Genomic DNA, 144179 nt, shown 5'->3' with positions numbered 1-144179 from the left:
GAATATGGCTAAGATGAATAATTGGATTTCAGATAATATGTTTGAATATTTTTTACCTAAGGAGCCTGTTATCCCAGTGATATATACCTTACCTAAGGTTCACAAAAATCCACAAAGGCCCCCAGGTCGGCCTATAATATCCTCCAATGGCTCGCTCAATGAAGGCATCGCGGAGTATATAGATACCTTGCTGCAGCCATGCATAAAACAGATGAGCAGCTATGTAAAGGATACCAATGATTTTTTAAAGATAATTCATAGCATTGATTTGCCATTGGATAACATGCTCCTTGTTTCCATGGATGTGCAGAGCCTCTATACCTGCATCCCACATGATGCAGGTATAGAGGCCGTGAGGAAACTTGTGTCAGGAAATGAAAACTATAATGGACCCCCCATTGAATTCTTGCTGTCCCTGTTAAGACTTATTTTATACAGGAATTATTTCAGGTTTGAAAATGATTACTATATACAGCGTACAGGGACAGCCATGGGCTCACGGGTCGCGCCATTGTACGCAAATGCATATATGTATGATTATGAGACACAATACATCCTAGGTCATTCTCTATTTCGTCAGTATGGAGCATTTTACAGACGCTTTGTTCTTTATCGACGATAAATCGACGATTTGTTCTTTATATGGACTGGCACCATTGACCAATTGCAAACATTTTGCAATGAACTGAACTCCATGGAGAGTCCGGTGAAACTCACCATGAAATTTGGCGCATCAGAAATTGAATTTCTGGATGTATTGGTCTCAAAGGGGAAGGGAAAATTGGATACCTCCCTTTATGTTAAAAGTACTGACAGGAACACCATATTACACTATCACAGCCACCATCCTCGACATCTTTTAAACTCTATGCCGAAATCCCAAATGTTGAGAGTGGTCAGAATAGACAGTGACCCACATAGAAGGGAAAAAGATATTGTTGAAAAGAATATTGGGAAAGAAATTTCTAAAGAGGGGATATCCCAATAAACTGGTGGATGAGGCAGTTAAATGGGCCACCTCATTAAAACGGGAGGACGCCCTATTGGATGAACAAAGGCCAAGGAAAAGTCCATCGGAGAAAAACAATATCTATTATATGAGCAGGTATAGTCCCCATAGTGGAGAAGTTAAACGTGAGGTGTTAAAACATTGGCCCATTATCACTGCAGATGAAGACTCATCCCTTAATACACTGACAAGGCCACGATTTGGTTATACTAGGGGCAGAAATCTAAAGGAATTGATAGGCCCGACAGATCCAGAGGATAAATACAGAAAAGCAACAGCAATGCATTTCTTATCATTAAAACCGGGAGTGTTTAAATGCACTGGCTGTGTAATGTGTAATAGTTTGATACTGGGAACTGAGTTTGTTCATCCATATACGGACAAAAAATACTCCATCAAGCAGAGAATGACATGTACAACGACCATGGTAATTTACATCATCAAGTGCCCTTGCGGCCTATTATATTGTGGCAAGACCATTAGGCAGCTTAAAGAACGCATTAGCATGCACAGGTCAAGCATAAGGGCAGCATTGGATCCTGAGAGGGCCTCAAAAAAGTATGATAAAAAACAAGATATCACCCAACAGGCTGTAGCCAAACATTGGGCAGCGTTTCGATGCATGCAAATAGAGCAGTTATCTAAACCATTGCGAGGTGGGGTTCAAAATAAAAAGTTATTGCAAAGAGAGGCATACTGGATCCATGAGCTCAATTGTGTAACTCCACGGGGCCTTAATGAGCAGTTGGTTCTGAATTGCTTCCTGGGTTAGGAAACTATGTAGCTGAACAGTATTAAGGCAACTTTTTTTCTACAAGGTAACAAAATATGTATGTAGAAACAGAATGGGTAACTATGTATCTTTATTGTTTTGTACACGCAGCATTAATGGAAACATGCTGAATTGTTTTATTTTTTTATTTTTACTTTGTAGATATCCTGCACATTTATCACAAAATGGGCTTTCACACCGTCGATTTTATTCTTTAACACCGGATGTTCAGACACTTTGATTGTAAAGTAGTAAGTTCACTATAAGCATTTGAAATGCACTTTGAGTAATACAATATGGAAGGTGTTAATTGAAACCGGAATGTCATTGGCTTGTTTATGTATGCAAATTTTGATGTCACTAATTGCACCTAAGCTTTTTTTGTATGTTTGGGTATTTAAGCCCACACCAAACACTTGCACAAAATCCTTGATAAAGGTCCAAACTTGGACCGAAACGTTGGTATGCACAGTGGAATAAAAGGTTATTAACCAGAAATATTGGAGTGCTTATCTTCCTTATTGCTATGTATCATGTTTTGATATAGCACCCAGAGTGCGGATACACACCTGGACTATATATATATATATATATCTATATATATATATATATATATATATATATATACTGTATGTATATATATATATATATATATATATATATATATATATATATATATATATATATATATATATATATATATATATATATATACACACACACACACACATACATACAAGAGATCCTCTGCACTCAACCCATTATCAATATATTAAGGACATTAAGACTTTTTATGCATACAACCATGCCTTACCCTTTAAACAAAACAGGGATTGTTTATCCATATACTGCAATATATTTAAACTGGCCAGCTATGTCAAAGTCATCATTATACATTTTACACAGGGACTAAGTTTTACCTGCAACTTACTTGCTGATTTTAAGATTAAAACTCCCAAACATAGTAGCCCTTTTATTGGCCACCACTGGGATCACCTGACTATAGCAAGAAAAGGGTGTGAGCTACAACATAAAGATTGCCACTGCTCCTGTATAAACTATAGCAAACAAGGGAATGTTGTGCTCACCACCAGTGGTTCTGTATTATGTGTATTAGTGCCTTGAGGGCTGCCCTTGAGAGCATAGATTTGGGCATTATGTTTTCATCTAAAAACACAGAACAGAAATGGGTTTCATTTAAAATGATATTAAATTGTTACTGTTCTCAATTAATTCCCTTGAGTAAATGTAGAATCAACCTATGTGGCTTAATATAAAAGTAAAATAGTTCATAGGAAAGAAGAACAAGGCTTTTAAAAACTGTTGGGACAGAAGCTGCATTTAATGAATATAAACACTATAATAAATGTTGTAAAACAGCAATTCGGAAGGCAAAGAAAGGTAATGAGGAGAGCATAGCGGCTGAGGCTAAGACTTACTCTAAAAAGTGTTTTAAGTATATTAATAGTAAAAAGATGTGGGTAAAGAGTGTTGCTCCTCTAAACAGTGGTACCAGTATGGTTGTAACAGATACAGAAAAGGCAAATGCGCTAAATCAGTTATTTTCTTCAGTGTATACAGTAGAGGAGTCCGAGTTCCTAAGCTCACTGCACTGTTGGCTCAGCTCAGTCTAGTCACTGGCTGACTCAGAATATGATTCATAATTCATAATGTAAACAAAGTGCCAGGGCCAGATGGCATACACCACTGGGTTCTAAGAGAGCTTAGTTCAGTTTTTGACCGGCCCTTATTTCTGATTTTCTCAGATTTGCTTTTGTCTGGTATGGTACCTATGGATTGGAGAAAAGATGATGTCATTCCAATATTTAAAAAGGGATTACGATCGTAGCCTGGCAATTATAGGCAAGTAAGTTTGACATCTGTGATGGGCAAATTATTTGAAGACTTGTTAAGAGATCACATTGAAAATTTTATCCTAGTGAATGACATTATGAGTGGCAATCAGCATGGCTTTATGAAGGATAGGTCATGTCAGACAAATCTGATTGCTTTATATGAAGAGGTAAGTAAGATGCTGTACAGTGGGGGAACAGTAGTGCCCCACAAACTAAGGTCTGTTGGGCTTAATGAAGTCGTTTGCACATGGATAGGAAACTGGCTACAGGATCAGGTACGGAGGGTGGTTGTTAATGATACATTCTCTTCTTGGAGTAAGGTTCTTAGTTGGGTCCCTCAGGGCTCGGTATTGGGTCCACTTTTATTTAACATTTTCATTAATGGCTCAGGGGAGGGTATTGTAAATAATGTATCAGTGTTTGCAGATGACATAAAACTATCCAGCCCAATTAATTCCATCCAGGATGCAGCATCCTTGCAACAGGATCTTGAAAAACTGGCAATATGGGCAGCTAAGTGGCAAATGAGATTAAATGTTGATAAATGTATACACCTGGGATGTAAAAATAGCTAATCCACGTATACCCTTAATGGGTCTGCATTAGGCAAATCCATAATGGAACGTGGTTGCAGCAAGCAGTGCCAGTCAGCAGCATCAAGGGCAGATAAGGTCTTGAGTTGTATTAAAAGGGGAACTTATTCATGGGAGGAGGGGGTCATTCTTCCACTGTATAGAGCACTGGTAAGGCCCCATCTAGAATATGCTGTACAGTTTTGGTCTCCAATGCTCAAAAAGTACATTATTGAATTAGAAAGGGAACAGAGAAGGGCAACTAAGATGGTACAAGGTATGGAAAATCTTAGCTATGTGGAAAGACTGGCCAAATTGGGGTTGTTAACGTTGGAGAAGAGGCGCTTAAGGGGTGATATGATAACTATGTATAAATATATAAGGGGATCATACAATCATCTCTCTAATGCTTTACTTACCAGTAGGTCTTTCTAGCTGACGTGAGGTCACCCATTTTGATTAGAAGAAAGGAGGTTCTGCCTTAATATTCGGAAGGGGTTTATTTACAGTGACAGCTGTGAAGATGTGGATTTCTCTCCTGAATCAGTTGTACAGGCTGACACAATAGATATCTTTAAGAAGGGGTTGGGTGGCTTTTTAGCAAGTGAGGGAATACTGGGGTATGGAAGATAGTTCACAGTACAATTTGTTCCCCCTCTAAAGTAAATTGGAGAGGCTTCAGATGAGGTTTTTTGCCTTCCTCTGGATCAACTAGCAATTAGGCAGGTTAAAATAGAGTTAAAAGTTTGATGGATGTTTGTCTTTTTTCAACCTAACTTACTATGTTACAATAAAAATACATCACATTCTAAAGTTCCTCAGTTCCTTTCTGCACAGAGGAGAAAAAAGCACAGCAGAGAAAGCAAAGCGGAGCAGACAGTAATCTTCTCAACATTTTCTGCTTGTCTCTCTTCTTCTGACCCTGCCCGTGTATGGTCACCTTAAGGTGAAAGAAATATTGCCCTCAGCACCATTTACATTCATTGTGTTGTTTTAGTTGCCTCATTACCATAATATAGCTGTTATTCATATAAAATAATTGTATACAATATATATATATATATATGCATATATATATATATATGTGTATATATATATATATATATATATATATATATATATATATGTATATGTATATATATATATATATATATATATATACACACACACACACACATATATACACATATATATACACACACACACATATATATATATATATATATATATAAATATGTAAACATAGGCAATACCTGGGTGCTCAGCAATGAGAGTAAGTATAGCTTTGCAAAATAGCGGCACTCACAGGGTCTTTTTGATGAAAACAAAAGTATTTTATTGAACTCGACGTTTCGAACCCACACAGGGCTCTTCATCAGGAGAAAACAAATGAACAGACAGAGTTCCCACAATCCCATCGAATTTAAACCCTATTTGGCGCCAAACGTAGTTGCTAGGCAACCAAAGCGTTCTCCAGTGCTCAATGCGCGTTGTGCAAAAATACATGTGGGGAGATAAAACAAGACCCATTAGCATATAGAGGCTAAGGTAGTACATAAAATTTAGCATTTGTAGCCATATTAATTTTTAGGGTTTGTTTCTCATTAAAGGGCTCTGTATGACTTTAAATAACTGCTTTAGCAATATTATTTAGCTAAGGTACTGTTACCAGAGGAAGGATTGGTTAGTTCCTCCAAACAATTTACAAGGCAAACTAATTGAAATGCATAAAAACCCATTCCATATCCGTCCATTGCCTCTAGATAGCTGAAACTGAGGGCCAAGTACAAAGAGTCATTGTTATAGAACCGCTCAATATTACTTTGTCCATATTCTTCCATTGCCCGTAGTAGACTTGGGAATGGTCTAACCCCATAATAAAAAAAATACCAACAATGACAGAAGCAACATGAGATTTAGGGTGCATCATGATTTACTATTCTGGTATTGTTCTCAAACTATTCAAGGTTGAATAGCACAATGGTTTTAGATCTATAAGCTTGTTATCAGCTGACATGAGGCTAGTTGAACCTCAAAGGGGACTTGATCAAAAAGTCTTACTGTATATCCTAAACCCAATAAATTGGAAAACCCAAAAAGAAAGTGGTGATGTTTCCTATATACAACATTGCTAGTTTGCCGACTGTTCCAGTAGTTTTCTGAAAGGCATATATCACACAAACTGTAAAAACAGTTGAAACATTAAATGTAGCCTTTGTATGTAGAACAGCACCAGACTGTGAAACTTTAGTGTTTAAAAAGCCTTTATTTCAGCTTTGGGCATCACCGCAACGTTTCAGGCTATGCGGCCTTTTGTCAAGCTTGACAAAAGGCCGCATGGCCTGAAACGTTGCGGTGATGCCCAAAGCTGAAATAAAGGTTTTTAAACACTAAAGTTTCACAGTCTAGTGCTGTTCTACATACAAAGGCTGTCGTGATATCAGTGAAAAGTGGCCATTGAGGAACGTGCACCAAGTCTCTGCAGGAGAGATAATTGTTGTGCTGACTACTTTTCCAAGATTAAACATTAAATGTATGCATGTGTAGTGTGTGTTAGCATTTCCATTTTTAAGTTCCACTTAATTCATCTTGGCCTTTGTAGTTTTTCAAGAGCAATTTACACAGTTCGGCTTTTCATATACCAGATTACAAAATAAAATGACAACCATCTTTAGTTTTTCTTCAAAGAAGATTTATTTAAGATATCTGCATATATATGTAGGTCACATGAAAGATGGCATTCCTTTAAACAAACAAAGGAAAACTATTTAAGAACATAATCTGTTAAACCTCAATGCTTTTTTCCAATTATCAATATGTAGGTATGATTGCTATTATCATAGTAAAGTCCTGTTCACAAAGGATTTGCACCATTCATTTTGGGCAGGGTTCTCCATCTAAAGAGAATACATTAATGGTTTTCACAACCCCAAATAACCTTGGAAGTATATAAAGATTGATATACAACTGTAGGCAAAAATAAAATGTTATTCCCCTTATAAGAAAACCAACATACACACAGCACTATGTTTATATGCAAGCGCAACTTTTTGCTATTGCTAACACCTTCAGCACACAGGCAGCAGTATAGACCAAGTGGCAGATCATTTCACTAATGTGCCCAAATATTCTTGCTACGGCTACGCCAGGGCCGGAACTAGGGGTAGGCACAATGAAAGGGGGGCGATGGGCAGGTGCCTGTCTTCTACATACCCCTAGTCCATGTTTGCTGCTCTCCCTCCCTGCTCTTTCTCCTCCCCTTTGGTGCTTTCCCCTCCCTCTCCAATCCCCTCTTGCACTCAACCCTCTCCACCACATTCCCTTCCATCTCACCTCCGGCTCTCTCCCCTGCCTTCCCCTCCGGTGCTTTGCGCATGTGTGGAGGGGAGCGCGGTGGCCGGCCAGGACGTCTAGGTCGGATTGGCCCGGCACTAGGCTACGCGATTCCTTGTTTAAATGAGCTAAATGATGTTAAGGAGTCAAAGAATGTCAGGCTGAATGGTCGGCCCCTACACATTTTTATCTCACCAAATCTTGTTAAAAGTTTGGACACCCCTGAGTTAGCAGCAAATGTACATTTCAGAGATGCATGAATAAATGATGAGGGTGGAACAAGTTGCGGCTGCAACTAAATAACAAAAGAAAAATGGTAAGATAGAGGTAGGCTGACTGTGAAGTAATCCCTTGAGCCCAAAACTTTGCATAGGTTGCTAAATACACATGCAGGGTTTATGAACATACAGAATCAGATACGTTAATGTGGCAGAGAGAGAGATCTAAAAGCAGTGGAGATGGAGAAAGTGATAGGATCACTACAGTCTGATGCAATAAATTACAATGAAAAGTACCTGCTTTACCCCTTTAGAATATAAGCTTCTGAGCAAGAGGCAGACAAGGTGTTCCCCAAAGCATGATGCTCTCAGCCAGCGCAGCACATATCCACAAAGCTTGCTGTCTTCTCTGCATGCAGGGAGCGGAAAGTCTAAACCAAGTCTGTTCCCTTCTTCTATAGAAATCCTTATGGTGGTAAGCTGATCATATGTGATTCACTTTATGATGAAGGCAGATGAGCATCAGGACAACAGAGAGCTCCTGTTTAATGGTATCTTAATATCACCTCCTAATCTCACTGAGAAGTCCAGTTACTTCAAAGCCTAGGCAACCAAAAGATCTTGCTGTGCTGGGAGCAATGCTATTTACATGATAAAGGGATGACTTGCAGAGGATACCATGGCATTGTGTAAAAGCCTTCAGTTTAACAGTTTAATTATTAATGAATCACACTTTTGATATACGGCTGAGAAGTGAGGTTGCGAATGTCTCATCACCAGCTCTTTTCTTTCAACGTGATGGCACAACAGACAATGCACAATGCAGAACCAATCGCTCATCTCGCTTTCTTTGTCATTTTTTTTAACCCTTTCTTGATCAAATTTGCAGGCTGTATTTCATAGAAAGGTTTTCAATTCGCGTGCACTCACCCTCTTGTGTCCACGGGTACTATTTCACCAGTGCTACAGCATATTAGGCGTCCCCGGATACAGACGTATTATACATGAATTCAGCAAATAGGATATGGAGCACACGGTGGTTTCGGAAAAATCAAGCCTTCTTTATTGAAAAAATTGTTATAAAATCATCAGCACAGTACATATGTGGACATGACCTCCCCCACACTTGACGCGTTTCGTGGCATCTCGCCACTTCCTCAGAAGCATAGGGAAACCCTCCCCCAACACCATTAATAAAACCACTAAGCCCAACCCATAAAACCATTTAACCCAATCAGGTCATTTGATATATAACAAACATCAAAAGATCAAAAAGATATATAAGTCTGCAACAGCAGGTAACTCTGTTGTTCCACCTACTGGGCAGGTCAGGCTAATCTGAGAAAAGAAATTTGTCACAGTTTACAAAAACAATGTTGCAACAAGCTTGTAGAAAGCTTGTAAAAATGTATACGCTTGAATTGCAACATTTTATGAATGGCCAATTCACAGAACATACAATGGCCAAGAGGCCTCCGCATAAGAAAGTTTCCAGCATTTGAAATAATTCCACCTGATTTTGAACAAGCCTGGAATGGGGTTTTGACTGATTGCTCCATGAGTCTGATGCGTCTGATCCTGGAGCGAGACAGAAGGGAACTTAACGATGTACAAGACGAGATTGCACAGCTTAACAAAGATCTAGCAGACTCACCTCATCCTCGTGCTTTGGAGTCTCAGGATTGGAAATGTATCCAAGAGCAACTGACACGATACGAGTCCAATGTTAAAAATCTTAAACGCGAGAAATTCCAGCGCGATAAAAAAGATTATGAGAACCGCATGGTTTATATGTGGAAGACGGAGAAGCGCAGTGCACGCCGGAAGAGTTACTCCGGTCGGGAGTTTTACTCAGCAAGTGATCTGGGTGCAGGCACGCCACGCTCAATACTGAAACCGGAGAGATCAGTTCAGTTTACAGGGAATGAGGAGGGTAGGAAACAACAGAGACCCCTTTCTCCGGTCTCGTCTTCTTTAGCATCGGAACCGGATCAGTCAGAGAGCGAACCGGAGGATCGCAGATATCAGGGCAATTTCAGCGACAAACACAAAGACAAAGCCAAAGGCAAGAGTTACACCCAGAGGGACCCGGTCTACACCCGCAGCTCCGGCAACAAACCAGAAGAGGTGGACGGCGGAAAAACACCAGGATATCAAGGGCCAAGAGATGGGAATCGCAACAGGAAGCCTCGGTGGTGATCGGTGCGGTGAGCTCTAGTTTATCGATAGTTCTTGGCAACCATGTTCAACCTCCATCGCATTTGGATGTGGGTAACTATATCTAACCAACTTACTGATAATGTGATTAATTTGTCCTCATATGTACTATCGCCTGACGAGCGACTGTTGCTCTCTAGGGGTTTAAATTTTGTCCCAGATGTATCTGCAGACTCCTTCACTGCAATTTTGGACTTGAATAGGTTTGTCAGGATTTTGACATTAAAAAGACATTTTGCCAATACTAATGCAGATGGAGTGCAATCGATTTCTGCAAATCATATTAATGAGGATACAGGATCTGCAGGATGTCAAAATTCAAGTAATATGGGGGATGAGGGTATTATTATTATTAACATGTATTTATGTAGCGCCAACATATTGCGTAGCACTGTAAAGTAACTGTGATTATACAACTACATCACATGAATTACATACATAGAATATATGGAGTAACAAACATCACAATCAATACAGGTACAAAGAGGTGAGGAAGGCCCTATGCATAGGCATACAGTCTAAAGGGAAGGGAGTAATACACAAGGTGTGGTAGTGGGCAAGATCGAAGTAAGTGGGTGAGAAATGTGGTGTTGTATGTGGTGTTGCGTTTGGTAGTTAAGCAGAGTGAGGGTAGGCTTCTCGAAAGAAGTGCGTTTTCAGAGATTTTTTGAAAGCAGAAAGGTTGGGAGAAAGTCGGACAGATCGTGGGAGAGCGTTCCAGAGGAGGGTTGCAGCCCTTCCAAAGTCTTGAATGCGAGCATGTGAGGAGGTAATGAGAGAAGAGTTGAGTAGAAGGTCAGTAGAGGAGCGTAGTAAGCGAGTGGGTGAGTATATAGAGATGAGTTCAGAGATGTAGGGTGGAGCAGAGTTGTGAAGTGCTTTGAAAGTCAGTGTCATTAATTTGAATTTGATTCTGAAAGGTAACGGAAGCCAGTGCAGGGATTGACAAAATGGCGAGGCAGAGGAGGAGCGGTTGCTGAGGTGTATGAGCCTCGCAGCAGTGTTCATTATGGACTGGAGAGGTGACAGTCTCTGGAGGGGGAGGCCAATTAAAAGAGAGTTACAGTAGTCTAGACGCGATATGATGAGAGAGTGAATAAGAATTTTGGCAGCATCTTGGGTGATAAATGATCGTATTTTGGATATGTTCCTTAGGTGGAAGTGACATGATTTAATAAGTGACTGGATATGAGGAGTGAATGACAGGGCAGAATCTAGGATAACCCCAAGGCACCGGGCCTGGGGAGAGGGGGTGATAGTGGAATTGTTAACTATGATGGATACTTCGGGGATGCTACTGGTGTTGCTTGGAGGAAAGAGAACCATTTCAGTTTTAGAGAGGTTTAATTTAAGGTAGCGTTGCGACATCCAGGTAGAGATAGCGGACAGGCAGGAGGAGACGCGAGTTAGGAGTTCTGGGTTGAGATCAGGAGATGAGACATAGATCTGAGTATCGTCAGCATAGAGGTGGTAGTGGAAACCATACGAATTTATTAATTTGCCAAGGGAGGAAGTATAGAGGGAGAATAGTAATGGTCCCAGGACAGAGCCTTGAGGAACTCCAACAGAAAGAGGTAGGGGAGAAGATGATACTCCATTGTAGGAGACACTGAAGGAACGATTGGTGATGTAAGAAGAGAACCAGGACAGGGCTGTGTCACGAAGGCCAAGCGACTGGAGGGACTGGAGGAGGAGAGGGTGATCTACAGTGTCAAATGCGGCTGAGAGGTCAAGCAGTATTAGTAGTGATAAATGATTGTTGGCTTTAGCGGTTAAAAGGTCATTAGTTAGTCGAGTCAGAGCAGTTTCCGTGGAGTGTTGTGGCTTAAAACCAGATTGTAGGGGGTCCAGCAGGTTATTGTCAGAGAGGAATGAGGTAAGTCGGTTGTAGACTAGGCGCTCAAGTAGTTTAGAGATGAAAGGTAGCAGAGAGATAGGTCGGAGGTTGTCAAGATTGGAGGGATCAAGAGAGGGTTTTTTCAGAATGGGGGTGACAAGAGCATGTTTTAGTTGAGAAGGAAACAGTCCAGTTGAGAGCGAAAGATTAAATAGGTGAGTTAAGGCTTTGATTAGACAAGGATTGGTATTGCGGAGAAGTTTTGAGGGAATTGGATCAAGCGGGAAGATGGTAAGGTGAGAAGAGGCCAGAAGCTTTGAGACTTCCTCATCAGTGACAGGGGTGAAGGAGCACAGGAGAGACTGGGGAGTGTGGAGGGAGGGTGGTGGAAGTCTAGGGGGGTTGAGTAGTGTAATGTCCCTTCTGATAGTGTCAATTTTGTTTTTGAAGTGCTCAGCAATATCTTGAGCAGAGACAGATGTGCATGGAGGGGGTGGAGAAGGGGAAAGGAGAGTGTTAAAGGTGGAGAAAAGTTGTGCTGGTTTTTTAGAAAGGATGTTAATGAGTGAAGTAAAGTATGTTTGTTTGGCTTGGAAGAGGCTGGTGTTAAAGGAGCGCAGGGCGGATTTGTAGCTCCAAAAGTCTGATTCTGAACGGGATTTGCGCCAGCGACGCTCAAGTGCACGTGAGTGTCTTTGGAGCACTTTTGTATGAGCAGTATGCCAAGGTTGAAGTGGTTTGGGTCTAGCACGTTTAGTTTTTATAGGAGCAAGCTCATTTAGGGCAGTAGTGAGAGTACTATAGTAGACAGAGGTAGCCATATTAGGACATGAGATGGCTGAGATATTAGAGTGAAGAGAGTCAAAGGAAGAAGAGAGATGTGACACGTCTACAGCTTGCAAGTCACGGTAAGTACGTGTTTGGGGAATAGCAGGGGGTGAGGAGGGAGTTAGTGACAGTTAAAATGTGAGCATATTGTGATCAGAGAGGGGAAATGGTGAGTTAGTAAAATTGGTGGTGGAACAGAGTCTGGTAAATATGAGATCCAGAGCATTACCATTGGAGTGAGAGGAGGAGTCTGAGCACAAAGATAAGCCTAGGGAGGAGGTTAGTGAAAGAAGTTTAGAGACAGAAGAGTTGTTGATGTTGTTAACGGGTATATTAAAGTCACCTAATATGATGGATGGGATGTTAGATGAAAGAAAGTAAGGAAGCCAGGCAGCAAAGTTGTCCAGAAATTGTGCAGTTGGTCCTGGTGGTCGATATATAACAGCAATGCAGAGTGAAATAGGAGAAAAGAGCCTAATGCAGTGAGCCTCAAATGAGGAGAATGATAGAGAGGGAACAGGTGGAAGAACTTTAAAAGTACAGCGGGGAGAGAGAAGCAAACCCACCCCACCTCCAGGTCTGTTACCAGGTCTAGGAGTATGAGTAAGGTGTAGGCCCCCATAGGACAGGGCAGCAGGTGAGGCAGTGTCAGTAGGAGAGAGCCAGGTTTCAGTAAGCGCAAGTAGGTTAAAGGAATTTGCAATGAAATGGTCGTGTATAGCGGTGAGTTTGTTGCAAACAGATCTGGCATTCCAGAGAGCACATGAAAGATTAACTGGGTTTTTGGGTATAGGAGTAAGTGTTCTGTACTGATTGAATTTGCTCCGGAGAGAAGGAGCTCGTGGTCGTGATATAACTGGTAAGGGCCAGGGTTTGGGGAAATGTCCCCAGCTGCAGCAGTAGAAAGGAAAGATAGACTAAGTGAGAGTGGGATTTATAAGTCCTTGGTTTGTATGAAAAGGAGGAGTTTTGTGGAATAGCTAAACAGAGTACTTTATAAACTTCATGTGTGGAGAGGGAAGGAGAGGAGAGTAGAGAGGCTGAGATTTGTATAGAACAGTAATGATGTTTGGGTAGATCCCACTGTTACATTTGAATTTAGGGATGAATGTGCCCTGATTACTCTAGATGACTTGACCCATGAGAATGTTTCTTCACAGGTTGACGATCCCCCAGTGGTGTACTCTAATTTGAAAAGGCCATCTAGCTTTTATCCCATGCAATCTAAAAGTAATTATATAGATACGTTTCATAAACTAGTACAACGAGATATTGAGAGGATTGGGATGAAAGTGGGTGTGAATTCCCCGTCTAAACCAAGGAACTTAAGTAGAGGTGAATACAAAGCCCTGAAAAGCCTGAGTAGGAATACTAATATAGTGGTGAAAAGCGCTGATAAAGGTGGGTCAGTGGTTGTGTTGGATTCTACCACTTATGAATTAGAAATCATGAGACAATTAAATGATACGGAGACGTATAGGCGTTTAGAATCAGATCCAACAAATATGTTCCAACACAAATTACTAACACTTTTGTCATTTGCGCGGAGTATGGGAGTGATTGGACAGACTGAGTTTGATTTCATCTATTGTAAGGATCCGGTCATTCCAATATTCCATGTTTTGCCTAAAGTGCATAAATCGTTGGAGGAGGTGAAGGGGCATCCTATAGTGGCCAGCATAGGATCCCTGACAGAGAATCTGTCGAAATATGTGGATAGACTACTATTACCTTTAGTGTTTAAGTTACCAACATATTTGAGAGATACAACTATGTGCCTGAATAAGATGGCTAGTGTGATATGGAAACCGGGTTTTAGATGGTTCTCTATGGATGTGGTTTCCCTTTACTCGTCTATAGATCATGAAATTGGTTTGCAAGCTATAGGTTTTTGGCTGACACTGACACAAATTTTTCCACCGGTTCAAAATGAAGTTATAATGGAGGCGATTGAGTTTCTACTACATTCAAATTACTTTCTCTTTAATGGGCAATTTTATTTGCAATTATTTGGGGCCACAATGGGGGCGTCGTTCTCACCCACCTATGCGAATTTGGTAATGGGTTGGTGGGAAAGGATCTTCATTTTTGGAGACCAGAATCCCTATAGACATCAGATTATACGCCTTTACAGGTATATCGATGACTGTATTGGTATTTGGGAAGGGGATGATGTCTCCTTCGTGGCCTTCATCACATACTGTAATCATACGGTTAGGGGGATACAGTTCACCTATGAAACCAATGAGACAGAGATACCTTTTTTGGATGTAGTTTTTAATAGCCACGAAGGTAAGATCTCTACAGACCTTTTCCGCAAGACTATTACACGCAACACCCTTCTCCATGCAGAGAGTAGCCATCCAGAGGCATGCTTGAGGGGCATCCCAGTGGGGCAGTTTTTGCGGTTGCGTCGAGTCTGCTCTTCCTGGGACAGTTTCCATGAACAAGCTATGCTGTTGTGGGATCGCTTTGCGGAAAGGGGTTACAGTGAAGATGTTATCAAAGCAGCGTATGATAAGGCTGTATTAGCAGACAGAGAGCAATTATTGCGTCCCAAACCCAAGCCTGAGGGTAGATTCAGAGGGCATTATGCACAGAGAGGGCAACCTGCTGTTCGATTTTGTACCACCTATAGTCGAGATACCTATTCGATTAGGAGGAGTGTCAATAAATACTGGGGGATACTTTTACAAGACCCCGTACTTGCTAAGTTTTTAGATAAAACACCCTCCTTTGTGTTTAAAAGAGGGAAGAATCTGGCGTCCCACATTTCTAGAAGTCTATTCACGTCTAAAGGTGGCCATACACGGGCAGATAAAACTGCCGATATCGGTCGTTTGGACCGATTTGACAGCTTATCTGCCCATGTATGGGGGCTTCCGACGGGTCTTCCCGATCGATATCTGGCCACGATATCGATCGGGAAGGTTGGATTTTTACCCGACCGACCCGTCGGAGCCGCTTGGCGCATCGTAATTCGATTCGATAGGTATCTCGACTATAGGTGGTACAAAATCGAACAGCAGGTTGCCCTCTCTGTGCATAATGCCCTCTGAATCTACCCTCAGGCTTGGGTTTGGGACGCAATGATTGCTCTCTGTCTGCTAATACAGCCTTATCATACGCTGCTTTGATAACATCTTCACTGTAACCCCTTTCCGCAAAGCGATCCCACAACAGCATAGCTTGTTCATGGAAACTGTCCCAGGAAGAGCAGACTCGACGCAACCGCAAAAACTGCCCCACTGGGATGCCCCTCAAGCATGCCTCTGGATGGCTACCTGTTATTCAGCAAGCTCCAAATTATGGAATGTTATCCCCCATAGACTCCATTATCATCAGATAATTCAGATTTTTAAAATTGATCTCCTTTTTCTCTGTAATAATAAAACAGCACCTTGTACTTGATCCAAACTAAGATATAATTAATCCTTTTCAGGAACAAAACAAGCCTATTTGGGTTTATTTAATATTTACATGATTTTCTAGTAGACTTACTGTAAGTATGAAGATCCAAATTACAGTAGGATCGGTTATCCGGAAAACCCTGGGTCCTGAGCATTATGTATAAGAGGTTCCCTTTATATTAAAGTTGCAGAGGGTCGTATAATACAGCAGATATCACTAAAAACTTGTGATTGATGATATCAAGGAAATCCTGTTTAAACACTGGTCCCAGGAGCCTGGCTGTAGGTGTGTTAAGGACCAAACGAATTGAGAAAGCTCATTGAGTAGAAAATAGCAATGTTCAGGCTATCATTACTGGAGTCTCTAGAACTTCCTACCTGGTGCTGAAGGCAGTCAGTGTTTGGAAATAAATGTAGGGGTGTCAGGAGCTTTGAGGTAAAAGTAGGAAGAACATATTTCATTCCATCACAGCAAATTTGATTCTGTCACAGTTTTATATAGAAATATTTTTACATCTGGAGGGTACTGTACTTTCAATGACCGATAGTTTGTAGAGAGAAGCAATGGCAATGGAGAAGGGAAAAAAGTGACAAATACTAATGTGCAACATAAAAGAAGCAGCATGCAGCTTGAATTTATGTCTTCAACTAGGCGGGTCGCTAAGGGGTTAAACCTCTTCTTAACCAGTTGTAATATAAGACAGTACTTTATACATATTAAGAAATTGCCCTATAATGGCAAGCACAAAGAGAAATGAAGTTAAACACCTTTCCCTGTCACTTTGTATCAGCTTAGAACCACCCTGGAACCCATATCACACTCTGCTACTGAATACAAGCCACAGCGAGAACAAACAACAAACAGAACACAAAATCTGTATTTTTAGGAGCTTTGCCCAGATTTCCAACCAATAGCCAGCATGTGGATTTTATCGCTGCAGGGGATCCTTAAGACTCAAGCAAGTGCACAGAACCCAGGGACAGCTTATTGACTTAAGCTATTTCAGCACCTTAGGCGCCTGGTAAATTATAAATCTACTCAACACCGCAGTGTCACATCTAGCATGCAGCAATGTAATCCTGTATAAATTTGGTGGACTGTACTGGATTACAATCAGCCCACACAGCATTAACATTAATCAAATGTGCTGCCTTAGCTGCAATAACCATGTATGTTACTATATTAAATATATATATATATTATTCTAGTATTTCTGTTTTTTTCTTTATGGTTAATTCTAGCCTTTCAATAAGGGCAAGGAACAGGTCTCTACAAAATGAAACTGCTAGCATCTCTGGAAACTTTAAATGTCCCGTATTTGTCAGCATAATTCCTATACATCAGGGATAAATATACAGTAAGATATCAGACTAAGATATCAGTCACAGCTGATCTTTGTTCATGGATGTGCAGGAATTTCCTGTTGTACATTAAAGTTGACACCATACAAATTGCACTTTTATTTTGCCACAGAGGTGCGGCCCATTATCCAAGCAGTGCAACAGAAAGTGGATTACCCACTCAAAATTAACATTTGGGGGCTCAGCAAAGGTCATGAGCATAGCCAACACTCCCAGGCCTATTATCAGTTTAAAGGTGTTCCATCAAACAGGTGGGTACCGGGGATATGCTCTATACAAAATCGAATCCTATTCTAATTGATTTTCATTATACTTGGCCACCTAGCGACCAGCTGTCTGCAGAATGATAGTTCATGTATAGCTGATCAAATATAATTCAAAATGGAAACTTGAGTACCAAGTCCACCTCCTCCTTTTAATCACATACCTTTCTACCTATTTGCAATCGACTAAGAAAGCCAAATAGGAAATCAGTGGACCCGGAGGCATGACTGTGGATGAAGGCCAGCCACTGTTATATTAAACAAATCCTTGCAAAAATACAAACAACTTTTATTTAAAAAAAAAAAAAAAACGGACGCCAGTGCCGTTTCACGAATTTCGGGGGAAATTCGCTAATTATTGGGAGAAGCAAAACACCACAGATTTGCAAATCACTACTAATTATTCTATTCAGGCCCTCTCATTCAGTCTCATTCAATTTATTCCAGTCTCTTAAAGGTAAACTGTAACCCCAAAATGAATACTTGAGCAACAGTTTATATCAAATTAAGTGGCATATTAAATATTCTTATCAAACTCCAATGTATATTTAAGTAAATATTGCCCAATTACAAATTCTCAGAATTTCTCTCTACACCTCTTACTAAAAGTTAATTTAAAAGGATAACAACCCTTTTTAATAACAGAATGGATCTTTCAAACCGTATGTCTCTACTGTACACCAATGTCAGCCTCTGCAAGACATTGGGCATGTCAGGTCTTACTGACATACTCCAAAACAAGTAGGCTAGAATGCATGATTGCCCAGAAATAACAATTTGACAACAACTCAATAAACAAGAAGAATAAAATCATATCAAAATTAACAAAACAAGTCAGCTGGAACCTACAGGAAGGGGAGGAGTTACCCAGGGAAGTAGAAATGCCAGAAATGGAGGGGGAGGTGTGTAAGGAGCCCAGATCATTGGTTGTCCTAATAACACAGTCTTTACATGATGAAATCTGAAAGTCAGGGCTCTATAGAAATGATGGATTACTTGCAGAGGTAATGGCCATCTATAACAAAAAACTTATTCATTAGTCAATCAGGGATCAGATCTATTGAAATGGAACCTTTGATCTGCTCTCATTACATTTACATGTGGTTACCCAATGGCTGTTCATCTCTATGGGAAAGCTGGTAATCATGAGAATTTTAATTCAGATAATCTATAGAGCTTTAGTGTTAAAGGAAAACTTACCCCCAAAATGATCTCAGAAGGCAATTTTCTATTTATGATTACCCAATGGCACATACTACTAAAAAAGTATATTATTATGAAAATGGTTTATTTACATAAAGCAGGGTTTTACATTTGAGCTGTTTTATGCAATATCCTTTTATAGAGACCTACATTGTTTGAGGGGTAAAGTTTTCCTTTAATATCTCCTTTGTAGTACTGTACATCCTTGGTATTGTATAGACATTTTATAGGACCTATATTCAGTGGAATAATTGCTGTGTATATTAGGTCCCACATTAACTCTTGAAATATGTGTCATCTCCGCTCTGCATCATGTTACAGTTTTCCCTTTGATCTATGAATGAGAATTATATATTTATCAGTTCATGGGACACATTGAAACATAAGTGCTACACAAGGACAAGTAGGCAGTACACTCTTTTTGACAGATGATATTAATCAAAGAGTGACTTTATTCTGGTTAGTTATCACTTCCTGAGGAGTTGTTCTTGTGGATGATTCATAGCACTGTTATTTCAGGAACTTTGATTCTGTCATGTATTTGCGTGAAGTTTAATCTTCTGGCACAGTTAAAATTAAATTGAAGTACGGCCTTGTGAGTAGCTTGTGCTACACAAATGAATGTTTCATTCTTCAGTTCCGTCACACAAATTGGATGGATTGGAATGGATCCATAAGCTAAATAAAGTAAGAAAAGCAAATCGAATAAAAAGAAAATCTGCATTCATAGCTTTGCTATTATATCTTATAAAGAAGAATGCTACTCCTTTGCTCTGTTATCTTACATATTGGAGCGCAAAATGGACAGATAGGTGTCAATCATATTTTTACTTGGGCGCCTTCAAGGATCATCTTTGTTTACTCTACATGTACCATAGAGACACATTACTACCAGAATTCATTTTCAGAACCAAAGCAGGGGAAAGTCAAGAAGAAAGGAGAGAGAGGAGATGGACAGACAACAGTTGCTACTTTTTAATTCAATCCTGAATTAACTGCATATACCCAAAGGCTATATTTAGCATGCCATAAGCTTAACTACATTTTTTTCAGGAGCACAGTACATTATAGAGCAGTGTTTGTTGCTCACCAACCCCTTGGATGTTGCTTCCAGTGGCCTCAAAGCAGGGGCTTACTTTTGAATTCTTGGCTTGGAATCAAGTGTATGGCCAAACAGAGACTCTTGTAGACTGCTAGTCCACATAGAGGCTGCCAAATAATCAAGTTAATCCTCATTTAGCCCCTGGAGCTATTTCAATGCTTGTGCTGCCCCCAACCCTTTTTACATTTGAATATGTCTCAGGGGTAAAAAAAAAGGTTGGGCACCCCAGCTGTACAGTCATGTTTAAGTGCAGGATATTAATTCCTAAAGTAAAGGCAGCAAGATGATGATAAATGATGACTGTAAAAAACTCTATAGTTTCAATCAAATGAAGATTTTACAGTTACTCCTCCTTCACAGAGATTAGATCTGAAACTGGGGAAGGGCTGGTGTTACATCACACCAAATAAAGAAGCAGTAAGATATCAGAAAGAAGCAAGGAAAAGATGATGGGCCAAGGTCAAGGGATTACATTAACAACAGTAAGCACAGAGCAGTACAAGCCAAAGGAGCCATAATGGGGCATATTTATAACCAAAACAGAAAAAGTTAAATATTTTGATCTTCTCTGGGAAGACCTGGGATTAAAATGTGTTTTTGATTTTCATCTACAAATTCCATACCATCTAAATGTAGGCCTAATGCCTTTTCTTGTACTATATTATCATGCAAACCACAGTTTCTTAGTAAAGTCCAAACATTGACAAGTTTTGTAATCCAAAACACAACAAATTACTATACTATAAGTGTTGGGTATTTTCGGTGACTAACCATGTGCAAATTTTTAAAGACCTTTGTGCAGGTAAAAAGTTAACCACCTTAGTTCCTACCGTGGCTGGTGCAGATAAGATAGCAGGATTCGTCTTCGAATGATGCCATGCTAACAAGCAAGAACACATTTACAAAAGAGGTCTTGAATTTTGTTTATAGAAAGGATAGATCCTAGGAATGCCTTTTTTATCATTCAACAGTGGGCTAAAATGGACATCAGAAGCCGTCACATTATTGGACGGAGGAATAATTTTGTATACTGATATTACACATAGAGACAAACTTTAACTTAAAGAAGCTGCAACTGCAATTTTAGGAGAACGCAAAGGTTCAGAGCTGCACAAACCATACTTTGAACCATATTACATATCCCTGCTAATTTCTTGCAAAGCTCAATACGGTACAACAAACTGACAAATTCTGTGGGTCTGCTATGCTTGGTAAAGGTCTTAAACGGGATCAGGTAACAACACGTCTCCCACAGTGCTGGGTTGTAAATTATGGATGGAAGGCACAGATGAATTTCATGAAGCCTGGGAGGCTACTTGTAGATCAAGGGACACTTGATAAAGCAGAAGGCACCCAATACACACAAAAGGTGAAAGGCGAGGAGTTAGGAACAAGATCAAAATCTAAAAGCGGAAGCATATTTTAAAGGTTAAAGCATTGGGTCAGTTTTATATTACAACAGAGCCCTCGGGGGTCACATCATCACAGCAGTGCCTGGGGATGGGACGTTGATAATGGTTGTTCTTCCATCTTTAACTGAACTGCAGCTTTCATTTTCAAAGCAGAACCTCCAAAGATACACTTTCTCTATCAGAGAGGAGAACAATGCATTTTAAATAATTGCAACATTTTATTGTGAATCTTTCTAAACTACAGGTTGAGCAGGTGCCTTGCAGAGAAGGACCATGCGTGTTTGAATGGAATCTCAGGTTTTGTGCAATACTTACATGCTGTTCTGTTAATCCATCTAAAAAGTCAAATTAAATTACCCCAGTCAGATGTGCAAAACTACGATCATCAAGCAATTTGGTATTTTTTAAATTTAATTAACAAAGCCCAGTTTCTGCGCCAACTTCCTTAAATAAAGATACCATATATGTGCAGAGAGATCACAGAGCACCTTATAGGCAATGTTTAATACGTTTCACTGTTCCTGTCTCAGTGGGGCTTATAATTTGTGATGGGCGAATGGAAGCTGCTTTGACAAAAATTAGCAAAAAATCGAAAAATTAACCAAAAATTGGCGAAAATGCAAAAAATTGCATTAAAGTCTTTTTTTTTTTGCGTGACAATTTTTTCACCCATTGAAGTCTATGGATGTCATTTTTGAGGCTAACCCCCCCCCCCAAAAAAAAATTCACATCACTATTTATAATCTAAAGCTGGCCATAGATGTAAAGATTTTTTAAATGTACGATTTGTCTATCAACTAAAAAGACCATTTCAAGAGATGTTGTCTAGTAAAAGTGAAGCCAGGAAAACTGAGGGAAGTTGCCTGCTTGGCCCTGCAAACATAGATTTCACTGTGACCGATGAAAATTTTTTAACCTGGCCGATCAATTTTCTGACAGGTGTCGGATGAAAAATAGTTAGAAGCACGATTATTTGATTCCCACTAACCTCATGATAATTTGACAGATTGGTTGGATTGCTCTAAAATCGGTTGTTCACCAAAGAAAAATCCTTGCGTCTATGGGGACCTTAAGATCATACTGTAGAGACAGTTGGTTCAATGTAATCAGAAGCAAATTACCCTTCCCCATCCAATCTGCCCAATAAAATTGTCTGGCTGGAAAAAGGTTTACAAAATATTTATTTAAGTCAATGGGCGTCAAAATAATTTTCATGCAAGTCAATTTTTATGTGAGTGACAATTTTGACGTGCGCCAATGTCCAAAATTTGCCGGCAGCAAAACGTAGAAGTTTGCCGTGAATTTGCATCTGCCGAATTTATTCGCCCATCACTATAATTAAGGAGTCCAGCAGAAACTCCACAATTGTTATTTTCTTCCACTCCTATTTCAATAAACAAGTTCTGTATGGACCTTGCTTTGTGCACTGGGGTATTATTGTGCTGAAATAGGAAAGAGCCTTTTCCTCCTAAAAAAGGGTTTGAGAAAATAATTTTCAAAACTGGGGCGGAGAAAGACAGTGTTGTGATGTCAGGGGAAGAAGCAGTTCACTTCCTTATCTTCTGAGCAGGTAGAAACATCCTACCCACCCTCCCCTTTTAAAGTTTCTCTTTATGTTCTTATATTATCTATTAATAAGCAAATGTGGATGTATTCCTGCATGTACTGTTATATTGTGGTTTCGGTACTGTTATACAGTATAAACATGAGGGAATAGTGATGGGCGAATTTATTCGGCAGGCGCGAATTCGCGGCAAAAATTCGCCGGCGTCAAAAACGGGTGCCAGCGTCAAAAACGGGTGCCGGCGTCAAAAAAAACGGGCGCCGACGTAAAAAACTAGACGCCGGCGCCATTTTGCGAATTTCGCGCGAAATTTTTCGGCAAAGTGAAATGGCACAAATTCGCCCATCACTATGAGGGAATGCTTCAGATCGCCATTGGGGTCAGGAAGGAATTTTTTCCTTCTTGAGGCATAATTGGCAGTGGCTTCAGGCTGGGTTTTTTGCCTTCCTCTGGATCAAAACAGTGGATATATGATAATATATTTTAAGTTTTTATTTGTCACAGCAGCGGTAGGACTTTGCCAGAGTACTGCACAGGTAAATTTAGAAGAGGGAGAAAGGAGGTTCTCTCCTGTGACTGCACAGTGGGTTGATTGAAACAGACGCTACTACTGCTTGTACTAGGGGGCAGCCTGCTTGGATTTACTGTCATCGACACACTGCAGATTCCAGACTGACAGCAGGGCTGCTGAACTTCTGTAATGGTGGGAGATGCAGCTCCTGCTCATAGCAGAGTTTGGGCCCGTTTATATATATATATATATATATATATATATATATATATATATATATATATATATATATATATATATATATATATATATATATATATACATACTCCGGCATTCTCGTTAATTGTCATTTAAGGATGCCTGGGTGCAGTATCACATATAAATCAACTACTTTACAACAAAAAGTTGAGGTCTGCATGCCACACTAAAACCATTAAAAACTACAAATCTGTTGGGACAGAAGCTGCATTTAATGAATATAAACACTGTAATAAATGTTGTAAATCAGCAAACCCTAAAAAGTTTTTTAAATAAATTAATAGTAAAAAGATGCAGGTTGAGAGTGTTAATGGTACCAGTATGGTTGTAATGGATACAAAAAAGGCAAATGTGCTAAATCAGTTCTTTTCTTCAGTGTATACGATAGAGGAGTCTGAGTTCCCAGGCTCACTTTATAGCTGCACTAATGGCTCAGCTCAATCTAGTCAGTGGCTGATGCTGGATATGATTCATAAAGCTTTAACCCTTTCCCTGACAGCCGTTTTGTCCTAGATGAGAACATCTACTGCCAAGCAGTTTTTAGATAATTTGGTGATTTTGGTGACATTTCCAAAAATCACCTCAAAATTTCTACCCTGCAGCATTGTATTACCCACATACTTTTAGGTATCAAGACAAATCACCCCAAATATGAAAGCCTGGGGTCCTCTGAACAGTTTTATGCCAAATATGTATAGGTGTACCCAAGCACATGGCATATAGGGGCCCTAAAATGAAGAACACCCCCCGTATGGTCTGTCATTTCAGGCACTGCAAAATCAACACATTTACATCGTTTTTTTGGGGGGGCAAAGGTAGAAAAAAAGTAAGTTCACCCCAAAAAAACATATATTTTTGGAAAGTACACATTCCTAGCGAATCTAAATTGGGTATGCATGTCTTTGTACTAGAAAGTACCAAGCCGCAAACCATTCGTAAATTTGGTGATTTTGGTGACATTTCCAAAAATCACCTCAAAATGTCGACCCTGCAGCATCGTATTACCCACATACTTTTAGGTATCAAGAGAAATCACCCCAAATATGAAAGCCTAGGGTCCTCTGAACAGTTTTATGCCCAATATGTATAGGTGTACCCAAGCACGTGGCTACAGGGGCCGAAAAAGGAAGACCGCCATATGGTCTGTCATTTCAGGTACTGCAAAATCAACACATTTACATAGTTTTGGGGGAGGGGGGCAAAGGTAGAAAAAAGTACATTCACCCCAGAAAACCATATATTTTCGGAAAGTACACATTACCGCGAATCCAAATTGAGTATGCATGTCTTTGTACTACAAAGTACCAAGCGGCAAGCCTTTCCTAAATTTGGCGATAAAAGCAACAGTTTTTACATTTCTGAAAATTGCCTAAAAATATTGCAATTGGCTGCATTTATCTCACCCAATTTCTTACATATGTAGGGATGTGAAAATCTTAGACACCCTTACACATTACAGACAGGCACATCCCTAGTTATATGGACGCCTTTAAAGGTCCTTATGGGGGCCTTGTGCTTATGTAACCCCTGTAGTTCTCACAGTGTACACCAGATGGCACTGTGCCAGAGTATAGCAGGTTTAGGAACCATGAGGTCTGGGTCCATTGCTTTAGCCCAACCAAGCAGGCTGGAAGGGAATGGGTAGTGTCGACCCTAGGAGCTTTGGCCCTAGTAATTAGACATCTATACTCAATTATAGATCACTCTAGGAGTGATAGAGAGGCTAGATAGTTGAGCAGCTCAAGGCTCCGCCGAGGAGATTAGAGGGATTAAGATCCCAGGGTATTACTGACTCGGAGTAAGGACTAAAGTGATGAGATAGGGATGATAGGAATTCCCCTAGTCTGCCACTGGAAGATATCCTGAAAACTGGGCAATACCCCTCACACGCTGCCAATTTACTCTCTGCTGTGTATTCCCTAGCCTGTAGGGATTCAGCCTATACGTGCTGTGAGTATATGCTTCCATTATGCTGCTGTGTTATTCTATGCTCCATTGTGGATCAATGTGCCGATTCGCCTTCTGTGAACATTGACCCGTGACTTCATATTATGTGCGTCAAGACCCTCTTAACAGCAAAGACCCCCCAAAACCATATATTTTTTGAAAAGTACACATTCTGACGAATCCAACAAAGATAAAGACATCTTTCTACACCAAACTGCAAAGCTTTTCTAAACGTAGAGGTTTTTACAACATTTCTGAAAATCGCCTAAAATTGTTGCAGTTTGCCTCATTTATCGCACACAATGTTTTACTTACAAAGAAAAATCACCCTAAATATGGACGTCAGAGGTCTACTGAATAGTTTGATGCCCAATATGCATAGATTTACCAAAGTATGTGGCATGTACGGACCCCAAATGAAAAACATGCATATGAATTTTCACGCTAGCCAACTAAGCTGCAGAAAAGAGAGCCCCAACTGTGCGTTGTGAGACCCCCAAACTGTAAAAAGACCCCCAGAGAACTATATATTTTTGGAAAGCAAATATTCTGGCAAATCAAACTAAGTAAAATAAATCTTTCTATAACAAAGCACCAAACAGCAAAACTATACTAAAGATACATAAGGAACAATAATGCAGGAATAAAATTGCAATAAAACCACAAAAATAGCGTAAATCAATGAAATAACAAAATAATTGATCCGACAGCGTAATTAGTGGCCAAAATCGAATATCCAATAGTCATGCTGCCAAAATAACATGTTTTTAGGCAAAACAAACGGTACAATGAATAAGTAAAAAAAAAAAAATTCACCTGTTTGTAAGTTTTTGTGTATACATATTTGTGCACTTCTAAAAGTTATCTGAGTGTGCAAATACATGTAAATAAGTGTACAAAAGGGACCAAGTGTGCTAAAATAAAAAAAAGTGCAGGTAAGTGTGTAAAAAACCATGCACTTACCGTTTTTGAAGCAGGAGGATCGTAGGAGCCGAAGGAGGACTCCAAGGCAGCGTGTCAGCAGAGTAAATGCACAGCAGGAAGTGAGTGGGCGGGTGTGCGACGTGGAGGAGATAAGCCAGGGGGCTGTCTTCCCTCCTGACTCTCTGCAGAGGCGGCAAGAGCGGAGAGAAGGGCTCAGCTCAGGAGAACGTATGGGGTACGTTCTTGGCAGCCTGAGCTCTGAACCGCAAGCACGTACACCGTATGTGCTTGGCAGTTAAAGGGTTAATAAAAATTAATGTAAACAAGGCTCCAGGGCCTGATAGCATACACCCCCAGTTTTAGACCAGGCCCTATTTATGATTTTTTCAGATTCGCTTTCATCTGGTATGGTGCCTATGGATTGGAGAAAAGATGATGTTATTCCAATATTTAAAAAGGGATTACAATCTCAGCCTGGCAATTATAGGCCAGTAAATTTGACATCTGTTTTTTTTAATTTGAAAGCTTGTTCCTAGTGAATGGCATTATGAATGGCATTATGAGCAGCAATCAGCATGGCTTTATGAAGGATAGGTCATGTCAGACAAATTTGATTGCCGTTTATGATGAGGTAAGTAAGGATGCTGGACAGTGGGGGGGGCAGTAGATGTGATCTATTTGGATTTTGCCAAAGTGTTTGATACCGTGCCACACAAAAGACTGCTTTCTAAACTAAGGTCTGTTGGGCTTAATGAAGTCGTTTGCACATGGATAGGAAACTGGCTACAGGATTGGGTACAGAAGGTGGTTTTTAATGGTACATTCTCTACTTGGAGTAAGGTTCTTAGTGGGGTCCCTCAGGGCTCGGTATTGGGTCCACTTTAGTTTAACTTGTTCATTAATGACTTAGGAGAGGGTGTTGTAAGTAATGTATCAGTGTTTGCAGATGACACAAAACTATGCAGCCCAATTAATTCCATTAAGGATGTGGCATCCTTGCAACACAATCTTGACAAACTGGCAATCTGGGCAGCTAAGTGGCAAATGAGATTCAATGTTGATAAATGTAAAGTCATGCACCTGGGATGTAAAAATATCCAACTCTTAATGGGACTGCACTAGGCAAATCCATTATGGAAAAGGACTTTGGAGTCCTTGTAGATGATAAACTTGGCTGTAGCAAGCAATGCCAGTCAGCAGCATCAAGGGCAAATAAGGTCTTGAGCTGTATTAAAAGGGGCATAGAGTCATGGGAGGAGGGAGTCATTCTCCCACTTTATAGAGCACTTGTAAGGCCCCATATACAATATGTCGTACTGTTTTGGTCTCCATCACTCAAACAGGACATTATTGTATTAGAGAGGGTACAGAGAAGGTAAACTACGCTGGTAAAAGGTATGGAAAACCTTGGCTATGAGGAAAGACTGGCCAAATTGGGGATGTTCACACTGGAGAAGAGACGTTTAAGGGGAGATATGATAACTATGTATAAATATATAAGGGGATCATATAATAATCTCTCTAATGCTTTATTTACCAGTAGGTCTTTCCAGCTGACACAAGGTCACCCATTCCGATTAGAATTAAAGAGGTTCCGCCTAAATATTCGGAAGGGTTTTTTTACAGAGAGCTGTGAAGATGTGGAATTCTCTTCCTGAATCAGTTGTACAGGCTGATACATTAGATAGCTTTAAGAAAGGGTTGGATTGATTTTTAGCAAGTGAGGGAATACAGGGTTATGGGAGATAGCTCATAGTACAAGTTGATCCAGGGACTAGTGCGAATGCCATTTTGGAATCAGGAAGGATTTTTTTCCCCCTCTGAGGCAAATTGAAGAGGTTTCAGATGGGTTTTTTGCCTCAACTACCAGTTAGGCAGATAAAATAAATAAATAAAAGGTTGAACTTGATGGACGTGTGTCTTTTTTCAACCTTACTTACTATGTTACTATGTAATCGCCACTGGGGCCTGGGCGGGAGATTTTGACAGCCTGCTCTCCCTGTCCCCAGTGGAAGTAAACTGATTCTGTTGGAGCAGAGGGAGCTCCCGGCTGGTTGAGAGGAGATGTGAGTGGCGGGAAAGGGGTGCTGGCACAGAAGGTATGCAAGAGACAGGCCTAAGGGAAGTAGACGATTAAGGCACAGGAGAGAAAGCTCCAGCGTTGGGTGAGAGTTGTGAGTGGCGGGAAAAGAGTGCCTAGAGAGGCAAGATCTTGAAATCCAGCCGTCTGTACTTGCAGAAAGAACTTTGCTGAGCAGATCTAGGCTTCTATTATGTGTTCATGCTGTGCACTCCGTGCTACCATTGTATTCATTTTCTTACATGGTATTAGCCATATTCTTTCCTTATATAAGCAGTTACTAATACAACTTGGGGGCTGCACACAATTGTGAGGCGACAGCACACACAAAACATTAATGCAACGCATGCAGAGGATGATTCTAAATGTTTTCTCTTTGAAGTCAGCCAACTAAAAAATCCTTTATCAGAGAAGCAGAAATAGCAAGCCTTGAGAACTATTTACGACAGGCAAAAAAAATGTTCCATGTATAATGGAGACACTGCTGAGCACTTTAAAAGAAGCGTTGCTGTAATAATGAGAAAAATAAAGGCCAGAGCTAAGTGGGATATTATATTAGCATCTAAAAAATGAAATGTATTTTCTGTAGTGCAGTGAAATAAAGAAAATGTCAGATTATCATTCCTGTATTAGTGGCTAATGTGATTTAGATCCAATTACAATAGCAACAGTGCTCGGCATTATACACAAACTGATGCAATCAGAAGTTATTCCTAACAGATGGAGGAGGTTTACAGGTATGTCGAGTTAAATGGAGAAATTACAAATAAGCAGCATATTAACACATAACACAATCTTGGCATACATATAATGAACCGTACTGCATACACATAGTGAACCGTACTATATACAAATTATTTCTATTCAAGAGTTTTTTCATGTCATTGTATGCAATACTGTCCTATAATTAGTAACCTGTATGGCTCTGCCTCCTGAGGCAAGATTCTCACCTTGCTTCATGGTAGCAGCACCTCTGAATATACTTTAACTCATTGCAAGTTCACAGCCTTGTTTCAAGTGGAGTCTTTTCCACAGGTACAAATAAGTCATCACACTTCACTCATTTTAGTGACAAGTGCTTAGTAAATTCTGCGCCATGATTGGGTCCCCTGGTAATTGGGTCCCCTGGTAATTGCTACATAGTTAATTGAGTTGAAAAAATAAGACCCAAGTCCATCAAGTACCATTCCCCCAAATTAACCCCAGTGCATATATATACTGTATACACACACACTCATATTGACATATCTACTGTATACACATTTACATATCAAACTTTTTATGCCAATCTATACTAACTGAATATGTTAAAGGGGTCGTTCACCTTCCAAACACTTTTTTTCAGTTCAGTTGTTTTCAGATTGTTCCCCAGAAATAAAGACTTTGAATGTTTGAACGTTTAGTTGATACATCGCTCAGCAGTATCTCTGGAGTATTAGCAACTATTGTATGAATTCTAACAGCTGCCTGTAGTGGAAATCAGAGATTCTGCTCAGCAGGGACAAAGATAAGAAATGTATCAACTAAATGTATCAATTTAGAACAGTTTACAGGGTCAGTGACCCCCCCCTCACAGAGCTGTTTTTGAAGGTGAAAATTACACTTTACACTTCAATATTAGAAAAACTGACATATAGAAAATAGAAAGTAATTGGAATTTTTTTTTATTTCTGGTGATCTATCTGAAAACAAAACAGCACTGCATACTCAAGATGAGGCTTTACCAGAGCCATGTAGAGAGGCAAATATTTCATATTTCTTTCATCAAGTAAATTTTCTTTTTATGCAAAGCAGTACTTTATAGTAGCCATTGAGTGAAACAGCCTAGATTAACAGAGCTGGTTATCCACAACAATCCCCAAATCTTTTTCCGTTTCAGGCCCTAACTCTTCTATCATTTAAAGTATGACTTATATCTATGTTGTTTATACAAAAGTTCATAACGTTACACATCAATACTGAACCACATTTGCCGCTTTGCTCTTTTCTAATTTAGTTAAATTGTTCTACAATTTGGCAACATCCTGCATGGCACTTATGTGTACATGTACGAAACAGAGTACCTTTTAAGAATTAAAGCACCTCACTTGTCCCCACATAACTACTTTAATAAGCTTGATGATAAGCTTGATGTTGACACTAATGATTTTTTTGATGCCAGATAGACCACCTCAGCCCTTTTCCCTCATCCCTTTGATGACATTATGAGCAATGTTTCTCCATGTAGCGGCACATGGCTTACATTCAAGAGATGAGTATGGCTCCTTGTAACAAATGTGTGTCAAGGGGGATTGATTAAATAAACAGCTGGATGCTTGCAAAGGCAGCACAGAGAAGGCCCCCCTCCCCTCCTTCCTTGAAGAACACAAGATTAAATTGACTGAGAATGTAGAATGATGAAAACATTTCACACAGTCCTTCCGATGGCAACCCATGGGCAAGCTACACATTTTTAAAAGAGAAGCAAAACTGGCCCTTCCCATCATTCCTATACAGTGCAGAAATAATGAGAGTAAGGGGGAGGGGTAACAACTTTGTCTTATTGCCTTGCGATGAACTTTTAATGGAGTCGAAAATGATGGTAACAAACCACTGATTACAGTGTTTTATACACAACCTTACAAAATGACAAATATTTACAAGATTATAGGTGTTAACGGTCAGTCAAAAAATGTTTGAACATTGTGTATACAGCGAGGGAGTTTGACTAGGGAGACCACCCTAGTACATAGACCACCCTTCTTCAGCCCGGTATACTATTTCACACAGGCTCCATTAATAATATCCCAGTCTGTAAATTAGATGGCTCCCTTATTATAGGTTACGGCGGCTTATTAAGGAATTTACATTTTTCCTACAAATGTTCTGTCCGGGCAGCCTATATAAACAGTTTGCCGAAAAGGATCACTAGAACAATCATTTATGATAAAATAGTCTGAGCCCTCTCTCTGTTTAGTTTCGATACTATTCCACTTGTCTGTAGCTAAATAAACAGAATGTGATCCAAGCTGGTACTGCTGGGTATTCATACGTCTCTGTGCGTCAAGGAGTTGTCTCCTTTTGTTAAGATAAAAAGAAAATGACATTAACAAAGCCATGCAGCGTCTTTGCTTTGTAAAGATACTGGAACATAATATGTCTGGAACTCAAACGCTGGTTATGAGAATTGAATTACCCAAGATCCTGAATGTCTTTGTTTAAAGGAGATAAAACATGGCCTGTTTGAGTGGGAATACTTTACAACATGAGTGTGCATACGTAGTTAAAATGTATAGCATTTAACATATACTTTCAATAAATCAGCCATGTGTAATTATTTTGCACGTTTATTACACATGGGTGCCTTCATGACACCTTGAGCTAGCAGAACAGTTGCAAAGCCAGGCTGCATGAGTCAGCAAGAACAGATATTGTACCTCCTTTGCACTTCAGCAGAACAATTGACTTAATACGGTATAGATGCTTAGCATCAGCAGTAATTTCTGTACCTATGTTTATAGCACTTAAAAGGTTGAGTCAATTGTTCTGCTGAAAGCAAGTGCCAATGAGTCACAGCCAATGTATACAGCCTGCCTGCCTGGCCTTGTAACTATTCGGGTGCCTCCAGTCACTTTTGCTACATATTCCCTGCAGAAAGCACCCCATTTTATATACCTGTCATAAAAACACCCATACATAATGGACATACACAGAATAATAAGTCACAGAAGCTAAAATGGGAATTTTCTTCTAAAATGAATTTAATTCGAAACAACAAAGTTAACATTGGACTAAAAACAACTCGGTAGATTGGCCTGCACACCTTTCAATTAATTAGATAGGTGAAATTCAGACCAGGGATGTCAGCAGAATTTCCCCACACACATATCCAAAACACAAGGATGCACTCTGGACTTTGGTCAATATTTAGACACACCAGAATGGTGTCTTCCTCAGGAAAAAAGTTTTTGCCCTCCCCGGAAAAAAATCTTCAGAGAGGCCCGGTGTCCAACGTGCACAGTAATGCCATCATAGTATGCGGCTGAAATCTCTCTGTAGTGATGGACAGGTCAGAAAAAACTACTTTCATCATCTTGCTCTGTGCACACCTCTGGTTTGAAGACACAACTTTTCGAAGCAGTAGATAAGTGTACATAAACAGTCTGACCCACACCTAAACTACATTATATAGCCAAATATGAACCTGAACCTGCCAAACTGGTGGTCAACCCGAACATCTGTAACTCCCCGATTGGAAGCAGCACAGCAGCTTAAGTGTGGGCAGCTCTATAAGATAACATTGTTATGTATTGATGTGGATGCCTTGGCACTGTGATGAATTACCAGTTCTCAGCAATTCTTCAGTTGGTCTTTTTTTAATGTTTTGTTTTTTTAATTCTTTCCCTTTTTTCCCCTGATGCTTTCCACTTTTCAAATGGGGGATGGTCTCTGACCACAGCAGCCAAAAACTATTTTTCTGTGATGGTACGACTGTATTGCTACTTTTATTTTATTCATGCCTCTCCTATTCATATTTGAGTCTCCGATTCAAATCACTGGATAATGTGGAGCCTAGCAACCAGATAGCTGCTGACATTACTACCTGGAGAGCTGACAAGCAAACTAATTCAAAAAGAGCAATTGCAAACTGTCTCAGAAAATCATTCTCTCCACATCAAAAACAGACAAAATCTATATAGCATATAACACCCTGACTAAGAGTTTAACATTAGGATTATATTATCTGAAAAGTCATGTTACAATAATCGAATACCAAACAAAGAGAGATTTTTCAGATGAATGATGGAGTATGGCGAACAAGTTATAAAAAAATATATATATATATATATATATATATATATATATATATATATATATATAAAATACTAGATTCCTCTGCACTCAACCCATTATCAATATATTTAAGACAGAGACATTTTGTGCATACTGCTACTGAAAAATGCCTTACCCTTTAAACAAAACAGGGATTGTTTGTCCATATATTGCAATATATTTAAGCTGGCCAACTACATCAAAGTCAACCCATATCAGATGAATGATGGAGTATGGCGAACAAGTTATAATAACTGGAGCACAGTGTGAAGGGAGATATATTTCCCCTAGGTTCATGTCTTACTCCCATATGTACAGCAGTCTAGGGGTTAATTCCCCTAGAAAGTCTCACCTGGGGAATAATTAGGAGGCTAGATCTGCTAGCTGCTAGAGAGGGTTGATGCTCAGAGAGGAAGGGGCAAATTAGATTCGTAGTTGCACCAGGCGTAACTTCGCCGCACTTCGCCACACTTCGCCAGGAGTAGTTTCGCCAGCGCTTCGCAAATTCACTAAAATCCGAAGTTGCACTCAGGGGTAGCGTAAGGTTGTGAAGTTGCGCTAGCGTTGATTCGCTAAGTGAAGCGAAGTTACGCTAGCGAAGGCTAATTTGCATACGGCGCCAAATTCAAATTTCAATGGAGGAATACGTATCAGCACTACAAATGCCTAGAAAACCTTAAAAACATCAAATAAAAATTTTATTTTGCCCTACACATGTGCCCACTGTATAGGTAAGTTGCCATGAGTCAGGAAATGTAGGGGGGAAGGAGGGGAGCCCCAAAAATTTTTTCGATCTTTTTCAGCCTATCACCCATAATGTAGAAAACACGCTAGCGTTTTTTGGGACTTAGAAAAAATTTTGACTTTTTTTGAAGCAATCCCTATCTACTCTATTGCGCTTTGGTCTGAGGTGGTGAAGGAAGTCTAGCGTAAAAGGTAGCGTTCAGTACACTGCGCGCGTTAGTGAATTTGCGTAGTTAAGTCCGTAGCGAAACTTCGCCAGGCGTAAGGGTGCGAAGTAACACTAGCGAATCTACACCAGCGTTCGTTAGTGAATTTGCGCAGTAACGAAAATGCCAAACGCTAGCGAAGTAACGCTAGCTTTCGGCGCTTCGGCGCTTAGTGAATTTGCCCCGAAGATTGAGGCACACACTGAGGAGAGCTGGGAGCTGAGTGTAGCCATTGGAAGTGGCTGTTTATTTTTCCCCAAAGGGAAATTACTTTGTAAAGGTACTGTGACTATGGGGAGTTGTACTGTTTGTGTTTGACTGGGAATCCCAGTAGGGGACCGGTAGTAGAGAGGGAAACTATCCTGTGTATTAGTTAAAACCCAAAATGGACTTTGCCCTGTTCAAGACCTCTCTGTCTGATCCTGCTCACAATATATATATATATATATATATATATATATATATATATATATATATATATATATATATATATATATATATATATATACATACACATACAGTTAAATGTTTGCCCTGCAGCCAACCAATAAGATGCTACATGTAGTAGGTCAGTGTGGTTTGGATTTGTCAAAAGCAAATTTTGCTTGTGTTTGAGAAGAACTTAGACAACTGTACAAAGCATTTTACAACCTACGCAGCAGGTGGACAAAAAGATGGAAATTGTCATTCCATAAACTTGAATGGCAATGACTGAACCCTGCTGGTGCAATACTCTGGTTAGGAAAGTATTTCTGAGCAATAATAGCCTGCAGGAGCATCCCAGCAGGGTCCATATGTGTCAAAAGGGAAATCATAGATATTTTTCCAACCTTCCACTTTAAATTGCATTCCCTAAAAGGAAATCTTCCAGTAGCAGTCATATAAAAACTTGAATAACACTATTTGTTACCTGATATATTGATTTTGTAAGTAGGGTTTATGTTTCCATGGCAGTTAATGAATAAGTGCCCGACACATTGGATGTACATAACCTATTCCTACGCGTCTGCATTTATATGTACAAATGAGAGCCGTCATAGTGCCTGAATCGGATACATTCATCATAGGCACGTAGAAATTAGCTGTGCTGTTATTGCTGCCTATGGGAAATTAAGCAGCTCATACAAGCATTGTAAATGCATATACATATATAAATATACACATATTTTAGTGTTTTCTACACATTAGGAGACATAAAGTTCCCTTACTTTTAAATATGGTATATGACTTAACTGCTAAATCACAGGCCTCAAATGAAAACTGTTTAAAAAAAAAATAAAGTAGATGCCAAACTGAGTTGTTTGCAGCAGTAAGAATTGCGTATTTTTTTCTCGTTATTTACTGTATCAATACATTTTTCTAAAACATTTCCTGCTCTGGATAAAATCGCGAAAAAAACTAGAATCTTATGATTTGTTTGGATTTGACAACTGAGAACTTGCCCAAACTTTTTGCCCAAAACCACAAAATCTTTGGATTATTGCACGAAACCCAGTGCAGATCAGGATATGTTTTGGAATTCTTCTGTTGACTTCTACATGAACTCAGTAGGTCTGAGTTGGAGTACTTTTTTATTCAGACTTTTAAACACCCTCGAGGTTTAATAAATTGGAGTTCTTTTTTTCCCACTAAAAATTCTATAAAAAAATGTTATAGTAAAAAAAAAAAACCCTCAACATTTTTGAGTTTTTGGCATTCGAGCTTTAATAAATAACCCCCTCCAAATATTTGTACTTCCTCCTAAAGTCACTTTTACCACCATGCAATAGGTTAGGTTTGTCCAGTGCTAACTAGTAAAGGTACGTGCCTCTCTCAGAGCCATATTAGTTATACAACTAGGAGGGGAAATTTGCCTTGTAGCAGCCTTGTAACTGGCTCTTATGTTATGCAAGTTGCCCAAAATTTATATTTTAATCAGAACCACAGCCTGGTTAGTTTCTTGAATCCTCTGTGCAGTTTTTAAAATAAAAACAAAGGAGGTAAAAAAAAACTTCAAATACATCCTGAATACAAATGAAATCAGGTTTTCAATTGGATCCAATGTTTGAGAAGAATGTGGAAGTGGTTTAACCAGCAAGGTCAAGAGGTTCCTATGTGACGTCCATTGCTACATTATCATGGCAACAAACAAAGATATTTTTATTTATATGCATTGTGCAATTTACTAGCATCAAAGCAAGATCCTGTTACCTTGAAGTGCTTTAGGGGTGGCTAATGGATAAAGTGCACAAAGACCATGGTATACTATTCTTACACAAAGATACATTGAGGAAAAAAAAATCTCAAGTTATGAATCCATTTCACCTCCTGTGTAACAGAACATCGGCAGCTACACCTTCCTTATAATCTCCTAACCCATTATATGACCTTGGCAGCAACCATGCTTATAAACTATAGTGTATGGGAAGGTCAACATTTGCCCTTCAACTGTAGAGGAGGTGGAATGCTGAAGGTCCACAGGTTGACTCATATACACAGTTCAATAAACTGAAAAATGATGCAGTTCCCCAGTTCATCGAATTATCTCACAGAAACATCAAGATCAAATTAATATTTACTTGCCAAACTGGCTCCTACAATTGTACTAGACCAATAAATGCTCACTATAGAATGGTTGTACAAGAAAGCTGAACTGGCTACATTTTCTCCATTAAACATAATGGAATTATTGAACATGCTAGTATGCTATTCTATATGCTGAATACAAACACCCCATCCCTTAATATGCCCTTTTCCCCCTAAGTGAACCGAAGTCTGTATTTTGGGAACTATGCTTGATACGATATTAAAAAAAATGGCTGGGAAATTATGGGAAAGTTCAGTAAACCCCAATCCTTTCTGGCTTGGAGGTAATAATGTGTGCTTTAAAAAATAAATATATAAAAATTGCTGTATGTTGTTTAAGATCAGTCACTTAGCATGAGCAGAGGAATTACAACATTAAAGGGTTTGATTAGTTGGTTTGGTGTTCGCATAATGGTGCTATAATGCTGGACACAAACATTTGCTTAGTAGAAGATAGAAATCTTCCTGCTTATCTTGAGCTAGAATTAAACTTACTTGAAGGCTGGTTGTGGTAACTTGATTGTGCATTTGAATACAGTATATTGTAGTATATTGCAGTCCACACTTCCAAGCTATCACCTGACAAGCACTGGCAGAAGTGATTTCAAATGATTACAGTGCAAATGAATGGAGTTCATCTACAATGACTTGACATTGCACATTGGCTGCTTAAAAACATAGAATGCCAGAATTTTCCCTACATGACTTTTCTTGTCCATTTAGATGCCAACCTGAAGTTCTCCAGGTATATCTTAACTGCCCTGTTTTCACTCCCAATCTGCCCTGGGCATGTCCTGACATCCGGGAATCCAGGGATCATACAAACCCGGATTAGGCGTTGGCAGAGGGTCCTTCAACAGGCATCTGACCAGCGCCCCCTCATTGGTGTGCCCTAGACAGATGCCTCTTCTGCCTACCCCTAGTTCATTTCTCAGCATTTAAATGGAGAGGGCAAGGATTCAAATGCAAACTACTGGCAGTAAATGACAGGCCTGCTACTCTGAATGATCACAGGAGGAGGTTTAAATTAGAATGAACCAAAAAACACACAGGTATGTTGACAGGACATTTTTCATTGGCTGGCTACACACAAGGCTTCTTTATCACTAGAACCAGATGATAACAGATGTAAAAAGGCATCAGTATAGCAGGAACCCCTAAATTTCTTTACAGCTTATACGTAGATATACCATTTATAGGCATAGTTATTCGTTATCTAGTTACTTATTCCAATCCTGAACCCGTTTTTAAAAAAAAAGTTATTTGAGAGTCTTTTAAATTGCTTCCAATAATGTTTTCACCAATGAGAAGCTATTTTTCTAGCTAAGAGACAGCCTACCCAATGAATAAAATATCAAAGCTTTATAAGTACATAAACTGAAAAGAGGGGGGGGGGGAAGAAAATTGCAGCCATACATCTTACTAAGTAGGGAAGACAATTTTCTCACAGTGGATGGAAATAAAAAATCCCAATAACTCTGCCACTTAGAAGGAAAACGTGCAGTGTGACTGCACATTAACAAAGAGATCATCTATCTTGTCTCCTAAAAAGCTATGTATGAAAACCACATAATTCCTTTTAGTCCAGTAAAAAACTACAACTTTTCCTTCCAGCCTGTAACACTAAGCTTTAACTATGAGAAATGTGTTTACAGTTGGACGTTCCAGTGGCAGTTGAGAGATCATGGTTTGTATTAAGAACAGATAACAATAAAAATAAAATTGCAATGGGCTCATAAAGATTATTTTTCATACAGTATTCAGAAAATCTTTCCACATATGGAAAATACACCAAGATTTATGTGTTGGATCATGCAAAGATAAAAAAAAAACTAACATTTTCCAACCCAGAAACATATATATATTAAAAGACTCATCAGAAATTCTTCAATAGCCATATTTTAATTATAAACAGTCAGGAGAAAAGAAAAGAAACTATTTCTGGCTTTGGAAACCCCACAAAGGCATTGCTTGTATTTGGCATGGTTATAAAGACTTACAAGTCATCCGGCTGAGGAGGGTCACCCCATCTGTACTGGTATTTATGTGCTGAAGCTGTTTTAAGCGGTATATATTACATGTGAGTAAAGGAGCAATATAATGGTCAACTTTGGGGTTATCCAGCGTCGGAGTGGGGGGCCCACCATGCCTGCAGCCTCAGGGCGCCCCAGCCATAATGTCCTATCTGACATTGCCCCCCCACATACTTTAGCACTGCACTTTAGCACGACCAGGGTCAGGGAGGGAGGTAAGGAGAGGAAGTGCAGTGACTGGGTTTGGGCTACAGGTCAGCTGCATGGCTACATCATACAGAAGGCAGCTGCTTGAGCAGACTGCTCAGATAACCCCAGGGTCGGACTTGGCCGGCAGAACAACGTGGAAAAAACTCGGTGGGCCCCGTCGACCCAGTCCGACCCTGGGGTTATCTGAGAAGTCTGCCCAAGCAGCTGCCTTCTGTATGATTTAGCCATGCAACTGACCTGTAGCAGAAGAATAGCCCCAGTCAATTTAACCTTTTCATTCTTAAAGGTCCTTTGTGTAAAGTTCCTTTGTGTAACGGCGCCTGAACTTTGGGCGACTTCGGAAATCGAAGCGCCACAAGTGCATTGGCAGTGGCGTTTTCTCATTATAGCATGTGAAAGACAGGGGGAAGGTAGTTCAGGGAGTTTGTCGCCCCGCAGAAGAGGCGATTAGTCGCCAGGCGACTAAATCTCCCCGAATCTGCCCGTGTGCTAGCTCCCTTAAACTCCTCCCTCCCCAAAAAAATTCTGGCCTGGGGCCATAGCAGCTCCTCTCATCCGCCTAAAGCTCTGCTCTCTGTTACATCAGAACATCAGTGTTGTACCTTGCATATACACACGGAAAAAACAGTTTTTGACTTTTATTTGATGTTGAAACTGTTCCTGTTCAGGAATTTATTCCAAACATGACTTTCCTAAACTATTTTTTGAGGATTGCCTTGCATGTACAATTAAGGATATTTACAACACACTACAAATATTTCCATTGTTTTTCAGACTGCTTCATAAAATAAGCAACAAGCTGGCACCATTTGGAGCAGATTGATTGCGTGGCTCCTGTCTTCCTTTTTAGGTTTTTTTTTTTGAAGTCTAGAATTTCAGTCTGGAGTGAGGAGGCTGGATCATTCAACTGCTTTCAAACAATCCCTCTCCCCTGCCCTCGACTCCCAACGTGCATAATGGTTTTATTAAAATGATGTAGTATTTTTTCATTTGCCGTGAAATGTTAGTTCCACAGGACTAATTTGAATCAGATGGAAGAAGTTCCCTTATAAAATACTGAAGATGAGAACAGTGAAGATGATCGACCAAACTAAGAAATCGGCTGCTATACACCATTAACAAAATGGTTACAATAAAGTACACCTTTGTTTAACATATGCACAATAAAAAGTATTTTGGTTGAATTAATACACAATTTGTTTATGAATCATGCATTCATGATTACGTCTGTGTTTGCGTTTAAGATTCTAATATAAGTAATGGAAGTATGATGATGGAACATGGTATATTGTATAGTTCATCAGGGATGCCATCAGGGGGCACAGGGGTACATTTGTACCAGGCCTGGGCCTAATGGGGGGCCCTTGATAGTGCTGAACCACTAAAGTCCCGAAGAGTTGAAGGTCAGAAGTCCCAAATAGACTCGCGTAGGGAGCCGAAGCTGTGAAAAGACCTGAAGCCACGAAAAGACTAGAAAGTTGAAGTCCTAAAGCTGTGAAAAGTCTGAAGCCACGAAAGGAGCCTAATGTTAAGTTCCACTGAACACCAATGTTTTTTTTTAACAAAAAAAAAATATTTAAACCACTGACCACCAATGTTTTTTTTGAATACTCTATGGGGCCCCTGGCACAATGTTTATTTTTTTAATTTTTAGGGTGGGGGCCTGATCACCAATGATTTTTTGAACTTGTATGGGAGCCCTGACCACCAATGTTTTTTTAAAACTTTTATGTGGGACCCTGGCTGCCAATTTTTTTTCTTTAACGTATAATGGGGTCCTGAACACCAATGGCTTTTTATAAACTATGTGTGGTGGGGTTTACCTTTTTAGTATGGTCTTTGTTGCCTTTTTACTGTGGTGTGGGTGGGTCAGATCTGGGGTGGGGCTTGTTGGCTGGGCTGGGCAGGGACCAGGGGGCCCAGAAAATGCTGTTGTATGGGGCCCCGTGATTTCTGATGGCGGCCCTGTTGTTCATATCCATTACTTATATACCATACTGTTGTCATTTCCTTTACCAGGCTTTTTAAAAACTTTTGGAGTAGACCTATAGCAAATCATTGTTTTGTTTTACCCTTAATTACCGCCCCCTTGCTCCCTTGTATTTTCACAAGACTGTTTTCAAAAGATATACTGAGAGCCGCAGGAACAAGTCCCTCTCTTCCCTAGGCTGCAGCTTTAGGATAAAGAGTTCTTCTCCCATGGTTGCTTTAAAAAAACCAAGATGAAAAATAAAAGTGCTTTTATTTACATGGTTTGACATGTTTAGGGAAAAATAAAAATGTATGCATAAGCCCCCCGGTTACTTGTGTTGCAGGGTGAATCGATGAGGTTAAATTGATAAGGGTAAGTTTTCTTTGTGGCCCAAAAAACAAATATACCGTTGTTGGTTCCATTACATATTTCTCCGCATCTAGTGTTTGATCCTTGAGTTAGTCTCATAACTTATGTTCTCTAAACATTTAATGAGAACAAAAACAGAAAGAAAGATTTGCTTTCAACTACACATGAAATTTAGGTCACACATACAACTAAATTACATTTTACATATTTTCTTCTCACAGTATTTTCCAATTTCTCTCATGATAGTATTTCTTATCTTAAGAACATATATGCACCAACATATCACACAGTTCAGAGCAATGAATGGGTGTATACAATAAACATACAGATTACATACAGATTACAGTGCATCCAAAAAGACAACCGATAACTGACTCAAGAGGTATAGAGTGTCCTGCTTACATTCAAAAACATTTGCACAAAATCATTTGAAGTGGTTTTTCTACAAACCAAGGGGACAGTAGAGAACCAGATCTGTTCCCTGCAATGCATAGATACCTAAATACCTGTATTGTATTATCTACTTGGTTTGAAGATATAGGATTTTGTTATTGTGTGAGGCATTAAAGACTTATACATAGAGGTATCTTGATTTTAATGAGTAAGGGTACCTATCCTGTGGATGTTAATCACCCGTTCTTGTATACAGTATATATACTCTATATATACACTATATATATATACACTATATATATATATATATATATATATATATGTATATATATATATATATATATATATATATATATATATATATATATATAATCCAACCCTGACAAAGATTCCTGTGCGGAATTGAAACGTTGGTCCACTAATAAACCTTTGAAAGATTTATTTACTTGTCCAGTTTGGTTGATTATGGAGTGCCGTCACCGTTGGAGATATATATATATATATATATATATATATATATATATATATATATATATATATATATATATATATATATATATACATTCTACCACACCATTTGTAGTGGCTCTATCATAAGTCAACAATTTTTTATTTTTGCCTGAAAATTTGTAATATTTAGTGTAATAGTCCCTAATGTCCCTGCTGAAAAGTGAAGGATAAATAGTTCAAGGGATGTGGAAATGTTTTGCCACTCAATTCAGTTCAGTTTAGTTCTGAAGTTTCTGTTCAGTTTTCAGCCTTGTGAAAACTGAACAATAATCTGGGCAAAAAATGAACCATCAAGTGAGGTTAATTTCTTATTACAGAAACAAAAAAAGAAAATCAATCAAAAATAATTATCATTGCTGTATTCCAGAGCTCTCTGGATAACTGATTTCTGTATAATAGATCCCCTGTAATTAAAGGATTGGGCCTAATCATCATGCAGAATATAGATTAAAGGTACACATGTGTTTTTGAACCAGACATTAGTGATGGACAAATCTGTGCTGTATCACTTTGCCGAAATATTTGCAAATTTACCGAAAAATTCGCAAAACATGAAAAATTCACAAAACGCATTAAAGTCAATGGGCCACAAAATAATTTTAACACGCGCAAATTTTGGCCTGAGCGACAATTTTTATACGTGCTACTATTTTGCCCAAATGCTTTAAAGTCAATGGGTGTCCGAACAATTTTGACACACAATAATTTTTTGCATGCAAATGTTCTGACACGCAACATTTTTTTTTTTTTGTGGCAGGTTTTTCGCCGCAGTTTCACAAATTTATTTGCTGGCCTGTCATCACTGCTCCACCCCCAATGTTATCTGTCCTGCCTCCTTTGTTCAGGTTTAGCCACGGCAATGGTGCTGGAACCTAAAGGACACCAGTCAAAAAAGTTGATAATAAAACAAGTTTATATAATTGTATGTACAGTAGACACTATAAATGCTGTCTTAGCTATATTAATTTAACAACGTAAAGTGGGTAAACAATGAGGCAGAAAATGTTCAACTTCAGAAAAAAAATTATGAATACGTTTTCCATGTTTTCATTTTTTTTTTCTCCTTCAAAACATATCCAGCACTGAATTGCTCCCAGCTTTCTTCAGCTTAGGAAGTGGGGCTAATCTAATTAGCTTGGTCAACAAACAAGTTACCTTTGATAGACACATGGGATTTTAAATCAGCCTGACCAAATTCATACATATTCTGCTCTTAAGATCTGACCAGATATTTTAAATAAATTACCGAAATACACCCTGACAGCTACTAAGAAAAAAAATTCCCAGGCTCCTGACAGCTTTCCCCAGTGATGCACTGCATTACTTTTCCACCAAAGCACTGTGATATAATTTTAAGATGTTTTACAGACTTCAAACTGAACCATTGGCACCTTAACCCAGACCAAAGAGGGATCATCGGCCTCTTAAGTGGTCAGTGTGGTAACAGCTCAGGTTACCCTTCAAATATTTAAACATTGGTCTCCAGATCTCAAAAGGCTGGTTCACTAATCCGCCTCCCACCTATTTCCAGCGTGTAATCAACTGCTTTATTGTACAGTCTAAGACTTCCAATGAACTTGACCTTTCACCCAGAAACCCAAGAAAAACAGAGATTTGGAAAGTAAACTTCGGGCAATGTCAAATGCTAATGTTTCACTTTATTTTAAAAAGCAAGATTACTTACAGTATACGTATATGATTAAGACAGACATAGGCTAATGTGTTTTTTCCCCCTCATGTTTACGGAGTGCTTTGTGGTCACATTATAAAAAGTACTAGTGTGTGAAGAGAGAAGAGTTAGTCGTTGGAGAACTAGAGACCGCTTTGCTAGTATTAACTTCAAATGTTCTAAAACATATGCCAAACCAGTATGCTACCGAATAACTCATGCAACTCCTTCACTGAAGCCACTTACAGGTCTTTCATTAATTGTCTTTGAAGAGGAAAGTTATCCTCAGGATGGCCTATGGCACATCTACCCAATCACATGAAATCAGACTACATTAGCCAACATTTGAAAAAAACATCCACCTAATGATCTTTTAAAGCATAACAGGAGTCCTTCTCCAGTTAAAAATTGTTCAAAGCTCCAGTAACTTGCTATATAGCAAAGTTTGAGAGAGATTATATAGTGTCACTCTACTCAAAAGCATACGACAGCTAAACAAACTGAAACCAAAGACCACTGGGATATAGATCTTGTGTTTTCACATGTGTCATATTGTAGTGATGACAACACTTCTGTTTAAAAAAAAAACTGTGACCCCTTGTTTGTTACAACTAGTTTATTGTTTTGCTGTACAGTGCTTTGCCCTCAAGCGCTATACAAATAAAAATATACATACATACATACATACATACACATCAATGATTTTTTAAAGTTATGGTACAAAGGGACCTTTTTTCCCATGGAAGAGGCAATATCCATTGGGCAAAGAGCCTGAAAGTGTCTTGACATTTGAACCTGTAGGGACTGCCGCAGATAAAACATATATGGCATAACCATACATGCCAGCTTTCAAAGGCAAAAGTCACTGAATGTACTGGACTTGTACTTAATTAAGATTCCATTCCATAATATTAATGAACTTAAATTCATCCAACAACATAAAAAGCTAAAGTGCAAACTCCACTGGTTGAGGATCTCATTGACGCATATAATGCAGCCCTCTCTGGATTGGCCTGTTATAGTCCAAACATTGCCAGATTTAGCCACATACATGCAGGGCCAAATAGGACTGATCCAATTCAAACCATCCTCTCCTGTCACGGCCGGTACCCAATACCAGAACTAGAGCCAAGCACCGTGGTCAGAGTATGTGTGACCACTTTTGGGCTTCGGGGAGGCCCTCCGCCTACTGGGGTGCCACCTGGACTTATGAGTGGGCAAGGCTAGAGTTCTGGCAGGCAATGGGGCACGGCAGGTATCTAGAGTCTTTTGGGCCGAGGATCACGGTTACAGGCAAGGATGAGGCAGAGAGGATAGTCAGACAGGCTGGGTCGAGGCAGGCAGATAGCAAGGATCGTCAGGCAGGCAAGGGTCAAACCGGGTATCAAGCAGAAGGGGTACAGGCAATAGAGTAGTCGGGTAACAGGCTCAGGTCAGGATTCAGATGGGAGCGTCGTCAGGAAACAGGCTGGGGTCAAAATTGGATAACAAGCAGAATAGACACGAACAAACAGCACCAGGCAAAAACCACAGGATAAATCCTATCACGGGCAACCAGCAGTACAAATGAATGGACTTAAATACATTTGAAATTCGCGCCATTGCGCGCTGACGTCATTACGCCAGCGCGCCTGCGCCTTTAAATAATGCGCATGCGCGCCGCGCGCGCACTAGGACCCAGAAGCCGACCCGAAAGCCGACGGAGAAGGAGCGCGGCGGCGTGGCGGCCGTCCACGCCGCCGCGACCCAGGTATTTTTCTTACATTACCCCCCCCCCTCTAGGGGGGGCCACTGGACCCCCAGGCTTCCCAGGAAACTTAATGTGAAATTGCCTCCTGAGGCGTTCAGCCTTGATGTCATCAACTGAGACCCAGGAGTTTTCCTCAGGACCGAATCCCTTCCATCTAGTGAGGTACTGGAGTTTGTTACGTACCAAACGGGAATCAAGGAACTCCTGGATCTCAAATTCAGGCTGACCGTCAACTTGCACTGGAGGAGGAACAGAAACATGGCGGGTGTTAGAAGCAGGTTTTAGTAGCGAAACATGAAAGGAATCAGAAATTTTGAAATTAACAGGTAACTTAAGACGAACAGAAGAAGGGTTGATAATAGAAGTGATGGGATATGGACCAATGAAACGGGGACCCAATTTTAGGGAAGGAACTTTCAATTTAATGTTCTTGGTGGAGAGCCACACCAAGTCTCCCACCTTATATTGGGGTGCCTCCCTGCGTTTCCTATCGGCAGCCCTCTTCTGAGAGGATGTAGCCGTCTTAAGAGAGTTGTGAACTTGTGACCAGACTTTAGAAAACTGTTCGACAGAGGAGTTGGCAGATGGAACAGAGGAACCAGACCCTGAAAAAGAAAATGCCTTAGGGTGCAACCCATTAACAATAAAAAACGGAGACTCCCCAGTGGAGGAGTGTGAAGCATTATTGTAGGCAAATTCTGCCCAGGGTAACAATTCTGCCCAAGAAGACTGATTCTCAGAGACATAGCACCTTAGAAATTGTTCTAAGGTCTGATTTACCCTTTCAGTTTGCCCGTTGGTTTGTGGGTGATAAGCAGTAGAAAAAGAAAGATTAATCCCCACTAAAGAGCAAAATGCTCGCCAAAACTTGGAGACAAACTGAACCCCTCTGTCAGAAACAATATTAACAGGAAAACCATGTAACTTGAATATGTGCTGAATAAAAAGCTCAGATAAGGTTTTAGCGGAAGGGAGATGTGGAAGTGCGACAAAATGACCCATTTTGCTAAATCTGTCCACGACCACCCAAATTACTGTTTTCCCCTGGGACGATGGTAAGTCCACTATAAAATCCATCGAAAGATGGGTCCACGGTCTCTCAGGAATAGGCAGGGGAATGAGTAATCCCTGGGACAAATTTTTAGAAGATTTAGAGCGTTGGCAAACAGGGCAAGAGTCTACAAACGATTTTACATCTTGCTTGAAAGTTGGCCACCACACACTTCTGGACAACAAAGATGTAGTTTTACTTACACCGGGGTGTCCTGCCATTTTGGAATCATGAACCTCTCTTAACACCTGTTCTCTGAGATTTTCAGGAACAAAAAGCCTCTCCTCAGGAGTGTTGGAGGGAGCATCATTTTGAACAGAGGACAATAAGGAAGAGAGGTCAGATTCCAATGTGGCTACAATACATTCACTTGGGATAATAGAAGGATTATCATCTAAGTCAGAACAGACTGAGTCGAAGCTCCTAGAGAGAGCATCTGCCTTGATGTTCTTTGTACCGGGTCTAAAGGTTAAAGAAAAATCAAACCTGGTGAAGAACAGAGCCCACCTAGCCTGTCTAGGGTTTAATCGCTTAGCTGACTCAATATAGAGCAAATTCTTATGGTCAGTATAGACCGTAATCTGGTGTTTAGCCCCCTCCAGTAGGTGCGCCATTCCTCAAAGGCCCACTTGACTGCCAACAATTCACGATTCCCTATATCATAGTTTACCTCAGCGGGCAGGAACTTCCTAGAGAAGAACGCACAGGGATGCAATTTGTTGGTAGTCGGGTGCCTTTGGGAAAGAACCGCCCCTGCTCCTACCTCAGAAGCATCTACCTCCACAATGAAAGGTAAAGCAGTATCAGGATGGCGTAGAATTGGGGCGGAACTGAATTCCCTCTTGAGGGTTTCAAAAGCTTGAATAGCTTCAGGGGGCCACATGCTGGGATCAGCACCTTTTTTGGTTAAATTAGTGATGGGCGCCACTATGACAGAAAAGTTTTTGATGAATTGCCTGTAATAATTTGCGAACCCCAAGAATCTCTGGGTTGCACGCAGTGAAAGGGGTTGAGTCCAATCCAGGACAGCTCTCACCTTGCCCGGATCCATTTCAAGACCCTTAAAAGAAATGTTGAACCCCAGAAATTGGACAGAGGTTACCTCGAATGTGCATTTCTCTAACTTAGCATACAGACAATTCACCCTTAACCTACGTAATACCTCACAGACATGAATGCGATGTTCGCAAAGGTTTGCAGAAAAAATTAGTATGTCGTCAAGATAAACCACAACATATACCCCCAACAGGTCCCGGAAGATGTCATTGACAAATTCCTGAAACACTGCTGGGGCGTTACATAGACCAAAGGGCATTACGAGGTACTCATAGTGGCCATCCCTGGTATTGAAAGCAGTTTTCCACTCGTCCCCCTCCCTGATCCGTATGAGATTGTAAGCTCCCCTCAGGTCTAATTTGGAGAAGATTTTAGCATCCTTGACCTGGTCAAACAATTCAGAGATAAGGGGTAAGGGATAGCGGTTTTTCACAGTGATCTTGTTCAAACCCCTATAATCAATACAGGGGCGTAAACCACCGTCTTTCTTGCCTACAAAGAAAGACTGGAAGGCCTAATAAACCCTCTATCAATGTTCTCTTGAATATACTCTCTCATTGCCTGGGCCTCAGGCAATGAGAGGGGAAAGGTTCTGCCTCGAGGGGGAGATGATCCCGGAAGCAGATCAATAGGGCAGTCATACTGCCGATGTGGGGGTAGTGTCTAAGCTGCCTTTTTGGAAAATACGTCAGAATAGGCAGTGTAGGCAGATGGTAACCCCTCAAGGATGGTATTACCCACTACAGATGGAGTACACACCCCACTACAACCAGAACCCCACTGAATAACCTCCCTAGAAACCCAATCTATCAGAGGGTTATGCCTCTGGAGCCAGGGTAAACCCAGAATGAGAGGACAGGAAGCACCCTCAATGAGGTAAAAAGCTATTTCTTCAGAATGCAGATTACTTATACACAAGGACAGGTTGATGGTCTTTTGGGAAACCACCCCAGACCCCAAGGGTCTTTTGTCTACAGCAAGGATTCTCATGGGCGGATTAAGGGCAACCAGTGGAATTTTGAATTTTGCAGCAAAAGCCACGTCCAAGAAATTACCCTCTGCCCCAGAATCAATGAAAGCTGACACTTTGATAGTGCCCGTAGGCCAGGTCAATTTAACTGGTAATAGAACCTTAGAGGCAGATTGGGGAGAGGAAACGCCTGCACCCAAATGGAGCTCCCCTTCTCCATTTAGGCTTGGGCGTTTCCCGGCCTCTTGGTGCATTGATTGAGAAAGTGACCCTTCTCCCCACAATAAATACACAGCCCAAGGGACCGCCTGCGTGCCTTTTCCTCAGGAGTAAGGTGTGAGATGCCTAGCTGCATAGGCTCCTCCTGAGGTTGAGACACAGAGGGGTTTGAAAACTTAGCACTATGAACATGTTTATACCCAACATAAGTATCCTGTTCATCCCTATTCACCCTTTGTCTCCTATCTATCTGGATGGCCAAAGACATAAGGTCATCCAGACTAGAAGATAGGGGATAGTTAACAAGGCTGTCCTTGACAGATTTGGCCAGACCAATGCGAAACTGACTCCGTAGAGCCGTATCATTCCACCCCGTTTCCACCGCCCACCTACGAAACTCAGTACAATAAGTTTCCACCTCCCGTTTACCTTGGCGTAATTTACGAATCGCGGAGTCGGCCGAAGAGGCGCGATCCGGGTCATCGTATAGAATAGCCATAGAACGGAAGAACTGGTCTAAAGATAAACGGGCAGGATCGGTGGCTGGCAGTCTAAGTGCCCAGATTTGGGGGTCACCCACTAATAGGGTCATAACGAATCTGACCTTTTCCTCATCAGAGGGAAAAGAATGGGGAAAAAAGCTGAGGTACCGCTTGCAGGCTTCTTGAAAAACAAAAAACTGGGTTCTGTCCCCACCGAACTTGGCAGGAAATGCGATCTTGGGTTCCTGGGGTCTGGATGTAGAACCCCTATCTGGTGGGGAACCCACAGAGGATGTAGGAACAGAACTAGCTGACTGCTGCGAGGGTCCCAGCTGGCGGGTTAGATTATGGAACCCCTGGAGCAGATAATTTTGCTTTTGCTCCTGGTCCTCCATTCGTTGCAGCAAAGTAGTAAGCAACAGATCAGTGGATGTTGGGAGAGGAGCAGCAGCAGCGGCTTCAATGTGATCGTCGTCCTCCATGGCCCGTGATAATGTCACGGCCGGTACCCAATACCAGAACTAGAGCCAAGCACCGTGGTCAGAGCTCTCTTCACCAGTATGTGTGACCACTTTTGGGCTTCGGGGAGGCCCTCCACCTACTGGGGTGCCATCTGGACTTATGAGTGGGCAAGGCTAGAGTTCTGGCAGGCAATGGGGCACGGCAGGTATCTAGAGTCTTTTGGGCCGAGGATCACGGTTACAGGCAAGGATGAGGCAGAGAGGATAGTCAGACAGGCTGGGTCGAGGCAGGCAGATAGCAAGGATCGTCAGGCAGGCAAGGGTCAAACCGGGTATCAAGCAGAAGGGGTACAGGCAATAGAGTAGTCGGGTAACAGGCTCAGGTCAGGATTCAGATGGGAGCGTCGTCAGGAAACAGGCTGGGGTCAAAATTGGATAACAAGCAGAATAGACACGAACAAACAGCACCAGGCAAAAACCACAGGATAAATCCTATCACGGGCAACCAGCAGTACAAATGAATGGACTTAAATACATTTGAAATTCGCGCCATTGCGCGCTGACGTCATTACGCCAGCGCGCCTGCGCCTTTAAATAATGCGCACTAGGACCCAGAAGCCGACCCGGAAGCCGACGGAGAAGGAGCGCGGCGGCGTGGCGGCCGTCCACGCCGCCGCGACCCAGGTATTTTTCTTACATCTCCTTTGGCAAACTTGCCAAATGAGCAGATCTTAATGTATATGGTCAGCCTAACTGGTTATCTCCAGTGTTGTTCACTGGGAATGTCATCCACAAAAAAAATATTATCTAAATATATAAAAAATGATATTATCTAATATAAAAATGATATGGGCCTATTTCACGGTATTTTGCTATGTGCACTTTAATTGTAGCCTTTCAATCTTTTTTCTGGGATCTCATTGACTGCATTAAAGGCTCAAAAATTCTTTAATCAAAATTATTAAAAAAAATATTGGTGTTACTCACCTTGTTGGAACATAATGTTAATTTTTAGCACATAAAAGAAAATTATGAAAGGTCTTATGTACATATGTAATAGTCTTCATAAAGATGCATCTATCCATATCCAGGTTATGAAGCTGTAACAACATACCGTGGTGGTCTAGTGGGAGGGGGTTGGCAGGGACGTCTGTCGCCCCCCTTTGGCGGGGTCGCCTGCCGCGAGGTGCTTCCTCTTCTTCCTGAAAATGTGTACTAAGGGCATGGTGTGCCTCTGCTCCTTTTCTTTGGCGCATTCGCACAGACGTGGTGACGTCAGCGCGCAAGGGCGCAAAATTTGAAAGTTAAAAGGCGCACTTGGGCTGTAGTTCATTGCCCGTTATAGGTTTCTGGATTGTTCCTGGTGCCTCTGTGCTATCTAAGCTTCTGTATTTCTGGGATCTGATACTCTGTTGTGACCTCTGCCTGCTACTGATGATCCTGACTTCTGAATCCTGCCCCCTGCCTGATAAACTACGCCTTGTACTGTGACCGTCTGCCCAAAAGACTTTGCTTTACCGTCGTGCCCCTTTGCTTGTTCAAAACCCCTCGCATCTGATTAGCCAGGGCTCCTCCAGAGGTGAAAGGTGGCTGTTAAAGGCGGAAGCAAGAGCCGAGAACAGGGTGCTTAGCATTGGTTCTAAATTTAGGGTGCCGACCATGACAGAAGCAATTAGTGTTTGCTTCTAGTAATCAAAAGATGAGGTGAAAAGGCTAGAGCTGGTCTTTTATTAGTGGTGCTTGCGAAGCAAAGCATCACTACTGTTATCTTGCAAACTTATTAGTGGTGCTTGCGAAGCAAAGCATCACTACTGTTATCTTGCAAACTTATTTTTTTAGTGGTGCTTGCGAAGCAAAGCATCACTACTGTTATCTTGCAAACTTATTTTTAGTGGTGCTTGCGAAGCAAAGCATCACTACTGTTATCTTGCAAACTTATTTTTATTCTTCTTCCGTATGAAAGTTTGGCGCGTAACTAGTCCCTCACCGTTTGTCCTAGACCCATGAATGAGGTGTCAAATCGTGCGGCTTAATCGGGAATGGGGTGGTATGACTTTTCTAAGGGGTGGGTGGTTAATTGCCCCTTGCGGGGGCAATTAACCACCCCGAAAAGTCCCATAGATTAACATTGAGGCCAACTTTTGACGGATTCTAGCGCAGAGAGGGAATCTTGTAGAAACATTAAATTTACCACATTTGAAGAGGTTTGCGACCTGTGTCAGATGATACCCCACACGAGGGTATAAGTTTTACCCCCGGGGCAGGAGAGGTCCCCAAATTTGCCCCATTGACTTATAATGGGGAATTTATCGAATAATTAGTTTGTCGCAGACCCATGAATGAGGTGTCAAACCGTTCAGCTTATTCGGGAATGGGGTGTTGTGACTTTTCTGTCCTATTTTGGGGACCCAAAAAAGTGAGCGGAGCCGCAAACAACCAATCAGATTTTCCCTATTGACTTCAATGAGAAAATGTAAACAGCTGTAATTCTCACAGTAATAAAGCCAGAGCTCCCAAACTTGGCACCGTGGGTCACTGGGTGACTGCAGCCAAAATTTACAAAAAGTGGGCGGAGTCTACAACAGCCAATCAAATTTCAGCCATTCAATTAAATAGGAAAATTTTAAACTGCTGCCGCTCTTAGACGGTTAATGGCAGCCTCCTCAAAGTTGGCACAGTTGGTCACTGGGGGACTGGGATTAAAATTAAGAAAAGTGGGTGGAGCCAAAACCAACCAATCAGATTTCTTTGATTGGTTTTAATGGGAAAAATTAAGAAGGCTGCCATTCTCTCAGTATTGATGTCAGGGACCTTGAATATCACAAATGTGGTCGCTGGGGGTTTCCACTTCAAGTTTAGAAAAAGTGGGCGGAGCCACCAACAACCAATCAAATTTCATTCATTGATTTTCAATAGAAAAAAATAGAAATGCTGCCATTTTTACACATTAAATGACAGCATTCCCAAACTTTGGTATGTTAGTCACTGAGTGACTGTGGTTCACAATTAGGAAAAAAAGGGGCGGGGCAACAACAGCCAATCAGATTTGGGCCTGAGTTTTGCCACGGCAAGCACCACTCACATTTTCTTCAGGAAATGTACCTCTCTAGTCTTTTGCTATAATTCAGACAGGAAATGCTGGAAAACAAACACTAAGATTGAGAAAGTATGTATAGGGATTGATTATTTTTCTAGATGGCCTTTCAAGCAAACAAATTGTGGTAGCTAATTAATTCTAAGTTAATTGCCCAATTCTATGATAAAAGCCTGGTATCAATTAACGAATGGTATGATCAGTGGATTTAGTAGAATTGGCAGCCACAAAAATAGAGCTATTCCATCAGCGTGTACAATGACACTGATATCCTATTCCTGCTATAATTAATAGGTCTCACTTTCAGTATCTCCAAGCAAAGGATTTCTGAGACTTGTTTGCTGTGGTTTGGACAAAACATTGCAGTTTTTTTTAAAGCAAATCAAAGCACTTACAGAAAAGACATTGTCCTTTATTAATCAAATTGTAATTGCTTTTTACCGACACTTGATTAAGTTCAGGCAAATATACCCATTAAGGAATAACATATGAATCTACATTTGTCTAAATTTTCATTGACATTGAGTCAATCTGAGGATGACTCTGGAATTAGGATGTTGCATGATTGGAGCTGTGAGTAAGCCATGCCTGTTCATTCGTCTTCAGCAAAAACAGGTTTTGGTAGGGCAAAGCTTGTTGAAGTTTTTTTCATCACATTCCATCCAACACAATATTGCACTGTGTTGAGATATGTTGCACTATTGGCACTGGCAGTTCTTAATCACATTCCTTTAATGGGCCTACAGCTACTAAAAATCAATTCTAAAATATTGGTTGAAAAAAAATATTTTGGATCCCCATAGTACACATCTAACTTGAGAGCACTCAACATTTGAGAGCCCTATTAACATTTTTAAATTTTAGTTTCTGAAGGACAACCTCCCAAGGTACCAAGGAGTTCTACTGCCTCTATGAAGTATTGGTGACTGTTGCATAAGAGGGTTAGAGGTGACATCAACTTCTAATGGCAATGACCTGCACCAATTCAGGCATTAGCAGATTTCATAACCTGCACTGAAAATGGAGCACATGGATGAGTGTCATATTTGTGTCATCTACTTCAGCGTTAATTACTTCAAAGCCAGAATACGTCTGTAAAAGGCAGGAATTCAGGTATCATAGTCAAAGGAATGTGAGACAAGTCATAGTAACATAGTAAGTTAGGTAAGTTAGGTTGGAAAAAAGACACACGTCCATCAAGTTCAACCTTTTAAGTCTATATATAAACTGCCTAACTGCTAGTTGATCCACAGAAAGGCAAAACAAATTTTGAAGCCTCTCCAATTTGCCTCAGAGGGGAAAAAAATTCCTTCCTGACTCCCAAGATGGCAATCGGACCAATCCTTAGATCAACTTGTACTATGAGCCATTTTCCATAACCCTGTACTCCCTCCCTTGCTAAAAGGCCATCCAACCCCTTCTTAAATCTATCTAATGTATCAGCCTGTACAACTGATTCAGGGAGAGAATTTCATTTCTTTACTGCTCTCACTGTAAAAACCCCTTCCGAATATTTAGCTGGAATCTCCTTTCTTATAATCGGAATTAGTGATCTTGTGTCAAATGGAAAGACCTACTGGTAAATAAAGCATTAGAGAGATTATTATATGATCCTCATATATTTATAAATAGTTATCATATCACCTCTTAAGCACCTCTTCTCCAGTGTGAACAACTACAATTTGGCCAGTCTTTCCTCATAGCTAAGATTTTCCATATCTTGTACCAGCTTAGTTGCCCTTCTATTTGAGCACTGGGGCATTACCAACGCTCTGTTCAATGGAAGACTAGCCCCTCTCCCCCCTGTCTCGCATCTATGCCCCTTTTAATACAACTCAAACCTTGTTTGATCTTTAAGCTTGCTATAGCCAAGTTTATTATCTACAAGGACTCCAAGGTCCTTTTCCCATTAAGTGTGTAAGTGGCTTGAATATTTTAACATCCCAGGTGCATGACTTTACATTTGTCAACATTGAATCTCATCTGCCACTATCTGTCCAAATTTCCAGTTTGTCCAGATCCTGTTGCAAGGATGCTGCACCCTGGATAGAATTAATTGGGCTGCATAGTTTTGTGTCAAACACAGATGCATTACTTACAATACCCTCCCCTAAGTCATTAATGAACATGTTAAATAAAAGTGACCCAATACTGAGCCCTGACGAACTCCACTAAGAACCTTACTCTAAGTAGAGAAAGTAAAATTAACAACCACCCTCTGTACCTGATCCTGTAGCCAATTTCTTATCCATGTGCAAACGACTTCATAAAGTCCAACAGACCTAGGTTTAGAAAGCAATCATTTGCGGGGCACTGTATCAAATGCTTTGGCAAAATCCAAATAGATCTATTGCTCCCCTGTCCAACATCTTACTTACCTCATCATAAAAATCAAATTTTTCTGATATGACCTATCCATCATGAAGCCATGCTGATTACTTCTCATAATACTTTTCACTAGGACACAATTTTGAATGTGATCCTTAACAAGCCTACAAAGAGATGTCAAACTTACTGGCCTACAATTGCAAGGCCGAGAACGTAATCCCTTTATAAATATTGGGATGACATCAGCATTCCTCCAATCAATACGTACCATACCAGATGAAAGCAAAATAGAGATGTCTAAAAATGAACTAAGTTCTCTTAGAACCCGAGGGTTCATTCCATCTGGCCCTGGTGCATTGTTCACATTAATTTTTGTTAAAGCTTTATGAATCATCGTGAGTCAACCACTGACTAGATTGAGCTGAGCCACCAGTGCAGCTATGAAGTGGATCCGACTCCTCTATTGTATACACTGAAGAAAATAACTAAAAATGATTACTCAGATATTAGAGTAGGGGTCGAACCAAGCATTACTAAAGAGAAGTTTTGTAAAAAAAAAGTAACTTTTATCCTACTTATCTTAGAGACACAAATGTTAACACATATCAGAAACAGATAGAACGTGATCTCACTGAACTTCATAATACTACTGTTTCAAAAAATTCTAATTTAAGTATGAAAGAAAAGACAAGCCTTGAAAGATCTAAAAATGCACAAGAACATTGTCATCAAATTTGCTGACAAGGGGGGTCTGGTTGTGGTAATGGACAAATCCATGTACATGTTAGAAGCTGAAAGACAATTGAGTTATTCAGAGACTTCTAAATCTCTTAAAAGCAATCCACTAACAATGTACCAAAATCTACTATTTACTTTGGTTGATAAACATACCGATAATGGTCTGATCACCAAACAAGTTGGAGAATATTGAAAAACTACTCATCCGACAGTAGCAATTTTCCATCATCTACCGAAAGTCCACAAACCAACCAGACCCCCCTTGGGGAGGCCGATAATAGCAGGCATTGGCTCTCTTGGTGAACCGCTATCAGAACTAGTAGATTTCTACCTACAACCTTTAGTGTTACACTCTCCATCTTACTGTGATGTTTGGGGGATCACAGCGGGGTTTTTTCACCAAACATGCAGGCCACTCCACGTTATGGGAAACATTTACTTTATTTTCTTCAGTTCAAATAAATCTCTCACAGACAAGCAGTGGCATAAAAATCAAAACAGCTTCAGTTCAGCAACAAAATAAGTCCCAACAAAAGAGCCATGTACTTGCCATGAAAACTTGCAGTGTCCAGTCTGCCGGGAGTGAACTCCCTAGTCTTTTAGAAAGGAACTTTCTCCAACTCCACAGTGAGAAGCCACACATGAAAACCAAACTTTTCAGTTTAACACAGCAGTGAGTTTCCACACCTGAGAAAAAACTCCCACCTCTTTTCACCTGCTGCTCACCTCCATTAAACACCCCTTGGATGTCCAGCCCACCTGTGGCTGGTTAACCCCATGGTGTCTTTTAAAGAGGTAATTTTAAAACCTAAAGAATGGGGATATATATCGGTCATCTACAATATATCCCCCCCAGCTTCTACATATCCCCCCCCTCTGCCTCAACCCAGGGGAGGTGGAGGCACCAGAAGAGTCCAATCAATGGACTCGGGAAAGAGCATCAGCATTCAGGTGCTGTTTTCCGGGTCTGTGCTCTACCCTAAACTTGAACTCCTGGAGTGCCAAGAACCACCGTGTTACTCTGGCATTTGCCCCTTTTTTCTGCTTCATCCATGTGAGTGGGGCATGGTCAGAAACCAGCCTGAACCTTCTACCTAAAAGGTAATAACGGAGCGAGTCCAAGGCCCACTTGATGGCCAGGCATTCTCGCTCAACTATTGCATAGTTTTTCTCTGCTGTAGTCAACTTTCTACTGAGGAACACCACGGGATGCTCTTCCCCATTAATGACCTGAGATAATGCAGCTCCCAAACCTACATCTGAAGCATTGGTCTGGACAATAAACTCCTTGGAGAAATCTGGAGCCACCAAGATGGGGTGATTACAAAGTGCGGACTTGAGCTCCAGAAAGGCCTTTTCAGCATCAGTGTTCCACTCAATCATAATTGACTTACGACCTTTGTTCAGGTCTGTTAATGGAGCAGCTATAGTGGCAAAATCGGGGACAAACCTACGGTAGTACCCAACTATTCCCAGGAAGGCTCGTACCTGTTTTTTTGTTTTAGGACGGGGCCAGTTCTGGACTGCATCTATCTTATTTAACTGGGGTTTTACTAGACCTCTTCCAACGATATACCCAAGGTACCTTGCCTCTTCCATACCTAGGGCACACTTTTCTGGGTTCACTGTGAATCCTCCCTCTCTCAAGGAGTCGAGAACTGCCTGGACTTTAGGCAAATGGAACTCCCAATCCCTACTAAAGATGACAATGTCATCCAGGTAAACGGAGGTGTACCTGTGATGGGACCTCAAAAGCTTGTCCATTGCCCTTTGGAACGTAGCGGGGGCTGTTTGTAAACCAAAGGGCATTCTCCTATATTGAAAATGGCCATCTGGAGTGGAAAATGCAGTTTTCTCCCTTGCTGCCTGAGTTAGTGGTATTTGCCAATACCCTTTCGTGAGGTCCAAAGTGGTGATATAACGGGCAGGACCCAACCTCTCTATAAGTTCTTCTACCCGGGGCATGGGATAGGCATCAAATTTGGAAATTTCGTTGAGTTTTCGGAAATCATTGCAGAATCACAGAGTACCGTTGGGCTTTGGTACCAACACAATAGAACTCGACCATTCACTCTGTGACTCTTCAATAACTCCTAATTCCAACATTTTTTTTACCCCCTCTGAGACAGCCTTCCGGCGAGCCTCTGGAATACGGTAAGGCTTTAGACACACCTTTACTCCCGGCTCTGTAATTACGTCATGCTCTATGACATTAGTGATCCCAGGCAAATCAGAAAAAATATCTTTGTTTCTCTGCAGAAACTCCCTGACTTTCTGGGTCTGAGCTTTTGACAATGCTGTTGCCACACGGACACTGTCAGCACCAACCTGAGACTCAAGTTTCCCACTAGCCAGTGCCAAAACTGGTTCTCTATCCCTCCAAGGCTTTAACAAATTTATGTGATAAATTTGGTAGGGCTTTCTCTTACCAGGTTGGTGAACCTTATAGTTCACCTCACCCACTTTTTCTACAATTTCAAATGGGCCCTGCCACCTGGCCAAGAATTTGCTCTCTACAGTGGGAATCAACACTGCTACTCTATCTCCCACCTGGAATTGCCTCACTTTAGCGGACCGGTTGTATACCCGGCGCTGAGCCTCTTGAGCACTTTGCATGTGTTCCTTAACCAGGGGCATCACTCCTGCAATTCTTTCCCTCAATTGAGAGACATATTCCAAAACACTTTTGTGGGGTGTAGCTTCACTCTCCCAAGCCTCCTTTACAATATCAAGCAGTCCCCGGGGCCTGCGCCCGTACACCAACTCAAAGGGGGAGAAACCTGTAGACGCCTGAGGCACCTCTCGAATTGCGAATAAAAGAGCAGGTAATAAACAATCCCAATCCTTACCATCTTTTTGCACCACCCGCTTAAGCATTGTTTTTAAGGTCTTATTAAAACGTTCAACCAAGCCATCTGTCTGAGGATGGTAGACAGATGTATGTAACTGCTTTATCTGGAACAAGTTACACACACCGGCCATAACCTTTGACATGAATGGGGTACCCTGGTCAGTGAGTATCTCCTTTGGGAAACCTGTCCTTGAAAACATTAGGAACAGCTCACGGGCAATGGCTTTAGATGTGGCATTCCTTAAGGGAATAGCTTCCGGGTATCGGGTGGCGTAATCAAGGATTACCAAGATATACTGATGCCCTCGGGCAGATTTTACCAGGGGACCTACCAAGTCCATGGCTATACGTTCAAATGGTACTTCGATAATGGGTAAGGGCACCAAGGGGCTACGAAAATGAGAAGCCGGGGCTGTTAACTGGCAGGTGGGACAGGACGCACAGTAGGTTTTTACTTCGGACTTTAAACCTGGCCAGTAAAACCGGTCTGTGATTCTTGCTTCAGCCTTCTCTGCCCCCAAGTGTCCACCCAGGGCATCATTATGCGCCAGGTCAAGTACCATTCGTCTGTATGGCCGGGGAACTAACAGTTGTTCAACAACCTCCTCACGGACCTTGGTGACTCTATAAAGCAGATCACTATTTACAGCAAAGTGTGGCCATCGGTTATCTGCACCTGGTTCTTGGGGAACACCATTTATCACCACCACCTGTTCTCTAGCATTAACTAAGGTGGGATCCTGCATCTGGGCCGTGCTAAAGGCTCCCCTTGACACATCCAGATCAGGAGATACAGGATTTGATGAATCATTCTCATCATCCTCCCCTAGCATTACCTGTAATGGAGAGAAATCCCCCCCCCCCTCAGAGGACAGCTCGGTCTTCTGACTGGGATCCTCCATTGCCTTATTACTTTTCTCCTGAGTTTGGGGCAGTGACACATCATCATTTTGAAAATCATACATCACATCATTTTCAATATCACTGGGTATATCAATTATCACATCCCTTGGGTTTTGGGAACCCAATCCCACCCTCAAGTCAGTGGTTTCCTTCCCTACACTTTCCCACAAGTCCCAGAACTTTGGAAAGCCACGTCCCAAAATAGCGGGGTGCAACAGTTTACTCACCACCCCAACTTCATGCACAATGGATTCACCGGCAATAGTGATGGTCACTGGGACTAGCGGGTAGGACCGGATATCCCCATGGATACAAATTACCCGGAGTGATTTGGCTGCTGGTTCGAATTCTCCAATAACACTGTCTAGTACCAGGGTTACCATACTCCCCGAATCTAGGAGAGCCTTGACAGGAACCTGATTGATGTAAACATCACACTCAAATTGCCCCTCAAACAAGTCAGGGCATGCAGTGTAAACTTTCTGTGCATAACAAGAAAGCTGGGTGAGAGCCCCACACTCCATGGTCTCGTCTTTCCACGGGCACTGTGCTCTAGTGTGCCCCCAGGCTTGGCACTTCCAACACTGCACGTTCCCCCCTTGCCAGGGTGAAGAGGTATCTGTGGGTGCCCCTTGTTGGGCCGGTGATGGCACTTCTCCACTTTCTTTTACACTAAGCCTAGGACTCTGCGGGGAACTTTTCCTAGCCGGTGTAGATTTCTCCGGACGTGAAATGGTGAATGGTCGTGGACGGGTGGGAGCAAGTAGTTCCTCGGTAGCCGTGTACCTCTCAACCATCTCGACCAGCTGATCCACTGTTTTGGGGTCCCCATGACTCACCCAACGCTGTAGGTCAACAGGGAGGGACCGGAGGTACCGATCTGTCACAACTCGCTCCACAATCTGGGGTCCATTCAGATCCTCGGGTTGCAGCCACTTGGTGGCCAAATGAATAAGGTCGTGCATCTGTGACCTAGGTGGTAGGTTGGTTTGATATTTCCACCTGTGTACCCTTTGGGCTCTGACTGCAGTGGTTACCCCTAGGCGGGCCAGGATCTCTGCCTTTAGCTGATCATAATTCATGGCGTCATCTGGGTTAAGATCATAATACGACTTCTGTGGATCGCCAGACAGAAATGGAGCTATTAGGCCAGCCCATTTATCTCGGGGCCACCCTTCTCGCTCTGCAGTCCTCTCAAACGTGGTAAGAAAGGCCTCCACATCATCCGTGGGACTCAACTTTTGGAGAAAATGAGTTGCCCGGGTGGTTACCTGGTTCCCCTGAGCCACGGCAACGGCCTCCCGTCCTGGAGCACACTGCTGTACAGCCTCAGCCAATGCCCTGGCTTGGGCAATTGTAGCATCGTGTAAGGCGGTGGCTTGTAAAGTTACAGACTCTCGGAAAGCAAGCAACTGAGCATCTGTGGAGTGCTGTTGAGACACCATGGCCGATAGCTGGGCCTCCAGACTCTTTTGCTGAGCATCTGTAGCCTGCTGCTGCACGACCATGCTCTGCTGTAGCTGAACTGTAGCTCGAGCCAGTTGCTGCAACAGTTCCTCCATCTTAGCAAAATGGGTTACTGGCTCTTTAAATGTCAGTCAGAGAGAAAAAAAAAATGTCTTTACCCTTCGGTAGTGCCTGCCCGCATCCGAGCACCAGTTGTGATGTTTGGGGGATCACAGCGGGGTTTTTTCACCAAACATGCAGGCCACTCCACGTTAAGGGAAACATTTACTTTATTATTTAATCTCTCACAGACAAGCAGTGGCTAGGGATGTAGCGAACGTCGGAAAAAAAGTTCGCGAACATATTCGCGAACTTGCGTCAAAAATGCGAACGGTTCGCGAACGTCGCGAACCCCATAGACTTCAATGGGAAGGCGAATTTTAAAAGCTAGAAAAGACATTTCTGGCCAGAAAAATTATTTTAAAGTTGTTTAAAGGGTGCAACGACCTGGACAGTGCCATGCCAGAGGGGGATCAAGGGCAAAAATGTTTCTAAAAAATCCATTGTTGACACAGCGCTGCGTTTTGTGCTGTAAAGGGCAGAAATCACACTACATTTCTAAACCTGTGTAATAAAATGCTTTAAAACGTCCGGCGTCTACATGCCAATCAAGTCGTGTAAAAGTTACAGCCTGTTCACACGCAAAGACGAAACGCGGTGCTTACTGCAACGCAAAAAGACGCAAAGAGCTTTAATGAATGATACCGTCAAGTGAGCAAATAATAGTTTTTAATTACTAGTTGCTTGTCACCTCCAAGATGTTCGTCCTGTTGGTGGCAATATTTCTGTAGTGGTGTGTTTAGCAGTCACCGTGCTTGTGCGCACGTGCACGGTCAGGCAGAGGTAATTCAATGTACAGTGAAGCGAACCAAAAAACACTGATTCTGCAGTGTGGGCCCAGTTTTGGTCTACTTTATTGATCACCTGTGGTGACCATAAAAGATGCGATTTTGCCACTGTTGCAGAACCCTGAAAAATTAGGCATGTGTACTTTCCTGAAAAATTATGTTTTTTTTGTCGCAGCCACTGAACCAGAAGTCCAGAAACAATATGCCATATAAATGCTGAAAATATTAATTTTTTTTTGTGGCAGCCACTGCAGCACAGAGGCCAGAAAAAATATGCCATATAAATGCAAACAATATTAATTTTTTTTTGTCGCAGCCACTGCAGCACAGAGGCCAGAAAAAATATGCCATATAAATGCAAACAATATTAATTTTTTTTTGGTCGCAGCCACTGCAGCACAGAGGCCAGGAAAAATATGCCATATAAATGCTAACAATATAAAAAATTTTTGTCGCAGACACTGAAGCACAGAGGCCAGAAAAAATATGCCATATAAATGCTGAAAATATTCAATTTTTTTGGTCGCAGCCACTGAAGCACAGAGGCCAGAAAAAATATGCCATATAAATGCTTAAAATATTCTGTTTTTTTTTGGTCGCAGCCACTGCAGCACAGAGGCCAGAAAAAATATGCCATATAAATGCTGAAAATATTCTGTTTTTTTTAGTCGCAGCCACTGAAGCACAGAGGCCAGAAAAAATATGCCATATACAGATGAAGCCACTTGGATTTGTGAGTTAAATGCGTCATGACTCAGGGGTAATTGAAGAAACTGTGTTATCTTAAGTCATCTTAACTCATTTAATGCATTTAACCTTTTCATTAGCATACCAAAGCTCCATTGTTCACAATGGTGAATGCTTTAATTAGATGGGTTGTTGTGACACAGTTTTCTGTGTTAAATGAGATAAATGGGATATCTGTGTTTAGTTATTCTGTGTCAAACAGACAAACCAAAGTGGCTGCATCTGTAAATGCTGAAAATATTCATTTTTTTGTCACAGCCACTGAAGCACAGAGGCCAGAAAAAATATGCCATATAAATGCTGAAAATATTCATTTATTTTTGTCGCAGCCACTGAAGCACAGAGGCCAGAAAAAATATGCCATATAAATGCTGAAAATATTCAATTTTTTTGGTCGCAGCCACTGAAGCACAGAGGCCAGGAAAAATATGCCATATAAATGCTGAAAATATTCTGTTTTTTTTAGTCGCAGCCACTGAAGCACAGAGGCCAGAAAAAATATGCCATATAAATGCTGAAAATATACAATTTTTTTGGTCGCAGCCACTGAAGCACAGAGGCCAGGAAAAATATGCCATATAAATGCTGAAAATATTCTGTTTTTTTTAGTCGCAGCCACTGAAGCACAGAGGCCAGAAAAAATATGCCATATAAATGCTGAAAATATTCAATTTTTTTGGTCGCAGCCACTGAAGCACAGAGGCCAGGAAAAATATGCCATATAAATGCTGAAAATATTCTGTTTTTTTTGGTCGCAGCCACTGAAGCACAGAGGCCAGAAAAATATGCCATATAAATGCTGAAAATATTCTGTTTTTTTTGGTCGCAGCCACTGAAGCACAGAGGCCAGAAAAACTCAGGATTTACCTGGATTCAAATTAAACCAGTAGGGTTTGCACCCTAGTTTGTAACGGTGGTGGAGGGAGGAGGACGCTAAAGGACAGCTGTATGTGGAGTCATGAGGCGTGCAGAGAAGGACAGCTGCATGGGGAGTCAGAATCAGAAACTCAGAACAAGTCTTCCGGCGTGCAGTAACCCTCCGAGATCCACCCCTCATTCATTTTAATAAAGGTCAGGTAATCCACACTTTTGTGACCTAGGCGAGTTCTCTTCTCAGTTACAATCCCTCCTGCTGCACTGAAGGTCCTTTCTGAGAGGACACTTGAGGCGGGGCAAGACAAGAGGTTCATGGCAAATTGTGACAGCTCTGGCCACAGATCAAGCCTGCGCACCCAGTAGTCCAGGGGTTCATCGCTCCTCAGAGTGTCGATATCTGCAGTTAATGCCAGGTAGTCCGCTACCTGCCGGTCGAGGCGTTCTTTGAGGGTGGATCCCGAAGGGTTCTGCCGCTGCCTTGGGCTGAAAAACATTTGCATGTCTGACGTTACAGAGTGGCCAAAGTGCTTTGTCCTTGCAGGTGCGCTCGTGGCAGGATTACTGGCACCTCTGCCCCTGGAATGTTGATGAGTTCCTGAAGTGACATCACCCTTAAAAGCATTGTACAACATGTTTTGCAGGCTGGTTTGTAAATGCAGCATCCTTTCAGACTTGTGGTATGTTGGTAACATTTCTGCCACTTTATGCTTGTACCGAGGGTCTAGTAGAGTCGCGACCCAGTACAGGTCCTTCTCCTTAAGCTTCTTGATACGGGGGTCCTTCAACAGGCATGACAGCATGAAAGACCCCATTCTCACAAGGTTGGATGCAGAGGTATCCATCTCCGCTTCCTCGTTATCAAGGACTGCATCATCCACGGTCTCCTCCCCCCAGCCACGTACAAGACCAGGGGTCCCCAAAAGGTCACCACCAGCCCCCTGGGAAGCCTGCTCCTGTTGGTCCTCCTCCTCCACAAAGCCACCTTCCTCCTCTGACTCCACTTCTGACACCTCTCCCTGCGTTGCAGCAGGTGCCTGGGTTCGTTCTGGTGATTCCGACCAGAAATCGTGCGCTTCCTGCTCCTCGTCACACTGGTCTACAGCCTCATCTGTCACTCGTCGCACGGCACGCTCCAGGAAGAAAGCAAAGGGTATTAGGTCGCTAATGGTGCCTTCGGTGCGACTGACCATATTTGTAACCTCTTCAAAAGGGCGCATGAGCCTGCAGGCATCGCGCATAAGCACCCAGTAACGGGGGAAAAAAATCCCCAGCTCTGCAGATCCAGTCCTACCACCCAGTTCAAACAGGTATTCGTTGACGGCTCTTTGTTGTTGCAGCAGACGTTCCAACATGAGGAGCGTTGAATTCCAGCGAGTCTGGCTGTCGCAAATCAAACGCCTGACTGGCATGTTGTACCGCTGCTGAATGTCAGCAAGGCGTGCCATGGCTGTATAGGAACGTCTGAAATGGGCCGACACCTTCCTGGACTGCCTGAGAACGTCCTGGAATCCTGGGTACTTTGAGACAAAACGTTGTACTATTAAATTCAGAACATGTGCCATGCAGGGCACATGTGTTAAATTGCCCAGTCTCAGTGCTGCCAACAGATTGCTTCCATTGTCACACACCACTTTTCCGATCTTCAGTTGGTGTGGGGTCAGCCACCGATCGGCCTGTGACTGCAGAGATGACAGGAGTACAGATCCGGTATGGTTTTTGCTTTCCAGGCACGTCATCCCCAAGACAGCATGACAACGGCGTACCTGGCACGTCGAATAGCCTAGGGGGAGCTGGGGGTGCACAGGTGTGGAGGAGGAGGAGGACCCAGCAGCAGAGGACGAAGAAGAGGAAGAAGACGAGGTAGAGAGCGAAGGAGGAGTAGAGGTGGTGGCAGAACCGCGTGCAATCCGTGGCGGTGACACCAACTCCACTGTCGTTGTTGAGCCACACATTTCCTGCTTCCCAGCCATGACCAAGTTCACCCAGTGGGTAGTGTAGGTGACATACCTGCCCTGACCATGCTTGGAGGACCATGCGTCAGTAGTCATATGGACCTTTGGCCCAACACTAAGTGACAGAGATGCGGTGACTTGGCTCTGCACATGGTGGTACAGGTGTGGTATTCCCTTTTTTGAAAAAAAATTGCGGCTGGGTACCTTCCACTGCGGTGTCCCAATTGCTACAAATTTGCGGAAGGCCTCAGAGTCCACCAGCTGGTATGGTAAAAGCTGGCGGGCTAAGAGTGCAGACAAGCCAGCTGTCAGACGCCGGGCAAGGGGGTGACTCGCAGACATTGGCTTCTTACGCTCAAACATGGCCCTCACAGAAACTTGGCTGGGGGCAGATGACTGGGAATGGGAACTGGTGGTCAAGGTGGAAGGCGGAGTGGAGGGTGGTTCAGACGGGTCAAGGACAGCAGAGGTAGAGCAGTAAGATGCTGGACCAGAAGGAGGGTGGCTTTTAGTTTGCCTGTTGCCTTTGAGGTGTTGCTCCCAAAGTGCTTTGTGCTTGCCGTTCATGTGCCTTCGCATAGAAGTTGTACCTATGTGGCTGTTGGGCTTCCCAAGACTCAGTTTCTGACTGCACTCATTGCAAATTACAACGCTTTTGTCAGAGGCACACACATTAAAAAAATCCCACACTGCTGACCTTTTTGAGGCTGGCAATCTGGGGGTAAAAGTAGAAGTCGGCGGCGTTGGCGGCAATGGCGGGTGCGTTGGCCGGCTGACCACAGGTGCCGATACATGTTGTTGCCCTACTGTTCCCTGCGAGCTGTCCTCCCTGCTTCTTCTAAGTCTTATTCTCCTCCTGCCTCTCTGACTCTCCGTCTCTCCATCTGAACTATCCTCCTCTTGCTCTCTTCTACTGGGCACCCACAAAACATCAATCTCCTCATCATCATTCTCCTCAGATGCATCAATTTCTTCTAACAGCTCACAGAAGGAAGCAGCAGCGGGGACCTCCTCGTCATCACTCATTATGTCCATCTCTGTTGTGTTCTCTGCCAGAATTAAATCTGGTGTAACGTCCTCATCTCCTTCATCTTCTTCTGCCAATAATGGTTGCGCATCACTCAGTTCAAGAAACTCATGTGAAAATAACTCCTCTGACTCCAGTGAAGAAGGGGCGCCGGTGGTGGAGGAAGTGTTACGTGGGGTGCCCATAGCAGTGGAGGATGAGGATGTTGTGGTAAAGTTAGAAACGGTAGAGGATGGGGTGTGCTGTGTAAGCCAGTCAACTACCTCTTCAGCATTTTGGGAGTTCAGGGTCATTGCCTTTTTAAAACTGGGCAATTTCCTAGGGCCACAGGATAGCATAGCAGCACGGCCCCTAGTGCCTCTGCGTGGCGGCCTGCCTTTGCCTGGCATTATTTTTAAAACAAAAACAACAACAACTCAGGTGGTGTTTCTGGAGACGGTATTATTATTGATATTTAGACAGAATGTGAACAAGCTCACAGAGCTAGATGGGAGTTGTTTGAAAATGAAGAAGAAGAAGAACACACTGGGCAAACAAGGCCTACAAGGTCAACGTATACACTACTACAGCAGTGGATACGGAATATATTATTGCTGCCTGAAAAACGTCACTCGGGTGGTGTTTCTAGAGACGGTATTATTATTGATATTTAGACAAAATGTGAACAAGCTCACACAGCTAAGTGGCAGTGGTTTGAAAATGAAGAAGAAGAAGAACACACTGGGCAAACAAGGCCTACAAGGTCAACGTATACACTACTACAGCAGTGGATACGGAATATATTATTGCTGCCTGAAAAACATCACTCGGGTGGTGTTTCTAGAGACGGTATTATTATTGATATTTAGACAAAATGTGAACAAGCTCACACAGCTAAGTGGCAGTGGTTTGAAAATGAAGAAGAAGAAGAACACACTGGGCAAACAAGGCCTACAAGGTCAACGTATACACTACTACAGCAGTGGATACGGAATATATTATTGCTGCCTGAAAAACGTCACTCGGGTGGTGTTTCTAGAGACGGTATTATTATTGATATTTAGACAGAATGTGAACAAGCTCACAGAGCTAGATGGGAGTTGTTTGAAAATGAAGAAGAAGAAGAACACACTGGGCAAACAAGGCCTACAAGGTCAACGTATACACTACTACAGCAGTGGATACGGAATATATTATTGCTGCCTGAAAAACGTCACTCGGGTGGTGTTTCTGGAGACGGTATTATTATTGATATTTAGACAGAATGTGAACAAGCTCACACAGCTAGATGGCAGTGGTTTGAAAATGAAGAACACACTGGGCAAATAATGCCTACAAGGTCAACGTATACACTACAGCAGTGGTGGATATGGAATATATTATTGCTGCTTGAAAAACGTCACTCAGGTGGTGTTTCTGGAGACGGTATTATTATTGATATTTAGACAGAATGTGAACAAGCTCACACAGCTAAGTGGCAGTGGTTTGAAAATGAAGAACACACTGGGCAAATAATGCCTACAAGGTCAACGTATACACTACAGCAGTGGTGGATACGGAATATATTATTGCTGCTTGAAAAAACGTCACTCAGGTGGTGTTTCTGGAGACGGTATTATTATTGATATTTAGACAGAATGTGAACAAGCTCACACAGCTAAGTGGCAGTGGTTTGAAAATGAAGAATACACTGGGCAAATAATGCCTACAAGGTCAACATATACACTACAGCAGTGGTGGATACGGAATATATTATTGCTGCTTGAAAAACGTCACTCAGGTGGTGTTTCTGGAGACGGTATTATTATTGATATTTAGACAGAATGTGAACAAGCTCACACAGCTAAGTGGCAGTGGTTTGAAAATGAAGAACACACTGGGCAAATAATGCCTACAAGGTCAACGTATACACTACAGCAGTGGTGGATACGGAATATATTATTGCTGCTTGAAAAACGTCACTCAGGTGGTGTTTCTGGAGACGGTATTATTATTGATATTTAGACAGAATGTGAACAAGCTCACACAGCTAAGTGGCAGTGGTTTGAAAATGAAGAACACACTGGGCAAATAATGCCTACAAGGTCAACGTATACACTACAGCAGTGGTGGATACGGAATATATTATTGCTGCTTGAAAAACGTCACTCAGGTGGTGTTTCTGGAGACGGTATTATTATTGATATTTAGACAGAATGTGAACAAGCTCACACAGCTAAGTGGCAGTGGTTTGAAAATGAAGAATACACTGGGCAAATAATGCCTACAAGGTCAACATATACACTACAGCAGTGGTGGATACGGAATATATTATTGCTGCTTGAAAAACGTCACTCAGGTGGTGTTTCTGGAGACGGTATTATTATTGATATTTAGACAGAATGTGAAAAAGCTCACACAGCTAAGTGGCAGTGGTTTGAAAATGAAGAACACACTGGGCAAATAATGCCTACAAGGTCAACGTATACACTACAGCAGTGGTGGATACGGAATATATTATTGCTGCTTGAAAAACGTCACTCAGGTGGTGTTTCTGGAGACGGTATTATTATTGATATTTAGACAGAATGTGAACAAGCTCACACAGCTAAGTGGCAAGGGTTTGAAAATGAAGAACACACTGGGCAAATAATGCCTACAAGGTCAACGTATACACTACAGCAGTGGTGGATACGGAATATATTATTGCTGCTTGAAAAACGTCACTCAGGTGGTGTTTCTGGAGACGGTATTATTATTGATATTTAGACAGAATGTGAAAAAGCTCACACAGCTAAGTGGCAGTGGTTTGAAAATGAAGAACACACTGGGCAAATAATGCCAACAAGGTCAACGTATACACTACAGCAGTGGTGGATACGGAATATATTATTGCTGCTTGAAAAACGTCACTCAGGTGGTGTTTCTAGAGACGGTATTATTATTGATATTTAGACAGAATGTGAACAAGCTCACACAGCTAAGTGGCAAGGGTTTGAAAATGAAGAACACACTGGGCAAATAATGCCTACAAGGTCAACGTATACACTACAGCAGTGGTGGATACGGAATATATTATTGCTGCTTGAAAAACGTCACTCAGGTGGTGTTTCTGGAGACGGTATTATTATTGATATTTAGACAGAATGTGAAAAAGCTCACACAGCTAAGTGGCAGTGGTTTGAAATGAAGAACACACTGGGCAAATAATGCCTACAAGGTCAACGTATACACTACAGCAGTGGTGGATACGGAATATATTATTGCTGCTTGAAAAACGTCACTCAGGTGGTGTTTCTGGAGACGGTATTATTATTGATATTTAGACAGAATGTGAACAAGCTCACACAGCTAGATGGCCACTGGGCAAATAATGCCTGCAAGTGCACTACTATTGGTGCACTACTATGAAGAACAGCAAACAGCACTGGACACCTTAAAGAACAGTAAGATAAGTAAAATAAAAAAAAATTATATGTATATTAAAAAAAAAAAATATTCTCGGGTTGGTGCTGCTGAACTACTAGGAGCAGCACAGTAGCACACCAGTCCCACTCCCCAACACTGCTAGACTAATAGCACTTGGCTGTTAAAGTAGCAAAGTAAAACAACAAAAAAGAAAATAAAAGCAGTCCTTACAAGGACTATTGGGTTATTACAGCAGTCAGCAGATGAGATCAGAAGAGATCAGTGCCCACAGCAGGCAGCTACATACAGAGCACTGCAGTAGAAGGTAGATTACTAGCCAGCAAAGCTACCCTAAAATGTCCCTCAAATCCCTGCAGACTTCTGTCCCTCCAATACAGAGCAGTATCAAGTAGATTACTAGCCAGCAAACTTACTATCAACTGTCCCTCAAATCAGTGAAATCACTAGCAGCTCTCTCCCTACACTAGCTCTTCCAAGCACACACAGGCAGAATGAAAAAACGCTGCAGGGCTTCAGTTTATATATGGAAGGGGAGTGGTCCAGGGGGTGTGGGGGTGGTCCAGGAGGGAGAGCTTCCTGATTGGCTGCCATGTATCTGCTGGTCTGGGGTGAGAGGTCAAAAAAAAGCGCCAGGTAAGGCGAACCCAAAATGGCGAACGTCGCGCGACGTTCGCGAACTTGCGGCGGACGCGAACAGCCGATGTTCGCGCGAACAAGTTCGCCGGCGAACAGTCCGCGACATCCCTAGCAGTGGCATAAAAATCAAAACAGCTTCAGTTCAGCAACAAAATAAGTCCCAACAAAAGAGCCATGTACTTGCCATGAAAACTCGCAGTGTCCAGTCTGCCGGGAGTGAACTCCCTAGTCTTTTAGAAAGGAACTTTCTCCAACTCCACAGTGAGAAGCCACACATGAAAACCAAACTTTTCAGTTTAACACAGCAGTGAGTTTCCACACCTGAGAAAAAACTCCCACCTCTTTTCACCTGCTGCTCACCTCCATTAAACACCCCTTGGATGTCCAGCCCACCTCTGTCTGGTTAACACCATGGTGTCTTTTAAAGAGGTAATTTTAAAACCTAAAGAATGGGGATATATATCGGTCATCTACAATATATCCCCCCCAGCTTCTACATAACATTAAAGATAGTGGACAGATAGTAAATGCCATGATGCATATTCGTTGGCAATCACACTTTAAATGGGCCACTGTTGATGTTACAGTTCTTGTATTCCTCAACACTTGAGCTTAGAAGCAATCACTTATCATCTTCATAATTATAGTACTTATAATGCCCCTCTAAAAATCTTTTTACATGAGGCTATTGAATTCCTGCAAACACATAATTTCTTTATCTTTAATGACAAGTATTACCTTCAGAAACGGGCAATGTCATGGGGGCAAAATTTGTTCCATCTTACGCGAACTTATATATGACTTGGTAGGAATACAGACACATATATAGCGATAACAATCCTTATAAGAAATACATCTATTACTACGCACGCTATATAAATGATCTCATATTAATTTGGACAAATGATAACAGAACTTCGAAGATATAGTTGAATCACAATGCCCTCAATCTTCGTTTTACCTCTGAATTCCATCCCACAGAGATAAACTTTTTGGACATTATGTTAAAAGGCCAGGATGATGGAGTTATGACTACTCTTTTTATTCCAACAGGGCATTTCTTACGCCTCAGGCTTTATGTTCCATCTTTCAGGAATTTGTCAATCTTGTAACCTGAGAGATAGACTACTTTCAAAGGGCTATCACCTGTCCATACTCTCGAAAGCATTTGAGAAAGCTTTAAGAACACAAAGAGATTCCCTGTTGCAGAAATATTCTTCAAAAGATTCGCATCAATCACAATTATAACAACCAGGAACACCACTTTGTACACTCACCTTTAGCCCTCAACTTTCTAGTATTAAAAATATTATCAACAAACACCTGCCCATATTACAGACAGATGATAAACTTAAAACTATTTTGGGTCCAAGGTGCAAATTCGTCACCAGAAAAAGTGATATGCTAAGGAAGAGTTTATCACCAAGTGACATTTCTGGCATTCGGAACAAGAAACCCACAAATATTTCAAAACATTTTTTGTCCTGCACAAATGGGAATACTAACCATTTTCAAATACAAGGAATTGACTGAATTAGATCACCTTATACAGTAGAGGGGGGGGGAGATATCTTACAAAGAATACTTAAACGGGAATTTTTTTGGATTTTAACCCTTGACACTAGACTGCCCAAGGGTCTAAATTCAGACTTCAACGTATCTTGTTACTATGATTAGAGATATAACTATATAGATCCAGGGGTATTCATCATTTATCCAGCTTGGTCCACATCCCCCTTTCTCTTTCTCTCCCTTGGTTTCTCTTTTCTCCACAATTTTTTCCATCATTTCCCTCCTGCTTAGAATGAGGTGAATCATATACTATAAACTACCATAGAACGATATTTGATGTTTATAGTCTTACACACAATCGGGGGAATGTAATAAAAATCGCTAAAGGAAAAACTATTCGCAATGCGGAAAGTTATGCCTTTGCGCGAACAAATTTTGCTTTGTGCGAATTTAATATAGCTTTTGCGAGCCCGGAAACTGTTTAGCGACCACTTCCGACAGTGAAAGACCGTTTGCGAATTTTATAGTTTGCACCAATGCGCAGTCAATGTAATAAAACTTCTTACTGAAAAAGTCGTTATGTTTGCTCCAAAAGATTACGACACCTTCAAGGACTTCTTATGAGTGTGCAATTAAAATTCGCAATGCGCAATTAAAATTCGCAATGCGCAATTAAAATTCGCAATGCAATAACAGTTTCAGGAACAATATTACATTGCGAGATGTGGATTTTTAGTCTTATTGGTGCGAATTGTTTTGCTTTTTGCGACTTTTATTACATTCCCCTGAAAGTGTGTAATTAACAGACAATGTATTTCTTCTTGTATAAAAAAGAAAGAGGTTTCGACACTTTTCTTAGAGACATATATTTATATCATATGTAGGGACCTATAGGATATCTTATCCCTATAGAGTTAATCCCCTTACTTTTGTATGTTGTTCTCTTTTTCCTTGTTATTGGGCCAAGCCCTTCTAACTGGTAAAGTGTAACACCCTCACCTATTGGACAAAGAGTTTAATGACACTCCCCTGCCACACTGCTATATAGTGTTGTGCAAGGAGTGGCCTCTTCCTCTTTGGCTCCTGGTGCTGCTGCTAGGTGAATCCCCATTGAGCTTGGGATCACCATAGGCCCCAGTAAGCATTTACCCCAGAGGGACCTGACACCTTTGGTGCTAAGTTGGGGACCAGGTAACCCCGTGAACGAGGAACAGCTAATATAGTAAGATCTTGTTATAGACTCTCTAGGAGAGTAAGACAGGGAGGTGTAGCAGAAAGAGCAGTTGTCGCTCCAATGAGGATTGTAGAAGGAAGTAGCTTCCCACAAGGCCTGTTTGCCTTTAGAGCAGGGAACTCAGTTGATAGGCATCTAGGTTAGCAAAGGACTACCTGTACCCTACCTGATCGATCCGATCCCCTCACTGGCAATGTCGGTTAAACTGGGAATTGATGTACACCTATTTGCAATATCGTTTGGGAGTCGCTACTGTCTGACTGTGAGCCTTGTAATGTCCAAAGTGATTCCATCTGCTGTGTCCTATAAATCTTTGTAAGTAAACCTGTGGTCATTTGCCTCTGGCATAATAAATCTGTGCACCTGTTTTGTGCACCTACCTAAGAACCTCCTGGCATCCATTATTCTATTTTTACATTTATATGCCTGTAAATTGTAGTTCAACTACAGTTTAAAGGGGAAGCTTCCATTTGGCGAAGGCTCTGTCCTGGGTGAGGATTCGCAATGTAACCCATGCTAACTACCTAGCTGGTCACCCTTAACTCCTACAGTAATTGGCAGGATAGGCCAAGAAAGCGTTACACATAGTTACATAGTTACATAGTTAAATTGAGTTGAAAAAAGACAAAGTCCATCAAGTTTAACCCCTCCAAATGAAAACCCAGCATCCATACACACACCCCTCTCTTCTTTTAATTAAATTCTATATACCCATACCTATACTAACTATAGAGCTTAGTATTACAATAGCCTTTGATATTATGTCTGTCCAAAAAATCATCCAAGCCATTCTTAAAGGCATTAACTGAATCAGCCATCACAACATCACCCGGCAGTGCATTCCACAACCTCACTGTGCTGACTGTGAAGAACCCCCTATGTTGCTTCAAATGAAAGTTCTTTTCTTCTAGTCTGAAGGGGTGGCCTCTGGTACGGTGATCCACTTTATGGGTAAAAAGGTCCCCTGCTATTTGTCTATAATGTCCTCTAATGTACTTGTAAAGTGTAATCATGTCCCCTCACCTTTTTTCCAGAGAAAACAACCCCAACCTTGACAGTCTACCCTCATAATTTAAGTCTTCCGTCCCTCTAACCAATTTAGTTGCACGTCTCTGCACTCTCTCCAGCTCATTTATATCCCTCTTAAGGACTGGAGTCCAAAACTGCACTGCAAACTCCAGATGAGGCCTTACCAGGGACCTATAAAGAGGCATAATTATGTTTTCATCCCTTGATTTAATGCCCTTTTTTATGCAAGACAGAACTTTATTTGCTTTAGTAGCCACAGAATGACACTGCCCAGAATTAGACAACGTGTTATCTACAAAGACCCCTAGATCCTTCTCATTTAAAGGAATTGTTCAGTGTAAAAATAAAAACTAGGTAAATAGATAGGCTGTGCAAAATAAAAAATGTTTCTAATATAGTTAGTTAGCCAAAAATGTAATGTATAAAGGCTGGAGTCATTTGATGTATAATATGTCAGTCAGACTTCCTGCTTTTCAGCTCTCTTGGTTTACACTGACTGTTACCCTGGCTACCAGGCAGTAACCAATCAGAAACTTGAGGGGGGGGCCACATGGGTCATATCTGTTGCTTTTGAATCTGAGCTGAATGCTGAGGATCAATTGCAAACTCACTGAACAGAAATGTACCATGTGGCCCCCCTTCAAGTCGCTGACTAACTCAGAGTTATAGAGCTGAAAAGCAGGAAGTTGGATTCTGGCTGTTTTATTAGACATCTGTTCACTCCAGCCTTTATAGATTACATTTTTGGCTAACTAACTATATTAGAAACATTTTTTATTTTGCACAGCCTATATATTTACCCACTTTTTATTTTCACTCTGAACTGTTCCTTTAAGGAAACTCCCAACACACTGCCATTTAGTGTATAACTTGCATTTATATTATTTTTGCCAAAGTGCATAACCTTGCATTTATCAACATTGAACCTCATTTTCCAGTTTGCTGCCCAGTTTTCCAGTTTAGACAAAACACACATGCATCCTGCATGGAACCTACAGTTCTGCACAATTTAGTATCATCTGCAAAAATAGAAACAGTACTTTCAATGCCCACCTCCAGGTCATTAATAAACAAGTTGAAAAGCAAGGGACCTAGTACAGAGCCCTGCGGTACTCCACTAACAACACTGGTCCAATTAGAAAATGTTCCATTTACCACCACTCTTTGTAGTCTATCTTTTAACCAGTTCTCTCCAGATCCAGATACAAATACTATGTTTCAGGACAACATTCCCTAATTTAACCAGTAACCTTTTGTGTGGCACTGTATCAAATGCTTTAGCAAAGTCTAAGTTCAAAAAATCACATCCACTGCCCTCCCAGAATCGATGTCTCTACTTACTTTCTCGTAAAAAGAAATTAAGTTAGTCTGGCAAGATCTATTACGCATAAAACCATGCTGGCACAAACTCATAGTATTATGATTTGCTATGAAGTCCAGTATCTTATCCTTTATTAACCCTTCAAAAAGCTTTCCTACCACTGATGTCAGACTAACTGGCCTATAGTTTTGAGGCTGAGAATGGGATCCTTTTTAGAATAGAGGCACCACATTAGCAATTCGCCAGTCTCTCTGCACTATGCCAGATCTCAATGAATCCTGAAAAATTAAGTAAAGAGGTTTGGCAATCACAGAGCTAAGATCGCTAAGTAACCTGGGATGAATACCATCTGGCCCTGGACCTTTGTTGATCTTAACATGTTCTAGTCTCTTTTGAATTTCATCATGTATGAACCATGCATCATTAGTTGTATTACTAGAATTCGGACTGTTAAGAAGGAAACCTTCACTTACTGGTTCCTCATTTGTTTAGACAGATGATAAATATGAGTTCAGAATCTGTGCTTTTATTTTGTTTTCATATACACATATTTATATATTTATTCATATTCCTATATTAATATATTGCTGAATATTTATATCAAACTTTTTGAACAAGACCATTCATATATCTTTTACTATTATTGTAATAATTACTTACTCACTACTTATCTACATTTATGTATTTTCTACTCAAACTTTTTTCTATAATGCCTTTATATAATCATCTTGCTCTTTGTTAGTTGTTTTTAGATTGTATAAAGCTTTTTTCCTTTATTAATTTTTTTTGTGCGTTTTGTACTTATTTTTTGTGTATTTCCTGCATTTGGGATTAGATGTTATGTAATTTTTTCCTTTCTCCTCACCCTTTCTTTTGATTGGTGGTTTAGCCTTTAAATACTGATCCATATCTGTGTACACTGAAGCTTATGATTAAGTGTCCTAGTGACATGAAACACTTCAGGTGAGAGATGACTACACAATAAAGCTTCAATTTTTAATTTACTATTTTTCTGGTCTGATCAATACGTGAGTTTGCCAGTGTACCCTGCACCAACATTTATGCTTTTTCTATACAACCATACTGGTACCATCATTTAACAAAAGCAACAATCTCAACCAGCATCTTTTTATCATTAAGACCACATCCACAGCAGAAAATCTGAGCTTAAATTTCATTATATGATTGTAGCTTGGTTTAAAAGTACGCAAATATTTTTAAACTATATTGAATGGGAAGGTTTCCCTTTGGCAGTTGTTGATTGAAAAGAACAGGGAGGTAAAATATTAAAATGTAATGTTTTTAAAGATTGTTGAGAAAGCACGAAGTGAAAACGCATAGACATTTTAAATTATAACTTGAAGGGAGACTATACCCCCGAACAATGTAGGTCTCTATAAAAATATATTGCATAAAACAGCTCATATGTAAAACTCTTCTTCATGTAAATAAACCATTTTCATAATATAATAATAATAATAACTTTTTTAGCATTATGTGCCATTGGGTAATCATAAATAGAAAATTGGCATTTTAAAAAAATAAGGGCAAACAAACAAACAAACCAAGCAAACCATGTTAGGTCACAATAGCCAGTAAACAGACCGAGTTCTGTCTTTTGCATCTACACTTCTTCCTGTTACAGTTAGAGTTGTAGTATTTCTGGTCAGGTGATCTCTGAGGCAGCACACACATGGTGGTTCAAGGCAAGAGATGTAAAAGGGCAATATTTACTTAAATCTATATACCAGTTTGGTGAGATTCTTTAATATGCTACTTAATTAATATAACTGCCCAGGATCTTGCTCATTTCGTTAATGAAAAAATCTCAGACTAACGTGCAGTCCACTCACATGTGCTTTGCACTCCTTCAACCCCCATAACACTAGATGAAGTTAGCAAACTTCTAGCCTGCTCATTTATCCAATACCTGATATACTCTCTCCTGCACTTACCCACCTATGCAACCTTTCACTCTGTACTGGTACTTTCCATCCATACAAACAAGCACTAATCACTCCTATCCTTAAAAACCTTCCCTTGATCCTAGCTCTCCTGCTAATTATCGTCTGGTTTCCCTTCTTCCATTTGCATCCAAGTTACTGGAAAGTCTGGTTTACAAACGCCTGATCTCACTCACAACTCCCTTCTCGACCCCCTGCAATCTGGCTTCCGCCCATCACACTCAACTAAAACTGCACCCACCAAAGTAACCAATGATCTTCTACTGGCAACGTCTAAAGGTCACTATTCCATACTAATCTTTCTAGATCTCTCATCAGCCTTTGACACAGTTGACCACCCACTCCTCCTAGACATTATTTACTCAGCTAGCATTCGTGACACTGCTCTTTCATGGTTTACATCTTATCTGTCTGACAATTCCTTTAAAGTTGCAGTCTCTAACTCTACTTCTACTATGCTCTCTCTCTCTTAGTTCCTCAAGGCTCTGTTCTAGGCCCCCTGCTGTTCTCGCTCTAAACGACTTCTCTAGGAAAACTAATTAATTTGTTTGGACTTCAGTATCACCTTTATGCTGATTACACCCAACTCTACTTGTCTATTCCTGACCTCTCTCCTTTCCCAACTTATAGACTGTCTCTCTGCTGTCTCCTCCTGGATGTCACAGCGCCACCTGAAACTTAACCTTTCAAAAACAGAACTCATTGTATTTCCTCTAAGATCTTCCCCTGTCCCTCAGATTTCACTCACAGTAAACAACACCACTTTTCATTCCACCACACTGGCACGCTGCCTAGATGTTATCCTAGACTCACATCTGTCATTTTCACCACACATCTAAACACTTACATAATCTTTTCGTATTCAACTGCGTAACATTGCCTAAGGCTAAGGACACACTAGGCGATTTTGCCGCGAAAAGTCGCCCGCGATTTTTAAAAAGAAAGTCGCGGCGACAAGGCGACCGTCATTTGCTACAGCGATTTGGAGCAGCGACATTTACAGGAAGCGACTGTTATACCACAATGCCATGCGAAACTAGCACGTCATGTTCACGCAGAAAACGGAACTCATTTCCGTCATATAAAGAGCAGGCCGTTCCTCTACCAGATCAATTAGCCTGTCAGTATCAAAACTATTTTTGAAAAGAAAAGGCATTTTGTCTTGCGTCTTTTCTCAGCGTTTTCTCTCGGCGTCTTGTTCTCTCGGCGTCTTGTCTCGTGGTTTTGTGTGGGCGTCTTCTCGTTGCGTCCTCTCGTTGCGTACTTCCGTGTTGACGTAGCGTATTCTCGCGGCGACATTTCGTTCCGTGTGTCAGTGTAGAGGCGATTGCCATGTTTGCTAATGTACAGTCTATTTCACCCCTATCGCTCCAAAAAGGGTATGGACGCGATTCGAAGCTATTGGCGATCTGAAATCGCGCTGTGTGTATTTGTCGTGGCGATTTACATTTATGTTTCCGCTACGACAAAACGAACGACTTGTCGCCGCGACCCGCTTTTAAAAGATCGCGGGCGACTTTTCGCCCGGTGTGGCCTTAGCCTTAATACGACCATATCTCAGTTCAGAATCAACCAAAACACTTATTCAGTCTCTTATCATCTCCCGCCTTGATTACTGCAACCTACTCCTCGCATCTATCATCTATCTCACCACTCAACATCAAACTTCTCAAACTTACATATAAGGCCCTTAAAAGTGAAGCCCCTCCCTATATTTCATCTCTGATCTCCAAATACACTGCTTCACGCAACCTTCGCTTTGCTTCTGACCTTCGCCTCACTTCTTCTCTCATCACTTCTGCCCATTCTCATCTACAAGACTTACCCTAACCTTTAGTTTGTGAACTCTAATTTGTAGGGCTAATTTTTATAGTGAATTTCATAGTAAGGTCAGAGTAATATGTGAACTGATCAACAAAATATCTTGTGAATATTTAAATAAACCTGGGAATCATTTTTTTTTATTGATGTGTGGTGTTCTGATATAAGGAGTGCTAACCTGGTAAATGGCAAAATGTCAAGTTTTCGGCAGGTCTAGTAACGTATAGCAACTAATCATATCCCTGTTTTAAAATCAATGAGCAGCAGGTGCTGTGTGCTGTAACATTGCCACCTCACCCCTCAACTGATGTATGTGTAACACCCTCTTGGCGACCCCCCTGGTGCCATGGTTGTACCAGCTTACCAACTCGGGTCCTGAGTTCCCTTTGCAAGTTGAAAGGTACTGGGAAAACTCTTCTCTGGCAGTGCCTCCACCTAATGGGGTCCTGGAATACTCCTGAAGATATTCCCATTAGGAAACAAATCACCCACACACTTTATTATATAACAATATAACTTTATATAAAACAAGTGTACCATTAAAGGGGAAATAAAACACATTCACATCATATAAAATGACCCACTCCCATGGGAACCTATGCAAGTCCAATCCTGACACCTCCTTGCCAGGCAAAGTCCCGCACTACTCCGTTTGGAAGCCCAAGAGTTCCATCCCTTGTCCCCAAAAGAGTACACTTGGTCCCAGGTAGTGCTACAGCCCAAAATACCTTTCCCTCCAGTTAGGTACTGGCTCCCTCGTGGCAGGCATCAACAACAGCCTGTGTCATAAACAGAAACCATCCTGGATCCTCTCTTTTTCTACCCTCCCCATGGCACACCTTACCCTGGGGATTCACACAGATGGGTAGGCTCATCCAGAGCTGGAGCAGGCATCCACAGCGATGAATCCATTCCATGAAACACATGCAGCTTGTTTGATCCTCCATTCATAGCTCCCAGCACTGTCTATAGCGCGAGCACAAATTGACATCACTGCTGAACTGCATCTCTCACCCATCTCCAAAAGGTGAATACAGAAATCCGGTATCCAAACTCCAAACCATCTTAGTTGAGTTATCCAGGCACTGGAGGATCCTGCCCAGCCTTTGGCAGGCCTACCATACTCCATTAAATGCCTACATTTTGCCGGTGTTGTCACTCTATCTATGAAACAAATATCTGCAGCAGTCACTGGAACCTGAACTGGAACCTGAACTGTAATGGCTGACAGAGCACATGGCATCATCTTTTATAGGATTGCACAGCACCACCTTGTGGTTCCTTTTAGGATCAGCCATGTGCACCAATCCAAAGGCTCTGCCCTGGAAAATTCAGGCAGAAAACCCAAAATCTCAAGCCATGAGGCTCAGGGGAGGGGCCCTTAACCCTTTAAACCGTGGATTAACTCTACGGGTCCCTACATATGTGCAGCAATGCATCTACATGAATTGCTAATTAGCCATGCAGGCTGTGGATTACATATGTGTTCGGTTTTAAAGGGGTGAGGTGGCAAACCTAGCCTGCTTTACTTTACTACACCATTACATAACCCACTTGTGAATTGTATACCTATCAATAGTTGAGACCTCTTGAAGCTCTATGATAGTCAATCTTTGTTTCTGGCAATTCTTGTTAAGGACTCTCATTTCAAATTTACCTTGCAAGTACTTTATGGAGTTCTGGCATTTTATAGTTGGATCACTTCTTTCTGTGCCAAGTGCCAACAGAAGGGAAGAAAAAAAAAGAAAACTGATCAATAATCAGGGCAGAAAAAGAATGAACCCTGGACATTTCCTCTGGCTCTGCATTTACCAAAGCATTCTGAACCTGATTTTATCTTAAAACATTTAGAGGCCGGCAAACTTTTATATAGTAGTAAAAGAATCCTTTTAAAAGGGAAGTGATCTGTAGCTCTCTAATTAATTACACCATTAATGAAAACGATCCCATAGTGCCCTTAGTGCACTTGGATGCTTTAAAGGGGGGTGTCTGTTTTATTAAAGAAGTGCTCATTTCGTCTTTTTCTTTATGTATTTTTTAAAGGAACACTTTGCTTTTCATACCACCTAAGACGTTATTGAGCTGTCCAAGGAAAATGTAACATAGCCAAACCTCTGTCCAGCAATAAAAACATTCACTTTATGACTAAGGAATTGTAGAAAATTCCATAAAGTAAAAAAGGTGAAGAAAGCTAAAGTCTTATTTCGTGTATGCAGCCACATACAGTACATATTTTTTTAGTTTGTTTCTTCTGTTTCCCTACAATGTAAATCCATTTGGTAAAAAGGACCATGGTTCTACAGTTTAAATGTGCTATCATGCAATCTTCTCCATACTGTTGCACGGTCATATGCTCATGCCTACTTAAATAGATTCACATTTTCTGCAAGGTCATTCATGCAATAAACAAAAAGTATTCCATTTGTTTTAAAGAAAAATTACTTCTTTGCGCACTGCCTCTGGAATGAGGCAATACTGCGACAAAGTACTGCTGGACAATGTCCTAGGGTTTAAGTAAAATAATGAATGTGAACATTCGATTTTTATTCTATTTTTTTTTTTTTTAGAAAAAGAAGCAAGCACATATGAAAGGGAAGCTACACCCCAAAACAAATGCAATCTGTGGAATACCCACAATGATATCCTACTGGGCTCCTGGGCTTCCATCTGGCTTCTCTGAAGGGGATTGTGGTAAACAAGCCTGAGTGGTTTACTAGGGTGAGCTAAAGGAAATAATTATATAATTCTGTAAAATACATCAACTGTTAAAGCATGGTATGTTTTGTGATGGGTGAATTTAACTCTGTACATGAGTGAAACAATATGAGAAGAGTTTTTAGCAAGGCCTGTCTGCCAAGCATTACATTTTTCTCCTTTAACACAATACAGTATAAGTAGGTTTGCAATATATTCCTATATAGACCTGTACCACTGATGCTTGATAGCTATGCTATTAATGGGAAAGAAATACAAAAGAAATACAAAGAGATACAAAAAGCCTGTCTTTTTCAGAAGACACCTTAAGAAGAGACTGTAGCCACAGAGTTGCATATTGGGATACACTCACATTTCTAAGTGATCTCTTTGTGGCGTACAAGGCTACGTAAATGTAGGAGGGTGCCAAGAAGTTGGTTGGATGCAATATTTTGCCTAAAGCTTAAGCCATGGGCTTCAGGTAGGACTTGATAATCTTTAAGAGCAGGGCCTACATGAGCACATACCCAAGAGCTATCACATTTCTAGAGTTTAAAAGCCAAGAAAAGCATTTCTGGGTGACAAGATGCTGCTGCCATGGCACTGATTGTGAGGAATTGGCTCTGCGTTCTGTCCGGCGCAGGCGCGGGCACGCTAATGCGCGCCGGCGCGTGACGCCGGCGACGGTCGCTGGCGCGAGGACGCAGGGGAAAACGCCCAAGACGGACGTGCTGGCGTCAGTACTGCGACACCAGCGGAATGACGCCAGTTTGGCGCCAAAGTAGCAGTATTTAAACTTGATTTTGACTAAGATGCATTGCCTGGTTATTAGGTTGTTTCAACTGAAATCCTAGCGTGCTACACTTCTTGAATTCCTGTTATCGACCTCTGCTTCTACCTGGACTGTGATTCTTGCTGCCTGTCTCGACTTATTGGCCTGTCTTATCGTTTACGGATCTCGCTGCCTGCCTTCTGACCTCGGACTTCCTGACCACGACTCTGCCTTATCCCTTGTACTTCGCTATTGTCTCACTGGCTACTGTCCACAACCCTGTGCCCTGTTCCACTCCAGGTTGGTAGCGGTTGTGTGAGGCGCTTGTGGGTTCATTATCTACCGCTCCAGCTCCTTCTACGACTGGATTATACTGGTAAGTCTGACAGTATAACCAGGCCTAAGGATGGATCCAGCTGAAGGGGCGTCTCCATTTGCTGTCTTAACTCAACAGCTGTCTTCAAGCTGTTCGGGAGCTGCAAAGTGGCTATTCGCAGCTGCAGGAGCATATTAGAACCCATCCACCAGTTGTTCTTCCCTCCACGGCTGCTGCAACTCCTCCTGCTCCAACGGAAGTCCAGGTGATTACCTCAGAAATCTCCGAACCTAAAGTGGCCTTTCCAGAAAAATTCGCTGGTGATCGAAAGGTGTTCCGGAACTTCAGGAGCAACTGTAAGCTGCTGTTTTCGCTCAAACCCCACACATATCCCACTGAGCAAACCCGGGTTGGGGTTATCATTTCCTTTCTTACGGGAGAACCACAGACCTGTCTCATGGATCGTCAAAGTCCTGTATTGGCCACAGTAGATTCTTTTTTCGATGCAATGGCAGTTATTTTTGATGATCCACACAGAGCCACCACTGCTGAGGCCGCCCTGCGTGCTCTGAAGCAAGGGGTCCGTCCAGCGGAAGATTACACGCTGGAATTCCGGCAATGGGCGGATGATACCGAATGGAACCCAGCAGTACTAAAGAACCAGTACCGTTTTGGACTTTCACCTGAGTTAAAAAATGAGTTAGCTCGTACTGGCATCCCTGATAGTCTGGAGGATCTCATCCTCATTTCAATCCAATTGGATCAGAGGCTCAGGGAACGCAGGGAGGAAGAAAAGGCTGAGAAAGCAGGCCTTCTGCCTCAGACTTGGCTGTTACCATCCGCTCCTCCTCCTGTCCGAATGCCTTCCACAGGTTCTCCAGCTGTTCCTCCATCCGTCTTCAATGCAGCTCCAGAGCCTATGCAGATCGGAGCTATTAGGTCTGCGTTAACCCCAGAGGAGCGTATTAGACGTTGCAGACTTAACCTCTGCCTCTATTGCGGACAAGCAGGTCATCTGCTTCGGGGTTGTCCGACCCGCCCAACGGGTAAGAGGATTTTTGAAAAGGACTTTACTGGTTGTCATGTTCCTGTGCCTCTCCTGACAGTCTCTTTATCTTTGCAGTGGGGAGACAAGCGGGTCGAACTTCAAGCAATTCTTGACTCTGGGGCAAGCGGGTGTTTCCTGGACAATAAAGTGGCACTACAGTTCCAGATACCGCTCCAGTCCAAAAAGAATCCCATAGCTCTTCGTGTGGCAGATGGTTCTCTGATTACTTCAGGCCCTGTGGTGCAAGAGACTATCTCACTTTTTGTTTTGTTTAATAAAGGGCATGCTGAACTCATGAACTTTGATGTGGTTTCTTCTCCTTTATTCCCTGTCATCCTGGGATTACCTTGGTTGCAGAAACACAACCCGTCCATCAACTGGGCTACTGGTGAAGTAACTTTTCTTTCAAACTTTTGTCTTTCCCAATGTTTTCTCTCGTCAAATGGTGTCTGTTCTTTATCTCCTGCCTCTGAAATCCATGACCTTCTTCCTCAAGCATATTGGGAATTTACGGACGTTTTCAATAAAAGAGGGGCCGACAGGTTGCCTCCTCATCGTATTTACGATTGCCCTATTAACCTTCTTCCAGGGGCTCAAATTCCTTTTGGACGAGTTTATCCGTTATCTGAGTCTGAACTTTCGGAGCTTCGTTCTTATTTAGATGAGAATCTGGCTAAAGGATTCATTAGGCAGTCTTCTTCTCCGGCAGGAGCTGGGATTTTCTTTGTTGAGAAAAAGGATCATTCTTTAAGGCCGTGTATTGACTACCGAGATTTGAATAAAATTACAGTCAAAAATCGCTATCCACTTCCTCTCATTCCAGAACTATTCCAATGTTTGGCGGAGGCTAAGATTTTTTCTAAACTGGATCTTCGGGGCGCATACAATCTAGTCAGAATAAGGGAAGGTGATGAATGGAAGACGGCCTTTCGCACTCTTTACGGACATATTGAATACCTGGTCATGCCTTTTGGTCTCTGTAACGCCCCTGCGACATTTCAGCACTTTGTTAACGATGTCTTCAGGGACTTTCTTGATATTTTCGTCATCATATATTTAGATGATATCCTTATTTTTTCTAACTCATTGGAGGAGCACAGGTTACATTTGAAGAAGGTCCTGGCACGTCTGCGCACTCATCAGCTGTATGCTAAGATTGAAAAATGTGTGTTTGAACAAACGTCTGTGGATTTTTTGGGTTTCTTCATTTCTCCCCAGGGAATCCAGATGGACTCCAGGAAGATTTCTGCAATTCTTGACTGGTTAATTCCATCATCTAAAAAAGCTGTTCAACGTTTTATTGGATTTGCAAACTTTTACAGAAAATTTATAAAGAATTTTTCTCAAGTCATTCTTCCAATTACTGAGTTGACTCGCAATAATCAAAAGTTTTTTTGGTCACTACAGGCTCAGGGGGCTTTCGAGAAACTGAAGACACTCTTTACTTCTGGCCCAATTCTTCACCATCCAGACGTTTCCCTTCCTTTCACCTTAGAAGTTGACGCTTCAGAACTCGCAGTGGGTGCTGTGTTGTCGTAGAGAACTGGGATTCAAGAGGAACTTCATCCTGTTGCTTTTTTCTCTCGTAAGTTGGCCAAAAGTGAATGTAATTATGATGTAGCAGACCGTGAGTTACTTGCTAACAAGCTAGCACTGGAGGAGTGGAGGTATCTCCTTGAGGGGTCTAAACATCCGATTCTCATCTTTACGGATCATAGGAATTTGGAGTACCTACGTTCTGCTAAGAGGTTGAGACCTAGACAAGCAAGGTGGGCTTTATTTTTTATGCGATTTAATTTTCATCTCACGTACCGACCAGGGTCAAAGAACGTTAAGGCGGATGCCTTATCACGAATGTTCGCCCCTGAAGATGAGTTTCTTCTGGCTCCTGAGACGATCTTAAACTCTAATAATTTTCTCCTGTTACAGTCTACTCTTATAGATGGAATTAAAGATGCATCCATAAACATTCGTGAACCATCATTAGTTCCTAAGGAGGGTTTTCTTCTTCATAGAGGCAAGATTTTTGTTCCGGAACAAATGCGTCCTTAAGAATATTCATGATTCCAAACTGGCGGGTCATCCAGGTATTAAAAAGACCATTATTTCTGCTAAGAGATTATTTTGGTGGCCTGGGATGGCTAAAGACTGCTTTAAGTTTGTCTCATCATGTGAAATTTGCACCAGATCCAAGGACTCTCATTCTAGGCCTATTGGTCTTCTTCAACCACTGCCAGTACCTTCTCGTCCATGGGGATCAGTTTCTTTAGACTTCATTTCTGATTTGCCGTTGTCCTGTGATTGTTCCACCATTGTTGTTTTTGTTGACCGTTTAACTAAGATGGCCCATTTTAAGTCTCTACCTAAACTTCCTTCTGCCTCTGAGACTGCTGATACCTTCATTAAGGAAGTAGTTAGACTTCACGGTCTTCCAGATGAGGTGGTGTCGGATCGGGGACCGCAGTTCACATCACAGTTTTGGAAATCCTTGTGTGGAGCACTTAAGATTTCGGTGTCCCTTTCTTCTGCTTTTCATCCTCAGTCCAATGGTCAGACCGAGCGAACTAACCAGACCCTCGAGCAATATTTGAGATGTTATTCTTCGTATCTTCAAGACAACTGGGTGAATCTTCTTCCTCTTGCAGAGTTTGCTTATAATAATGCTCATCATTCTTCCATCAGTCAGTCCCCTTTTTTCGCAAACTATGGTCTTCATCCAGTAACTTTTCCCTCTTCTATTGTTGCTGATATTTTAGTTCCCGCAGTCAAGGACCGGTTAACTTTCCTGTAATTTTCGTAAACTCCAAGAAAACATGAAGAAGGCTCAACAAAACTTTAAGACTTATGCGGATCGAAGACGGAGAGGTGACCCAGAGTTTAAGGTGGGTGACTGTGTATGGCTGTTAACTATTAACCTCAAGCTTTCTTGTCCCGGTAGGAAGTTGGGTCAATGTTTCCTGGGTCCTTTTCCTATTATCCGTCAGATTAACCCTGTGGCTTTTCAGCTTAAACTTCCAGCATCCTGGCACATTCATCCAGTATTTCATGCTGCACTTTTGAAACCAGCTTCAACGTTTCGATTTCCTGGGCGTACGGCTCCTCCTCCGCTTCCTGTTGTGGTTGATGGTCAAGAAGAATTTGAGGCTGAGGAGATCCTGGATTCCAGGTTAAGAGGCAAGCGGCTCCAGTACCTGGTGAGATGGAAGGGCTTTGGTCCGGAAGAGAATTCTTGGGAACCAGTTTCTAACTTCCACGCTCCGGAGCTGCTGGAAAAATTCCATGGAACCTACCCTGGTAAGCCTTCTGGTTGTCGCGTCCTGAGGCCGCTCCTTGATGGGGGGCAATGTGAGGAATTGGCTCTGCGTTCTGTCCGGCGCAGGCGCGGGCGCGCTAATGCGTGCCGGCGCGGGACGCGGGACGCCGGCGCGAATGCCCAAGACGGATGTGCTGGCGTCAGTACTGCGACGCCAGCGGAATGACGCCAGTTTGGCGCCAAAGTAGCAGTATTTAAACTTGATTCTGACTAAGATGCATTGCCTGGTTATTAGGTTGTTTCAACTGAAATCCTAGCGTGCTACACTTCTTGAATTCCTGTTATCGACCTCTGCTTCTACCTGGACTGTGATTCTTGCTGCCTGTCTCGACTTATTGGCCTGTCTTATCGTTTACGGATCTCGCTGCCTGCCTTCTGACCTCAGACTTCCTGACCACGACTCTGCCTTATCCCTTGTACTTCGCTATCGTCTCACTGGCTACTCTCCACAACCCTGCGCCCTGTTCCACTCCAGGTTGGTAGCGGTTGTGTGAGGCGCTTGTGGGTTCATTATCTACCGCTCCAGCTCCTTCTACGACTGGATTATACTGGTAAGTCTGACACTGATGATGCAAAATAAATACAGTCAATTCATACAAAATGACTAGGTCCTGATAAATTCACAATTTAATTCACTCAGCCTTTTTTTGGAGTAAATAACCTTTACACAATTTCCAATATATGCCCCAGGGAGAATCAAAATGGAAGAGAGAAATGTGTTTAGTCAACTTTTTGTTAAACCAGACTGTGGGGATTTTACACATTTAATTTCGCACAGTGCTTTTTTCAGCTTCAATATCAGAAGAGATTTCAATAAATACATAACCAATAGCATAATAGCATTTTTGTGTTTCCAAACCAGTTGCATTATCTTGCAAACACGAAAAAGCTCTAGAATGGAACAGATTCTGTGTTCTGCTTTCAAATAGGGTACCGGCAGCAATAACACTTTTCCACAAAACACCATGATTTTATTTATTACTAAATATGAAAAGCAGCACTTGGCAACAGAAGGCATTTTGTAGCTTGATCAGAATAAATAAAACGCTTAAGTATGCATTTGCTGTTAAAGACAGGCATTTAGCAACTGTACGGTTTCATTTTCAAGAGAAACTAATTGCACAAAATGTATTATAAATAATTGTCCAGGTTGTACAGACTGTTAAGGGGAATGGTTAACAGGTAACCAATTTTTTTTACAAAGTACAAATATAGTTACATGAAACCTGGTGCTTCAAAAAGTTCATTATTAGCAGTATTGTAAATGGATTTGTTACATCTATAATAGCTGACAAAAGCACAGCTTGTCTGACTGGGATGTAATCAATCATTTTCCTAATAGATGAGTAAGAGCTAACCAAAGCCAAGAAATTAGTAGTAGCCAGAGTTATCCCCAAGTCCTATTTCAGGCCATGTCCCATAGGTATTATTTAGCCACTTGCTAGGCTGTATTCTAAACTTAAATTTACAGGAGGTGGCTCAGGTTTTACTGAATTCTTCTCTGCCATTTCTGTATTTGCTATTTATAAATAACTGACCAATCAATGCTGTTGAGCATTAGAAAAGGTGTCAATCCTAAACTGCAGGGTTACCAGTCTAAGCTCTGGAAAGTCTGAAGTTGAGAAACATCATGTTCTGTGCCATTTATACATTCAACATTACTTTCCCTTCCAATTTATCCACAATCCCCAATCACATAAATAGGTTCCAATGTTAACGGATACATAAAATATAGGCAATAGTTTTGTAGTTCTCTAGATTTTATTTTTAAAACTATGATATGGTTTCTTTCCTCAGCCCTAGCATGTCTTAGAATTAGGGAAGTTACATAATTAAGTTGGTTGAAAAATACCAAGTTCATAAAGTTCATCCTCTGCAAATGAACCATTATATAGACACACAATCCCACTGACCTATCTATATATTTCAAAGTCTATATGGATTGTAGATTTTAATATCACAATAGGGCAGAAATGTTGTACATTAGGTTTTTGGTCTTCTCTACAAGCCCAAGGCAACCACAGCCTTCGAAGATGCCCCAGTGTCTCCCCATCTTCTTTTAAGCATCAGCTTATATAAAAGACAAACCTAACTTTTTGCTTGATGAGTTATAACAATCCCTAAGCTTACTTTTTTATGCAAGTACTTTATTTGCTTTAGTAAACTGCCTGGAATTAGACAACTTAACTACAAAAATCCACAGACCCCAACAAGCTATCATTAAGGTAATAACATTTATTTAATTTCTACCAAAGTACATTACTTTATCATCTTTGAACCTTATCAACATTGAACCTCATTTTCCAGTTTTCTGCCCAGTCATTACAATTAAAAAGCAAAGACTGTGGACAGACCCCAGTGGTACTCCACTAACACCACTAATTCATTTACCACCACTTCATAATCTATCCTTCAGCCAATTCTCTATCCAAGTACAAATATTCTCCAGGCCAATCTTCCTTAATTTAACCAGTAAACGCGTGGCACTGTTTCAAATGCTTTATCAAATGTTGTAGCAAAGTATATCACATCCACTGTTCAGTCTAGGTTGCTGCTCATCTCCTTGAGTCTGGCAAAATCAGTTATGCATAAAACCATGCTGGCACAAAGTCATAGTATTGGGATTTGCAATGTAGTCAAGCATCTTATCCCTTATTAACCCTTCAAAAAGCGTTCCTCTTATAACTGGCCTATAGTTTTCAAGCTTAAAAATGGATACATTTAGAATAGCAAAACCACATGAGCAATAGTTTGGCCATCACAGAGCTAAGCTTTTTTACTTTACAACTGGGAGGTATACAGTTTGGTCCCAGACCCTTAAATGAGAATTCAACCCATTTTTAAAAAACCGAGTACCCCTCACCCCAGGTAGACCTCCCTCCCTCCTCCCCCAGGCTAACTGCCCCCCCCGGAAATGCCCCCTACTTTATACCCATCCCTTGGCGCAGATTCTGCCAGCGGAGTTCCACAAATCCATTTTCCCCATCCTCGGTAAGCTGAGTGGGAGATCGGCAATGTAATTCCGTGCATGCACAGTTGTCGCACCAGCAAACTGCTCCAACTGTGCATTCACAGAAATACCGACCTCCCAGTCAGCTTACCGAGGACCCAGAAGATGGATGCATGGAACTCCTCTGGCAGAATCTGTGCCCAGGGGTAAGAATAAAGTATGGGGCATTTCCCGGGGGGGGGCAATTCTCGTTTATTTACAAATGGGTTAAATTCTCCTTTAAATGCAGAAAAGCACAGCAGAGCTCCTGGGTCACCATTTTGCACTGCTTAGTATTGTCTTTGGGTGTCAATGCCAATTTGCACATGCACAGCTGAAGACTATTCCTGACTTGATCCAACTGTGCATGCTCCCGCAGGATTGCTGTCGGCTGAGAGAACCCGGAAACAATACGAATTGTCAGAAGATGGTGACTGAGAGCTCCACTGTACTTCTCTGCATTTAAGGGTCAGATGTTTGTTTAAAGGGTTTTTTCCTTAAACTAATGCACATCGCAGGGAGGAAGAGCTGATTTGACACCAATTTGCCACCCTCAGGCAGCCTAGCTCAGCTAGACATCCCCTCACCAACACAAGTGGCACAGACTTAATAGTCTAACTGCTTTGTAACAACTATGGGGTATATTTATCAAAGAGTGAAGTTAATAGTGAAGTTCGCCACTAGAGTGAAATTCCGCCACTCTCCATTCATTTCTATGGGATTTTTATAGGCGTATTTATCAAAGGGTGAACTTTCACTTTCACCCATTGATAAATATGCCTTTCAAAATCCTATAGAAATGAATTGAGAGCTGCGGAATTTCACTCTAGTGGCGGAACTTCACTATTAACTTCACTCTTTGATAAATTTACCCCATTAACTTACACTCTGTTTTCAGAAAACTCAGTCCCCAAATCTAATTAATTTGAACATTGAATGGATGTGTCTCCTGCCCATAATATGCTAAGAATATAGAATTATTTTATCTAGTTTTATTTCAGTTTCCACAGATGCTCGTCCTTTGCATTAACAGAGGTTGCTAAGGAAACAAACTTTATAAGGCTGGCTATCACTGGCTATCTTCAGCTGTGACTCGTCTTCAGAAACACAGGCGGAACTGATCCATGGTTCAAGGATTCCTCAATAAGAAAAAATAAAATAAAACGAATTTATATACGAGGCAAATTTCACTACAGGTTACAGTTAGCAGAAAGGAACCATCAGAAGGTCTATTCCTATCTAGATATTGTGACATTTCTTAAGTCCCAATATCTCCAGTGGACGAATTGCTATTTACAATAAATTGCAGTGAATCTCAGCTATTTTCTGTGGTCCTCTAAAGAATATTTTACTCTTCTCAGGTGAAAGGCAAGCCAGTCATGAAGATTGCCAAGTCAGTAGTTTAAACCGACACTTTGGGATTCTGGCCCAATCTTAACATAGAAACTTCAATAAACCAATTTGCTTGTTTATATGTTATCTTACATTAGATAGCTTTAAGAAAGGGTTGGATGGCTTTTTAGCAAGTGAGGGAATACAGGGTTATGGAAGATAGCTTACAGTACAAGTTGATCCAGGGACTAGTCCGATTGCCATTTTGGAGTCAGGGAGGATTTTTTCCCCTCTGAGGCAAGTTGGAGAGGCTTCATGTGGGGTCTTTTGTCTACCTCTGTACCAGCTAGCAGTTAGGCAGGTTATAATAGAGTTAAAAGGTTGAACATGATTTTTTCAACCTAACTTACTATGTTGTTGGCTTAAACCTTGGTCTGCCTGAAGTGTATTATCAGATTTTCATGCCCCCCCCCCAGGCAAAGTAAGGAGTCAAAGACAAGAATCTCCCGTAGCATTGTATCGGTTTGAAATGCATTATATAGTTCAATCTGAAGAATTTTAACTGGATCCTCTGGAATAAGTCAAATGTCACGCAGGGTTGAAACTAGTCTAAAAAAAAATGCAGATTGAGAATCAGTCCCTATGCTGGTACTCCTTTCACTTTTTAACTCTGATATCTGCCACATGCGTCTGCACCCAGGTCAACACAATGGATCCAGGTGCTGGAAAGTTAAGGGGCTTATTCTTGGCCTGAAATTGTCAGCATGCCCAGAATAAAATCCATGTGAGCCTAAGCCTCACTTACAATGGCTTAAGTGTCTAAAATGCAATTTCAGGAACAAATTGCAATTTTTTCAGGAATAAATTGCCATTTTTTCATCACGTTTTTCAGGACTCCATCATAACTGTAGGCACATGCAAAGGTGTATCCACAGAAATTTAAGCTGCAATTAGCTGCACAAATCTGATTCACATTAACTTTCTTTTTCATACACCTGCAACCTGCTAAGGAAACTTTGGAATTACCAACTGATCTAGGCTGTCAGCAAATCCCAGGCTCCATTGAGTCAATGCATGCACTTGTGCATAATTCATCAAGGCAGGCTAAAGGGGTACATTGGCACTCACTGCAAGTTGCAATGGAGCATGTATGGGCAAAAGTATATTTTGCATGAAGGCAATACAGATGAACAACCCCTTTAATACAAAACAACATATTTCAGGTTTATTAATCAAAGATTCATAAATGTTTAATATAAGGTATAGTAGGAAACATATTCATACATATCTATTGATGCAAGTAAAGAAATAAGCTAGTACAGTGGCATGTATTGTTTGATGAATGAAACCCTGAAGTTAATGGCCTAGTTTAGGTAATCACCCAATAATGTTCAAAGTTTTCATAAGACTAGTAATAGAACGGATTTCCTTTAAGTGGCAGCTGAAATACATTAGGCTTTTTCATGATAAATGGGCTTAGTGTAGTGCTGTCACATCTAAAATGATTGAACTTATATGTTAATCGAAGCAATATATCAACTGCCTCTCTTTCCTGCAAAGAAAGCCTTAAATCAGAACAAACAAAGGAGCCAAAGATTTAGTGGGCAAAATATCAAATTGGAAATCAGAGTGTCTTCTCAATTTGTTATGCTGAATAATTCCAGTCACATACATAAACTAAGAATTGACTGTCAGTCATACTGACAAACCTACAGATAGAATATATATATATATATATATATATATATATATAGCAAAAAAGAAAAAGATGCACACCAGGATTTGTATACAAAAAATTAAAATTCCATATTTATTAATTTACATTAAAATTCGGCCAACGTTTCGGTCTGCTCCTAAGACCTTTATCAAGACCATATTCTTAGTAAATCCACCATGTTTAAATAGCTAAAACATGTCACTCACCCAGTTGTGCACACCCCCGCAATCATGTGACTGTAAGAAAATCCAGCACCAGATAAATGAAACAAATTTGTGTAGTTACTGCAAAGTATAAAAAAACCTTTGTTACACAAAAGTTGATACAAAGTAAAACAAAACATACAGACAAATCAATGTGGAAACATTTTAGAGCTTAATGGCAACTATGTAACTAGTAGATCATGATTAACGCTGATTTAAAAAGCATAAGAAAGAGCAGTATTCATTCAATCCTGCAGGGGCAACAGTGTTGAGTTTACGGATCCAAAAGGTTTCACGCTGCAATAGCAATCTAGATCTATCTCCACCTCGCTTCAGCGGTGGGATATGGTCGATAGCTATAAACCTAAACCTGGGCAATCTATGACCTTTTTCCAAGAAATGTTTAGCCACAGGTTTGGTGGTATGGCCATCTCTGAAGGCTGTGCTAATGGCAGAGCGGTGCCCATCCATCCGTAGCCGCAATGTTTGGTCAGTTTTGCCTATGTAGGATAACCCGCAAGGACACGTGATCAAGTATATCACATGGGTGGTGGTACACGAAATGTGGTGTCTAATGTTTAGTCGTTTGCCAGTTTGAGGATGAAAAAATGATGTACCCGGGCTCATATATCTGCAAGATGTGCAATTTGGACATCTGAAGCAGCCGGGTTTTAATGTACTTAACCAACCCCCAGGTTTCTTGGAATAACACATTATCGGATCACTCTTAACCAACAGATCTCTTAAATTGGTACCCCGTTTGTAACACAACATTGGGGGCCCTGATACCACTTGTCATCAAAGACTTGTCAGCCTCAATAATTTTCCACTGATCCCTTAAATAATTACTGGCCACATTAGCACATGTGTTATAAGTGGTTGTAAAGGTAAGTCTGGGCTCCTTTTGTGGTGGCTTACCTGAATCAGCTATCCTTTGTCTAGCGGTTGAGAGGGCCTGTTGTAACAATCTGTCCGGGTAACCGCGCTCATTAAAGCGGAGCCACATCTCCCCAAGCTGGCATTCAGCAGCACGTATGTCAGAATTATTTCTAAGTACCCTACAAAATTGAGAAATAGGAAGGGATTTTTTCATTGAGGGTGGATGGCAACTATCATAATGAAGAAGTGTATTTTTGTCAGTCGGTTTTCTAAACAGAGTGAAGTCCAATTGGTTATTGTGCATCCTCAATTCAATATCCAAAAATTGGATTGTATTGGGATGTATTGTATAGGTGAATCTGACCGGACTGTCCAATGCATTAAGTTCATTAACCATCTCAACGAATTCATCATGGGACCCACGCCAGATGATCAGCATGTCATCGATATAGCGTTTGAAGAGGAAAATTTTTTCAGCAAACCGTGGGACTATATGGCATTGCTCATACTGGTGCATAAACAGATTAGCGTAAGCAGGTGCCATGGCAGCCCCCATAGCTGTCCCAGATGTCTGTAAATAAAAATTATTCTCAAAACGGAAATAATTTAAAGTTAATGACAATTCCAGTAATTCTAGTACAAAGGAAATCGGTGGACCAGTGTATGCTGTCGATTCCAAAAGAGCATGTTTAATAGCAGCTAGACCTGCCGTATGGGGAATGATGGTATACAGGCTTAAAAATATATAAAAATAGGGGTGTGGAAGCACTCTAAAGGCTAAGTAATAGTATATTTAAGTATAAAGGAAGTGCTAGTTTTAATGCACATTCCCTGGGCCCCTGTCTCAAAAGTAAGTTTACAAAACAGGGGTTTTTAGTTACAAAGTTATGATCATAAACTGGCGGGGGAGGATAGATCCTTTTCACTGAAACCAAGGTTCAACAGACACTGATTACACTGAATGCTACTATGCAGTAAGACTTTTTATACTATGGCCGAAAGGCAAACAAGTTAGGGACCGCCATGTGGGGTTTACCTTGACGTGGTATGGTGGCTTTTCAACTTTATGATCATAACTTTGTAACTAAAAACCCCTGTATGGTCGATAGCTATAAACCTAAACGTGGGCAATCTATGACCTTTTTCCAAGAAATGTTTAGCCACAGGTTTGGTGGTATGGCCATCTCTGAAGGCTGTGCTAATGGCAGAGCGGTGCCCATCCATCCGTAGCCGCAATGTTTGGTCAGTTTTGCCTATGTAGGATCAACTTTTGTGTAACAAGGGTTTTTTTATACTTTGCAGTAACTACACAAATTTGTTTCATTTATCTGGTGCTGGATTTTCTTACAGTCACATGATTGCGGGGGTGTGCACAACTGGGTGAGTGACATGTTTTTAGCTATTTAAACATGGTGGATTTACTAAGAATATGGTCTTGATAAAGGTCTTAGGAGCAGACCGAAACGTTGACCGAATTTTAATGTAAATTAATAAATATGGAATTTTAATTCTTTGTATACAAATCCTGGTGTGCATCTTTTTCTTTTTTGCTATTTGGATAATTTTGCCAGTTAAGATAGCACCCAGGTATCGACCTAGAATCATGCATTACGGTGTGCGTTAAGAACTTCTGGACTGTGAATAATTCAATACCTTGGCAAGGTATTCTTTTCAGCACCCGATTTAAATTGATACACAATTATTCATTTTTTTTAATTTTTTCTACTATATTTAACGCAAGAAACTGCTAAAGACAAGTACTCCTGTTTGTAAAATGGAGGCCTACCCAGATCAAGCATGCTTTACTACAGACTATGCGGAAACATGGCATATTACAGAAGCCGATGCGGATCGTGTCCTGTGGCAACAAAGTCACACTGATGTTCCATTTAAAATTAGTAAAAAAGACATTGGCTCCGAATGGGAACGCCTGAAGAAAAGAGAGACAGATTTGGACTTACATGGCCTGTTCTTGTCTGACTACTACCTGGCCAAATGAATACCTCGTGGTTTCCGTATACACAATATTCCGACGATCGGCAGGACAAATCCTGACTTCTGTAAGAAGTGGATTGGAGTGTTGAATAGGTGTTCGTTCGATTTGATGATCCTGGTTGTAGAGGAAGTGTCCGGCGAGCTGACCAAGGTGCGCAAATCATTGGCTACGTTTGAATCGGAACACGCCAATTTGCTGAGGAGTGCGACGGACTGTGAATTTGTGACCCGGATCGGTGAAAAAGTGGAGGCCTACAAACAGGATCTCCTGCGCTTCAAACGTGAGAAGCTTCGCCGAGTAAATGATGATTATGCGACACATCGGGTATACAGATGGCTCAGCGGGGAACGTCAGCCGCCTCAATACTATACACGCCAGAGGAGAACTCCGCGCTGGAAGTTAAACAAACCATTTGGGTCGGTGGATGTGAGCTCCGGTGATTCGGAGGGGGATGAGAGCATGCTGCCAACAGCTTCACAACCGGGCCTTGCACGGGCCGAATCCACCGCACGCCCGGTAGCTCCAATTTTTTTAGACACCGTAACCCAGATGACGGACCGTCCGCCAACAGGACGTGGTCGCACAAGAAGTGCCGCACGCGGAGGGGTCACAAGAGGCAGAGGTCGGCACAGGGATTAGAATTACCGATTACCGATCTATCCCAACACTCACTGACGGCATCGGAGCTACACCTTCTCCAAAGAGGTTTGTCATTTGTTCCCTCTTGCCATTTTGACCACTTTAATTGGGAAATTGACTGTTTCAAATTTTGCCGCACACTATCCCTTAAAGAGCATTTTAAAGATACAGCAAGTAATTCCATTCCGACAACATCCTTAAAATTGAAAAGCCAATTTACTCCTCCATTGACTAACCCCACAATAAAGCTGTACAAACAAGGAATCGAAATGTTTGAGGGTACAAGAGGTACTAAGGACATACGGAATGACAATATCACTAGGGCTGAACGAGAGGACATTAAGACTCTAATGTCTGATACCAATATTGTGATACGACCGGCGGATAAGGGTGGGGGCATAGTTATTATGAATTATATGGACTATCGTTTTGAAATTATGAATCAACTATCTGATTCTGTGGTATATAAACAGTTAACCGGCGATCCGGTCACTAAGTTTAAAGCTAAGGTGGATGCATTGATTTATAGGTCCATATATGCGAACATAATAGATAACATCCTTGGTGATTTTTTGAAACAAAATTTCCCTAAGTGCCCAGTGCTATATACGTTACCCAAGGTACACAAAAGCTTATCCTTGCCCCCGGGCTGCCCGATAGTCTCTGGCTGCGATTCACTATTACACCCAATAGGGATCTATTTGGATACTTTATTGCAACCTGTAGTTTGTGCCACCCCTACATACTTACGTGACACACCTCACCTTTTGGAATGTGTCAAAAATGTATCCTGTACACAGGATGTGCCATATCTGCTGGCGACCATGGATGTGGTAAGCCTGTATACCATCATTCCCCATACGGCAGGTCTAGCTGCTATTAAACATGCTCTTTTGGAATCGACAGCATACACTGGTCCACCGATTTCCTTTGTACTAGAATTACTGGAATTGTCCTTAACTTTAAATTATTTCCGTTTTGAGAATAATTTTTATTTACAGACATCTGGGACAGCTATGGGGGCTGCCATGGCGCCTGCTTACGCTAATCTGTTTATGCACCAGTATGAGCAATGCCATATAGTCCCACGGTTTGCTGAAAAAATTTTCCTCTTCAAACGCTATATCGATGACATGCTGATCATCTGGCGTGGGTCCCATGATGAATTCGTTGAGATGGTTAATGAACTTAATGCATTGGACAGTCCGGTCAGATTCACCTATACAATACATCCCAATACAATCCAATTTTTGGATATTGAATTGAGGATGCACAATAACCAATTGGACTTCACTCTGTTTAGAAAACCGACTGACAAAAATACACTTCTTCATTATGATAGTTGCCATCCACCCTCAATGAAAAAATCCCTTCCTATTTCTCAATTTTGTAGGGTACTTAGAAATAATTCTGACATACGTGCTGCTGAATGCCAGCTTGGGGAGATGTGGCTCCGCTTTAATGAGCGCGGTTACCCGGACAGATTGTTACAACAGGCCCTCTCCACCGCTAGACAAAGGATAGCTGATTCAGGTAAGCCACCACAAAAGGAGCCCAGACTTACCTTTACAACCACTTATAACACATGTGCTAATGTGGCCAGTAATTATTTATGGGATCAGTGGAAAATTATTGAGGCTGACAAGTCTTTAAGACAAGTGGTATCAGGGCCCCCAATGTTGTGTTACAAACGGGGTACCAATTTAAGAGATCTGTTGGTTAAGAGTGATCCGATAATGTGTTATTCCAAGAAACCTGGGGGTTGGTTAAGTACATTAAAACCCGGCTGCTTCAGATGTCCAAATTGCACATCTTGCAGATATATGAGCCCGGGTACATCATTTTTTCATCCTCAAACTGGCAAACGACTAAACATTAGACACCACATTTCGTGTACCACCACCCATGTGATATACTTGATCACGTGTCCTTGCGGGTTATCCTACATAGGCAAAACTGACCAAACATTGCGGCTACGGATGGATGGGCACCGCTCTGCCATTAGCACAGCCTTCAGAGATGGCCATACCACCAAACCTGTGGCTAAACATTTCTTGGAAAAAGGTCATAGATTGCCCACGTTTAGGTTTATAGCTATCGACCATATCCCACCGCTGAAGCGAGGTGGAGATAGATCTAGATTGCTATTGCAGCGTGAAACCTTTTGGATCCGTAAACTCAACACTGTTGCCCCTGCAGGATTGAATGAATACTGCTCTTTCTTATGCTTTTTAAATCAGCGTTAATCATGATCTACTAGTTACATAGTTGCCATTAAGCTCTAAAATGTTTCCACATTGATTTGTCTGTATGTTTTGTTTTACTTTGTATCAACTTTTGTGTAACAAGGGTTTTTTTATACTTTGCAGTAACTACACAAATTTGTTTCATTTATCTGGTGCTGGATTTTCTTACAGTCACATGATTGCGGGGGTGTGCACAACTGGGTGAGTGACATGTTTTTAGCTATTTAAACATGGTGGATTTACTAAGAATATGGTCTTGATAAAGGTCTTAGGAGCAGACCGAAACGTTGGCCGAATTTTAATGTAAATTAATAAATATGGAATTTTAATTTTTTGTATACAAATCCTGGTGTGCATCTTTTTCTTTTTTGCTATTTGGATAATTTTGCCAGTTAAGATAGCACCCAGGTATCGACCTAGAATCATGCATTACGGTGTGCGTTAAGAACTTCTGGACTGTATATATATATATATATATATATATATATATATATATATATATATATATATATATATATATATATATTTTTTTTTTTTTTTTTTCTATCTCTGGAATCCTTTACAAATTAGGACATACTGTGACCCCCATGATCCAAGCCATTTAAAGGTTATCTGAGTTCACAAGCATGTAAGCTGACTAATATAAAAGTAAATACCTCCTGAAAGGTTATTGGCAGGACAGGGACTTCAAATGCATAGAAAATGCAATTTATCTGCTTTTTGTTTAATGGACTGAAATATAGGCATCTTTACATGATATGGGTAAAGATCAACTTATTCATCATTGCCCAGAAAAACAATTTTACAATATGTCACTGATAAACCTTTTTTTCTTTATTTTAAATGTGGTGGTTCACCTTTAAAGTTAACTCAAGTATGTAATAGAATGGCTAATTCAAGCTAATTTCAATTGCCTTTAATTTTTTTTTTAAAGTTATTTTTTAATTATTTGCTTTGTTCTTCTGACTCTTGCCAGCTTCCAAATGAGGGTCGCTGACAATGAAAATGAAAGGCAATTGTAAATTGTTTCAGGACATCACTCTACTACAAATTAAAGGGCAAAAAATTTAAAGTGCTAAATAAGGTCCAAAAATTACAAAGAATGTATTCCTCCCATGACCACATCACAGAACAGCTTAGACACAATGAGAACAGAGTTGTGGTGAAAGCATGGATAGAAAATTGTGCCTTTTGCTGCAGTTGTGAAAGGCCAGGGTAAAAAAAAAAAGGGAACAAGAGAGCTAAGGAAAGGTAAAAGAAAGGAAATGGAAACAGGTAAAGAAGGGGGAGAAGTGCTGCAGAGAAAAGAACAAAACGTTGAAAAACACGTGATTTGGAAAGTCCCATGTATCAGTACCAAATATGTATAGTTTTATAGAGCTTTCCAACTTGATGGGACAAACACTGCCAAGCAGTACACTACCAAATTTAGCACCACACCACATTCAGCATACTTTAGATTTCAGGGCCCAAAATTCCAACAAAGATATATTTGCCCAAGAAAACCATACATTCTTCAAAAACAACACATTTTGTTAAATTCAAAATGGGTAAATATGTTTTTCTACTTCAAACACCCAACAACTAAAAACATCAACTCAAAGCTTACAGTTTGCAGCATCTCCTACATATCATTAGGGACCAATATAAAACATCCTAATTATGATTAGAGATGTCGCGAACTGTTCGCCGGCGAACTTGTTCGCGCGAACATCGGGTGTTCGCGCTCGCCGGAAGTTCGCGAACGTCGCGCGACGTTCGCCATTTTGGGTTCGCCATTGTTGGCGCTTTTTTTTGCCCTCTCACCCCAGACCAGCAGGTACATGGCAGCCAATCAGGAAGCTCTCCCCTGGACCACTCCCCTTCCCTATAAAAACCGAAGCCCTGCAGCGTTTTTTCACTCTGCCTGTGTGTGCTGAAGAGATAGTGTAGGGAGAGAGCTGCTGCCTGTTAGTGATTTCAGGGACAGTTGAAAGTTTGCTGGCTAGTAATCGTTTTGATACTGCTCTGTTATTGGAGGGACAGAAGTCTGCAGGGGTTTGAGGGACATTTAAGCTTAGGTAGCTTTGCTGGCTAGTAATCTACCTTCTACTGCAGTGCTCTGTATGTAGCTGCAGTGGGCAGCTGTCCTGCTTCTGATCTCATCTGCTGACTGCTGCAATAACAGTAGTCCTTGTAAGGACTGCTTTTATTTATTTTTTTGTTGTTTTACTACTACTACTACTACTACTACTATAAGAGCCCAGTGCTATTAGTCTAGCAGTGTTGGGGAGTGGGACTGGTGTGCTAATCTGCTGCTCCTAGTAGTTCAGCAGCACCAACTTTAATTTTTTTTTTTTAATATTCATTTTTTTTTTATTTTACTTTTTTTTATTTTACTACCGCTGTAGTAGTGTATAAGTTGACCTTTTAGGCATTATTTGCCCTGTAGGCATTATTTGCACACTGTTTTCTTCAACCCGCCATCGAGCTGTGTGACCTTGTTCACATTCTGTCTAAATATCCATAATATTACCGTCTCCAGAAAAAACACCGGAGTCACTTTTTTCAAGCAGCATTCATATATTTTACGTAATCCGTATCCACCGCTGTAGTAGTGTATACGTTGGCCTTGTAGGCATTATTTGCACACTGTTTTCTTCAACCCGCCATCGAGCTGTGTGACCTTGTTCACATTCTGTCTAAATATCCATAATATTACCGTCTCCAGAAAAAACACCGGAGTCACTTTTTTCAAGCAGCCATAATATATTTTACGTAATCCGTATCCACCGCTGTAGTAGTGTATACGTTGACCTTGTAGGCATTATTTGCACACTGTTTTCTTCAACCCGCCATCGAGCTGTGTGACCTTGTTCACATTTTGTCTAAATATTGATAATATTATCGTCTCTAGAAAAACCACTTGAGTTACTTTTTTCAAGCAGCATTCATATATTTTACGTAATCCGTATCCACCGCTGTAGTAGTGTATACGTTGACCTTGTAGGCATTGTTTGCCCAGTTTTTTTGGCCACAGCCACTGAAGCACAGAGGCCAGAAAAAATATGCCATATAAATGCTGAAAATAGTCATTTTTTGCCATACGTTGACTCAACGTATATGGCAAAAATGACTATTTTCAGCATTTATGTGGCATATTTTTTCTGGCAACTGTGCTTCAGTGGCTGCAACCAAAAAAACTGGGCAAACAATGTCTACAAGGTCAACGTATGGCGAAAAATTACTATTTTCAGCATTTATATGGCATATTTTTTCTGGCAACTGTGCTTCAGTGGCTGCGTCCAAAAAAACTGGGCAAACAATGTCTACAAGGTCAACGTATGGCGAAAAATGACTATTTTCAGCATTTATATGGCATATTTTTTCTGGCAACTGTGCTTCAGTGGCTGCGTCCAAAAAAACTGGGCAAACAATGCCTACAAGGTCAACGTATGGCAGTTGTTTAAAGAGAACAGTAGATTACTAGCCAGCAAAGCTACCTAAGCTAAAATGTCCCTCAAATCCCTGCAGACTTCTGTCCCTCCAATACAGAGCAGTATCAAGCAGATTACTAGCCAGCAAACTTACTATCATCTGTCCCTGAAATCACTAACAGCTCTCCCCCTACACTATCTCTTCCAAGCACACACAGGCAGATTTTTCAGATACATTTTTGCCCTTGATCCCCCTCTGGCATGCCACTGTCCAGGTCGTTGCACCCTTTAAACAACTTTAAAATCATTTTTCTGGCCAGAAATGTCTTTTCTAGATGTTAAAGTTCGCCTTCCCATTGAAGTCTATGGGGTTCGCGAACCGTTCGCGAACCGCTCGCATTTTTGCGCAAGTTCGCGAATATGTTCGCGAACTTTTTTTCCGACGTTCGCTACATCCCTAATTATGATGTCAGGGTCTACTGAACAATTTCATGCCCAATGTATATTTATGCGGGCGGCCCTACCTGTCAGTGCAGGATGTCTTGAGTAGTAGCTCCTCCTCTTCCCCATCTCCACTTCCTCAGTTTTTTGTTTGTCCTGCTCAGAGGCAGACAGACTTTTTATCCTCCTCACACAATATAATAAATTACATTATACAACATTTAGAAGGACTGTTCAGCAGATGGTGTGCTCCCTTGTTGAGACCCTCAACCAGCGTGCTCCTTAGGTGAGCCCTGCATTCTACTTACATACAAAGTTGTGCTCCAAGGTCAAGCCCTGCCATGCAATTCTTAAAAAAACAAAAAATAATGCAAAATATAAAATAAAATAACCCAATAAAAGCACAAGAATCAAATAATAAATGCACATGAATTAACATCATTGTGTATTTTGATCACTAACCATGTTGTTGGATAAATCTGATAGTTATGCTGTAAAAGACAGCTTTAGATGAAAAATAGACAAATGTAAAATTAATTCCAGAAAATGCATGTCAAAGTCAAAAGTCAAAGTAAACTTTATTGTCATCTCAGCAGTATACGATAATACGGATATCAGAGTGTCTCTGAGGTAGTCCAGGTGTGTAAAGTACAGAAGTGTAAAACAAAAGTTTAGTTCACAGTTCAGGTGTGTCTGGAATGTAGTGGGGCAGCAGGCAGTGAATTGAGGAGTCTGACAGCTGAGTACTCTTCTAAAAGTTCTGGGACTGTGGGTGTACAAATGTGTTAAAAATGTACCAAATAAAAGGCAAAAGATAAAAATCTAACTGGTGAAATGTGTGTTTGTGTGTAAATGAGCATCTAATAGTTTATCTTTCCAGATGGAGGGCTGCTGACACTGATGGAGGGTGCCAAGTTTAGGGGTAGTCTCCAAAATATATTCCAGCAGCACTCTGGTTAATTGTCACAAGTCTGTTGTGACTGTGACAGTATAGCATCCACCTTGTCTCATTGCAGAAGGTGCTGCCATCACTCCTGACTATTGATGGGCGAATTTGTCCAGTTTTTTGTCCCAAATTTTGATGCCAGCATAAATTCGGATGCTCGCGTCAATTTTGATGCCGGCGTTAAAGTCAATGGGCGTCCAAATAACTTGGACGTGCATTGGTTTTCAGGCGAGCGACTTTTCCAAGATGCGTCCACAATTTTTTGATTTTGCACCTCCCGAATTTGTTTGCCCATCACTGCTCCTGACATGCAACAGCCCCCAATGCAGAGCATAAGAATGTTACTAATCCATTCTTGGCTGTTAGAGCCTTTACTGCCAACACATTAGAAACTAGGAACATATTTGGCTGGCAAAGAGTTAAACTAAGCTAGATGTCATATATGATAATATGTATGGAGTTTTATTGCATTATACTAAAACTAATTGGGCCCTAGAAACACTTGTAAAATGCCCCACATAACAGCTAAAAGTATGGAAAGGCAGTTACATAGTTAAAACAACAGAAAATGTGATGCCATTGAGAATCTGTGAACTAAATGAAACTATTTTGATCACAATAGAATGCATTATTAGCAGCAATTGACAAATTGTTTGATACACATGCATGTCCATGAACTGCCTGTGCTTTCAAAAGCTGTACATCCAGTACATTGCAACACACATTCCTTCTCTGGTGACCTTTTACCAATACTCTTCCCCCCCCTTCATCTGATAGGAGGGTTTCAAATTAAATTCCAGAATTAAAGTCAGAATCGGCAATGGAGGGAATGCAAATCATTCTTTTGACCCCTACTCATTTCATACAATCACAATACAGTATGTAACCCTTTTTGCATAATCTGTTTAATTTTTGAGCTCCAAGTGTGCGTCTTAAAGGGGCTGTTCACCTTCCAAACACTTTTTAGTTCAGTTTAGTTGTTTTCAGATTGTTCACCAGAAATCAAGACTTTTTTCAATTGCTTTTCATTTTTTTTTTTTTTTTATAATTTTTCCAAAATTAAAGTATAAAGTTGAATGTTTGTGTCTCTGGTGTCTCAGTCTGGCAGCTCAGTGATCCAGGATCATCTGAATTGGTTAATACAACTAATTGATACATTTCTCAGTAGGATCTGTGGAATATTAGCAACTATTGTATTAATTCTAAGGGTAAGGTCACACTGTGAGATTCGGGGAGATTTAGTTTCCCGGCGACTAACCGCCTCTTCTTTGGGACGACTAATCTCCCCGAACTGCTTCCCCCTGTCTTCCACCTGCTTGAATGAAAAAACGCATGCGGCATGGCACTCGCGGCACTTCATTTTCCTTCATTAGTCCTTAAAAGTGATATAAATGAGCTGGAGAGAGTGTAGAGATGTGCAACTAAACTGGTTAGAGGGATGAAAGACTTAAATTATGAGGGTAGACTGTCAAGATTGGGGTTGTTTTCTCTGGACCAGAGAACTCTCTGCACCAGAGGCCATCCCTTCAGAATTGAAGAAAAGAACTTTGATTTAAAGGAATGTAGTTGGTTCTTCAGTGAGGACAGTGAAGTTGTGGAATGCACTGCCGGGTGATTGTCTGATGGCTGATTTTAAAGAGATACTGACACCAGGAATGAAACCTTCTACATCTACATCTACCATAAAATTGACTTTGCATGCTTTTAATTTTGCCATGAAGTATTTACCCAATGCTTTTTCATTACCTATCTGACTCCCTGTGTTTGTCTATAAGGGGCTGCCATATTGTGCAGCAGGAGTCTGTTATCATTAGAAACTTTAACTGACAGGCTGAGATGGGACAGTCAGGTTGGCACTTCAGGTTTAGGGACTTCAACTAATAATTACTTACAAAAACAAACCTCTCAGCAAAAAACATTCAGCATGACCTATGGGTAACTTTTAATTAGTGATGGGCGAATTTATTCGCCAGGCGCGAATTGGCGGGAAATTTGCGCGATTCGCCGCCAGCGAATAAATTCGCGAAACGCCCACGAAAATTCGCGTCAAAAATTCACCGGCGTCAAAAAAAAATTGCCGAAAAAACGGACGCCGGCGCCAAAAACAGGCGCCGGAGTCAAAAACGGCGCGATTTCGCAAATTTTTCGCTGTTTTGCGAATTTCGCGCGAAATTCGCGCATTTTTCGGTGAAGCGAAACGGCGCAAATTCGCCCATCACTACTTTTAATGTACAAAAGTCGTTTTTTAGTGTCAGTATCACTTTAAGAGTGGCTTGGATGATTTCTTGGGCAGACATAATATCCAAGGTTATTGTGATACGAAAGTCTATACTTAGTATAGATATGGGTATACATGATTTATGTGAAGGTATGGAGGTGGTGTGGTGATGCTGGGTTTTCATTTGGAGGGGTTGAACTGGATGGACTTTGTCTTTTTTTTCAAACCAATTTAACTATGTAACTATGTGACTATGAATACAATCCTCTTATTGTGTCAAAAGCAAAAGAAAAATCTGACAAATTTAATAGGAACTCCCTACTGAGGACCAAAACTTGATCTGCAAATGCAGAGATTGGCATCAGAATTCCATTTTTCACGAAATACAGTGTTTTATCGGGCAAAATAGGCAACATCATTAAAAATCACTGGCAAATAAAACACGTGGAAACAAAACTGACTATATATTTTCAATAAAATACATAATTAAAGAGCATGTTAGCGCCTTCAAACACATTCAGAGGTTTTGATAAAGATGACCATCCTAACAGCAATTCAAATGCTTCAAAAAGAAATGCAAAGCCTGTCAGTTAGTAGCTTCACGTGACTTCAGGTAAATTGGGCTTACCTGAACCCAAAACGTTGTATAATTGTAGAACAGTATTTGTGGTATATGCACTAATATGCAAATGCAAATTATTGTATATTGGTAGAACAAGGAGAACAGTGGGCACACACATTCTAGAGCATGTAAACAATATTATTAAAAAACAAACAAATCATAGTGTCCTGAGACATTTTAAAGTATCACATTGTGCAGACCCAAGGAAACAAAATGTTTCAAAACAATATAGGTTAAAAGCAGAAATGTTTGTCCTTGATGTTTTTAGAGATTTGATTGTAACCTTAATATTTACACAAACTCATTTTGCCTGTGTTAGAACTATCTGTTACAAAGCCCCTAGACAAAGAGGAGTGTACTTTACATAAAACTGAATGGGTTCCACAGAGGATCATGAGAGTTTTCGTATAATGACTAAGTAGAGAACTATAGGTGGAGACTTGTACTGCCAGAACCTTTCTGAGGAAGAAGACCGGAGAGTCTGTGAAAAGCGTAGGAAAAGACAGTGTGGCACCAATTGCTACTCATAGAACACCACCATATCTCCAAACAGCAGATCCTTCTGAGGAGTCCGTACCTTTACCATGATGCTGAACTATTTGTGAGTAGGCAATTGGCGTTCTGTGTCAAGTATTGAGTAATTAATGAACCGGGAAACACAAAACATACATGACATGCATGCTGAACATTGACTGTAAGTACATATCCAAAAGGGGAAGCTTGATTTTTGTGTGCACCTCGGATGGATCTTTACATGACCCGACTTCATGGCTCAACTTCGTGCCCCAACTTTCATGGATCACAGAAAGGCTGGGGATCCCTGATTTTAGGCTAAAGTTCCTTTTGGGTAGTTCTACCAGGTGTAAGATACAATCCTGTTACCATAGACAGTGTTAGCTCACTGCTTTTAGGTATAGAAGATTGTGGTGGATCTCCTTGGGGAGAGAGGTTGTAGCCAGTGATTCTGTATTATGTGCTTTAGTAATCCAAGATAGTGAAGGTTTGTGTGCTGAGCAGACAAGGCCACAACATGGAGGTGTCAGTAGGTTTAGTACCCTGGTGGATCTCAACAGTAGGGATACAAGCATAAGGGCAGTGAATTGTTAATGTGAAAAGCTTTATATACAGTACAGGTATGGGATCCATTATCCAGAAAGCTCCAGATTATGGTGTTTGTGCATTTACTCATATTAGTTAATCAGTTGTTTGGCTTGGTTTGCTAAGAACATTGCTCAAATTATTGTAACCCAGTGATCACCAAGCAGTGGCTCGTGAATAATATGTTACTCACCAACACCTTGGCTGTTGCTCTCAGTGGTCTCAAAGCAGGTGCTTATTTTTGAAATCCAGGCTTAGAGGCATGTTTTGGTTGCATAAAAACCAGGTATACAAACAGAGCCTAATTTTTTTTTTTACATTTGAACTGAATCTGAACTGCAGACTCTAAGGGGTGAACTTGCAGCACTGAGAGCAGTGGCAAACAAGGGGGAGGAAAGGAGGCTCACAAAGCAACCACTGGCAGGGGCTAGTGGAGGGAGGAGAACGGGCAGTGGAGGCTAATAAGGGAGGAAGGTTTGTGATAGTCAGGGGGGGAAGTAGGGGACAGAAGGGTAGGGGGGCTCGTCCACAGCTTGTCCAAAACAGCAAATTTGCCATTTTGGCTGAAGATGCTGGGGAGGAACTGGCATGTATGGAGCAGATGGACTCTCAGAGCACTCTGGGAGGCAGTGGTTTGAATACGGTGGTGGGGGGGAGTGCAATGAAGGAAAGGCAGGTTTTAGTTATAGGGGATTCAATTATTAGAAATGTGGATAGGGTAATCTGCGATAAGGACCCTACATGCTGAACAGTCTGCTGCTGGCCTGTTGCTAGGGTTTGGCATGTGGTGGAACACATGGACAGATTATTGGGAGGGGCTGGGGAAGACCCAGCGGTCTTGGTACACATAGGTACCAATGACAAAGTTAGAGGAGGTGGTGAAGTCCTCAAGAACAATTTAAAAAAACTAGGTGTAAAGTTCAGGGCGAGGACATCTAAGATAATTTTCTCAGAGATATTACCTGTGCCCTAGCAATGTTAAGAAGACTGCGGGAGCTCAGGAAGATTAATACGTGGCTGAGAGATTGGTGTAGGTAGGAGGGTTTTGGGCTTTTGGAGAACTGGGCTGATTTCTCAGGCGGATATAGGCTCTTTGCTGGGGATGGGCTGCACCTCAATGATGATGGTAGTCTAGGGATGGGCGAATTTGACCCGTTTCGTTTCGCCAAAAATTCGCCGCCGGCGAAATGTCGCTGATGGCCATTAAAGTCTATGGGCGTCAAAAAAATTTTGTCATGCGTCGAAATTTTTTTGATGCGCGTCTTTTTATTTTGATGCACAATGCCATACAAGTCTATGGGCGTAATTTTTTTGGCTAAACAAGGCGATAAAATTCGCCCATCCCTAGATGGTACAGCTGTTTTGGGAGAGATGGCTAGACAATTAGAGGAGATTTTAAACTAGGCGTGGGGGGGGAGGGTTCAGTAAAAGATTCATTGGAAAACAGGTTAGATGAGATAGTGGGAAAAGAAAGGGAAAATGGGGGAGGAGATTTGGTTGGGAGTACTGTTAAGGATAGGGAGGACAGTGAAGAAATTTTTCGTACAGCACCCATCAATTTAAAATGCCTTTATTGGTACATTTATATGGCAAACAGCCTGGTCTGCGACGTTTCAGGCCTACCGGCCTTTTTTCAAGCTCTAAAATCACCTTCTAAAACCACCCCTTTTATACAAAGGGAATTTTCGCCATCTACTGGTTGTACAGCAGTATTCGCAACAAAATGCATACATATTGTTATAATGGTTACAAAATTGTATCATAAACACGCCACCTATTGGTTACATTTAAGTATCAGAAAAGTATATTACATACATACTGTTACTAAGTACTTCAAATCATTATGTTTCGTAGTGAACTCTTTGTCGGTCAGAGACCAATCAATATATGCAAGTTGTCTGAAAAACAAGAACAATTAAAATAGCGAATTAAAAAATGTTTAAAAACAGAATCAGCGAAAGATAGCCTGTAGATCGTATTCCCTGTTCAGTCCCTGTGGGGACAGTGTCCCAAGTCTCCTAATCCATTGAGCTTCCTTTCTCAATAGAAGTTTTTTACGATCACCCCCTCGTCTAAGCATGGGTATATGATCCAATACCTGGAATTTTAATTGATGAATACCATGTCCCGCCTCTATGAAGTGTGCGGCAACTGCTTGGTCAACCTTTTTTGTTCTAATTGTTGATTTATGTTCCCTAATTCTTTCACGAATAGGGCGTGAGGTTTGACCAACATATAGAAAGCCACAAGGGCATTTAATGCTGTATATTACAAAGCTTGTGGCGCATGTGTAATAACCACGTATCTTAAATGGTATGCCCTGTCGGGGATGATGCACTACTTCACCCTTTTGGCAATTAGAACAACAGTTACATCCAAGACACGGGAAAGTGCCACATTTAATTGGTCTTAATGTGCCTTGTTTCATTTTTTGGCTGCCTATGTCAGATTTTACTAGTGTTGAGGCTAAAGTTTTACTTTTCTTATATGACATAATGGGAAATTTTTGAAAGCTACTCACATTGGGAAGACCTTCCCTTAATATTTTCCAGTGTTTTTTTACAATATTTGAAACATTATGGGATAAGGTATTGAACTTGGAGACAAAGGGAATACGATCTTGCTCTTGAGTTATCTGGCACGTTCTACTATTTATTCCCTCCATTTCTTCAACCTGTCTACGTTGAGACATAAGCATATCATTGGGGTAACCTCGTACTTTGAATTTATCCTGCATCTCAGTTAATCTTATGCCCAACAGGGGCTCGTCCCTTACAATTCGCTTAACCCTAGTGAACTGGGATTTAGGGAGGGACTTTTTTACCTGCTTGGGGTGAAAGGAATCAAAGTGAAGTAGGGTATTCCTGTCGGTTGGTTTGACGTACAGATCAACCGACAGGGACCCACCACACCTCGACACCCTTGTGTCCAAAAACGGGATACAATCTGAGCTGAACGCTAAAGTGAATTTGATGCACGTTAATGCAGAATTGATTTCTCCAGCAAACCTCTCTAGGGTCGACTGTGGCCCCGTCCAAATGGCGAAAACATCATCGATGAACCGAAACCATTTATAGCAATATTTCGTAAATAACATGTTGGTGTTGGCACAATTTCAGGATAGCACTCCCCTAGATATACCAGACCCTATTGGGACTTTCAATGGGGGTCCATTGGGATTAAAATTGCCTAGTAATTATGTACCTGATTCCGATAATGTGTTCATTGGGGCATTTATTAAAAATGTTATGAAGGATATGGTGACACTTGAAAACAAATACAGAAAGGGAGAATGTAAATTGACATCCTATAATTTGAGTAAACCGCAAATGGATGCTTTACAGGAATTAACTAATAATAAGAGTCTTATCATTAAATCTGCAGATAAGGGAGGGGCACTTGTGATCATGGATAAAAAGTCCTATGTGGACGAAATTCAGAGGCAGTTGTCCGATTCGACAACATATCAAATCTTGGATCACAGTCCCCTCCCACGTATCCGCAAGCAAATTAACCAATTAGTGAAAAATGCCATGGAGCTCAAAGTTATTGATGGGACATTAGCAGTCTTTTTAGAGGTCGAACATCCAATCACGCCCGTTTTCTACATTCTTCCGAAGATACACAAAAATCTGAATAATCCCCCTGGGCGCCCCATTGTATCTTGTGTAGGATCCCTTCTTTCTCCTCTCTCTGTATTTGTTGACCGCATTATTAATCCATACGTTAAAGCACACAAGTCATATCTCAAAGATACAGGAGATTTCTTGGATAAGATTCATACATGTACAGAACTAGGGGATAACATATTACTAGTCACGCTTGATGTGGAGAGCCTCTACACCTCCATCCCACATGATGGGGGTGTGGAGGCGATCCGCCTCGAGCTTGACATGGATCCGGCAATGGACAATGCCCAAAAAAAGTTTGTCATACAATGTCTTGAAATGGTTCTGTATAACAATTTCTTTTTGTTCCAAGACCAATACTACGTACAAATACGAGGTACGGCGATGGGATCGAATGTGGTCCTGTCCTACGCGAACATCTTCATGAACAGATTTGAGGAACAATATATCTACACCAACATGTTATTTACGAAATATTGCTATAAATGGTTTCGGTTCATCGATGATGTTTTCGCCATTTGGACGGGGCCACAGTCGACCCTAGAGAGGTTTGTTGGAGAAATCAATTCTGCATTAACGTGCATCAAATTCAATTTAGCGTTCAGCTCAGATTGTATCCCGTTTTTGGACACAAGGGTGTCGAGGTGTGGTGGGTCCCTGTCGGTTGATCTGTACGTCAAACCAACCGACAGGAATACCCTACTTCACTTTGATTCCTTTCACCCCAAGCAGGTAAAAAAGTCCCTCCCTAAATCCCAGTTCACTAGGGTTAAGCGAATTGTAAGGGACGAGCCCCTGTTGGGCATAAGATTAACTGAGATGCAGGATAAATTCAAAGTACGAGGTTACCCCAATGATATGCTTATGTCTCAACGTAGACAGGTTGAAGAAATGGAGGGAATAAATAGTAGAACGTGCCAGATAACTCAAGAGCAAGATCGTATTCCCTTTGTCTCCAAGTTCAATACCTTATCCCATAATGTTTCAAATATTGTAAAAAAACACTGGAAAATATTAAGGGAAGGTCTTCCCAATGTGAGTAGCTTTCAAAAATTTCCCATTATGTCATATAAGAAAAGTAAAACTTTAGCCTCAACACTAGTAAAATCTGACATAGGCAGCCAAAAAATGAAACAAGGCACATTAAGACCAATTAAATGTGGCACTTTCCCGTGTCTTGGATGTAACTGTTGTTCTAATTGCCAAAAGGGTGAAGTAGTGCATCATCCCCGACAGGGCATACCATTTAAGATACGTGGTTATTACACATGCGCCACAAGCTTTGTAATATACAGCATTAAATGCCCTTGTGGCTTTCTATATGTTGGTCAAACCTCACGCCCTATTCGTGAAAGAATTAGGGAACATAAATCAGCAATTAGAACAAAAAAGGTTGACCAAGCAGTTGCCGCACACTTCATAGAGGCGGGACATGGTATTCATCAATTAAAATTCCAGGTATTGGATCATATACCCATGCTTAGACGAGGGGGTGATCGTAAAAAACTTCTATTGAGAAAGGAAGCTCAATGGATTAGGAGACTTGGGACACTGTCCCCACAGGGACTGAACAGGGAATACGATCTACAGGCTATCTTTCGCTGATTCTGTTTTTAAACATTTTTTAATTCGCTATTTTAATTGTTCTTGTTTTTCAGACAACTTGCATATATTGATTGGTCTCTGACCGACAAAGAGTTCACTACGAAACATAATGATTTGAAGTACTTAGTAACAGTATGTATGTAATATACTTTTCTGATACTTAAATGTAACCAATAGGTGGCGTGTTTATGATACAATTTTGTAACCATTATAACAATATGTATGCATTTTGTTGCGAATACTGCTGTACAACCAGTAGATGGCGAAAATTCCCTTTGTATAAAAGGGGTGGTTTTAGAAGGTGATTTTAGAGCTTGAAAAAAGGCCGGTAGGCCTGAAACGTCGCAGACCAGGCTGTTTGCCATATAAATGTACCAATAAAGGCATTTTAAATTGATGGGTGCTGTACGAAAAATTTCTTCACTGAACTTATGGTGGATGTTGGACCGCTAATGGTACGTGCACCTGATACTGCTTTCTAATCAAGGAATTCAGCTGACTCAAGTACACAAGAATTAAGGATAAGGAGGACCACATGTCATATGTTCAATATGGTACCAGTATTAAATGTATGTTTGCAAATGCAAGGAGTCTGACTGGAAAAATGGGAGAGCTGGAGGTGCTGGTGCTGGAGGGAAAATATGATGTGATTGGTGTGGCCGAAACATGGCTGAATGAGTCGCATGACTGGGCAGTTAATCAGTGGCTATACTTTATTTTGGAGGGACAGAGGCAATAGAAAAGGAGGAGGGGTATGTCTGCTTGTTAGGCAGGATTTAAAAGCGTATATAAATGAGGAGGTTATGTTAGAAAATGAGGGGGCAGAAGTCTTATGGGTGGAGTTCTTCACTAATTGTAAAGAGTCCAGCAAATTAATTGTAGGCATATGCTATAGACCCCCTAATGTAAGTGAGGAGGAGGAGGCAAATAGAAAAGGCTGCTAGTTTGATAATGGGGGATTTTAATTACCCAGATATTGACTGGAGCAACAGTACTGCCAAATCAGTTAATGGGAACAAGTTAATAAACTTGTTGTATGACAATTTTATGGCATATGTTGTTGAGGAGCTTATCAGAACAAATGCTTTTCTGGATCATTGACCCAGAACTTATAGCAAATGTGCAAGTCAATAAATCCCTGGGTAATAGTGACCATAATGTAATATCATTTAATGTCTGGTGCAAAAAACAAATATATACTGGGGCAACAAAAACCATGAATTTTGGAAAAGTTAATTTTAGTGCCTTGAGGGCTGCCCTACAGAGTATTGATTGGGGCATTACGTTTTCAGCTAAAAACACAGAACAGAAATGGTTGTCATTTAAAATTATATTAAATCATTACTGTTAATTTCTTAAGGATTAAATGTAGAAGCTCTAAGAATCATCCTATGTGGCTTAATACAGAAGCAAAGAAGTTAATAGGAAAGAAGAGAAAGGCATTTAAAAACTACAAATCTGTTGGGACATAAGCTGCATTAAATGAATATCAACACTGTAATAAATGTTGTAAATCAGCAATCCGGAGGCAAAGAAAGGAAATGAAGAGTTAATTGTGGTGGAGGTGAAAACTAACCCTAAAAAGTTTTTTAATAGTAAAAAGATGCAGGTTGAGAGTGTTGCTCCATTAAATAATGGTACCAGTATGGTTGTAACAGATACAGAAAAGGCAAATGTGTTAAATCAGTTCTTTTCTTCAGTGTATACAATAGAGGAGTCTGAGTTCCCAGGCTCACTTTACAGCTGCACTAATGCCTCAGCTCAATCTAGTCAGTGGCTGACTCAGATTCATAAAGCTTTAATAAAAATTAATGTATACAAGGCTCCAGGGACTGATGGCATACACGGGTTCTAAGAGAGCTTAGTTCAGTTTTAGACCAGCCCTTATTTTTGTTTTTTCAGATACGCTTTCATCTGGTATGGTACCTATGGATTGGAAAAAAGCTCATGTTATTCCAATATTTAAAAAGGGATTACGATCTCAGCATGGCAATTATAGGCCAGTAAATTTGACATCTGCGGTGGGCAAATTATTTGAAGGTTTGTTATTTTTTTGATTGCTTTTTATGATGAGGTAAGTAAGATGCTGGACAGTGGGGGGTGGGGGCAGTAGATGTGATCTATTTGGATTTTGCCAAAGCGTTTGATACCGGGCCCAACAAATGACTGCTTTCTAAACTAAGGTCTGTTGGGCTTAATGAAGTAGTTTGCACATGGATAGAAAACTGGCTACAGGATCGGGTACAGAGGGTGGTTGTTTATAGTAAATTCTCTACGTGGAGTAAGGTTCTTAGTGGAGTCCCTCAGGGCTCGGTATTGGGTCCACTTTTATTTAACTTGTTCATTAATGACTTAGGGGAGGGTGTTGTAAGTAATCTAGCAGTGTTTGCAGATGACACAAAACTTTCCAGCCCAATTAATTCCAATCAGGATATGGCATCTTAGCAACACGATCTTGACAAACTGGCAATCTGGGCAGCTAAGTGGCAAATGAGATTCAATGTTGATAAAAGTCATGCACCTGGGATGTAAAAATATCCAAGCCACTTATACCCTTAATGGAACTGCACTAGGCAAATCCATGTAAAAGGACCTTGGAGTCCTTGTAGATGATAAAGCTGTAGCAAGCAATGCCAGTCAGCAGCATTAAGGGCAAATACAGTCTTGAGCAGTATTAAAAGGGGCATAGAGTCACTGGATGAGGGGGTTATTCTTCCACTTTATAGAGCAATTGTAAGGCCCCATCTAGAATATGCCATACAGGTTTGGTCTCCATCACTCAAACAGGACATTATTGTATTAGAGAGGGTACAGAGAAGGGCAACTAAGCTGGTAAAAGGTATGGAAAATCTTAGTTATGAAGAAAGATTGGCCATATTGGGAGAAGAGGCGCTTAAGTGGATATATGGTAACTATGTAAAAATATATAAGGGTATCATATAATAATCTTTCTAATGCTTTATTTACAAGTAGGTCTTTCCAGCTGACACAAGGTCACCCATTCCGATTAGAAGAAAAGAGGTTCCGCCTAAATATTCGGAAAGGGTTTTTTACAGTGAGAGCTGTGAAGATGTGGAATTCTCTCCCTGAATCAGTTGTACAGGCTGATACATTAGATAGCTTTAAGAAGTAGTTGGATTGCTTTTTAGCAAGTGAGGGAATACAGGGTTATGGGAGATAGCTCATAGTACAAGTTGATCCAGGGACTAGTCCTCCATTTTGGAGTCAGAAATATGAGGCATATTGGAAAGGCTAGCAGTTAGGCAGATTAAAAAAAAAAACTAAAAGGTTGAATTTGATGGACGTGTGTTTTTTCAACCTTACTTACTATGTCACTATGTTACTATGAACGTGGCTCACAGGTAAAAAAATTATAGAGAGCCCTGCTGTAACGAATAGCATCCAATCAACATGATTATTATGTCACATTTATAAAGCACCAACATATTCTGCAGAGCTGTACAATACATGGGTATATACATTGAACATACAGATTTACATACAAAGCAAACAACAATACAAGAGGTAAAGCAGGTCCTGCCCAAACGAGTTTATAATCTAAAAGGATAAAGGGTTGATGTGGAAAACATGTAGCGTTTACTGGTCTGCTGATGGAAGCTACTGTAGGTCACTTGATCTGGACAAATGTTACATCAGGGTTAAATACACCCCCCTGAGATCATCATTAAAAGCTCAAATGGCTTTATTGCAGCATGCTGCTTCACTGTATTAAAAATTAACATACCACAGTTAATGCCTAAAGCTGATAGAAAGCAGGTGACAATGGGGTTTGCGCCCAGTGAGCAAGTTTCCCACATAGTATATATTATTGTCTCTGTAGTATTCTGAATTGCCTCAAATCCGCACCATCAAGCACCTGAGCAGACCATGCTTGTCTACTGGTTGTTATAACACACTTATAAGAGATAGGAAAACCCTATTTACAGTGAGATTCAATCACTAAGATACAAAATGGTCTCTGCACTTTACTATATCACAACGACAAAAAATACAGTTCAGAGGAAATCTGAAATGCTAATTAGCTTCTAACACAAGTTGACATATTAAGTAGACACATGTGGTTTATGTAGTAATATTGGCTCATCCTAGCAACTAGATATCTTCATTCACAATCCTAACTTCGCTAGTCAAGACAACTTGGTTACTATGGTTACAGGACACAGTAAATGTTACCTGCGTTCCTAGACAATCTAATGAATGAATTTTTTTCTAACACTGCTTTTTCAAGAAAATATGAACTAGAATACATTTTAAAAGGGTATTGATAAAGCAAATTAAATTAACCAGAAGAGGTTTATCCATAATGGAGTAGTTCATATAAACAATAATAATGACCGTTGTTAATGAAACTAATGTGCCAAATTACAACAGTAAAAGCTTAAGAACCTGCTCTAGTTAAGTTTCACCACCTCAGTGGGTTTGTTCACATTGGTAGTTGTAGTAAACATCATATGTCTGCCTGTATCTAAGAATGAGACTGTATGAATGCTAGCCATACCTACTGTTGTGGACTGGAATAGTGCTTTCCATATCTCCATGGAATTCCTACAAATTAAGTTGGTTCACTGTGGTGTAATATGTGGGTGCAGTGCAGATACAGTATGGTAGCCTTCATTTCTGTCCTTGTCTTGTGTAAAGGATTTGCTCACTTGCATTTTGTACTCCCTTTCTTATCACCATCCAAGTGTTTTTTTTGCCTGTCCTGTCTACTGGCCTGGCTAAATACACTTTCTTCATGCTTCTTACTAGGGATGTAGCGAACGGCGGAAAAAATGTTTGCGAACATATTCGCGAACTTGCGTCAAAAATTCGCCTTCCCATTGAAGCCTTGCGTCAAAAATTCGCCTTCCCATTGAAGTCTATGGGGTTCGCGACGTTCGCGAACCCCATAGACTTCAATGGGAAGGCGAATTTTAAAAGCTAGAAAAGACATTTCTGGCCAGAAAAATGATTTTAAAGTTGTTTAAAGGGTGCAACGACATGGACAGTGGCATGCCAGAGGGGGATCAAGGGCAAAAATGTATCTGAAAAATACATTGTTGACACAGCGCTGCGTTTTGTGCTGTAAAGGGCAGAAATCACACTACATCACTCAGGTGATGTTTCTGGACACGGAATGTGAAAAAGCTCACACAGCTAGGTGGCACTTGGTTAAAGACTGGGCAAACAATGCCTGCAAGGGCAACGTATACAGTAGTGGGTACGGAATATATTATTGCTGCTGCAAAAACATCACTCAGGTGATGTTTACGGACATGGAATTATTATTGTTATTTAGACAGAATGTGAAAAAGCTCACACAGCTAGGTGGCACTTGCATACCTCCCAACTGTCCCTCTTTTGACCACTCAACCCCCTGTCCCTCTTTTGTACTGGAAAGTCCCTCTTTTCTCTGAACTGAACAGCCAGAAAAAAAACAGTTTCTAACTTAATTAGCTTTTGGCAGAGAGCTCAGAACAGCTAACAGGTGCAAATAAGATACTTTGTAACAATTTTGACTCTGGTTGGTGCTGGTAGTGGTGAACTACTAGGAGGAGCAGCACACCAGTCCCTCTTTTCTCTGAACTGAACAGCCAGAAAAAAAACAGTTTCTAACTTAATTAGCTTTTGGCAGAGAGCTCAGAACAGCTAACAGGTGCAAATAAGATACTTTGTAACAATTTTGACTCTGGTTGGTGCTGGTAGTGGTGAACTACTAGGAGGAGCAGCACACCAGTCCCACTCCCCAACACAGCTAGACTAATAGCACTGGGCTCTTACAGTAGCAAAGTAAAAAAAACAAAAAAGAAAATAAAAGCAGTCCTTACAAGGACTATTCGGTTATTACAGCAGTCAGCAGATGAGATCAGAAGCAGTGCCCACAGCAGCTACATACAGAGCACTGCACAGTAGAAGGTAGATTACTAGCCAGCAAAGCTACCTAACCTAAAATGTCCATCAAATCCTTGCAGAGTTCTGTAAAGGGCAGAAATCACACTACATTTCTAAACTTGTGTAATAAACTGCTTTAAAACGTCCGGCGTCTACATGCCAATCAAGTCGTGTAAAGGTTACAGCCTGTTCACACGCAAAGACAAAACGAGGCGCTTACTGCAACGCAAAAAAACGCAAAGAGCTTTAATGAATGATACCGTCAAGTGAGCAAATAATAGTTTTTAATTACTAGTTGCTTGTCACCTCCAGGATGTTCGTCCTGTTGGTGGCAATATTTCTGTAGTGGTGTGTTTAGCAGTCACCGTGCTTGTGCGCACGTGCACGGTCAGGCAGAGGTAATTCAATGTACAGTGAGGTGAACCAAAAAACACTGATTCTGCAGTGTGGGCCCAGTTTTGGTCTACTTTATTGATCACCTGTGGTGACCATAAAAGATGCGATTTTGCCACTGTTGCAGAACCCTGAAAAATTAGGCATGTGTACTTTCCTGAAAAATTATGTTTTTTTTGTCGCAGCCACTGAAGCACAGAGGCCAGAAAAAATATGCCATATAAATGCTGAAAATATAAAAAAAATTTTGTCGCAGCCACTGAAGCACAGAGGCCAGAAAAAATATGCCATATAAATGCTAAAAATATAAAAAAATTTTGTCGCAGCCACTGAAGCACAGAGGCCAGAAAAAATATGCCATATAAATGCTGAAAATATTAATTTTTTTTTGTCGCAGCCACTGAAGCACAGAGGCCAGAAAAAATATGCCATATAAATGCTAAAAATATAAAAAAAAATTGTCGCAGCCACTGAAGCACAGAGGCCAGAAAAAATATGCCATATAAATGCTGAAAATATATATTTTTTTGGTTGCAGCCACTGAAGCACAGAGGCCAGAAAAACTCAGGATTTACCTGTCCAAAAAGTTTTGATTAAAATGAAACCAGTAGGGTTTGCACCCTAGTTTGTAACGGTGGCGGAGGGAGGAGGATGCTAAAGGACAGCTGTGTGTGGAGTCATGCGGCGTGCAGAGAAGGACAGCTGCATGGGGAGTCAGAACAAGTCTTCCAGCGTGCAGTAACCCTCCGAGATCCATGCCTCTTTCATTTTAATAAAGGTCAGGTAATCCACACTTTTGTGACCTAGGCGAGTTCTCTTCTCAGTTACAATCCCTCCTGCTGCACTGAAGGTCCTTTCTGAGAGGACACTTGAGGCGGGGCAAGACAAGAGGTTCATGGCAAATTGTGACAGCTCTGGCCACAGATCAAGCCTGCGCACCCAGTAGTCCAGGGGTTCATCGCTCCTCAGAGTGTCGATATCTGCAGTTAATGACAGGTAGTCCGCTACCTGCCGGTCGAGGCGTTCTTTGAGGGTGGATCCAGAAGGGTTCTGGCGCTGCCTTGGACTGAAAAACCTTTGCATGTCTGACGTTACAGAGTGGCCAAAGTGCATTGTCCTTGCAGGTGCGCTCGTGGCAGGATTACTGGCACCTCTGCCCCTGGAATTTTGATGAGTTCCTGAAGTGACATCACCCTTAAAAGCATTGTACAACATGTTTTGCAGGCTGGTTTGTAAATGCCGCATCTTTTCGGACTTGTGGTATGTTGGTAACATTTCTGACACTTTATGCTTGTACCGAGGGTCTAGTAGGGTTGCGACCCAGTACAGGTCCTTCTCCTTAAGCCTCTTGATACGGGGGTCCTTCAACAGGCATGACAGCATGAAAGACCCCATTCTCACAAGGTTGGATGCAGAGGTATCCATCTCCGCTTCCTCGTTATCAAGGACTATATCATCCACGGTCTCCTCCCCCCAGCCACGTACAAGACCAGGGGTCCCCAAAAGGTCACCACAAGCCCCCTGGGAAGCCTGCTCCTGTTGGTCCTCCTCCTCCACAAAGCCACCTTCCTCCTCTGACTCCACTTCTGACACCTCTCCCTGCGTTGCAGCAGGTGCCTGGGCTCGTTCTGGTGATTCCGACCAGAAATCATGCTCTTCCTGCTCCTCGTCACGCTGGTCTACAGCCTCATCTGTCACTCGTCGCACGGCACGCTCCAGGAAGAAAGCAAAGGGTATTAGGTCGCTGATGGTGCCTTCGGTCCGACTGACCATGTTTGTAACCTCTTCAAAAGGGCGCATGAGCCTGCAGGCATCGCGCATAAGCACCCAGTAACGGGGGAAAAAAATCCCCAGCTCTGCAGATCCAGTCCTACCACCCAGTTCAACAAAGTCCAAAGTAGCTGTAGCACACGATTCAGTTTTGTCAATGCAAAAGGTGACTTTTATTGGCTCATTGCAAACTTCAAAAACATGGCAAAGTTTCGAGCCGCACAGGGCCCTTTCTCAAGCCTACCACCCAGTTCAAACAGGTATTCATTGACGGCTCTTTGTTGTTGCAGCAGACGTTCAAACATGAGGAGCGTTGAATTCCAGCGAGTCTGGCTGTCGCAAATTAAACGCCTGACTGGCATGTTGTACCGCTGCTGAATGTCAGCAAGGCTTGCCATGGCTGTGTAGGAACGTCTGAAATGGGCCGACACCTTCCTGGACTGCCTGAGAATGTCCTGGAATCCTGGGTACTTCGAGACAAAACGTTGGACTATTAAATTCAGAACATGTGCCATGCAGGGCACATGTGTTAAATTGCCCAGTCTCAGTGCTGCCAACAGATTGCTTCCATTGTCACACACCACTTTTCCGATCTTCAGTTGGTGTGGGGTCAGCCACCGATCGGCCTGTGACTGCAGAGATGACAGGAGTACAGATCCGGTATGGTTTCTGCTTTCCAGGCACGTCATCCCCAAGACAGCATGACAACGGCGTACCTGGCACGTCGAATAGCCTAGGGGGAGCTGGGGGTGCACAGGTGTGGAGGAGGAGGACCCAGCAGCAGAGGAGGAGGAAGCAGAGGAAGAAGACGAGGTAGAGAGCGAAGGAGGAGTAGAGGTGGTGGCAGAACCGCGTGCAATCCGTGGCGGTGACACCAACTCCACTGTTGTTGTTGAGCCACGCATTCCCTGCTTCCCAGCATAAGCAAGTTCACCCAGTGGGCAGTGTAGGTGACATACCTGCCCTGACCATGCTTGGAGGACCATGCGTCAGTAGTCATATGGACCTTTGCCCCAACACTAAGTGACAGAGATGCGGTGACTTGGCTCTGCACATGGTGGTACAGGTGTGGTATTCCCTTCTTGGAAAAAAAATTGCGGCTGGGTACCTTCCACTGCGGTGTCCCAATTGCTACAAATTTGCGGAAGGCCTCAGAGTCCACCAGCTGGTATGGTAAAAGCTGGCGGGCTAAGAGTGCAGACAAGCCAGCTGTCAGACGCCGGGCAAGGGGGTGACTCGCAGACATTAGCTTCTTACGCTCAAACATGGCCCTCACAGAAACTTGGCTGGGGGCAGATGACTGGGAACTGGTGGTCAAGGTGGAAGGCGGAGTGGAGGGTGGTTCAGACGGGTCAAGGACAGCAGAGGTAGAGCAGTAAGATGCTGGACCAGAAGGAGGGTGGCTTTTAGTTTGTCTGCTGCCTTTGAGGTGTTGCTCCCATAGTGCTTTGTGCTTGCCGTTCATGTGCCTTCGCATAGAAGTTGTACCTATGTGGGTGTTGGGCTTCCCAAGACTCAGTTTCTGACTGCACTCATTGCAAATTACAACGCTTTTGTCAGAGGCACACACATGAAAAAAATCCCACACTGCTGACCTTTTTGAAGCTGGCAATCTGGCGGTAACAGTAGAAGTTGGCGGCAATGGCGGGTGCGTTGGCCGGCTGACCACAGGTGCCGATACATGTTGTTGCCCTACTGTTCCCTGCGAGCTGTCCTCCCTGCTTCTTCTAAGTCTTATTCTCCTCCTGCCTCTCTGACTCTCCGTCTCTCCATCTGAACTATCCTCCTCTTGCTCTCTTCTACTGGGCACCCACAAAACATCAATCTCCTCATCATCATTCTCCTCAGATGCATCAATTTCTTCTAACAGCTCACAGAAGGAAGCAGCAGCGGGGACCTCCTCATCACTCATTATGTCCATCTCTGTTGTGTTGTCTGCCAGAATTATATCTGGTGTGACGTCCTCATCTCCTTCATCTTCTTCTGCCAATAATGGTTGCGCATCACTCAGTTCAAGAAACTCATGTGTAAATAACTCCTCTGACTCCAGTGAAAAAGGGGCGCCGGTGGTGGAGGAAGTGTTACGTGGGGTGCCCATAGCAGAGGAGGATGAGGATGTTGTGGCAAAGTTAGAAACGGTAGAGGATGGGGTGTGCTGTGTAAGCCAGTCAACTACCTCTTCAGCATTTTGGGAGTTCAGGGTAATTGCCTTTGTAAAACTGGGCAATTTCCTAGGGCCACAGGATAGCATAGCAGCACGGCCCCTAGTGCCTCTGCGTGGCGGCCTGCCTTTGCCTGGCATTTTTTTTAAAACAACAACAACAACTCAGGTGGTGTTTCTGGAGACGGTATTATTATTGATATTTAGACAGAATGTGAAAAAGCTCACACAGCTAGGTGGCAGTTGTTTGAAGAACACACTGGGCAAACAATGCCTGCAAGGTCAACGTATACACTACAGCAGTGGATACGGAATATATTATTGCTGCTTGGAAAACGTCACTCAGGTGGTGTTTCTGGAGACGGTATTATTATTGATATTTAGACAGAATGTGAAAAAGCTCACACAGCTAGGTGGCAGTTGTTTGAAGAACACACTGGGCAAACAATGCCTGCAAGGTCAACGTATACACTACAGCAGTGGATACGGAATATATTATTGCTGCTTGAAAAACGTCACTCAGGTGGTGTTTCTGGAGACGGTATTATTATTGATATTTAGACAGAATGTGAAAAAGCTCACACAGCTAGGTGGCAGTTGTTTGAAGAACACACTGGGCAAACAATGCCTGCAAGGTCAACGTATACACTGCAGCAGTGGATACGGAATATATTATTGCTGCTTGGAAAACGTCACTCAGGTGGTGTTTCTGGAGACGGTATTATTATTGATATTTAGACAGAATGTGAAAAAGCTCACACAGCTAGGTGGCAGTTGTTTGAAGAACACACTGGGCAAACAATGCCTGCAAGGTCAACTTATACACTACAGCAGTGGATACGGAATATATTATTGCTGCTTGAAAAACGTCACTCAGGTGGTGTTTCTGGAGACGGTATTATTATTGATATTTAGACAGAATGTGAAAAAGCTCACACAGCTAGGTGGCAGTTGTTTGAAGAACACACTGGGCAAACAATGCCTGCAAGGTCAACGTATACACTACAGCAGTGGATACGGAATATATTATTGCTGCTTGGAAAACGTCACTCAGGTGGTGTTTCTGGAGACGGTATTATTATTGATATTTAGACAGAATGTGAAAAAGCTCACACAGCTAGGTGGCAGTTGTTTGAAGAACACACTGGGCAGACAATGCCTGCAAGGTCAACGTATACACTACAGCAGTGGATACGGAATATATTATTGCTGCTTGGAAAACGTCACTCAGGTGGTGTTTCTGGAGACGGTATTATTATTGATATTTAGACAGAATGTGAAAAAGCTCACACAGCTAGGTGGCAGTTGTTTGAAGAACACACTGGGCAAACAATGCCTGCAAGTGCACTACTATTGGTGCACTACTATGAAGAACAGCAAACAGCACTGGACACGTTAAAGAACAGTAAGATAAGTAAAATAAAAAATATATATATATATTAAAAAAAATAATTACTCTGGTTGGTGCTGAACTACTAGGAGCAGCACACCAGTCCCACTCCCCAACACAGCTAGACTCATAGCACTGGGCTCTTATAGTAGCAAAGTAAAAAAACAAAAAGAAAATAAAAGCAGTCCTTACAAGGACTATTGGGTTATTACAGCAGTCAGCAGATGAGATCAGAAGCAGTGCCCACAGCAGCTACATACAGAGCACTGCAGTAGAAGGTAGATTACTAGTCAGCAAAGCTAACTAACCTAAACTCACTGTCCCTCAAATCCCTGCAGAGTTCTGTACCTACAATACAGAGCAGTATCAAGTAGATTACTAGCCAGCAAAGTTACTATCAACTGTCCCTCAAATCACTAAACAGCTCTCTCCCTACATTAGCTCTTCCAAGCACACACAGGCAGAATGAAAAAACGCTGCAGGGCTTCAGTTTATATATGGAAGGGGAGTGGTCCAGGGGGTGTGGGGGTGGTCCAGGAGGGAGAGCTTCCTGATTGGCTGCCATGTATCTGCTGGTCTGGGGTGAGAGGGCAAAAATAAGCGCCAGCTAAGGCGAACCCAAATTGGCGAACATCGCGCGACGTTCGCGAACATTCGGCGGACGCGAACGGTCGATGTTCGCGCGAATTAGTTCGCGGGCGAACAGTCCGCGACATCCCTACTTCTTACTTGCCTTATATTACAAAATGTTCTTGGTCTAGTTCAAGCTATGTGACCTGACTGAATCCAGACCCCTGGACTATTTACGACCCACCCTAATTATTTTTATTATCTCTACAAGTTATCCCTGTCTATCAGTAACTTTCTAATGTATTGCCCATAAACCCTTTTTCAATGATATAACAGTATATATATGATGTGCCTTTCAAGCCTTTCATTTGTATTTTGCCCGAAGAAGGGGCCTGTGTGCTCTGAAAGCTTGCAATTGTTACTTATTCAGTTAGTTAATTTACAATAGTACCCTAATAACACTGACCATTCAGTAGGAGCACCACTGGGGCTACAAACTTTGTGGCAATTTGAAGAAACTGTATGAAGACTGAATTATTACAAAAATGTTTTAAACTGCACACAAAGACTTTAAAAGTAACATATATTGTAATTGAACACTGCAATAGAGTTCCCAACATCTTTTGCTTAGATCCAGTTGTATTGTAACTGGGTACGCGGGGAATCATCAGATTCCCCTGTCTAATGAAGAAATGCAATACACAAGGGCCGATTCACTAAAAGTCTATAAAGTGAGTGTTATTTATAACATGCCTTAGAAATTTTATCACTTCTTATATTTTTAGAATTAACAATCGATTCACTAAAAGTTCACTTGTCTAACTTAAGAAGTGATACTTTTACGTTCATTTTAGCTGAATTGTGTGCGGTATTTTATAGCATGCATTATTTTGTGCAATATTTTAAGGCATTTGATATTGTCACACATAAGTGCAATTTATAGCACCTAAGACATTTACGATGCCACTGGCAGAATAGAAGCCTCTTTTTACAGTGTTCTAGTTATTCCTTTTCAAACAATATTTCACCAGGCATCAATTACGAGGGATTATAAATTTTCTATGAAGCTTTATCCTTTTAGTTTATTAAATCTCTTTTTTTGCCTTTGGTTCGCTCACCGTTCAGATATGGTGGTTCGGGTGCAGTATGCCCCGAACCCTGCTCCTGTTAGTGTCCCAAAAAGGGATTACACTCGTATCCAAAATGCCTGTAATTTCCACATATATAATAATACGGATAAGCTTACCCTTTCAGTAGTGTGACCCGGGTGCTGCCGCCCGAGTCCGTCGCAAAGGAGACAATCAACCGTATCAAATCAAAAAATGTGGGAGCGCACTTCCAGGGCCACAAATCGGTCGCATTAGTTTTTCAGTAAAATCACTTTTATTTCAACATCGTTAAAAAGAAGAATTACATCAGCTTATGGTCTGACGTTTCGTATAAAACTTCATCGGAGACCTCTCTAGTTATTCCTTTCCCGGGGAAACTTAATATAATTCCATGACACAGAACGTAGTGTATTCTACATCTTCCTAAACTATCATGAAAATGGGTTAGTGGCTGTAGGCAAGTTTCTCATAAAGGTCTTTAATTGCTGCCCTACATCTTCTCAATAAATCTTCCTCTATCAATTCATCTGATGTTGTTTAGTAATGCCTACTCCTGGGAGATGTTAAATCCCACAGTGATTTTCCCACTATTTTATGCTTTTATCGCTTAAAAGATGTTAGTGAATATTTTTATATATATATATATTCATATTTATAATTCTATAAATATCGGAATGCGATTAGAATACCGCTGAGCAGAAATGTAGAATCAACACTTGTGCTATGTCTATTATCGCATGCGAAAATACTTTCCTTAAATAACGCATCTTAAGTAACGCACAGTTTTGGAATATCAACCTTTAGTTAATCAGCCCCACAGACTTTTAAACATCATTTAATACATAAAAGCACTTGTTTAAATGTAGCACCCATCATGAATAACTTATTACTATACCTCCATATAACAATCAACAACAAATAAAACATTGAACATCCAAAAATTATTTGTCAAAATGTATTTAAAACCACCCGTAAAGCACATATTGAAGGACAGTTTCCTCCTACTACCGATCTGCCCAAATGCGCATTTCATCATGTAGCCTTCCTCATGGGAAAGTGTATTTTGATAATAAGTATGTTACTTCTATTTCTGTATGATTTTTTTAAATTCTCACTTATCCCACCATTATTCCAGTTGTAGTTACATAGTCATGCCTTCTGTGGTGGGATGTGTCAAACCATGCATTTAAGTCAGAGTACCAGAGGGCAGGTAAAAATATGGTTCTCAAAATAAATTGATCCGCTAATAATTTTGTATCTGGAGCAGTATCTGGTAAGTCAGCCAGTTCTTATTGGTGCCTTAAGTCAACAAGCAGAGTTCTTATATGGTAATGATGGAGTTGGGATAAGAGAGATGGCTGCACTGATTGGGATATGGCAAGGAAGGTGCAGTTGCAAAAACAGGGCAGTGGTGGTGCTGGAGAGATTGCAGTACTATAGAAGAAATGTAGTGAGGGCTGCTCTGGGAAAAAAATTTAATTATTGTACAGGGAAGTGGCAGAAGCAGAGATGTCAACTATTTGGCTGGAGTAATGGGGATATGGCAGAGAGGGTGATTGTGGAAAATGGATGAAATGTTTGTAGGCAGTGGCTAATATAACTTTACTGGGGCTGAAGTGAATGGGATTCTACTGGGGGAAGATACTGTAGCCCTACTAGGAGAGAAGAATGGCTGAGATGGGTGTGTATGTGAAGAAATAGTAGAGATGGCTGAACAAGGGGAAACAAATGATGAAATGTGGGTCATAAATTCACTATTTAAAGGATCTGTGGGGTGCTGTTTGAGCCTTATAATGCCAGGCCACTTTGAATCTCAGTCTGGACGTGCTCTCCTACCCACAAAGTGCATAAAAATGTAAGTTTTTAAAACAGATAGGGAGAAATCATTTACATGTATGGGACCTGTTATGCAGAATGCTCGGGACCTGGGGTTTTCCGGATAACGGATCTTACCGTAATTTGGGTCTTAAGTCTACTAGAAATTCATTTAAACATTAAATAAACCCAATAGGCTGGTTTTGCTTCCAATAAGGATTAATTATATCTTAGTTGGGATCAAGTACAAGCTACTGTTTTATTATTACAGAGAAAAAGGAAATCAATTTAAAAGTTTGGATTATATGGATAAAATGGAGTCTATGGGAGACAACCATTCTGTAATTCGGAGCTTTCTGGATATCGGGTTTCCGGATAAGGGATCCTATACCTGTACTCAATAAATACTTTGCCTCATAGGAATCCTGTGCCTTGGGTATACAGTCAAACCCCAATCCTACATACCCGCATTTAATTTTTTCCAAGTCCCTTGGAAAACATAAAATCAGGGTTTGACAGTAATCCAAAAACCATTAACTCTGCTGCACACAAACAAACAATCTGCCCTTAGGTCTAAATAGCACATTCTTCCTCTGCTAAAAATAACATATTTACAGAATGATTTATTGTGAAATTAGATGTACATGAATGTGTATAGGTATGTTTATATGTAATACTGGTTATTTTGAAGGGTTGAACTTGGATTCCGATTTTTCTTTTCAATCAAACTAAATATCCAACTGTGAAAAACCAGTGCTAGAGGAAATATAAAGCAGGACACAAAGGGGTTAATTTACTAAATAAGTAAAACGTGGGTAAAAAAAATCAGTTCAATATTTATTTCAAAAATGCAATTGTAAGTGTAGTTGTCAAAAACAGGTTTGTTTCAACCATAGCAGAAATTCAACAATTACCACCAGTTCTTAAATAAAAAGCAAACAACTTTATAAGATATCATTGGGATATTTTGTTAACAGTATTTACCTCAATTCAATATATAGGACAAATGCTGGTAAATTAAGGGATAAGGATGTACACATTCAGATAATGGCTATTATTGTGCTTTATTACGAATGCTCTAAAGTGCCTAAAGAGTTAAAAGGCAAGTTGTGTACATAGGGAAGGACTGCTGCAGCCATTAGCATCACTATGTGCACAATTACTCAAATGAATAAGCCTCCAAGTGCTATGGCAACGGACCTGAGCACCTTATTCTCTCTTCTGTCATCTTTTCAGATTCAATTTTCTTCTGGCGCTCTGTTTATCTCAGCATGGCGTAAACCCTCATGCTTTTTAATGCCAATAGAAACCTGCACATTTGCCCAGAGTGTAACTGCAGCTAATTAAAGATTTCCACACAACATTTACTTTGCTGCCGTAAAGCGGCACTATTAGAGCACTCATCTTCCTTATTGGATGACTAATGGTGTCAGAAAGATAACAGGAAGCACAGATCATGGCTACTAAAGTCTTTTCCAATTAAGCACAACACCTTTCTGTCACAGAAATATTAGATTAGCTTTACGGATTTAACTGCCGATGCCGAAGCGTGCAGTTCAGAGACATTGCAATAAACAAATAATATTAATAGTCTTGCATAATGTTGCCCTCTGACTGGAGGCATCTAGGAAGCAGATATGCCATAAAATCAATTGAAAGGGCAGACAATTGCTCTGTGTGGCCTAGAATATTATTAAACCTCTAAACAAATGACCCCCGAGTTCATATGCTGTCCCCATTCATGCATCTGATCCAACTCCCACTTCCCACTTAACTTCAGATCTTGTGCCATTAGGAACCTCCCCCAAAGCAGGTCTGCTTGGCCAAGTGGGATATTTGTCTATTGCCCACCAAAAGAGGGGGCTCAAACAACCAACAACTTGAACTTGAGGCATGTCCCTAGATATCGCAAACTCCTACATTTAATTGGATACCATATCACAGAAATGTTTTTTTTACAAATTACAGATTAAAGGATAGAAGTATGGTAGATGAGGGTCCATTGCGAATAAGTATGAACAAGTGATTTTGAGAGGAGCTTGGCATTATTTTGTTTGTTTCTATTTAGAGATGGTATGGATTTACTAGGTGACAGCCATAATACTGTATAAAAAAGGGTGTGTGTAAAAAGATACATTTTTTACTTGACAACGTTTGTCATGAAAGGCTTTTGTGGTTTTTGCACTTAATAAATCTAAATTTTTGTGAGCTTTTTGTAAACATATTAAAAACACAAATTTTTCATAATTCTTGGGGGGAAAATATTTGCAATTCGATTGTTAGTAAATGGGCTCCATAGTGTCAATTTAGGGGGTAACAACTGGAATAAAAGTGGAAGTGAAGATGATGTGGGGAGGGATTAGATAAAATGAAGATTTGGTAGCGAGTGGTATCATAAGAAACACATGGGGCCCTCCACATCCCTGAACATCTGGTGAGAGTACAGAATATTACTTTTCCTTTACCCTGCAGAGTCCCTAGAATTCATTTTAGTTATCCATAAAAAGCAAATTAGAACCAAAAACTCTTTAGACATGGGTTTCTATGGGTTAGAGCCATTGGATACTTTGCCCATGACCATACAAAGACAAAAGGCTGAGAGCTTTTCTACAGAACACATACCTTGTTTTCCCCCTTTACAAGCTGTAAAAACATCATTATTATACATTCCCATGTGATGCTTAGATGGGGGACACCTACCAACTACTGCATGAGTCTACATTTCAGCATAGTGATCCAAGTTGTCCACAAAACAAGTGATACCCTAAACATCTACAAATTTTTATTATTGTAACCTACTATACCATGCACATGTCTCTCAACAGCCCAAACATCTATTCAAAATATTGCTGCAAATATTGTCTTCCGGATTGCAAACAAATTCTGAATTAAATAACATTCCTGTTTTATGCATATCACAACTTGCTTGGACCCATTTTATTACAGTCACTTTGATCTTACAAAAGCATTCTTCTGGGGTATGTTTAATGCAATCTGCACAAATACATATCCTACCTGTGCATCCTAGCAATGCCAATTTCTATATTCAGAGCACCTAGAGTTGTGTTTTGTTAGTCACCCATTATATTATAGCCCTTTTTCAAGATCTCCCTGCAGTTATGGAATTTGTATTCATTGTAAGTGTATTGTGATTCATAGTATTTCTATAGATCCTCATCATTTATTTATATAGCGCTGTCAAGATAAGCAGTGCTTTATAGGTCCTAACACACAAAGGTCCCCGAACCACTGTATAGAGCAATATATACACCCCTTTAATATAGAAGCAGATTTCTTCAGTGGCTACTTTAATGTACTGCAGCTATGGGTTGGTCTGCAAATCAAAATAAGAAAGCGTACAGTTATACTGAAAAGGAGAACGTTTTTTTGCACGGAAATAAGATTTTAAATTTCACTGCGTAGTTGCATAGACTACTGCCTACTGCAATGGATATAGAAAAGTATTCAGAGCCTGTCTTCTAGTTTAGACTGACAGTAAGAGACCAATGGTAATAATGCTAAAATTAAAACCAGATATTCACCAAGCCCTCAGTAAACAGTTTCAAAAGCAATTTATATACTGAAAATTTTAATATGCATATTACACGGACAATTTAGAGGTGTCATGTCATGCATTAAAGTGGAAGAAAAATAAGTACATAATAATGTACTGCAGCATTGGCTCTGCTATAGGGTTACCATTCACCCTAGTTTCAGGATCTCTGTCTGAGGAGAAAATGTATTAATATCAAATTAATGTCCCTCATGTATTTTCCAGTAAGTTACACTGCCATAGTGTATGCAGCACTACACAATATATATATATTTGACAAGGAGACAGGAGGAGAACTTGAACAGCTGAATACATAGGGTGGTTCATACTCAGAGCCCGTCATGTATAAGGAGTAAGAAGTGGACATTAATGGTATACAGGAAAAAGGGAAAAGAGGGACGATCAATGGAACTTTGGGAGAAGGAACGATGGCACATGGGTAAAAAGGGCACAAGTGGAATGGACAACAAAATATGGGAAAAGGAAGGAATAATAAACATAATGGAAAAATTTTTCAAGTAGGGATAAAGAATAAAAATTAAAAATTGGTATTGGAGAAATGAATTCAGTGTTTAAGTGGGTTTGATACAAAAAGGAGAATATAAAGGTGCTTGGCCTGTGTAAAAAATGTGGTGGCACTTGCCAAAGCTAGTGTTTGTCCTGGAACTTTTTCCCATTCAAAGCATGCATTCTTTTCGACTTGATAAACATTGTAAATGTATTCTGCTGGACAAGTCTAAGGATAGGGCCAGACGAGTCAGATTTTGGCCTGCGGAGAAATGCTGGGCAAGAATTTTCTCCTCCCCTGCCACTCTTTTTGGTGCAAAATGCAAATTATTATACACGTGTACATAACCTTTAGGACCAGTATCCACAGTTCAATTAAGATAATGTAGTTCACACAAACAAAGACAGATAACTAAATTTTTTTTTTAACTGAATTATTTACCTAATGGCATACAAATATGCATTGAGCATTAAAATATCTTTAAAAAATATTATTGTTTCTAAAGGACAGAATAAGATTACACAGGGGGCAATGGGTGCATCTGCACTTATCACCTAACAGTTTGGTAGCTGCTGCCTCAGGGCTTGTTTTGTGTGGTTGGGCACTCCAATCTTGTGTTACCCCAGTTACTAATAACAAGCCAGGAACCTATGATAAAGGTCCTCCACAAAGAAAATGCTGTGGAAAGTCAAATGCTCCTAGACTATGACTGATGAATGCAATAGCTTTAAAGTTATAATGACACTAAAAAAATACTTTTTAAAATAGGAATGTACATTAAGTGGAAGATTTATGAAGGGTCAAATTGAAAATTCAAATTTTTAAATTCGAATTTTGAGTTTATTTTAGTGTATTTGGCCAGGGAATAGTCCAAATTTGTTTTGACTTTAAAAAAAAAAAAAACCTTTAAGATTTAAAATTTGACTATTCGCCATCTAAAACCTGCCGAATTGGTGTTTTAGTCTATGGGCTCCAATCAATTTGGAGTCGTTTGGTGGACCTTTGAAAAAACTTTTTTTTTGGTGACTCTGGCGTATTTTCGCCGGAAAATGTGCGCTGTCGTCCAAAAACGAGACTTCGCAGGAAATTCGCAAATTTTTCGGTGAAGTGAAATGGGACAAATTCGCCCATCACTATTTCTTATACTAATGGACTCCTGCTGCACAAATATGGAAGCCTCTTCATACAGGAACATGGGGCATCAGAAAGTAATATAAAAGCATTGTGTAAATACTTTAAGTTATAAGTAGCTTTCCAGGGCATTAGATGCTTGAATTCATATGTAGTTACTGCAGCTGTATAAAGCTGCCCCAAATCTCAAGTGTATCAAACAAAGGACCTGCTCTGTGATTGCAAGAGTAACATCCTATGGAAATGTTTATCCAATGGTGCAATCAACAGTGGATGTGATGCTTAACGGGGGGGGGGGGAGGGTTGTTCACCTTCAAACATTTTTTTTCAGATAGTTCACAAGGATTAAAACAGGAAATTGTTTATACATACCGTCATTTCTGTTTCCTGGTCACTTCCATGGAAGCATTCACCCATGGGTTAATTACCCCCTGCAGGCCAGCGGACAGGACCTCCCACTACAATTTAAAAGTTCCACCTGTTCCCCCCTTCCCTCGTCTTCGTACTAAAGCTGTCCCCTATATCGGGTGGGAAACTCCTCGGTGAATGCTGCCATGGAAGTGTCCAGGAAACAAAAATTACGGTATGTATAAACAATTTCCTGTTTTCCCATAGTCACCCATGGTCAGCATTCACCCATGGGAAATCCCCAAGCTTAAAACAGAGGGCGGGACAACAAAACATATTTAACAGGACTTTTAATTAGTGGAATACACTACAGACTGTAAAACTTTTCTCCCAAATTTAGCTTCTTGGGAGGACAAAACATCCAGCTTGTAATGTTTCACAAATGTATTCAAAGATGACCATCTTGCTGACTTGCAAATGCTTTCTGGCGACTCCCTGGCTTGCTCCGCCCAGGAACTCTCCAATGCCCTAGTAGAGCGAGATTTCAACCCTTTTGGGACACTCCCTCCTGCCACATTATATGCCTTAGCAATGGCCGCTACAATCCGGGAACTAATTGTTCTCTTTGTAGGAGCTTGACCCTTCATATATCCATTTGGAATTATGAACAAATGTTCTGATTTTCTCCACTCTTTTGTTCTTTCCAAGTATATTTTTATGGATCTCACTAAATCCAAAGTTTGCCAAACTTCTTCCTCTGTAGAAGTAGGAACAGGGAAAAAGGCAGGTAAGATGACCTCCAAGTCTATATGGAATTTTGATATGACTTTCGGCAGGAATCCGAATGCGTGTCTCAACACCACTCTGTCTTCAAAAATAACTGTATGTGGTTCAGAAACCGCCAGAGCTGCCAATTCTCCAACTCAACAGGCTAATGTTACCGCCACTAGGAGAATCACTTTCAATGTCATATTCCATACTGACGACTCCTCCAAAGGCTCAAACTGAGCCTCGGTCAGGACTTTTAAGACCAAAGGCAGATCCCACGGTGGAAGACACCTCTTCTTCATTGGTCTAAATCTCACAAGGGCGTTAAAGAATCTTTTTACCAACGATTCTTCTGCCCAATTCTTACCCGTCATTGCTGAAGTTGCAGACATGACCTCTCAATGTACTGCACTGCAATTTCATCTCATATCCTTAGAATAGAAATTCTACCACCACTGAAGGTGATGGTGACAATGGGTCTTCTTTCTTTCCTGTAACAAAATCCACAAACTTTTCCCACACTCTGTAGTATTGCTGGGAAGTGCTTCTCTTTCTTGATTTCAACAATAAGTCTATGACATCATCCTTTAGAAACAACCTTTTCAATGTCCCCCTCTCAACTGCCAAGCCATCAGACACAGATGATTGTGTCCCTGAAACTGGATGGAACTCTGCGAAAGCCAGCCAGGGAAGTTCTGAATCTGCATCTGCTCTTCTATGGCCTTCTTTTATGAAGAAGGGGAAACCACGGCCTCCTGGGCCAGAAAGGGATTATTACAATGGCTTCTGCCTTGTTTTTCTTTATCTTTTTCAACAATCTCCATACTAAAGGACATGGAGGAAACACATAAATTAGGTCTTCTGACCAATTTTGTCTTAAGCCATCTACTGCCTCTGCCTCCTTGCAGGGAAACCTTGCGAAGAACCACTGACATTTCCTGTTCTGTAGGGATGCCATCACATCTATCCATGGACGACCCCACTTCCTCACCAACTTCTCGAAAATATCCTCGAATCCACTCCCCTGGTTCTAACACTGCTCGACTGAGGAAATCTGCTTTCTAATTCTCTCTCCCTGGAAGATGTATTGCGGTTAGCCCCTTTAGCCAATTTTCTGCCCACTGAAATAGTGGTTCTACTTCTCCTAGCAGAGCTCCGCTCCTGGTGCCACCTTGCTTCACTATACAAGCGACTGCCGCAGTGTTGTCCGTCATTACCTTTACCTGCTTGCCCTTCAACAGGTGAGAAAAATGAATGAGAACCCTTTTTATTGCTCTCAGCTCCAAAATATTTGATGGCACATTTTCTCCTATCCAGTGCCTTGTACAACTCTTTCTTCCTTGTACAACTCTTTTCTTCCCACACTTGAAGCATCGGTGGTTACTACCACCCAATCTGGTTCTTCTAGAGGAACTCCTCTCGCCAGATTCCTGTGTCTGCACCACCAGGTTAGAGTCATCTTGACCTCCTGTGGTACCACCAGTCTTCTTTGTAAATGTAGATGAGGCTGACTTACCTTCCTTAGAAGAAAAAACTGCAAGGGCCTTAAATGCCATTTTGCACATCTCACTATTTGTATTGTTGCCGCCATGGATCCCAGCACCTTCAGACTATCTTCCTTTTCTTGAAGTCTTTTACTAAGTCGACCACTTTCTTTTGTCTGTCTAGAGGTAGACTGACAAATTTCGATCTGTTTGAAATAAAGCCCCTAAATACTGTGGGGTCTGAGTGGGAATAAAGTTGCTTTTTTTCTGGTTTATTACCCAACCATGGATCCGCAAAAACTCCTTTACTCTGGAAGTATGCACCTCTGCCCTCGAGTTTGCCACCACCAGAATGTCGTTGAGATAATGATATACTGCCACACCTTCTTTCCTTAATTCTGCGATGAGTGTAACCAATACTTTTGTGAACACTCTCGGAGACTGGGCTAGACCAAACGGCAGGCATCTGAACTGCACATGTATGTCTTCTATTGCAAATCTCAGATACTTTCTGTGCACCTGAGCGATAGGCACATGAAAGTAAGCATCCTTTAGATCTATGCTTGTCAGCCAGTCTCCACTTGAGACTACTTGCATAATGGATGTTAAGGATTCCATTTTGAACTTTCTTGCTTGCAAGAACTTGTTTAGATTCCTCATATCTAGTACCGGCCTCATTGCGCCTGATGCCTTTTTTTTTTATCAGAAACAGCTTTGAATAAAAGCCTGTGTGTCTTTCTTGAGGCATAACTGTTTCTATTGCTCCTGATATGAACAACTGACTCAAATATTCTTGAGTTACTTTTCTGTTTGACTCTGTTCCTCTGATCTTTGACTCTATGAAGTAGTCTCTTTTGGGTACTGAATTGAATTCCAGGAGAAATCCTGATTCTATTACCCTTTGTACCCAAATATCTTGGATCTCAGACATAAGAGAAATCGGCTAACCTGCCACCCACCATGGTCTGGGCCTTCATTGTTAGCTAGAAGTTGATGGGGTGGAAGAGAAAAACCCAGATCTCTTGGCTGCCCCCCTGTAACTTGGACGTCCTGATCACCAAGAAGTCTGCCTGGAATACTCTCTGCCAGGTTTATACTGTCTGGAAGTCTTGAATGACTTGTCCTTAGCTTTGCCATAGTTCGACTCATAACGTGCTTTTTTGCCTTGATTTTCCTGCAGCAGAAACACACTCTTGCCCCCTGACACTTTCTTTATAATTGCATCAAGTTTCTCGCCAAACAGCATTTCTCCCTCAAAAGGTAACTGGCACAAATTAGCTTTTGAAGCTGTATCCGCTGCCCACGATTTTAGCCACAGCGCTCTTCTGGCTGCTACTGATAGTGCCATTGATCTTGCTGAAAAATGTACCATATCTAGCGATGCCTCCGTTATAAACTCTGTTGCCATCTTACAATCATTCAACATTTCCAATAATTTCGGTCTCTTCACATTAGATGATATCGCTTCTCCAAGATCAGACAACCACACTTTTAATGCCCTTGACACCGATGTCAGTGGCACCACCGGTTTACAGGATGCTTCAGCAGCCCCAAAGGATTTCCTTAAATTAAACTCTTTTTCTCCATCGCTTCTCTAAAGACCTCTGCATCATCCACTGGAAGTGTATTTTTTTTTGCAAGCCTAACCACAGCTGCATCCACTTTATGCGGAGAATCCCAATCTTGTTCATCAAAAGGGTACTTTATATTGAATTTTCCTGCAGTCTGAGCCCTTTTTTCCGTCTTTTTCCATTCTGTTGTAATAATGTCTTTAATTGACGAATGAACTGGAAAGCATACTGATCTTTTCTTTGATGAGGGAAAAAGTCTATCTACAGATGACAACTTTGTAGCTTCCGTAGGGAATGTCAAGGTTTGCCTAACTGCTTTAATCAGTGGGTCAATAACCGCTAAAACAAACGTTGATTCTTCCTCTGACTCAATTTCCCCTTCTTCTGACCCTGCCTGAAACAGGATGTCCGAATCAGCCGATAGGTCTTCCTCTGACACATCCGACAAAAATTCTCCTTGTCTGCTATGATGATGTCTTTGTCTCTTTCTGGAGCTTGACACTTCTTGAAATCCCTGTATAACCGCTTGTTGTATTACAAAAGCTAAGGAATCTGCAAACAACTGGTTTTCTTGTGACAACGCAGTTCTAGGTTCCTGTTGTTTTTCTCCTGAAGCTGTCTTCTCTGGAGACTTGTCCTTTTTCAAATCTGTGGCAGGAAGGCTGCACAAAAACAACAAATTGTTAGAATCTGAGCCTTTACATTTGCCAAAGTCTGTCTGACTTATACTTCACCTTTTCCCTTAAGGGTGAGAGGCTTTCCCCGTCATACCAGGTTCCATTGGTAACTAGTCAAGAGAGTAAACAAATTATCAGCCACTTCTCCTTAGTAACAACAAAAAGGAACTTGGCTGATCTCCAACACATACCTGTTATGCGTGCCTGAATGCTCAGTCTCACTGATGGCAAAATAGCACTCACAGGAAGTGTATACCTTTTTAAAAAACGAAGGCCTCTGGATAACTTGCATTCCTTTATAGATGTTAGCCATACCTGTATAAATGATGCTCATTCCATGTTAAAACGCCTAGTTTTGATGCCAAAAAACCCCTTCCAGCGTCCTTCCTAACTATCTCCTCGAGAAACTACTTTTTTCCCTTATCCAAAATGGCCGCTTGGGCACTTCCGCAGTGACGTCACTTCCGGACGCGCTCACCACAGCAATCAACCGGCAGAACCACATCTCTGGCGTACTTCTCTTCTGAGGGCTCCAGACTTCTCCTAACCCGCCGGGTGGGAGGATCAGACATACCTCCAAGCTGCTGACATAGCCACGCTTCTTCCGCATCCCTCTGACCCGTGAACGGGAGGAGAGACACGGGCACGTAAGTAAGCCTCTGCTAACCCCAAAAGGGGAGCTTTCAAGGCCCTTACTTTCCATTCTCCTATTGATAGATTGTTCTCACTGAACCAACATCCTATCCCTGGCCCGGACAGGACAAAATAGAGGGAAGGGGGGGAACAGGTGGAACTTTTAAATTGTAGTGGGAGGTCCTGTCCGCTGGCCTGCAGGGGGTTATTAACCCATGGGTGAATGCTGACCATGGGTGACTATGGGAAAGATTTTTTTTCCAATTACCAATTTCCTATCTTTATGCTTCCATCCTATACAGAAGCATAAAGTTTAATTTTTTATCATATAAATGTTAATACATTTCTTATCTTTGTCCCTGCAGATGCTGAGAAATGTATCAACTAATGTAGTAAATTCTAACAGTTTAGAATCTACACATGGATCACTAAGCTGCCAGACTGACACACCAGAAACACGAACATTAAACTTTAGTATCAGAAAAACTGTAAAAAAAAAAAAAAAGTAGAAAGTGATTGAGAAAAGTCTACTTTTGGTGAACAGTCTGAAAACAACTGAACTGAAAGTGTTTGGAAGGTAATCAACCCCTTTAAAAGAGATACCAACATTAAGGGGCACATTTACTAAGGGTCAAAGTGAATTCAAAGTCAATTTTCGAATTCAAAAATGTCGAATTTCGAAGTAATTTTTGTGTACTTTGACCATCGAACAGGCCAAATTCGACTTCGATTCGAATTGGAAAAACTTTGAATATTCGACCATTCGAAAATCGAAGTACTGTCTCTTTAAAAAACTTTGACACTTCGCCACCTTAAACCTGCTGAATTGCTATGTTAGCCTATGAGGAACTCCTACAACCTATAGCCAACATTTGGCTACGTTTTTAGAAGGTTTTTTTTTGGAAAATCGATCGATCGATTAAATCGTTCGAATTGTTAGATTTCTACAATCGATCGAACAATTTTAATTTGATCGAAAACTGCTAAACTTAATCAAAAAAAACTTTGACTATCGAATTTTTCCAACTTGATGGTCGAATTTAGAAGTTTTAGCACTTCGAAATTCGACCCTTAGTAAATGTGCCCCATAGTATGCATTTTTAGGACTTACTGTGATTACCATCCAGTTATTACCACCATGAATGTAAAAGAGATGAACAGGGGAGGAACTGTATGTGTGGGCAGCAGCTTGTGATAAAAACGTCTTTTATTTTTGGATGATGATTGATTATTTAACCTATGATTTCATTAAATTGTGGAATGATATATTGACTAACTGTTCAAAGAGCCTTATGCAATTGATACTAACAAGAGATAAGCACAATCTCACTAAAGTACAGGAAAAAATTGCTAATTTTCAAGTCTGAAATTGATCAGACTCAGCAGGAGAGAGTACAGGATAAAGTAAAACAATACAAGAGCACAGTTAAGGAGTTAAAAAGGAAGAAGCTCCAACGTTATAACAGACAAAACATTAATAATATGGTTTATTTATCGTGGACAGAAAGACCTCAGTCTCGTAACTATAGGACATCAAATAAGCATATGAGAAAGGATCAACATGTCCCCTGACATATATATGGAAACATGGGAAAACAGTGCATTTTATGGTAAAAGAGGATGGTAATGCTCCCGTCAGGTCTCTGTCTCCTACATCTTTTTTAAATTCAGATCAGGAGTTTTTGAGCAGAGACCTAGTTGCCACAACCAGGGCTGGATTTACAAAGCAGGAGCCCCTAGGCCCACTGCTGTTCGTCGCCCCTGTTCCCTCCCTTTTATTTGTGCAAATTTTCATCAGGACCGAAGCAATGGGGATTGGGGCACAGGAAATGTAAAAAATTATTGTATCTCTACGTGTTTTCAAACCAATGTGGCTGTGGTTGTGCAGCATGCTGCCCCCTAAAATCCTGCCGCCCTAGGCTCGGGCCTTGGTGGCCTTTCCACAAATCAGGGCCTTCCCGCGAGCAACAGGGTGAGGATCTGGGCCCACAAGAGCCGGGGGTCTACCGGGTTTTTTTTCCCTGTGTCCCGCTGGCCCAGCCCGACCCTGGTTCCGCCGGCCCAGTTCGACCCTGGTTCCGCCACTGCTAAATTTCCATTGGGGGTTCATTACATATAAAGGTATGGATGATGTTACAACTGCAACAATGGCAATGTCAAGGGTAAAAACGTCACATGAGCCACACTGGATATTGCTTATATTGGGTCACATTTGTCAAACTGTGAAAACAGAGCTTGGCACAGTTTAGCCCAGGTCACTATTTACTGAAATAGAGCAAACGCAGGCAAATATTTATCAAGTAGCAAGAATTGAGTGATCTTTATTGCCCTGCTTCGATAAATACCTGTACAGCTGAAAAGGGATTAGTTGCAGAGTTTGCCTCTGGTGAACTAAATTTTCAATCTTTTTAATAAACATGCCGGATAGTGGGTTATTACTATGTTCATAATGTTTAGCTGCAGTGAGGTTTTATTAAACGAAACTCAGAAGGTCCCTAAACAATCACATGGCTTCTTGCTAACAGACATGACAGCAACTAAAAAAAAGTCACATTTGACACACGTCTCACTGTTTTTCTCCTCCATCATCCAGAGCAATGAAGGTGTTATCTTAACTCTTAACTGATCCTCAGTGCTGCGACTCGCAGAAAATTAATGGCTACGCTTGCTGCTGTGCCGAGCGAGTCAACAAGCCAGTGCACAGTGCAAGTATTTATCCTACTGTCTGCCTGTCAGCATTCATTTCATTATCCCCGGCACTATGTATAGAAAGATTGTTTGGGAACGTTTAGACTGCAGCGAGGCTTACACAGTCTCACTTTAATTGTGTCTTTCTTAGGGCAAATGTTAGTCTTACATTCCATTTTAAACAAACACGCGGACACAGAAAATAATCATATTTAACCTTGGAAGTACATTATTTCTAGAAAAAAAAAATTTGATTATGATTTTTATGCTGTAAATGTACTCATATCCGCTTCTAAAATGTTTTCACTTCAAACATGACATCTTAAGAAATGGGACTTTGGAAAGAAATGTCAATCATAACAAAAACAGATAGTGTAGCAAATATTGAATTATTTGGAGCCATCTCGCGCAGGGCCTGATTTACATAGCGTGCGCCCTTAGGCCTGCTGTCATTCGTCTCCCCCGTTCCATACCCTTTATTCACACAAATTTTTGGAGCAATGGGGATTGGTGCACGGGAAGTTTAAAAAACAATTGTATCTCCTTTGCATCCCCAGTGTTTTTGAACCAATGTGGGTTTGGTTGGACAGCATGCCGCCCCCTAAAATCCTGCCACCCTAGGCCCGGGCCTTGGTGGCCTTTCCACAATTCCAGGGCTGATCTCGTGGGGATGCATGTTCCTGGAAAAGGCAAATACATTTAAAAAAAATGCTAGAATATTAAAGAAAGTTTGCACAATAGGTTTGGATTCTATGACTCAAAACCAGAGCTGGGCCAGGCCATTCAGGCAGCCTAGGCAACTTGGCCAGTCGCGGGGCCGACTGGGCACATGCGTGAATAGATGCGCATTTGTGAAAATACGCGCACATCAACGCACTGCAGTTGGGCAGAGAGGAGAGAGGGGACCAGATTAGGGGTAGCAGATAGAGAAGGTACATGCCTGGCACCCCCAGCTTTGCACCCTAGGCACGTGCCTACTCTACCTACCCCTAGTTCTGGCCCTGTTTAAAACACAAAATAGGTTATTAAGGCACATTAAGGCACATTTTTTCTTTACCTCAATGCAAAATTCAGCCAAACAGAATCCAACCCCTTAAAAACACTTGACTTAAGGTCACATAATTAACGAAATCACAAATTTTCCAACTGTGTTTTTCCCTTCTAATGAGCTCCAATTGGCATATGCAAATTAGGGTTCAGATTCAGTTTGCAATTTACCCAACTCCATTGGGAAATATTCAGGAATCGGCTGAATCCCACAAAAAGGGGATTTGGTGCATTTCTAAATCTATTCAATAATCCCATCACAATGGTGGTCACTCTCTGCTGCATCTGCTACAATTGTAACCCATACAGGTATGGGATTTGTCATCTGGAAACCAGTTATCCAGAAAGCCCATCTCCCATAAGACTACATTTCATCCAAATAAGTCAAATATTTCCTTTTTCTCTATAATAATAATAATAATAATAATAATAATAATAATAATAATAATAATAATAAAACAGTATCTTGTATATGATCCTAAGATATAATTAATCCTCATTGGAAGCATAATCATTGGGTTGATGTCATGTTTACATTATTTTCTAGTAGGTATGGAAATCCAAATTACGGAAAGATCCCTTTTCCGGAAAGCCCCTTTTGCCAATATCTGTATGCCAAAATTGTGCT

Source organism: Xenopus laevis, chromosome 9_10S (assembly GCF_017654675.1).
Source record: "Xenopus laevis strain J_2021 chromosome 9_10S, Xenopus_laevis_v10.1, whole genome shotgun sequence".
Lineage (NCBI taxonomy): Eukaryota > Metazoa > Chordata > Amphibia > Anura > Pipidae > Xenopus > Xenopus laevis.
Note: the sequence above shows the minus strand (reverse complement) of the source record.